Source organism: Pteronotus mesoamericanus, unplaced genomic scaffold (genome assembly GCF_021234165.1).
Source record: "Pteronotus mesoamericanus isolate MK-2021 breed Mesoamerican mustached bat unplaced genomic scaffold, CSHL_Meso_final scaffold_31, whole genome shotgun sequence".
Taxonomy (NCBI): Eukaryota; Metazoa; Chordata; class Mammalia; order Chiroptera; family Mormoopidae; genus Pteronotus; species Pteronotus mesoamericanus.
Window position 1 is genome coordinate 18,852,661 of NW_026555312.1, and position 144,179 is coordinate 18,996,839.

The following is a 144,179-nucleotide window of genomic DNA, read 5'->3' on the forward strand; positions in this document are numbered from 1 at the left end:
TTTCAACTGAATAAAATATTAGTAGATCCTGAATATCTGAAGCTTGGTGAGTGTAACTGAGGAGGAGGTGTGAATTATTATTATTATTACTACTTATTATTATTATTATTATTAAAATTATTATTACTAGTCCACACAATCAGCTAGTGGAAAATTAATAATCCTAAATCACTAGAAAGTACAAGAACTAGCCCTATGTAATTTTAAGGTTATCATTCTTACTCAGTGGCATTTCAGTGGAGTGGGAGTGATTCTGAGTACAGGCGACAGGTGGGGTACCATCTGTTCAGATTGCAATAACATTTTCTTTAATGAATTAAACATCTATATGACTTTTATTATCACTGTGTGATGGGGCTTGGAACCTGGGCAGGGATAAGGCTCCCCTGCTCTGTGTGGAATCAGCTGAGGTCATTCTGTCACCTGAATTTAGCAGAAAGCTAGGCTGGAATGGAAGGTCCAAGAAGGCTTCATTTACATGTGTGCTGCTTGGTGTTCCTCCAGGTGGCTTTTTTCTCTTAACATGGTGTATCATATTTCAGCAGTATGCTTGAGCTTCTGTACATCCAGGTGTCTAGTTTCCTCAAGTAAATGCAGAACCTGCCAGTCCTTTTGTAGGCTAGACTCAGAACTGGCCTATGATTGCTTTGCCCATATTTATTGGTCACACCAAGTCACAAGATCAGCCCAGGTTTAAAGGGAGGGGAAATAGATTTCATCTCTTAGTGTATTTATGGGGGGGAAAAAAGGAACATAAGACAACAACATCTTTAGTTATTTTTCTACCTCAGGTAGAATATTTAAAATCTCACATAAATATGAGACAAACAAAAACTAAGAGAGTTCATTATGAGAAGACCTCTACCATCCACACAAAAAAGGTCAAGTAAATTCTACAGGCACAGGAATGTGATGCTTGGCAGAAAGCTGGATCTATACAAAGAAATGAAGATGTCCAGAAATGGTTAAACCAAAAGAAAACATAGAAGATATTTTTTTTAATTACCCTAAAAGATAATTGACTATCTAAAGAAAAAATAATAGCAATAAATTGTAGAATTGTAGAATTATGGTATATTTAAAAGAAAAATGTATACCAACAATAGAAGTGGGGAATTAGGAGTACAAGTATACTATCATAACATTCTTATAATATATGAGAAGCAGTATAATATTATTTGAAGGTAGATTGTGATTAATTAAAGATTAGGGCAACCTAGGTATACACAGGCCTAATACTATGAGCTAACTTTACTTTGCTGACATTGGATTAAACCAGCATTCCACACAACAATAGCAGACCACATTCTTTTCAAGTGCACATGGAACACACCAAGATAGGCCATATTCTGGGCTAACTGAATAGATTCATATATGGAAATGTTTTTAGAAATTCAAAAGAATTAAAGCCATATGAGACATGTTTTTTAACAATAACAAAATTAAACTATAAATCCATAACAAAGAAGTATCTGAAAAACTCCCAAATCTTTGGAAATGAAAAATTACTAAGTTACACATGAGTAAAGTAGGAAATCACCAGGAAACTAAAAATATTTTTAATTGAATAAAAATTAAATTATAATATATCATCATGTGTAAGATGTAGCTGAAGTGATGCTTAGAGGTAAAATTATAGCATTATATGCCTACTCAGAGAATAAGAAAATCTTATATCAATAATCTAAATTTATCTATTAAGAAACTAGAAAAATAAAACTAATACAAAAGAAGGAGGAGAATAACAAAGAAAGAGCAGAAATCAGTGAACCCAACCAATAGAGAGAAAACAACAAAACTGAAAGCTGATTCTTTAAAAAGATCAATAAATTGATAACTCTCTAGCCAGACTTACCATGGATATAAGAAGGGACTCAAATTACCAATATTGGGAATTAAAGAGAACATCAGTATGGATCCTGTAGACATTAAAGGGCAATAGGGAATATAATGTACAATATTATGCCCACAGATCTGACAATTTTGATAAACAAATTCTTTGAAAGGCACAAATTACCAAAGCTTACTCAAGAAGAAATACATTATCTAAATGGTTTTGTGTCTATTAAATAATTTGAATTCGCCCTGGCTGATGTGGCTCAGTGGATTGGATTGATTGTTGGCCTGCAAACTAAAGGGTCGCTGGTTCGATTCCCAGTCAGGGCACATGCCTGAGTTGTAGGCCAGGTCTCCAGTTGGAGGCATATGAAAGGCAACCACACATTGATGTTTCTCTCCCTCTTTTTCTCCCTCCCTTCCCTGATCTCTAAAAATAAATAAATAAAATCTTTAAAAAATAAATTGAATTCATATTTCAAATTTTTTCTGATAAAGAAAAGTTCTGGATCAAATTACTTTAATGGTATATACTACAAAAATTTTCATTTTATTTTTTATTTTATTCATTTTTATTGTATTTTTCCACCACCATTTACCACCCTTATACCTATCCTCTTTCACCTCCACCCAGCCCCCTCCCCTAAAAAATTTTTTTAAGGAAGAAATAGTACCAGTTCCACACAAATCCATCCGGAAAACAGAAGAGAAGGGAAGACTTCCAAGCTCACTTATTAAGGACAGCTGTACCCTGACACCAAAGCCAGACAAAGGCTTTATAGGAAAATGATAGAATAACAACTCTCAAGAACATAGGTGTAAAAAAATTTTCAACAAAATATTATTAAATAGAATTCATCAATATATAAGAATGATAATACATCATGACTAAGTGAGCTTTATTCAGGAAATGAAAGGCTAATTCCATATTCAAAGATTAGTCAATGAAATTTACCACATTAACAGACTAAAGAAGGAAAAAAACCATATGATTCTCAGTAAAATGGAAAAAACATTTGACCAAATTCAACATCCACTTATAATCATTAAAAAAAAAAAACTCTCAGAAAACTAGGAAGAGATAATTTCCTCAACCTAATAAAGGACACCTACAAAATAAAACAAAACAAAACAAAAATGCCCTACAACTGCCAGCACATTTAATAGTAAAAGACTGAAAGCTTTATCCTTGACATCAGGAACCAGAAATGGGTTTCTGTTCTCATACTCCTATTCAACATAATATTGGAGGTCCTGGTCAATATAATGAACAAGAAAAAAAAAATCAATCCCTATATAAATATCAATAGTATTCTTCTCAAAACTAGAACAATTTATAAAGAACAAATTTTAATCCTAAATTTATTTGGGACCATGAAAGACCTAGTATACCCAAAGAAACTTTGAGAAAGAACAAAGTGGGAGGTATCACATTACTTGATTTGAAAGTACACTACAAAGCTATAGTAATCAAAACAGTTTGGTACTGGCATAGAAACAGACAGATCAATAGAATATAATAGAGAACCCAGGAGTTCCAGCTAAGATGGAGGCATAGGTAGAGGGCCCAGAAATAAATCCTTGCTTACAAGGTCAATTTGTTTATGACAAAGCAGGAAAGAACATACAATGGAACAAAGATAGTCTCTTCAATAAGTGGTGTTGGGAAAACTGGACAGATACATGCAAAATAGGGGAAAAAAAATAGGACCACTTTATTATAGCATATACGAAAATAAACTAAAAATGAATTAAAAACTTAAATGTAAGACCTAAAAAGATAAAACTTCTAGAGTAAAACACAGGCAGTAAAGTCTTGGACATTGGTCTTAGCAACATCTTTTTAAATATGTCTCCTCAGAAAAGGGCAACAAAAGAAAAATAAACAAATGGGACTACATCAAACCAAAGAGTTTTTGCAGAGCAAATGAAACCATCAACAGAACTAAAAGAGAGCCAACTGAATGGGAGAAGGTATTCGCCAATAATACACACAATAAGGAGTGACTATATCCAAAATATGTAGGGAACTCATGAAACTTAATACAAAAAAAAAAAAAAATCAAAAAACCCAAAAAACCAAAAACCAAAAAACAACCCTCAAACAATCCAATAAAAAAATGGGCAGTGGATATGAATAGACATTTCTCCAAAGAGGACATAGAGATGGTCAATAGACATGTGGAATGATGCCAACATTACTGATCAGCAGGAAAATAGAAATTAAAACCATAATGAGATACCACCTTACACCTGTCAGAATGGCTATCATCAAAAAATCAACAAAAAACAAAATTTGCCTAGGATGTGAAGAAAAGGGGGAACTTCATGCAAAGGTGAAACTTACTATTGGGATTATAAACTTGTGTAGCCACTGTGAAAAACAGTATGGCGTATCCTCAAAAGAATTGCAAATAGAACTGCTGTATGACCCAGCAATTCCAATTCTGGGTATTTACCCCTCAAAAATCCAAAAACACTAATTCAAAAAGATATATCTACCCCTATATTCATTGAAGTATTGTTTACAATCACCAAGATATGGAAGCAACATAAGTGTCCATCAAAAGACAAATGGATAAAGAAAAGGTGATATACGCATATGTATGTTTACTCAGCCATAAAAAAGAATGAAATCTTGCCATTTAAGACCACATGGATAGACCTAGAGGGTATTATACTAAGTGAAATAAGTCAGCAGAGACAGACAAATACCATATGATTTCACTTATATGTGGAGTCTATAAAGCAAAACAAATGAATAAACAAAACAGAAAGATGGTTGCCAAAGGGGACGTGGTGAGGGGATAGGTAAATAAAAACAAACTTTTCTCAGTTCTGTTTTAGCATGCTTCTTGTTTGTTATGAAAGACATTAAAAGCCTCTAATTGTATTTTTCAGGTATCACACTTTTAAATATCAGTGAACAATGTTAATAGTTTGATATATTCACTTTCCTTTCTATCATTTGCACAGAACACAGTAGTTTTTATATCCTCTGATTAAAAAATAATAATAAAAAGAATAGAAAAGGTACACTGTCATGATTGTATATGAAAAAAATCTCAAAGAATCTACTAAAAAGCTTCTAGAACTAATAAATAAGTTCAGCAAGGCCATAAGCTAGAATGTCAACATACAAAAATCAATGGTAATTCTATATGCTAGTACAAACAATCACAAATTGAAAAATTGAAAAATAATTTACAATAACACCAAAAGCATTTAATACCTAGGTGTAAATCGGACAGGTGTAAATCTGACAAGATATATGCAAGATATGCTCACAACTACAAAACAGTGATGAAAGAAGTCAAAGATCTTAATAAATGGACACAAATACTAGTTCATGAGTTGAAAACATATTATTAAAATGCCAGTTCTTCCAAAATTGATCTACAGATTCAACACAATCCAAATTTATGCAAAAATTTTTAGGAACATTGACAAGCTGGTTCTAAAATTTATATGGAACGCAATGGAGCTGGAATAGACAAAACAATTTTGGAAAAAAAAGTAGAAAGCTTATAAAACTTGGTTTCAAAACTTACCCGAAAGAAACAGTAATCTAGCAATTTCACAATGCTATTGGTGAAAAGATAAACACATAGATCAATGGAACAGAATAGAAAGTTCAGAAATAGACCCACACATAGATGGTCAGTTGATTTTTGACAAAGGTACAAAGTCGACTCAAAGGTAAGAAGATAATCTTTTCAACAAATGATGTTAGAACAACTTCATATGCAAAAATAAATAAATAAACTTTATTCTTCCCTTGCACCAAATATAAAAACTAACTGAAAATGCACCACATAGACCTAATATAAAATATAACACTACAAAATCTCTAGAAAAATATATAGGGAGAGATCTTTGTGACATCAGGAAGGCAAACATTTCTTACATACAACAAATACCACATATCATTAAAAAATTTAAAGTTTGAATTTCATCAAAATTAAGGACTCTTTGAAAGGTTTTGTTAAGAAAAAAAAAAAAACCTATAGCTGAAAGAAAATATTTGCACCATAAATATTTGATAAAGAATTTATAACCAGAATATATGAACTCTCAAAATTCAGTAATTAAAAAAACCCAATAAAAAATGGACAAAAGATTTGAAGAGGCTCTATTGAAGAAGACATTCTGGGGCAAACACATAAAAAGTGCTCAGAAAAACCTGTTGAGTGGGTGGATGAATAATGGAATGAGGTTTGGTCTTCCTGAAGGTATTTCCTACTTGATTAATTCTTTAGAGTTCATTTTGATGATTATTCTAGTAACTAGAGCTAGGGAAATTATTCTAGTACAAACACACATACTAAAGCCATTTAAAAATAAGTTTTAAGTATGTCTATCCCAGGCTCCTTCTAGTAAGACAAATAATTTTTTTAAATTTAGCAACATTAACATAACAGTATTTCATAGAGCTGCTTGTTATGGTATTTCTTAATATCAAATGATGGTATTGTGCAAAGTTCTTATGAATCAAACAATTTAGTGGAGGCCAGTTTGATTCAGCCCATGTCCTCATGTCCTTTCTAAAGATCTTGCTTAATGCAGGGGTGAATGTAGACTATTCAGATAAGGCTACAAAAAAGACAAATTTGCATTAAAAATTCCTCTCTCAATTTGGCTTTTGATAGACACTCAGTATCAGTGAGTTCCAGGTAATACTACTAGACAAATAGGGTGCAGACGAACACCCATTAATGATACTAACAAGGACATGTGTCTAAGAAAACCACCCCATCACCACAACTTGGCTTTAGTGCGAGTTTCTGCTTTGTTTCAATGCTAGTATTTTATTTTCTCAGTTCCCCTCATTTGAAGAAAGTAGTTCAGAAATAGAAGTTGTTATTACCTTCTTTTTCATGAAGACTTTGTTAGAGAACCTTTAAAAGCCTCTGAAATTATGTGCTTCTCTCTTGGTCTCTCTTTTTTCATGTTTCAAATTTTGGTTTACAATCTATTTTCTGAAAAAATAAAGGATCTTAACTAGTCTTATTAAAACACGGTTTGAGGGTTTTTTTTTTTCTACTTGATTTTTCTTTTTCCTGAAGTGGAGTAAAGGTTATCGACCTGTCCCTTGCCCAGTTCCAAAGGACATCAGTTTGTTTTAAACTATTTGTTTAAGGAATTCAAAAAGTGGCCAGGCCTTTGCATTTGTTCATATGCTCTAAGGTGTACTGAGGAAGTGTGCTAAAGAGTCAAGAGATAGTCTGGCTACTGAATACAGTTTAGTCTGGAGGATAAAATTATGTATTAGTCAGCAGCAGAAGTTCACTTAGCAAAATCCAAAGCTGTGCAGTCCTTGCTAGAGAGTCTGGAGGTGGGGTGAGGGTTGGAGGAACAGGATGAGTCCATAGTTGAATGGTAAAAGATGTCATCCTCCAAATGTGGGGTCATTAATGACTACTGTTTATCAAAGTTCAAGAATTTAGTGACTTCAGTTCACTAGAAATGATACATCAAATTGGTGCAACAAGAATTCTAGTGTGTCTGTTTAATGCTGCTGTAGACCTTAATGTAAAAGGGCAGGTGAGTACAAATTCATTCCGTTTCAGTACAGGGAGGATGATCAGCATAAGCACATATAAACTGAAATATGTGTTTTTAAGGACAAAGTAAAAATACAGGAGACATGCAAAGGAGCTAAATTTCACATCTTTTGTTGGTAATAAGAAATGTTACTTAGCTATGCACTTGTAGCTAACCTTATCACATGCCCCAACATGCAAGTCTCCTAGAAGTGAATTCTAGTTCCCTGAATTCCAACTATTATTAGAATTCAACAGGCCCCATGGTGAGGCTTCTTCACTGCTAGTCCTCTGTCAGGAATGTGGAGATCCTGCTAGAACCTATGAAATGCAAACTCCAAAGAGCCATCATGCTTAATGGAAAATTGCTGGAACTATCTATGTCTCCCAATTTTTTTGTATATCCCTCAGTGCTGGCATGGTACAGGCCTTGCAAGAGTAATGACCACATTTTTTTCATGATGATGTTTATATAAATTATATTATTAAATTAGCATTTGTTCAGGGACTACATTTCCCTGTTAATTATATTAATATACTTTTCAAAGATTTTTGAATCTAATTAGATTCTCACTAGAACATCAGAGAAACCTTAGGTGGCACAGGATTTTAAAAAAGGTAGGTTTGTCTTAGCTATAAATTGAATGTGTACCATGTTACAGAAGCTGTAAAGACAGTTGGAATTGACATTTTAAGTAAAATTCTGATGTAAACTGAAGAATTTGTATGACCAAATAATTATAAATTACCTTTAAGAACTAGTTAGAGAATGGCTATACCAAGATCGTCATATGTACTTTTTTATCCAACTAGTTTAATGAGAGAACCATGTAATATATTTTTATTTTATTGTATTTTTTCCATTACCATTTATGCCCTCTATACCCTACTTTACCTCCACTGAACCCATCCCCCAGAATCATGTAATATTTTACTCAATATAATTTTTATATTATGACTCAGTCTCCTCCTGAGTTCTGACCTATCCTCTTGAAAAGGATCAATCACATTAAATAAAATAATCGGTTGAGGTTTTTCTTTTCAGAGCTTATATAGTTTTAGAAATTCTTTGTGCTGTAGTTAACCAAGGAGTATATAATGGAAAGTTTCTGGAAGTAAGTAAATTAATAAATGAAGAAGGAATGATTGCAATAGAATATTACAATATTGCAACCTCTAATGAAACCCTGGATGTAGGCACAGAGCATTAACTGATGCCTAAACATCACACACAAAAAAAGTGACACAAAGGATATGTGCCCCTTTATGGAGACATACACTACCAAAAAAAAAAATTCTCATCTGAATGTGATCAAGCCTCTAGAACTAGTTACAGATTTACAAAAGCAGAGGTCAGAAGCACATTGTAACCTGTTCTCTGGGGATGTCATAAGCAAAATCCAGACTGTGGGAAATTCTATAGGATAAACAGAAAAATTGCAATAAAACAAAAAAGAAATCAAAGGAGATGGTGGAGTATAGAGATTTAAAGAGACTTAAAAGATATATTGACCAACTGTAATGTTAAAAAAATTGGAAATTTATATAGTACATTACTTAACTTCTTTGAGCCTCAGTTTCCTCATCTGTGAAATACAGCTAGTCACAGGACTGTTGCAAGCTACTATTCTAAGCTATTTAGCATGGTTTATATCAGATACCCAATAGCTACCTGCAAATGCAACATATAAAGAATGATGAGCTAAAAGAACGATGAGGTTATAAACTGAGGCTGCCTGCTATGACTTCTGGATTAATCTGAGGATCCCTTTAGTCTGTTCCCCAGATGCTGAAGAAGTTGTTTGGGTTGCAACATTGCACATGGTCGAAACCTGTGTCAAGTAAAAGGCTTTTCAAACTCCTGCACTTCATTTAGCTTTCTCATCTCTATCTCTTCCAGAAGGCTCATTCACCAATATACTAGTAAAATAAAATGTTAATTATTTGGGGATTGCTGTTCACTGAATAATAATTATAACACAGATAAACAATTTATTAGCTAATTTTTAATAAAACTATACTCTTCTAGCCATTTTTAGGAAGATTTTATTTTATTCTTTTTTAGAGAGGGGATGAGGGGAGAAGAAGATGGAGAGAAACATCAATATGAGACAAAAACACTGGCCGGTTGCCTCTCACACACCCCTGACTGGGGACTGAACCTGCAACCCAGGTATATACCCTGACCAGGAATGGAACCAGCATCTTTTGCTCTGTAGAATGATACCCAAACAACTGAGCCACACCAGTCAGGGCTAGTTTTTGTGTGTATGTGGTGTGTTTTTTAATTAACTTGTCATCTTGGTGGAATCAATAACAATTTTGAGTAATTTTTTGTTGACATATATGGTTTTATTATTTTTTAATTTTTAAAATTTTTTTAATCTTCACCTGAGGATATGCTTATTGATTTTGGAGAGGAAGGGAGAGAGAGAAAGAGAAAGAGAGGAACATTGATGTAAGAGAAACATCAATGAGTTGCCCCCGACATGTGCCCCAACTGGGGATTGAACCTGTAACATTTTGGTACTATGGGATGACATTCCAGCTGAGCCACATGGCCAAGGTTATACAGTTTTATTGTTGATTGTCTCTCTTTTTTCCTTTATTTGATGGGAAAGGAAAGAATATGCAGGAGAAATCATCTAAAGTAAGCAAAAAGTCAGGGAGAAATCTATTACATTCCACGTGTTCATACAAATTTTTTCAAACTAGCAGCAATTTCTTTTTTTAAATTTAATTATTTGATGTATTTTCTCATTACTATTTATCCCCTTATACCCTTTCCTCGCTGCAATCACCACACTGTTGTCCACATCCATGATCCCCTTTTCCTTTCTGCTCAATTCCTCCACCGTCTACCCTCCCCCATTTAGCTGTCATCCTGCTAACTGAGTCTGTCTCTATTTTGCTTGTTAGTATAGTTTGTTCATTAGATTCTACATCTGAGTGAAATCATATGGTATTTGTCTTTCTCTGCCTGGTTTATTTCACTTAGCATAATAATCCATACTGTCACAAAGGGTAAAACTTTCTTCTTTTTCACGGCCGAGCAGTATTCCATTGTGTAAATGTCCCATAGCTGTTTCATCCACTCATCTACTGATGGACACTTGGGCTGCTTTTATATCTTGGCAACTATAAATAACGTTACAATGAACACAAGGGTGCTTATATTCTTTTGAATTAGTGTTTTGGGTTCCTTCAGATATATTCTCAGAAGCGGGATCAGGGGGTCAAAAGGAAGACCTACTGTTAATTTTTTGAGGTCTCTCCATACTGTTTTCCACAGTGGCTGCACGAATATGCATTTACACCAATTGTGCAGAAGGTTCCTCTTTCTCCATATCCTTGCCAGCACTTGTTTATTGATTTATTGATGATAGCCATTCTGACAGGTATGAGATGTGGTTTTAATTTGCTTTTCTCTAATGATCAGTGATGTTGAGCACCTTTTCATATGTCTATCGGCCATGTCTTTAAATAAGAGTCTCTTCAGGTCCTTTGCCCATTTTTTAATTGGGTTGTTTGGTATTTTTTGGTGTTCAGTTTTATAAGTTCTTTATAAATTTTGGATATTAACCTCTTATCAGATGTACTGGCAAATATGTTCTCCAAGTCTGTGGGTTTTCTCTTTATTTTATTGATGTTTTCCTTTGCTGTGCAAAAACTTTTTAGTTTGATGTGGTCCCATTTGTTTACCTTTCTTGCTTCCCTTGCCTGAGGAGATATATCTGATAAAATATTGCTACTAGCTATGTCCAACATTTGGCTGCCTATGTTTTCCTCTATGATTTCTTTGGTTTCAGGTCTAAAATTTAAGTCTTTAATCTATTTTAAGTTTATTCTTGTTTGGGCTTCTGGCCAAGATGGAGGTGTAGGTAGACAACACTTCGCTTCCTCGCACAACCAACAGAAGGATAACAACCAATTAAAAAAAAAACAGAACTACTAGAAAATTGAACTGTATGGAAGTCCAACAAACTGGGAGGAACAACTGGGGAGCAAGACAGACAGCACAATCCAGGATCCCAGTGTAGGAAACTAAAGCCTCAAAACCTCTGGCTGTAAAATCTGTGGGAGCTGCGGAGGCGGGAGAAACTCCCAGTCTCACAGGAGAGTCCACTGGAGATACCCACGGGATCCTAGAACATACACAAGCCCACCCATCTGGGAATCAGCACCTGAAAGGGAATAATCCGCTTGTGGGAAGCAAGGGAAGTGACTGAAAGTGAGGCAAGAGCCAAGCAAATGCCTTTGTTCCCTCTCTGACCCCTCCCCTGCATACAGCACCACAATGCAGTAAGGTGGGTTGCCCTGCCCTGACGAATACCTAAGGTTCTGCCCCTTCCAAAGTAAACAGGTGCTCTGAGACAAAGAAATACGGCCTTCGTTCTTTCTCAGGATCATTCTTGCTGTGTGAGCCTCTTGTGATTCCATGCAAATTTTTGAAATATTTGTTCTAGTTTTGTTAGTTATGTCATTGGAATCTTGATAGGAAAAGCGTTAAATCTATAGATTGCTTTGGGCAGTATGGACATTTTAATGATGTTAATTCTTCCTATCCATGAACACCGTATGTGCTTTCAATTATTTGTATCTTCTTCCATTTATTTCTTCAGTGTCTTATAATTTTCTGAGTACAGGTCTTTTACATCCTTGGTTAGATTTATTCCTCGATATTTTATTCCTTTTGAAGCAATTGTAAGTTGGATTGTTTTTAAATTTCTCTTTCTGTCAGTTCATTATTGGCATAAGAAAATGCAACTGATTTCTGGATATTAATATTGTATCATGCTACTTTACTAAATTCATTCATCAGTCCTGGTAGTCTCTTGGTGGAATCTTTGGGATTCTGTATATACAGTATCATGTCATGTGCAAATAAAGACTGTTTTACTTCTGCCTTTCGAATATGGATGCTTTTTATTTCTTCTTCTGATTGTTGTGGCTGAGACTTCCAGTTCTATGTTGATAAAAAGAGGTGAAAGTGGACATCCCTGTCTTGTTCCCAATCTTAAGGAGAATGCTTATAGTGTTTGTCCATTGAGTATGATGCTTGCAGCGGATTTGTTGTATACGGCCTTTATTATGTGTAGGTGTGTTCCCTCTATTCCCACTTTGCTGAGAGTTTTTACCATAAATGGGTGCTGGATTTTATCAAATGTTTTTTCTGCATCTATTGATATAATCATGTAGTTTTTATCCTTCATTTTGTTTATGTGGTGAATCATATTTATTGATTTGCAAATGTTGCATCGACCATGCATTCCTGGAATAAATCCCACTTGATCACGGTGTATGATCTTTTTGATGCATTGCTATATTTGGTTTGCTAATATTTTGTTGAGATGTTAACATCTATGTTCATCAGGGATATTGGCCTATAATTTTCTTTCTTTCTGTTTTTATCTGGTTTTGGAATTAGGGTGATTCTGGCCTTATAAAATGAGCTTGGAAGCTTTCCCTCCTCTTGAATTTTTTGAAATAGTTTGAGAAGGAGATGTGTTGAATGTCTCTTAGAATGTTTGGTAAAATTCACCTGTGAAGCCATCCAATCCAGGGCTTTTGTTTGCTGGAAGTTTTTTGATTACTGCTTCAATTTCAGTAGTTGTAATCTGCCTATTGAGATCCTCTGATTCTTCCTGAATTAGTTTTGAAGGTTGTATGTTTCTAGAAGTTTATCCATTTCATCCAGGTTGTCCTGGTTTGTTGGTATATAGTTGTTCATAATATTTTCTTACAGTCATTTCTCTTTCTTTGGTGTCAGTTGTTATTTCTCCTCTTTCATTTCTGATTTTATTTATTTGTGTTCTCTTCCTTTTTTTTCTTTATGAGTCTGGTTAAAGGTTTGTCAGTCTTGCATATCCTTTCAAAGAACCATGTCTTGGATGTCATGATCTTTTGTATCATTTTTTTCTGACTCTATTTTATTTCTGCTCTGATCTTCATTATTTCCTTCCTTCTACTCATTTTGGGCTTTGTTGTTCTTATTCAAGTTACTTTAAGTGTAAAGTTAAATTGTTTATTTGAGCCTTTTTTTTTTTTTTTTGAGATAGGCCTGTAATGCTATGAATTTTCCTCTTAGGGTTACTTTCTCAATGCCCCACCGATTTTGGATTGTTGTGTTTTCATGGTCATTTGTTTCAAGGTATCTTTTGATTTCTTCCTTGACCTTGTAGTTGACCTATTCTTTGTTTAATAACATGTTATTTAGCTTCCATGTATTTGTAGGTTTTCCAGTGTTCTTGTTTTGATTTGTAGTTTCATCTCACTGTGGTCAGAGAAGATGCTTGATATGATTGACTGTTTTTTTTGTCATAATATGTGGTCTATCTTAGAAAGTGTTCCTTGTGCACTTGAAGAGTATGTTATTCTGTTGCTTTGGGTTGAAATGCTCTGGAAATATCAATTAAATCCATTTGATCTAGTGTGTCATGAAAGGCCATGGTCTCCTTGTTGATTTTCTGCCTGGAAGATCTATCCATTGAAGTCAATGGGGTGTTAAAATCCCCAACTATGAGTGTATTTCTGTCAGTCTCTCCCTTATGCCCACCAAGATTTGCTTTACATATCGGTCCTCCTACATTGGGTGCATACATGTTTACTAAGGTTATATCTCCTCTTGTTGGATTGTTCCCTTTATCATTTTCTAGTGTCTTTCTTTGTCTCTTATTATAGCCTTGGTTTTAAAGTCTATTTTGTTGGATATAAGTACTGCTGCCCCATTTTTTCCCCCTTCCCACATGCATGATATATCTTTTTCCATCCCTTTACTTTTAGTCTTTGTGTATCTTTTGATCTGAGGTGGCTCTCTTCGAGGCAGCATATATATGGGTCTTGTTTTCTAATCCATTCAGCTACCCTATTTCTCTTGGTTGGGACATTTAAGCCATTAACATTTAAGGTTATTATTGATAGATATGTATTTAGTGCCATTTTATTGTTAAACTATTTTCCTGTTTTGTTTTTCTTTCTCTTTTTCTTCTTAAAGCAAGCCCTTTAACATTTATTGCAGTACTGGTTTGGTGTTAGCAAAGTCCTTTACTTTTTTCTTTACAGGGAAGCTCCTTATTTCTCCTTCACATTTAAATCATAGCCTTACTGAGTAAAGTAGCTTTGATTGTAGGTCCTTGCTTTTCATCACCTTGAATATTTCATATCACTCGATTATGGCCTGAAATGTTTCTGCTGAGAAATCAGATGACAATCTAATGGGTGTTCCCTTGCATGTAACTACCTGTTTTTCTCTTGTGGCTTTTACGATTCTCTCCTTGTCTTTAAGCCTTGTCTTTTTAATATGATGTGTCTCTGTGTAGTCCTCTGTGGGTCCAACTTGTTCGGGACTCTCTGAGCTTGCTAGACTTGTGTGTCTTTTTCCTTCACCAGATTAGGGAAGTTTTTGGTCATTATTTCTTCAAATAGGTTCTCTAGCCCTTGCTCACTCTCCTCTTCTTCTGGTATTCAAATATCAGATTTTATTATGCTTCATGTTGTCCAAAATGTCTTAAGAGCTCCTCATTTTTTAAATTCTTTTTTCTTTTTGCTCCTTTGCCTGGGTGTCTTTTTCTATCTTGTCTTTCAAATTGCTAATTCAGTCCTCTTCTTCATCTAACCTACTGTTTTTTCCTTCCAGTGTATTATTTATTTCAGATGTTTTATTCTTTATTTGTGACTTGCCCTTATATATGTTTTCTGCCTTTTTGCATAATGTTGAGTATCCTTATAATCATTACTCTAAACTCTCTGATACACTGTTTGCCTCAATTTTATTTAGTTCTTCTTCAGGAAAACACTTTCGTTCTTTCGTTTGAGATCTGTTTCCTTGACTTCCCATTTTGGCTGATTCTTTGTATTTGTTTCTATGTATTAGGTAGATCTGCAAGACTCTGCTCCATGCCTAAGTAAAACCCTGCCTGCGACTGGCTCTGGGCAACCTGTTTGGAGTTATCAGTGATCCAAAGCCTATGGCTTCCTCTGCTGGGCCTGGGAGTGTGCAGAAAGAACCAGGCTGTGCACCAAGGCTGCTTTTACTAGCACCAGGCCCGGGGCAGGTGAGCTGAAGCTTCAGAGCTCCCAGAAATCTGCCTCTGCCAACCCACTTTCTGTAGGGTTAAAGAGTGAAAGTTTTCTAGCCGTACTCCTCAGTAGCAGGGCTTAAGCACCACAGTGTGGGGCAGACTAATTCCTGTGGGTGGGACTATTGCTTCCCCTCAGGCTGATGCTACTTGGACAGGAGAAAAATGGCTCCTACAGAATAGGGTAATGACAACACAGATATCCTGTTGTTTGTTCCTTCAGTTCTCTCCCCAGAGCCACCAGCCCCAGAATCTAGCCCACTCCACCTTTCCTATGCTGGAGCCCAGGTTATGTGGCTACAAACAGAATTTTGTGTGTTGGCTCTTTAGGAACTGCTCTGAGGCTACAGCCATCTTTCCCGGGTAGGCACAAATTCTGCTGCTTTTCACAGCTGGATGTTATCTGCGTTCCTTTTCTGGCTCTGGTGCTGTAGGCAGAGGAACCCATCTTGGGGCTTAGACCCCACACTTCTCAGGGGAACCCCCAGCCTCCAAAATATCCCTCCAGCAGTTCAGCTGACGCCTGTGGGACCCCTGCCAGCCCTCTCGTGCCTCCTCCACACTCCCTATCAATCTCATTGTGGTGAAGTGGCTTCTTCTGTTTGTCTGTGGTTATAAAGCTTCCCACCAGCTCATGTTTAGTTGGTTGTTCAGGATGATTTTTCTACAATTTAGTTGTAATTCCAGCTTTGTCGCAGGAGGTGGTTAGTGTAGCTACCACTTACTCCTCTGCCCCCTTGGGTCTCTCCTGTTGATGCAAATTTAATCATCACCTACATTCACAAAGTTAACAACTCAAAAATTCTCAATAATGCTATAAAAATGATTTGTTACAAATTAGTTATTTCTGATCAAGTTTTACTATTTGCCAGAAAGTCATAAACTTCAAAATGATTAATTATGAGGTCCTAGTCTCTAATGCTACCACTTTCATTCCAGACATAAGTATTTCTGGCAGAGAAAGCTGTGTGGCCACAAACCCCTATCCCCTCAACACACACACTTACAAGGGGGGATGGGCAAGGGGAGTTCATGCAATGTGTCTCTCCTTGAGACCTGAATACTTGGGTTTTAATCAGCAATATCTTCCTTTGTTCAATGCATTTCTAGGCTTCAAGTTAGGTGAGGTAGGTTTGCAACAAAAATAGCCTGGGAAACTACTGCCTACGGTTAATCTCCAAGGTATACCTGAGAAAGGAACAGAGCCGTTCTATCATATGCAGTGGAAAGATTCTCTCAGTTCATGTGAAGGGACGATGATATTTTGCCTGCCACGTGAAACAGGCTGTCCAATTTTATACCTTTGCTACTTGACATTTATAAAATGATTTTTTAAGAAAACATTAAAAGGAAGTAAAAGAATGCAATTTAACTAAAACAGCACATGTGAAAGACAGAATGGTAAAGTGAATGAATTCTTCAAATAAATAAGATCTGTAGAATGAGTGTATCATAAAGACAAAAGAGAAAAGGTCATATGACTGTAAGAGTATGAAATAATGGCCCCACTAGAATTTTTTGAACTGGTTTGGCTGCAGGTGATCAGTAGACATCACATGAGGATGTCTAGCTGAGGTCCTCAAAGGTTGGGCCTCAAGGCAGAGGTTAATGACCATGTTTTCAGCATATACTTGGATCTCTATCTACAAGAGTGAGAAAGGGGCTTACGGTCTTCCATCCAACTACAACTCTTGTCTCACATGTCCAGACATACCGGCCACCTTTATGTTCCTCAGTCAAGCCCAATTTTTTCTGTCTCAGTGCATTTTTATTTTTCCTACCTAGAAGGATTTACCCTAGATTTTGTCATTGCTTCAGAACTGGCTTTATCTGCCATTGAAATCTCAAGTCAGCTATCATCTGCTTAGAGAGGCCTTTTCTGACCACCTTATGTAAACTGTCTCATCCCACAAAGTCATTCTCTATCATAATGCTATTTTTGCAACACTTCTCTAACTAAAATTATTTTGTTTATTGTCTTCTTCCTTCCCATTAAAGTTGAAGCTTTATTAAAGGATCTATATATATTATTCAAGGTCTTATTCATAACATCTAGATTCTACAGAGATCCATACATCTTGCTAATAAAGGGCCTAACAGTAGATAGTTAAGGATTTTCAGTTCATGTAGTTTCTTCAGAACTACTCAACTCTGCCACTGCAATATATAAATGCATGTGCATGGCTGTGTTCTAATAAAATTTTATATGCAAAATACAGGCAGCTGGCTAGACTTAGCCTGTTGCTGTCATTTGCCAAATCCTGCTCTAGGATATTGTACTGACAGAGTACTCAGTAAATATTTGAAAGTAAATGAACATAAATATTTTTTTAACTGATTATTTCAAGGTAATGATTATCTACTTGTTATTCCATTCCAACCAAATGAAAAACAGATACATATCTGGCTTAAATGGCATAAATTTATATAGCATAAATCCTTAGCCTTGATAATACTGAGTAAAACCTGCACTAAATTTGTTGAAGGTAACCTAAGTTATGCCAGTGTGGCTTTGCTTTTCATCTTATTATTTTTCACTTCTAAACTCAAAGGTGCAGAGCTTTCTTTACACAAAAGCAAAGTACATGGCCAAGGAAAGGATGTGACTTCCAGAGTCTGTTTCTACAGAGCTGGAGAGGCAGTAGCGACGATGAGAACACTGGACCAGGGGTCAGGAGATCATGTTTTAGTACTATGACTATCAACCATCTCTAACTTCTCTGAGATCAACGTTCTTCACCTTTAAAATATAAAATAGATACATTAAAAGAGAAAGTCTGATCTCTATTTCTAAGACATGATTAGGCTATAATACTGTTATCATGCACTTTAACTGATAAACATGATCAAGCAGATTCTAGCTTTTGTGTAATCCACACAAGAGAACAAATAATAAAGAAAATATTATAAAATCATATTGATGGGATGTTAAAATATTTTTATTGATAAATAAGTGGGAATTCCTGTAATATCTGTTTAGAATGTTGAGGTATTGCACTATCCTAGTTCTGTGTTTATAGAGATAGAACTACTTCCTTTTTTGATTTAGTGAAATGTTGGTGAAAAAAAATACTCTCTGGTTGTCTCTTTTTCCCTTTATTGTAGTGACAAGGAAAGCCATTAAATAATATTTTAAGAAATAGGTAAGATATAGTTGACATTTTAAACCTCCTTCTTGCCCTGTGGATTGATATGTGTTTTTAGATAAATGTAAAGTAACTATTATCAGACTAAATGGTAGGGGAAAGTATAGGGAGAATTCAAAACTTAAAACTTCCACATATTAATCTAGTATGCTTTGCAAGGTATAGATTACATTAATGCTAGAAAGCAAACAGCAGAGAGCTTCAGGTCTGGTTGTCATATTTTTTTCCCTCTTAGTGTTGTTAGCAGAAGAGATTAAATCTTTACCTAAAGTAGATGATGGACTTGGGTTCTCAGAATGGGCCACCTACTTGAATCAGCACCATTTGTGATACTTTTTAAAAGTTAGCCCTGGTTGGTATGGTTCAATGGATTGAGTGTCAGTCTGTGAACCAAAGGGTCATGGTTCGATTCCGAGTCAGGGCACTTGCCTGGGATGCAGGCCAGGTCCCCAGCAAGGGGTGCATGAGAGGCAGCCATACATTGATGCTTTTCTCCCTCACTTTCTCCCTCCATTCTCCTCTCTCTAAAAGTAATTAAATAAAATCTTAAAAAACAATTTTGTATTTCTGGTCTGCACCTCAGACCACCTTGATGGGTCCTAGGTATCTGCAGTTGATTAAATCTTCAGTTACAATTTATGTGCAATAATGTCTGAGGATTACTATCTAGATTAAGAATTCACATTCCACTACATCAGATTAATGATACGGTGAAATTTAGATCATGTATTTTTCTAGTTCAATATCCAAGGAATGTGGAAGCTATTTTTATGGCTTTAAAAGTATAAAATATGTAAAAAAAAAAAATCTGGAAAATAAAAAAAATAAAAAAAATAATTTCATAACTGCTCTTTAGGGGAAATAAAGTTAATATTTGGTGAATATTTAGGTGAATTTCCTTCTAGTCTTCTGATGTCATAACATGGGTCATCATAGACTCTGATGGCAGTGGCCATATTTGTGCATTTTTCATTGTATCCCTAGGTTTTACCATAAAGCCTGGCATAGGATGCACTCAAATATTGTTGAATAAGCAAAGTGAATGAATGAATGAAACTGGCATCTAATGTATCCTTAGTTTTGGCCATGTGGACACTTTATAAAAATATGCCAGCATTACATAGAATATCATTTTCTGATTCCCACAAGCATCAGATCAATAATATCAATTACTAGTAATTTTACACCATTTTTCTAGTGTTTTACTCACATTAATTTAATCCTAACAACAATATGTTGTGTGCCATTTTTATCCCCGTTTTATAGATCAGGAAACTAGAGCACAGAGAGGTTAAGTAACTAGTCCAATACCACACAGCCAGTATATGGAAGAATTAACTCCTGAGCCCACTGATAGTGAGATTTTAAGAGACTAGGTTAACAAATAACTACCTACTTATGATCTAAAGTTAACCACTCCTGGTAAGCAAATACATATGTACCTGATGGTTAGCACTCTAACTATAAAAAACTAAACAAGTATTAGGTGGTTATATGACAATTAAGACTTAGACCTGGGACCTTTGTTAATTCACTCTGCTTTTTGACAAAACTACAAATACATCTGCATCACTTCAAGTGTGGAACACTCAGTTTATGTTGCAGGTTCCTCCGTGCACATCCAGATGTGATGTTCCTGCTGCCAATAAACGTGTTTACTTTGCTTGCATTTCAGCTTACCACACTGGCCACATAAAGCAAGCACACATTCTTTATTTTTTTTCTTTCAATCTTCACCTGAGGATATGCTTTTCTTCCATTGATGAGAGAGAGAGAGAGAGAGAGAGAGAGAGAGAGAGAGAGAGAGAGAGAGATACATCGATGCAAGAGAAACACCAATTGGTTGCCTCCTCTTGCCTCCTGACTACCCCACTGGGGTTTGAACCTGCAACTAGGTATGTGCCCTGACCAGAGGATTCAACCCGAAACCTTTCCGTGCACGGGAAGACGCTCAAACTAACTGAGCCAATCAGACAGGGCTACACATTCTTAATGCTAAAAAAAAAGGGGGGGGGTCATGTAACACTCTACCTTTCCCAACATCTTTCATTCTGGGCGACAAAAATTAAAAATACATAAATAAATCAATCTACAGCCCATATCTAAGATCCCATACCTTCTGTTCACAAATAACTGTTAAAGTAACCATCGTTGGCATTAGACCCTGGAATAAGGTCCTCTGGAGGTAGCGTCGTGTGAGAAATGGAATTTCCTGCTCAGACTGATCCGCTTCGGACCTCATCCCTAAAGGAATCAGACTGATTCGTAGTACAAAATCACCTACATCTCGCACACCTGCAGGAGCAAGAGCCATTCTCCCTTTAATGCGTGCTTGAAAGCCACGGAGCCCAACTAACAGCAGGACCAGTGTCCTGGCCATCTACATCCTCGTCCTCCTCACACTGCTCCTGCAATATCCTAGCCTCCAGGCGGGCCAGGGACAGAGGCCAGTGGCGGGTAGGTCCTCGCCCGGAGCCTGCGAACGTTGAGCCCTCGCGCGAGGAGTGGGGGTTCCCTGGGCCTGCAAATCACCGCCCGCCCCGCAGGAGGCGCCGCGGCCGGTCGGGAGAAGCCGCGCGCCCGGAAAAGGGGCGCGAGAGGCTGCACGGAGCCGCAGCTTCGCCTGCTTCGTCCCTCCCCTTTAGCCCTCCCTGCTAGGCGACAAGCGAAGCCCCCGCTAGGGGAGGGGGCGGAGAAGGGCGGACGCCCGAAACGGCCCTGAGGCTCCCTGCGATGGAGTGGCGCGAGCCCGAGGGGGCGGGGAGGTGCGGGCGGGCGGCGTGCGCGCGCTGAACGTGGGTGTGGGTGGGGGTAAGTAGAGCGGGCACGCGGGAGCGCGGGGCAGAGGGACGCCAGCTACCCTGGACAGCGCAGATACTCGCCGGGGTCGCTGTGCCGCAGCCGCCGCCGCGATCATGGTGAGTGGGTCCGCGCGCCACCACTGCCGCTCTTTCTTTCTTTCGCTTCTGGACCGATGCGCTGGGCGGGAAGGGGCCGAGCGGGCGGCGGTGCGGGATCTGCGGGTTCGACCGCTGGAACCCGTCGCTGTCGGGGGGCCGGGCCCGCGCAGGCCTGGGGAGGGGGCGGTGAACGTTTGGGCTGGGGGCTCACGGGCCGGGTCGGGCCGGGGCCGGCGGGTCTTGGGCACGGTGTCCGGGTCCGCGGTCCCGTCCCGGCTCCTCGAGGCGCCAGCTCGCGTCCAGCCTACTGTTGTGTGACCGCGGCCGGCCAGTGCCTGGGATGCCCGACGAAATCGCCCTCCTCCCGCAGCAGCCAGGCCCGCTCGCAGCCCACAGCCTCCTTTTCCTGGCACTCGCTCCCACCCTCCGGCCTGCGGCTCCGGGCCGTGGGGAACGGCGTTTCCCTCGTGTGGTACCGACCCAGCGTCGGGAAATTCTGGGGTTTGGGCTCTAAGCGGTTGAATTCACGTCTCCTCTGTGCTCCGTGCCTACCGTCCCGGGGGTGTGTCTGTGCTTGCCTTTGCTTCGCTGGGTTTGCAGAGTGATGTCAATGGGTAGATTTTCATTTATAGATCAGGATGGAGGGCCTTCTGGAGTATTCTTTTAACTACTGCCTCCCAGTTTATCAGGCCAGTACTGGACTCTGCTGGAGAGGTGGTGATGGGGGGAGGGGGTGTCTCTTGGTGTCCCATGACCTCCCTGGTTTTGGCACCAGAGACTGGGTCTGTGGCTAAAAAAGAGAAAGTGTGTTGTGCCATGCTCAAAGGACCAGTGAGTCCTAGGCAAAATGTGGATCCCACATTTGTTTAAAGTAGTCCATGTTTTATCTTTGTTTCTCTTAGCACTTTCATATAATTTCCTCTCCACTTCAGGGCTGGCTAAAATATGCAAATCGCCTGTTTTTTCCTCACTCCAGCTGACACTAGTCTGCCCTAGATTTTGCCCTCTTGACCCTTTCAGGCACACACAATTTATTGGATTGTATGTGAAGCCTTTTCTGGCCACTTTACCTAAAATTCCAGTCTTTCCCACCCCACCCACCACAGTTTGTATTCCCCTTGCCTGCTTCGTTTTTTTTCTTCTTCAGCATCCAATGTTTAGCTTACTATCGATTTTGTTTATCTTGTTTATTGAATGTGTTCCCCACTGGAATGTAAGTTTCAGTAAGGCTGAGATTTTTGTCATTTTTGTCCACTCCTATATTTCTAGTACCTACATGCAACAGCGCCTGGCACATAGGGAGTGCTCAATATTTTTTTAAAATTAACCCAACAAAACAGCATACTTTATGCTGATGTACAAGTGGGAAGCAGCACACCTACAAGATTATCTATCCAATTGACAATTGTAATGATGAGAATGTCAAGTGAAGTTTGAAAGGAGGGATGTTCTTGGAAAGAAGCTAGTCTATTTAGTCGCCCTCAATGATAAGAGTATTGGGTGGCCATTGGTTATGCCTGGGCCTGTCAACTTAATGCCCTTGACACTGGCACATGAGCGGGACAAATCATGTTTAGCACTCTCTCCTTTCAGGTCTGAATCTTTGTTCCAAATTATTATGAATTGTAATGGGTAAGGAAATAAATCCAAGGATAACTCCTTAACTGGATGATAGAGTCATGGGAATTGACCTGAAAGAGCCAAAATAAAGGGCAAGCTATTATGAGCTCTGCCCTATACAATTATGATACTTCCTCTTTAGATAAGCATTTCTCAGTAGTTTTGGATCTTCAGAGGAGCTATTTTTATAAATATAACCAAATCCAAGTTGTCTCACTATTTTAAAAAAAGGTAGGGTGTGGGAAGGGTCTGGGGTTAAATTCATAAATTAGTGCATCAGTTGAAAGAGGCACCCCTTTGGATTCATGTCCAACATGAACAGTCTCATGATGTCTCTACTAATTAGTTTTACTACAAAACAATTCCCTAGAAATTCCCTTTCGTTTTCCCATTTCCGTGGTGTAAATTGATGGCAATCCTTGTTTTAAGCCTGGAGAAGCGTTTTATATAATTTGAGCCAAACTGCTTGATGAAGTTTACATGGACAAGGGTCTGAAAATGATGCAATTATAGCCATCACTATACGAGTGCAGTGGTTCTGTGATTACTGTCTAGTCCAGAAAGGTGTTAGAAATTAAAGGTAAAAATGAAAGGAAAATTCCTTTCATTTTTTGTACTTGAAATTAAAACCAACCAAACAAACATAAATGAAAAACACCTTATTTTTTACCCCAATTTATATTTCTAGGAGGTTTTGCTATGTTATGATTCCAGTCTATAAAATATCAAGCCATTTTTTTCTTTCTATTCTTCAAAAGTGTTGAATTTTCAAGGGTGACAAAATCCATTTTTAAACTACCCAGTTGGGTAAGCCTAATTTTAGGTTCTTCAACAAAAGGTTGCAATTTAATTCAGTTCTCTCCAAAACGTTTAAATCACTGTTTGCGAGGTTCAGATCCTTTTATGGTTTAAAATTTAACTGGATCCATGTCATAGATCTAGTTATATTGAGAAAACAGGACCCAGTTGCTCTGGGTTGTGCCCATGATCATCTCCATCGTACCCTCTACTATGACAGGTTTGGGTTTTTAGGAGTAGACATTGATAAAGGGCAAGAAGTTGCTCTGGAAACTCTTCGTCAGGCCCAGCATGGTAAAAATATGCCAACATCAGTGGTTCTTCGGAATTCTAAAGTTACAAATTTTCACATTTGTATTTTTTCTTCACTGAATCAGGACGTCACTGATAGATCACTCACACTGACAATGAACCTTCTAAAAAATTGTTAGTTTAAATATAATTTAAAAATCTAACAATGTAACAGTTACGGAGTATAAACTGTTCTAGAATGGATGATGTGGCAATTCAGAACTTGAGATCTCGAGTCAGTCATGAGTTTGAATCCCAATGCCAACATTCAACTGTGACCTTGAGCGGATTAACTTCTTCAGGCCTCAGTTTTTTGTTTTGTAAAAGAAGACTAATATTTCCTAAGGTTGCTGGGAGGAACAGATAAGACGATGCACTTAAAATAAGTATAATGCTTAGAGTGCTCAGTAAATATTAACTATTATGACGTGTTCTTTTTCTCCCGTATCTGTTTGCAGTTGAGACACCTCAGAAGATTCACCTCTGAGTTCGCTTCCCCTTATGCAATGCTAATACATTTCTATAGCAGCAGTGTACAGTAGAAATATAATGCAAGCCACATAGTAATTTTAAATTTTTTAGTAGTCACATTAAAAAAACCAAGTGAAATTAATTTTAATATATTTCATTTAACTCAATCCATGCAACTACTTCAACGTGTAATCAGTATAAAAATGTTAGTGAGATTTTATGTTCCTTTTTAATATGAAGTTTTCAAAACTGGTGTCTGTTTATGTTTATAGCACATTCGATTCAGGCTAGCCTGATTTCAAGTGCTCAGTAGCCACATGTGGTGAGGGACTACTGTACTGGACAAAACAGCTCTAGATGATACACATCTTTCAAATTTACCTCTTATCTATTAGACCCTTTCCACTCGTGAGAACTCACTGCCACCTTAAACCTAGCATTACGAAAAGAAAGCTCACCTTTCACACTCTCCTCTCTGTTCCCTTTTGCTGTTAGTAATTCCACCAGCTCTCAAGTCTACTGTGTCTGAAATCTGATTCTCACTCTTTTTTCTTTAATATTGTTTATTGTATAATATTCTCATATTTTTACTAGGAAAAAGTTTTTAAATCTCTTTTCCTCTCCAGCCCCCTTTCTACTATTCTTATATTTTCTACAGGTTTCGTCTTCTGTGGTCTCTTTTTAACATTTTTTAAGTTCTTTATTTCTTCAGGGCCAGATTCATGTAGTAACTTAACTCTGGGGGACTCTAGCTCTAAAATGTTCAAAGATCCTCCTCCTCCCCTTCTTGAGAAATATATTTCTTTTCTGAATCACTGGGCTCCACATTCTCTTCATCCTTTCATCAGCTCTTTTTCATGTTGTCATAAATGCTATTTTATAGTTTATTTCTATAAACTATTTCTTTAACACCATTTCTTTAACAGATAGCCAAAGAAATATAATTACTTTAACTGATAATATATTAAAATAATCCACCCAAGAAAAGAAGCACAAAGCAAGGAGAAAAACCATGTGAAGGGGAAATGAAATTATTTGTTCTTTATCTACCTTTCAAGAAATATCAGAGTACCTGATTAATAATAATAGCAATAATCACAATAGGGATGACACTTTACATTTACTCAGTGCTTTATAGGAAACAGAGCACTTTCTCTGTGACTAGTAAACAAAGGCACAAGACAAAAGAATAGGACTGGATCAAGAGTCAAGAACCTGGTTTCTAGTCCTGGCTTTATTGTTGACTAGCTCTGTCCCCTTAAGTCACTCTGAGACACTGTTTACTCAACTGCAAAAATGGGGTGTTTTTACAAGATCATTTTGTCAGAATCAAATGGGTCTGACTGTTACATTGACCTTTCTTTCTGGCTGGATTTCCCCCCAGAAAGCTGTATGACTGTCTTCTCAATACTTTCTTAATTATACCTGCTATAACCGCTCTGTTTAAAACTGGGAACTGCCCTACCATATTCACACATACCAGATCTTACACCATTTTTTTTTTTTTTTTTTGCCTGTAACACTTATAATTCTAAATACTCATTTATATACCACTTGGAATCTTCTAATAATTATGATATTATAGGATTTTGTCCATTCGTACCCAAATGCCAACTTCATGAGGACAGAGATTTTTATTTGCATTGCTCAGTGATGTATCTCTAAGTATCCAACCTGCAACCCAGGATGGCTATAAATGCAGCCCAACATAAAATCATAAATTTACTTTAAACCTTTTTTTTGGCTCATCAGTTTTCATTAATGTTTGTGTATTTAATGTGTGGCCCAAGACAACTTTTATTCTTCCAGTGAGGCCCAGGGACGCCAAAAGGTTGGACACCCCTGCTAGGCAAATGCCTGACATATAGTAAATGTTAAATGATTGTAGATAAAGTGAATGCTGGTCCCAGTGCAGTGCTCTTTTCTCTTCACATTCCACTGACCATTCATAAAAGGAAGAATTGGGGAATTAACATTTGCTTTGCAAACATAATCACAGTACAAGCCCTTCAAAGAACAATATCTCTTTAATGCATTTAAAATTATCACAGTTCAGTTTAGGCATGTTTCAGTAATATAGTTGCTTCACGAATGCTTACATGGCTGTGTAACCTTTTAGTAAATGATAATGTGTATGTATTCCTACAACTATAGGTAAACTTCACAATCATATTTGTGGAAGGGGAAGGGTTATATCATTACTTTTATATAATGAAATGTATAATTATAATGTTAAGTTGTAACTGACAAATTAATTTGTCTTAGTGATATAAACAAGACTATGATTCATGAATTTACTGAGTAATTATTTTTATTTTACATATATGTTATATTTTTTGGCCTTTAGTTATCACTTAAATACATTACAAGTATAGTAATATTTTATATTTATTAAATGTTCTTCAGTGCATTTGTGTACACATTATCTGCTTTGATGCCTTACAAAAACTTTTTAGAGAGACAAGCCCTGTATCAATATACCTACCTTACAGGGGATAGAATTGAGTTTCCAAGAAGATAAATGATTTACCCAAGGTCACATACTAGAGGTAGCAAAACCACGCATGAGCCTTCTGATTCCTAAAATATCAACTCTTCTACTATTCCATATAGCCTTCGCCATGAGCCAGTATAAATGATGAAAGCAATAGCACTTTTCCCTATTACTATAGATGAGAAATCAGAATGACTTCCCCATGTAGTTTCATTCCCATGAATTATAAGAATAAATAGATAGGTATATAAGTATATGGACATTTAAACATTAAACATGTAAGACTAAAAGATTCATGTATATGGAAAATGGGGTATTCAAAGGAAAGTAATTTTAAATGGAGGTGATCATGAACAACATATGTACATATCAAACTTAATCTATTTACTGGTATAATAAATCAGAGAATACCCATAAGAAGATAATTTAGTAATTTACAAGGGAAGTAAAGTCCCTGTTTATAAATAGAATGAATGCAGTATGAAGACACTGATCCGAGAGACTAATAGCAACTTTGCATGTAAATTTTTGTTTCATAAAGAGTTCCTTATTTGGGTTTATTTACAAAACTTTAAAGATTTAAATTGCTTTTCTATATGGTTAGCAGAATTTGGTTAATAAAATCTTTACATTTAACAGGTATTATGGCTACTGGGTTTTTTTTGTGTTGTTTTTTTTTTTTTTTCAGGGGCAAAGGTTATTGACTGTTACACTGATGAGTTAAATTAAAAATTAACTCAAGCCCTTAAAGAAAAAATCAGAATGTGTCCATATTGCAAAAATAAAATTAGGCCATTTTCAATTTTCCATTAACTTCAGTTATAATCAGCTGACTTTCTTCTTTGCCTCGGGAGGACTGTTCAGTGGTGTCCAAGGCAGAGGAAGGAAGAGGAAGCCTATACTTGGACCTTCTGTGCTCCCATTCTAGAGGCTGTCCTTAAACTTTTACAGGGAAGATTCATTCTCTTAGAGCTGGCAGCTTTTTGGATTTTTGGAAATGCAGATTTCATGACTTTTAATGTCAGTGGTGAAGTCATGCTTAGGAAGGGGGGTGCTTTGTGCTGTCAGAAAAATACACAGTTGGCTGTACTTTCCATAGTCAACATGGAACTTAGAGGCTATTTCACACCCCTCTCTCTGTAGTCTGGAGGACTGTTATTTCTTTGTATTTTCAAGGAAGACATTACCTGCTTTCCTTTGGCCTTTTCTCTCTTCAGACTCCAAAAAAGAAAAGGCATATGTCCCAATTTTTTTTTTTTTTTGAGATTTACTGCCCGAAGTCTGCTTCAAATTCACCAGCACAAGGAAGCCACACTAGTTTCACTGTTGTGTAAGCCCTGTCTCTCCATCAAACAATAGTGTGGTTATTATCTCAACCCCTTAAAGGTCCTGTTACTAAAATGCTGCCTTGTCCCTTTTGTAAATTAGGTTTAGTCTATCATCCTTTTCTTTTTAGAATTTAAAAAGTAAGTGGAAATATCCCAGTTATATTATTATATACTTCTGAAAACACTATTATCAGTGATTGCTTCATATAAGATGCATGATAGTCTTAAGTCCTTAGTGCAAACTTTGTAAATAATAGTTTGTACTAGTTCTTTTGAAGGAAAGAGATGGGCTTTCTATATTGAATACCACATTCTTTAAAACTGATACCAAGGAGACATGAAAATATATTACCTCAGTAAACTTTTGATTAAATGTACTCATTGATTCCTTCATTCAACACATGCTCAATAACCATCAGTGTGCTAGGCACTGTCAATCTAAATATAAAAGACAGTCTCTGCTTCAAGAAATCTCCAGTACAGTGGGTGAATCTTATGTCCTCCAGTGCAAACAGGCCCAATAGCTGAGCCTTTAAGATACTCAGGCCAGCACATGTGCTTTCCTGTGTGTACCATTTTACCCAACAAAAAGACCTAGTCTAATAAGGTGAGTTATGTTATTACACACAAAAAAAGCGGAAACTAAACCCTTTTACTTCTTTATCATGCCAAGAATGTGCTTAGGGCCAGAAGGTAGTTGGCAGTTATAGAGCCAAAATCATCAGGATTCATAGAGCTGAGGTAAAAAATGTGTGTGTTGTGACACCAGAGCACTCAGAAAAGGAGCGAAATTATTGAGAGGAGGAAAAATCGCATCAGTTATCTCAGACACACCATGGGTAGAAGGAGCATGGACTTAGGAATTGAACAGACGTGTTTAAATGCACGTTCCCAGACTGGGTGAAGCCAGACCTACTGACTCAAGAATGCCTGAGTGAGGGGCCTCGCATACTGCATGCCAGGAATCGCAGTCACAGAAATTTGGAATCTAGTGCTTGGGGGGCACAAAGGAATGAGGAACTACTTTCTAGCAAAAATGTTTAGTGTATGCCTTATGAAGGTGTTGGAATCAATGATGAATCTTAAATAGGCTGGATTTTGATATGTAGGAAAAGGGAGGGATGTAGAATTGAGCAGAACATTCCATTTAAGGAAATAAGTGGGTAAGGACCCAGAAGGCACTAACAGGTGTACTTGAGAAACACTATACTGTGAGCAATTTATGAACAAGGTCATATTTTCACAGAACCTAGTATAGATTAGGTGCTCAATAAATTTGTGAAGGCTGCAGACTAACTGGATAATTATACGGATCAGTTATATTTTGAAGAGCCTTGAATCTGAGGCTGAGAAGTTTCTTCTAGATTTTGTAAACCAGGTTTTTAAAATGGAGAGTTAAATGATGAAAGCCTCATCTAGGAGGATTAATCTGTTTCCATAGTTCTGTGGCTGGGAGAGAGCCTGGATAAGGAGGTTACAGTGGGGATGAACTAATATGTTAGTTTTCAGTTATTTTCACGTTATTTACTTTTGAAAACGTACCTCTAACTACACACTCCTGGGTTTAATCCTCTACTCCATTTATCTCATCTATACAATATGTATAACACATAGTAAAGATTGGTTCAAATAAGATAACATATATAAAGTCTCTCAGTACAAGATAGCTAGTATTGGGTACTCAAAACTAGTGGCTATTAGCCACAGAAACTTAATTATGTTCATCCTTAAAACCCTAACTTTTTTTTGCATGCATGAAAGAGAGACTTAACTACTTGACTAATATACATGTATTTATATTTTTAAAATGCTGATTATCTGGTAGTATGGATATTAGGTTTAATATTCAGGACTTTTTCTGGAGAGAATGAAAAGTGATAAAGATTTTATTCTCTGATTTTCTTTGTTCTTTTTAAGCTTCATGAGTTCTGTTAATTAATGAGAAATTAAAAAAAACTGAGAAATAAAACTAAACTCGTTGCTTAAAAAGTTTTTCTTACAATTTCTCATATGTAGATGCACTCATATTATAAAACAATATATTTTGAAAATTGTTTTATGGATTTGAATCAGAGCTTTAGAAAATCCTAGGAGCTCCACATAATCAGATTGAACTTGAGTTGTTTGCCCAACTGCCTACATCAAATTGCACATGGTCTTGAGCTTCTTAATAATGCTTAATCTGATGCCTTAACCCCTAAAAATTTACCCTACAAGAAAACAATTTTTTCACTCCCTGCCTTTTCCACTGGATCAGAATTATTTCAGTTGCTAAAATCCTAAGTAGGGAATATTATTGGACTTTTATATTGTATTCAAAATAATGAGGGAAGAGAATACCTGTATGGACATAGCATCTTTTCTCACCTTTCCCCTGTCAGTTTAGAAGTAGTGAACATTGATTAGAAATTTTAAGTGCATGAGTAGAACTGAAAAAAGTGGCAATATGGAACTAACTTTGTATGCTTAGGAGAGGACAGCATTAAAAAAGCTAGCTAAGATCAGGTAAGAAAGGTAGACGGTATGCTGGACATGTTGAGGGCGGTGAATAGACCAGCCTGGCTGGTGTAAAGGTGTCACATAGAAGACTGGTTCAAGCAAGGCTGGAGGAATGCTTTGACCCAAACGGAATGAAGACTGTGAGTTTTTGGTAGAAGTCCATGATGCCCTCCAGCGTAAAACTCCTTTTTACCTAGTAGTCATTTTTCTTGTGTAACTTGACTCTCTATCTATCTGTTCATTTTCACATAAAGTAGAATAATTACATCTTCAATTTGTAAGCAACTTTAGAAACTTTCCACAATGTCCCTAATAATGGTCATCATAATACCATATGTTTGTATAATACTTCTTAATTTAGAGAACACTTTCGCAATATCAGTTGCATATTATTTAGTTTGATTTTTTAGTTGGTTATTACTTCTCCCACTGAAATATAAGCTCTATGAGGGCAAGAACTTTGTATGTCTTATTACCACTGTAATTTCAGCACTGGAATGGTGCCGGCATATCATAGATACTAAAGAATACTTGTTGGCTACATGGACAGATGTGTAAAGTAGCTTTCTCATGCTTGAGGAGACAGACTCAGAGATTGATTATTCAGTCATACAACTAGTAAATGGTGGATTGAAGATTCAGACCCACTTCGTACCTATGTCTCTAATCCTTAATCCCATTGCTTGCTTCTTATACTAACTGGCTTTCCTGATACCCATGATATTTTAAGCAATACTGAGAAAAAAACAGACTATAAAAAATGACAGGTTTAATCCTATCAAAATGTAAAATTTTGAGATGACAGAAGCCATTATAGGCTGAGATTTTTTTTTAAAAGGCAGCAGAGTAAAAAGGAGGTATTTGCAATCTATATACCAACAATATATCGATTGTTATATATACAAATGACTTTTACATATCAATAAACAAAAAACAGGCAGTCCATTAGAAATATGGAGAAGGGTTATTAAATGACAGCTCACTGAAGAGGAAATCTACATAGCCAATAAACATTTTAAAGACATGAACAACAGTAGTGATAAGGAAATGCAAAATAAAACTATCCCACAACCATGAATTTGACAAAAATTTAAAATGCCGACAGTAGAAAATCCCATGAATTCTTAAGAGCAATATGGTCGTTTTTACTAAAATTAAAAATGTATTCCTCATATAACATAGCAGTTCTGCAACTAGACTTATTCCCAGAGAAATTCTCACTTATGATCACAGAAACGTGTATAGCGGCATTGTTTGTAATAGCAACAACTAAAATACCCATTAGTAAGAAAGTGGATACATAACAATATAGAATAGTCACATGATAGAATACAACAGTTATGGTGAATGAACTAGTATTAACATGTTAGATCAGGCTGCAGAAAGGTAAGTATGATGTAATTATATATAAATGTACAAATGTACAAGGAATGCTATTTTTGTTGTAAATATAAATGTGTAATAATCTGCACAGGAAGGCTTGACATCAAATTGATTACAATAGTTATATTTGAGGAAGGAACAAGGGACACAGGATTAGAGAGGTATACGAAGGGAATGTCAACATAGAGGTGTTTTATTTCTCGGTTTCTAGCACCTAGTAGGTGTATTCAAAAATACTTATTGAATTACTTTTAAAAGATTTGAAATAAATATGACACGACTTTAAATGTGTGATATATTCATTTTACCATTCTCTACATTTTTATGCCTTTAAATTTTTCCCAAGTTGAAGTATGTTTGGATTTGGGATCTGCATTAGAGTCTCAGGTTAGAGATCTGGTAAGTATAGCACATGTGGAACTGATGAGCCATAGGGCAGGAGGGCCTTTTATTGTTTTCTTATTTCCTAACCCTTTTTTGACTTAATCGAACATCTGAAAGGCCTTACAAAGTCAGACTGAGCATCCATGCAGTTTTAAAGAGCTAAAGGACAATGTAGAAGGGCATGTTTGTCATTCTCGACATCAATGAAAGGAATAAGGATATTTTCCTTTAAGGATATATTCCTTTAAGTAATAAGGAAAAGAGAATAGCCAAATAGTAATAGTAATAGCAGTTAATAACATTTATTGAATTCTTACTGTGTCCCAGGTATTGTTCTAAGAACCTTCCCTGTTTTTACACATCCTCACAACAAACTTTGGAGTTCGTAGTCATTTCCTTTTTGCAGCTAGGGAAACTGAGGCAAGTTGGAGAAAGAAGCATAAAAGTAAGGAAATCATTTTTACTCAAACAAGTGATACACCATGAATATTTATGTTTCCTAGTTGAAAGTCAGTCGTAAAGGGCTTTTGAATGCACTGCATGTTGTATCCTCTCACCTTCCTTTCTCTAATCCCTAGTTTACCCTGTGTTGTCTTTGAAAATATTTATGTTGAATATTTCTTGGATCCATTTCCATTGTTAACACGCAAACTGGAATTTCGTTACTCTCCTTTTTACACCATTGCATTTCCTCTTCTGGTTTTTCAAAAATATATCATTGTTGAGATAAGCACTAGTTAAAGAAGGGACGTTTCTCTTATATGGTGTCACTCTCTTGAGATTTTCCAAGTATGATGGCTGTGGGAGATATAAGGGCATGACAGTGTGCTACTGAATTGGGATTTGAAAATGCAGGACACTGAATGAATGTCTGTTAGGTTTCTACTGAGTGTACAGGCCTGTCATGGATGCTTTTACATACATGAATTCACTTAATCTTCACAATGTTGTGAAGTCAGGATTATTTTTCTCTCTTTTTACAGATAATGGAGATGTTGCTCAGACATAATGTTTTGTCCAAGGTTATTGTAGCTGCTTAGTGTCAGAACCAAGACTAGTACCTTTGTGAAACTCTCATAATTTGCAACAAAACACAAAGCCATGCTACCTGTTTTAACCATAGCCTTAAGTGACCGCCTCCCCACACACAAGACGCAGGATTGCCTAAATATAATCACCACGTACATGAATGGTAGGAAGACACAGCCTTGCTCTACCAGGGCTGTGCAACCTTTTGGTGTCTCTGGGCCATGCATTAAACACAAGAACACTAATGAAAACTGATGTGCAAAAGAAAAGGTTTTAGGTAAATTTAGGATTTTGTGTTGGGCCACATTCATAGCCATCCTGGGCCATACGTGGCCTGCAGGTTGACCCCTGCATGATGGTCAGTCATTTACTAGCTCTGTGAAATTAGACAAGCTGCTTCACTTCTCCGTCTCAGTTTCCTGATTTGTCAAGGGAGATGGAAATACCTATTTTACAGAGTAGTTGAGAGGATAAAGTGTAATATACCCAATAAATACAGTGATCTAGTAGACACATTTAACTGTTTGCATTTATTATTGCTATTTTTATCATCTTCTGTAGTTTCTATGATGAAGAAATGAGTAACATTGGGGATAATTTGGAAATTAGGAACTCCTGGGCTTTATAATGAAAAAAATATTTAAAAAAGTAAGCTACATGGCAGCTGTAGGTAACTAATGAGGGATAATTTAATCATCTTTTTTTATATATAAACCAATCAATAAGTAAAAACAAAAGAAAGCCTGCCATCATTACAACTTGGAGGCAGTTTACTTTCCTGATGGAGATAGTTACTCTGGACTGAAGCCATCCAATCACTGATTAGTCTCTCTGTCCATACCTGCTCCTAGTCAACGGTAAAACCTCTTTATAAAAAGCAGCCACACCAAAGAGATAATTAGAAAGTTAAATCAAGCAATAGCTTATCAAGGCAGTAGTAACAAGGGAGGCATGCAGTGTTCTACGACAGGGACCTATTTTAATCTGTTATGGAGTTAAAATGCTACATTAAAATTTCTAGCAAAACCAAATCCTCAAAGAGGAAAAGACAGCCTGTAGCCAAAGCAACTTACACGGTTATAAAGAAACTACAGTCATTTAGTTGATGGAAATGAAATCCATGTGTCTGTATATTTTACACCCAGAAGTGAAATTAGTCCAAATTAGTGAAGTCCAAAAAAGTGAAGTCCAAATTAGTCCCATTTGAAGGAATGGTTTTTGGGGAAAGCTTTCACCTAGGCACAAAAGGAATTGGTTATATCAATAGAAATAGGGCTTTCAAAGCAAGAGAGGTAGTAGTTCCTCCACATTCTGAAAACTTTCACTTCTGAGGACACTTAAAAAACAAAAAGATGTTGACAAACTGGAATAAATCCAGGAAAGAATTCTGAAGAAGGTGAGGGTCTAGAATTCATTTCATATATATGTACATGTGTCTGACACCTAGTATATTCAGTTAGTGCTTTTGCAAGGAGGGACAGGAGTAGGGAGTAAAAGAAGAATGGGAAAAGTTGAATTTACTGAGGCTGTTTAGCTTAGGAAAGGTGAAGACTTGTGTCAAACAATGCCTAGGATCAAATGTCTGAAGGGTTCTCACATGGAAGAAAAATAATATCAGTTGTGTATGACTTCAGAGGGAAGAACTAGGAATGAAGGGTAATAGCTTAAGGAGAAACATTTTTAGCTCAGAATACGGAATGGTTTTCTAAAAACAAGAAATGTTTAAAAATAGAATGTGCTATTTTGAAAAGTAGACATATTTGAAGTTTTTCCAGTAAGGTGGGTGAATTTCTTTCAGAATTATTGGAGGAAGCAGTTATATTCAGGTTTGGGTAGAAAGTTGAATTACGGTAGATGTCTGTAACTCTCTGATACTGTGAGAGCCAATAAGGTACTCCTTGGTTCATTTGAAGTTTAAAAATCCTTCTTTGTTTTTCCTTTCTATGTATATTCTTAACAAAAACTCTGGGCCATACAGAACTAATTCTTATGCCTTTACAGTGCTTTGTGTTGGGAAAGAAATCCTTATAAATAGGCATGTTAATTTCACTATAATACTTTTTAAGTCATTTGTCATAAAACACAGAAGGGTAAGTTTAAGAAATGGAGATGTAATCACATCAAAACTTGTCAGATATTTTAAAATATTATTTTATGTAAAATAGTAAATCTCTGCAAGAAAAGATAGTTACTCTTTAGAAAGTTACTGTTGGATATAATAATATTAATACTTCATATAGCTATGTTATAGTTCATGTGAAATCGGCTGTCAATGAAAAAATGTCTAGCCTAAGAAAAAGTCTTATAAGAATTTATTTGAGCCAAATTGATGACAATTGCCAGGAAGCAAGATCTCAACAGACAGAAAATGCTCCAGAGAATGGCAGTTTTGCAACGTATTTTATACATTAGAATCAAAGGAGGAAATTTAAAGGGGGTTACATGGTGGTAGATTGGGGAGGTGGGAGGAAGCAAAGCAGGGAAATCTCAGAGATTGTATAAAAAGTGAAACAGAGACACATTTCTTTTACATTGGTGGGTACAGGATAGTTAGTAATTAATATTTACAGTACATAGAGATGGTATGTTGGCAACATGGTAACAGTGTGATCTCATGCTCTGGTGCCTGCAAGAGATCTGGAAAAGAAGGTTACTCTGACATTGCAAAGGTATGTCATCTTAGATGCACAGAGACAATAGACAATTTCAAACTTTAAGAAAGGTTGACCTTTGTCAAGGAAGCTGTAGACCTAGGACATGACTACCCACCATGACACTCTTTTCGTTAGGGATTTTTGCATTTATACTGCCCATGTGATTACTTTGGTCTCTGGGTTTGTAAGGCTGCCATGCGGGCCTCCTCTGAGCTTCTCAGGTTTGGTATGTGGCCCCTTTTTTGTCCACAAGGCCTCAGTTTATAAACTGTCTATAAATCCTAGTATTTCTTCAATTTTTCCTATGCTGTATACATATAAAACTAGAGCTTCTTGGTATGAGTTAAAGAACATGACCAAAGGGAGGAAAAAATTTCGTAATACAGTGATCATGCTGGAATCACACATGAACAACACTTACTTTATTCTAAGCACAGTTGACCATCTTGAGCATATTTATGCTCCATGAATACTTGTCTTATAGAATCTTTGTTTCTAGTTAACTGACAAGTCAACAACAGCTAATTCTTTCACTGTAAGAAGTGAAGTTGTTTCCCTCCACCCCCGCTCCCAACACTGTATCATGTAAGTGATGTTCAAGGCCACAAAACTTGTTTCAGAGTCAAGGCAAGAACCTGAGTTTGTTCATTTATATTCTGGTGCTTTCAGCCTTATGATGATTAGTAACTGTATAATGAAGCAGTAATTTTTGCAGTGGCTAAATGTATGGGCATTCCCTTTAAGAGATTCCAGGGGATTGGGAAAGCCCATTTTGGTTAAATAGGATTTTTAATTAATATACAAGGTGCAGCAAAAGTAGGTTTATAGTTGTCCATATGGGAAACAACACAATAATTAATAATACAAGAATGCACTCTGTTTTGTGTACTAACAACTATAAAGCTACTTTTGCTCCCCCGCCCAACATAAGATTGAGTTCATTCTAATTTCTGCCATCCTGCTAAGTGCATGCAAGCTACCCAGATGGGTATGACATGATATCTTTTATTCTAAAAGCTAAAATAACCACTGTTTTCATTGAATTAGATAGCTTTCTCTGTGAATATATTTAAGTGACTGCTATATTAGAGTACTCTAGAGACTGAAGGAATAGCAAGCTAGAATGAACAAGAAGGTGAAAATCATACTACTCCTCACTCCAGTCCTTCAAAGGGAGCCGTTAGAGAAAGTACTGAATGAATATATTTATAACTATATATCTATCTATATCTCTCTATCTATCTATATATTATAGTAAGGTTTTTCCCTTCTAATTTTTACCGCCTGCTACCTAATAAGTCTCTTGCCTTAAGAGTTGTGTATTAATGAGACAATGGACATAAAGAAATACTAATGAAGAGCTTTCATTTTCCCACAATTCCCAGTTTGTCTAGTGCAACAAAGGAAGCTGTCTATTTAAGAATCAGTTTCTTGGTGACTGTCCCAGAGATCTGTAATATTACACTTCATCCCCAAGTTCAAGATTAATGTATGAGTTGCCTGGTCCCTCCTGTTAAAATGAGTAAGGATCACAAAGGATTTCCTATCAAATGCTGCCCAATTGTATCTTGGCAGCCCTGCGTAACATTACCTGACCTTTTTGCCCAGCTTGCTCCTGGCCTTGGGAATCATTTACATTTTCAACCCTCAGGCTCCTTTAAAATTATGCAGTTGAGGTGACCAGACTTTGTCCTTTTAAAAAACAATAAAAAAAAAACCAACAACAAAACACCCTCAGTCTAACATCTCCTTCTTTAACTTTTTTAATATATTTAAATCCAACACTCATCTATTTTCATATAATCAAACCAGTAAACTTTCTTTAAGTCTACTCTGGAGACTAATTTTGGCCACAATTTGAGAAACTAAAACCATTCATCAAGTGAGATCACTAACAAAATGAAAGCCATGCTCTCATAACTGTTGCAATTGCTCTTTCCACTGTAGCTTGCATGCAATTGCTCTTTCCACTGTCCTGAAAACATCTGTATCAAATATCTTCTTAAAAATCAGGAGTGTTGCTCACCCACTCCTTCCCCTTCCCAGAGTCACTACCCAGTAGTGCAACTGAATTTATCCTTTCTTTTTTAGAGATTAGGAGAGAAAACACTATAAACCATTTATAGACGCATTAGTTGTAGTAGTTAACATTCTCTATAATAATACAATTCTAAAAAGCTATAAATAAAATAATAAATAATCTTTGATTGCTGAAAGGCTAAAGCTAGGTGAAGACTTCTGCCAAGAAAATATTTTTACAATCATGGGATCATGAACAATTAGTGCACTTTGTGTATGGTTCTTTATTTTATAGAAACCCGCTAGTTTCTAATAGAAGAATAGATTGAGAGGGGTGGATGGAGGTAGAAGAGGTTTTAAGGGGGATACATGGAATTGGGAAAAATACAATAAAAATAAATTTTAAAGAATACAAAATATTTCATAGCTGATCTGGTAACCAAGATGACTACTAAGTGACTAGCAGGCAGGAAACACATACTGTGTGGAGATACTGGACAAAGGGTGATTCACATCCTAGGTGGGAAGGAGCAAGGTTTCAACATTCTACTCAAATTTATGCCCAGTTTGTAACTTATGAATTCTTTTTTTCTGGAACTTTCCATTTAATATGTATTGACCATGTATGACTGTAGGTAACTTAAACTTCAAAAGCAAAACCACAGATCAGGGCTCTTCTGTTGTATCATTAGGGAAAACAGGGAAACTGACATGTTTTAGCTATCACTTTCCCATCATGTGATATTACCCTTGATGACCAAGTTAAGTGCGAAAAAAAAAAATGGATGCACTCACTTTTAAAATAAAATTTGGTAATATTCTCTTAAATTACTTATATGATAAAATGGTTGTGCTCTTACTCCATTTTAATTTTTATGATACATTTATACTTGTTTTAAATAAACATTTATTGACTTTAAAACGTTTCTTATACCCTGTTAGGAACTACAGTGAAGATAAGCATTCAGAGAAGAACTTGCATGCATACAGTTGAACTAAATTATTAAATGAATGAATGAAATTGAAGTAACCTAACTTACCAAATGACTATGTTAATTTAAAAGGCCACAGATTTCAGCTTCGCTGATTTCAGTTCTGTCTGCTCAGTTCATTTACAAATTATGCATCAGTTCTACATATTTTCAGATATGAAGATAAAAATATATTAATTTAGTTATCACTTTATTGTATATTTTATATTCATTTGCAGTAGCTTCCAAATTGGTCTATAGGCAAAGAATGAGACAGCTGTCTGGTTGGAAGCAGGGATGAAGGTGGAAGGGCTTGAAGCCTTTATTGTTTAGCACTTTAAAGAAAATTGACAGAGGAGGGCAAAGGGGGAAAAACTGGGATAACTAATAGAATAACAAAAAAAGAAAAAAGAAAATTGAGAAAACACAACAAAATGCTTCCTATCTCCATTGAATTGAAATGATTTATCAATAAGAAAAGGGATAGTAATATTTCATAAAAGTGCTCATTTAGTAGAATTCAAAACAGTAGCTCAAGAGAACCCAGAGAGCACATTTGTGAGATGCAATGCTAATGAAAAAAAGGGGGTCTGACATTTACAGTTATGTAACTCTCATTATTTTGATGCAATATATTGGCAAAGGCAAATGGACTTAGTCACATGGTGTATAATGGAAATGAATTGCTTTGTCTTTTGCCTCTTACCATCTGTAAAATAGATAATACTTGTCACCCCTTTCCTCTCCCCCTCCCATAAAGTTGTCTTTATCAGTCCAGTGGTCTGGGAGACCATGTTGGGCTGATAACTGAATGTTGATGAGTTAATTAACATCAGCTAAGGTGATATTCCAGATGTTCAAAATAACATGAGATTCAAATATCAAAAGTAAGTTTGTAAAACTCTAACCACCATAAAAGTCAAGTGGCCATCAGAAAAGGCCATTTTATTCACATACAGCTCAGGCTGTATTTTGCCACTTGATGATTTATTTTCCTTTTAGAGTCTGCAAATGATGTTCAATTTGATTTGACATTATTTGGATTAAAATGCTAAGGGAAAGGTTTGATTTCCCTTTACCTCTTAGAAAAGATTTAATGCAATGCAGTGTAGATCAACTGTCATTTTAAGATAATGCATTGTCAAACAAATAGGTGTGTGAGAAGCTATTTTATTCATCAGGGAAATAATCTGGACTGCTCAGTAAATCCCTATAATGGTTGGTTTATTAGCTCAAAAAAGGGAAAATATAAAATAATCTATTCATATGACTTACAGCTTGTCTCTTGCTCTATGTTAGCAGAAAAGAGTACATCTTTTGACTTTACCATAAATATATTAAAATATGCTAGATATTTTAGAATAGAATAGACTGGAATATATAGAAATAGTTAGAATAGATAGGTATGCTGATTACTTAAAAAGTAAGGAATAAAACCTGGCCCATGTTTTTTTCAAGACATCATTAATAGCTTTCCTTTGTTTTCCCATTGAAAAGGATGCCACTTGTACATGCAGAATAGCCAACCTGCTTCCCCTCTGGTCAGTACTTGATAACCAAAGCACATACAAACAGAATCTCCTTTCATCACTGTTGTTAATTGTGAAAGAGCTTTATTCTTCTCCATGTCCCCAAATTCAGAAACTGGTACAGTTCCAGCGTGTCCTGAATAGAGCTATCTGGCTTTGGATTAAATCTCCATGGGGTTTTGTATTCACTCACTACTTCCTGTGGAAGTAGAAGTTGTAATGGTCATTGCAAATAACCTTGAATTACAACCTTACCAGCATCATTAGATTTTTCTTCCTCAAATATTTAGTATTGAATCACTGGACGACTTTATTTCAGATTGTGAAATGACACGTTTTGTTTTCTATACAGCAGATTACATTTTTACTCACTTGAATTTAAGGCAAGTTATTTAATATCTTTTAATGAGACCAGAATGTTATAAGAGAAATATATTTGGGTTTTATTTCCATATGCTTGGAAAGAAGGCCATAACTTGCAAAATGATTGGAGAGAAACTAATACTCATTATTAAGAATATGTATTTGACCCTGACTGGTGTAGCTTAGTGGGTTGAGTGTTGTCCTGCAAACCAAAAGATTGCCAGTTAGATTCCCAGTCGGAGCACATGCCTGAGTTGCAGGCCAGGTCCCCAGTTGGAGGAGAGTGAGAGGCAACCAGTTGATGGATCTCTCTCAGATTAATGTTTCTCTCCCTCTCTTTCTCCCTCCCTTCCCATCTCTCTAAAAATAAATGAAATCTTAAAAAAAGAATTAGTGTTTTTATTTACTTGGGATAAATACCCTGAGTGGAATTGCTGGATCATATGGTAGTTCTAGTTTTTTAATTAAATTTATTGGGGTGACATTGGTTAATATTATGAGTTTCAAGTGTACAATTGTTTGATACATCATCTATATATTGCATTGTGTGCTCACCCCTTGAAGTCCAGTCTCCTTCTGTCACCATATATTTGACCCCCTTTACTTTCTTCTACTTCCCCCCACTGCCCTTTTCCTCTGGTAACCACTATACTGTTCTCTGTGTCTCTGAGTTTGTGTATTTGGTTTCTTTGTTGCTTTTTGTTTTATATACATCCCACAGAAGAGTAAAATCATATGGTTCTTGTCCTTTTCTGTTTATTTTGCTTAGCATGATACTCTCAAGATCCATCCATGTTATTGCAAATGGTGGCAGTATTACATTTTTGCTTATGGTTTAGTAGTATTTCATTGTATATATGTACCCCCTCTTCTTTATCCAGTCATCCATTGAAGGATGCTTAGGTTGTTTTTATGACTTGGCTTCCATGAATAATGATCCATTGAATATAGAAATACATATACCTTTTTGAATATGTGTTTTCAAATTGTTCAAGTACATAAGTAGAAGAGGGATTCTGGATCATAAAGTAACTTTATTTTTAATTTTTTGAGGAACCTCCATTCTATTTTCCATGGTGGCTGTTCCAGTTTATGTTCCCACTAGTAGTATATGTGGGTTCCTTTTTCTCCCCATCCTCTCCAACACTTGTCTTTTTTTTTTTTTTTGTCTTATTGATAATAGCCATTCTAACAGATAATGAGGTGGTATTTCATTGTTGTTTTATTTGAATTTCCTTTATAGCTAATGAAGTTGAGCACGTTTTCATGTATCTGTTTGTTATTTGTCTGTCTTGTTGGGAAACGTATCTGTTCATTTCCTCTGTCCATTTTTTAAATTGGATTTTTTGTTCTTGTTGTTGAGTTGTATGAGTTCTTTATATATTTTGGATATTAGCCCCTTCTTGGGAGTATTGTTTGCAAGTATCTTTTCCCATTCAGTTGGTTGACTTTTTGTTTATTGATGGTTTCTTTTGCTGTGCAGAACTTTTTAGTTTGATGTAGTGCCATTCATTTACTTTTACTTTTACTTCCTTTGCCTTTGGGAGTCAAGTTCAAAAGCCTCTCTGAGACCAAGGTCCATAAATTTATTACCTGTGTTTTCTTACATGTATTTTATTGTTTTTGGTCTTATATTTAAAATTTTAATCTATTTTTAGTTAGTTTGTGTATATGGTGTCAAATAACAGTCTAGTTTCATTCTTTTAATTGTGGCTATCCAATTTTCCTAACACCATGTATTAAAGAGGACTTCCTTTTCTCAATTGTATGTTTTTAACTTTTTGTTGAAAATTAGTTGCCTGTATATGTGTGCATTTATTTCTGGGCCCTCAATTCTGTTCCATTGGTCAGTGTGTCTGCTTCCCCCCACCCCCAGTACCATACTGTTTTGATTATCATAGCTTTGTAGTATAATTTGAAGTCAGGGAGAGTGATTGGCAGTTCTGTTTTTGATTTTTTTGAGGAAATTTCATCCTGGGCTGGTTTAAATAGTGGCTGTATGAATTTACATCCCCACCACCAGAGCAAAGAGCTTCCCTTTGCTCTACATCATTGCTAAGACTTACTTCTTGTCTTTTTTATAATGGCCATTTTAACAGGCACAAGTTTATGTCTTATTGTGTTTTGATTTTGCATTTCTGATGATCAGTAATATTGAATACCTTTTCATATACCTGTTGGCCATCTCTATGACTTTGAAAAATGGCCATTCAGACCTGTCCATTTTAAGATCAGATTGTTTGCTTTCTGTTGAGTTGTATGAGTTATTTATATATTCTCGATATTAACCCCTTAGCAAATATATGATTTGAAAATACTTTCTCCCATTCTGTTGATGGTTTCCTTTGCTTTGCAGGAGCTTTTATTTTAATGTAGTCCCACTTGTTTATTTTTGCTTTTGTTGCCAAATCCATAAAATCATCACCAAGACTGATGTCAAGGAGTTTTAATTCCTATGTTTTTTCCTAGAAGTTTTATGGTTTCAGTCTTATGTTCAGACCTTTAATTCATTTTTCTGGGTCCAGTTTCACTCTTCTTGCATGTATTTATCAGTTATCTCACTTATTGGTGAGCATTGAATCTACAGATGACTAGGTAATATGGACATTTTAACAATATTAATTCTTCTGATGCACGAACCTGAGATATGTTTACATTTGTTTGTGTCTTTTTCAGTTTCTTTAATCAAAGTCTTAGTGTTTAGTGTACAGATCTTTTGCCTCCTTGTTTAAATTTATTCTTATTTCATTGTTATTGGTACTATTATCAGTGAGATTATCTATTTTTTTCAGGTGTTGTTAATGTGTAGAAACATAACTTTTCTGTATGTTGATATTGTATCTTGCAACTTTACTGAATTTGTTGATTAGTTCTAGCAGTTTTTTTTTTATTTTTGGATTTTTTGGAAGTTCAGTGGAATCTTTTGGATTTTCAATATACAAAATTGTATCATCTGTAAACAATGACAGTCTTACTTATTCCTTTCCTATCTGGATGCCTTTTATTTCTCTTCTTGCCTGATTGCTCTTGCTAGGACTTCCAATACTATGTTCAACAGGAGTGGTGAGAGTGGGCACGGCACCCTTGTCTTGTTTCTGACCTTAGAGGAAAAATTTTCAGCCTTTCAATGTTAAGTAGGATGTTTGCTGTGGGTTGTTAACAATGGACTTTAGTGTTGAGGTTTGTTCTTTCTATAACCAACTTGTTGACTTTTTTTCTTAAATCATGAAAGGATATTGTATTTGTCAAGTACTTTTTTGCAACTATTGAGATATTCATGATTTTATCTTTATTAATGTGGATTTCACATTCATTGATTTACATATGTTGAACCACCCTTGCATCACAGGGATAAATCTCACTTGATCATGGTGTATGATCATTTTAATGTGCTATTAAATTTGGCTCAGTAATATTTTGTTCATAATTTTTACATGTATATTGATTAGGGATATATTGGTCTGTCCTTTTCTTTTCTTGTGGTGTCCATGTCTGGCTTTGATGTCAGGACAATACTGGTCTCATAAACTGTGTTTGGAAGTGTCCTCTCTTCAGTTTTTTGGGTTTTTTGGGAGAGTTTGAAAGGGATTGGCTTTAATTCTCTTTAAATATTTGGTAGAATTCACCAGTGAAATCATCTGGCGCTGGCCTTTTCTGTGCGTGTGTGTGGGGGGGGTCTTTTATTACTCATTTAATTTTCTTATTTGTAAGTCTGTTCAGATTTATGTTTCTTCATGATTCAGTCTTGGTAGGTTGTATTTTTTAGGGATTTATCTGTTTCTTCTAGGTTATTTTAGTTTGTTAATATATAATTGTCCATAATATTTTCTCATGATACTTTGCATTTCTGTTGTAGTGTTTTTCTTTTCTGATTCTGAGTCTTCTCTTTTTCTGAGTCTGTCGAGCTAAAGGTTTGTCAGTTTTGTTTATCTTTTCAAAAATACCGGCTTTGGGCTGAGTGTTATAACCATTAATCTATTTGTATTAGTACAAAATAAAAAAAAAAGATATTTGATGAAAACTTAAGTACTTACCACATACTTACACTTAGTCAAGAATTAGCCAAGAATTTCTCAAATAGGGCAAGGTTTTTTTTGTTTTTGTTTTTGTTTTTAGATGGAGGGAAATGGAGGGGAGAAAGAAAGGGAGTGAAACATAGATGTGAGAGAGAAACATTGATTGCCTTCCTTATGTGCCCCAGCTGGGGATGAACCTGCAACCCAGGCATGTGCCCTGACTGGGAATCTAACAGGCAACATTTTGGTCTGTGGGATGACAGCCAGCCAACTGAGCAACACCAGTCAGGACCAATAGGATAATGCTTTCTAGTCATTTTTTACCACAATATCATCTACTTCATCTTATCTTTTATTTTATGTGAATTGGAAGAAACCAACCTATTAAAAATTGTGATAATAAAAATATTAAAAATTGTGATTATTTTTTAAGACTTATGGAGAAAATTGCCCAAGTCATCCCATTAACAATATATCTCTTAGTTGTAGTTGTAATATTTTAATTACGCAATTAATGCACTGACAGTGATTTACTAAAAACTAAAACATAAGAGATGTACACGTAGTAAAGAGTTAGTTCCTCTTTCTCTTCTCCCACTATTCCCCATTCTTCTCCTTTCTTCCCTAGAGATAATTATAATTAACAGTTTGATATGTGCCTTTTCAAAAGTTTTCCCATATATAAATTATATGTACTTGTACATATACACGCATAGGCAAATAGATTGGGGTTTGTTAAACAATTTATCTAAACCAAACGTGATAACATAAACCTTATACTTTAGAGATTTTGAGTCATGATTTCCTTTTCTAGAAAAAGGCATCTTTTGCCCGGGCTGGATGTCTTGGTTGGGGCATTGACTCACACACCAAAAGGTTGCGGGTTAGACCCACCAGGGCACATACCTAGGTTGTGAGTTTAATCCCCAGTCAGGACATGTACAGGAGGCAACTGATCCATGTTTCTCTCTCACACTGATGTTTCTTTTCCTCCCTCTCCCCCCCTCTTTATGTCAATAAATATATCCTCTGAGGATATATTTTTTTTTAAAAAGCATTCTTCAAGGGTATTTTTTTCTGTTATCTAATGTCTTACCTCAAGCTATTATAACAAAATACCATAGACTAGGGTGGCTGAAATACCTACATTTATTTTCTCACAGTTCTGGATCCTGAAGTCTGAGATCAAGTGGTAGTGTGGTCAGGTTCTGTTGAAAGCTCTTCCTAGCTTGTATACAGCAATATTCTCACTGTGGCATCACGTGGCTGGATGATAGGATGCATAAACTTTCATGTTTTTCTTTTTTAAATTAAATTTGTTGAGGTAACATTGGTTAATAACATTATATAAATTTCAGATATACAGTATTATAATTCCATATCTATATACTTTATTGCTTGCTCACCACCCAAAGTCCAGTTTCTGTCCATTACCATATATTTGATCCTCTTTACCCAATTCTCCCCCAGTCACTATCCCCTTTGGTAACCACCATTCTGTTGTCTGTATCTATGATTTTGGTTTTTTGTTTTGTTTTGTTTTGTTTATAGCTTTTTGTTTTATTTGCCACATATGAGTGAAATCATACGGTTTTTGTCTTTTTCTATCTGATTTATTCCATTTAGCCTAATACTCAAGATTCAGCCATGTTACAGCAAATGGCAATATTTTATGTTTTTTATGGCTGAGTAGCATTCCATTATATAAATATGCACACTACATCTTTTTTATCCATTCACCCATGGTAGATACTTAGGCTGTTTCCATATCTTGACTATTGTAAATAATGCTGCAATGAACATATAGGTACATATATCTTTATGAATTGGTGTTTTCATATTTTTCAGGTAAATACCAAGAAGAGGGGTTGCCACATTCTACCCATTTTTTAACTCGATTGTTTGTTTTTTGTTATTGACTTGTATGAGTTCTTTATATATACATTTTGGATATTTATTCCTTCCTGGAAGTATCATTTGCAAATACCATTTTTCATTTAGTTGGTTTCCTTTTTATTTCTGTTCCTTTTGCTGTGCAGAAGCTTTTTAATTTGATGTAGTTCCATTTGTTTATTTTTGCTTTTTTTCCTGTTGCCTTTGGAGTCAAATTTACAAAAATTCCTCTGCGACCAATGACCAGGAGCTTAGTACCTAAATTTACTTGTATGTATTTTATTGTTTCAGTCTAATATTCAAGTTTTTAATCAATTTCGAGTTAATTTTTGTATATGGTGTAAAATAGTGGTCTAGTTTCATTGCTTTGCGTATGGCTGTCTGGTTTTCCCAACAGCATTTATTGAAGAGACTTTTATTTTTCTGTTGTATATCCTTGGCTCCTTTGTCATATATTAGTTGCTCATATATCTGTGGATTTATTTCTGGGTTCTCATTTCTGTTCTACTGGTCTTTATGTATGTTTTTCTGCCAGTACCATACTGGTTTTATTACTATAGCTTTGCAGTACAGTTTAAAGCCAGAGAATGTGATCTCTGAAGTTTTGTGTGACTTTCTTTTTCTTCAGGATTGCTTTGGCTATTTAAGAGTCTTTGTAGATCCATACAAATGTAGGGATTTTTTTGTTCTGTTTATGCTATTGGAATTTTGTTAGGGGTTGCAATGAATTTGTAGATTGCTTTAGGTAATGGAGACATTTTAGCAATGTTAATTCTTCCAACTTATGAACAGGGAATATCTTTGCATTTTTTGGTGTGTATTCGGTTTCTTTCAACACTGTGTTATAGTTTTCAGCATACAGGTCCTTTATTTACCTGTTAAGTTAATTCTGATATATTTATTCTTTTAGTTGTGATCATAAATGGAATTTTCTAGTTATCTTTCTGATATTTTGTTTTTAGTATGTGGAAACATAAAATTTTTATATTGATTTTGTACCATGCAACTTGACTGTATTCATTTGTTGTTTCTAATAAGTTTGTTGGTGGAGTATTTAGGATTTCCTATATATAAAATTATGTCACCGTAAATAGAGTTTTACTTCTGCCTTTCCAAGTTGGAGGTCTTGTATTTATTTTTTCTTGCCTAATTGCTCTGTCTGTGACTTCTAGTACTGTGTTGAATAACAGTGGTTAGAGTGAGCATTCTTGCCTTGCTCCTGGTCTTAAAGGAAAAGCTTTTAGTGTTTTACCAGTGAATATGATGTTAGCTGAGGGTTTGTCAGATATGGCCTTTATTAAGTTGAGGTACTTCTGTACCCATTTTACTGAGATTTTTTTAAAATCATAAATGATACTGCATCTTGTCAAATTTTTTTCTGCACCTATAGAAATGATTGTGGTTTTCATCTTTTATTTTTTTAAGATATTTATTTATTTTTAGGGAGAGGGAAACGAAGGGAGAAAGAGAGGGAGAGAAACATTGATGTGCAAGAGAAAAATCAATCTGTTGCCTTCTTGCATGCCCCCAACTGGGGACCAACCCGCAACCCAGGCTTGTGCCCTGACTAGGAGTCGAACTGGCGAACTTTTGGTTCACAGGCTAGCACTCAACCCACTGAGCCACAGCAGCCAGGGTTCATCTTTTATTTTTTAATGTGATTTATCATGTTGATTGATTTGTAAATATTGAACCATTTTTGCCTCCCTGGAATGAATCCCACTTAATTGTGGTGTGTGATCTATTTAATGTATTGTTTTATTCGATTTGCTAGTATTTTGTTGAGATTTTTTACATATATGTTTATCTCAGATAATGGCCTGTGATTCTTCTTTTCTTGTGATTTATTTGCCTGGTTTTGGTATCATCATTATGCTGACCTTGTAGAATGAATTAGGAAGTATTCCCACATCTTCAGTTTTTTTGAGGAGTATGAGAAGGATAGGTATTAAGTCGTCTTTGAATGTTTGGTAGAATTCACTAGTGAAGCTATATGGTTCTAGTTTGGGGGTTTTTTTGCGGGGGGGATGGGTTTTGATTTCTGTTTGAACTTCCTTACTAATGATTGCTCTTTTCAGATTTTCCGAGTCTTCATGATTCAATCTAGGAAGGTTGTATGCTTCTAAGAATTTGTCCATTTCTTCTAGGTTGTCCAATTTGGTTGTGTATAGTCATTCATGGTATTTTTGTATAATTCTTTGTATTTTAGTGTTATCCATTTAAATTTCTCTTCTTCATTTCTGATTTTATTTATTTGAGCCTTCTTACTTTTTTCCTTTGATAGTCTAGCAAGAGGTCTGTCCATTTTGTTTATCTTTTCAAAGAACCAGCTCTTAGTTTTAATTTTTTCTTTTTTTTCTACTTTATTTCTTCTCTAATTTTATTATTTCTTTCCATTTATTGACTTTGGGCTTTGTTCTTTTTCTAATTGCTTAAGGTGTAATTTTAGATTATTTGAAAATTTTCTTAGTTCTTTAGATAAGCCTGCATTGCTATAAAACTTCCCTCTTAGTGCCACTTTTGTTGCTGCATCCCCCAAATTTTGTTGTATTTTCATTTTTAAATCACATCTATATATCTTCTGATTTGTTAAATTTCTTATTTGGCCCAAGAGTTGTTCAGCATGTTGTTTAATCTCCAAAATATGGTGATTTTTGTAGTTTTTTTTACTTGCAGGTGATTTCTAGTTTTATAACTTTGTGGTTGAAAATGATGCTTCATATGATTTTAATTTTAAAAAATTGGGACTTGTGTTTTAAGATATGGTCCATCGTTAATAATATTTCATATGTATTTAATAGGAATGTTTATCCTGTCATTTTAGGGGTGGAAAGTTCTAAAAAGTCTATTAAGTTCACCTGATCCAGTGTCATTTAAGGCTCCTATTCTCTTGTTCCCTTTCTATCTGGATGAGTTATCCATTGGTGTAAGAGGGGTATTAAAGTTTCCTACTATTATTTTACCCTTTTGGCTTATTAGTAATTGCTTTGTATATTTTGCTGCTCTTAGATTGCATACTGATACATTATATGTGTTATGTCTTCATGATGGATTGTTCCTTTTATCATTATGAAATGTTCATCTTTGTCACTTGTTAACTTTTTTGTCTTAATCTATTTTAACTACTTCTATTACTGCTTTTCTCTGGATACCATTTGCCTGGAGTATCATCTTCCATTCCTTCACTTTGAGCTTGCCTTCAGGAGGCAAGCTCAAAGTGAAGGAACAGGTCTCCTGAAGGCAGCATATTGCTGGATTAAAAAAAAAAAATCCATCTAGCTATTCTGTGCCTTCTGATTGGTTAGTTCAGGCCATTTACTGTATGTTGCCATGTATAATGTGCTTCCATGTATAATTCACACCCACATTTTTGTGCACATTATACACAGGATTATTATACCCATGGTGTGTAATCATTATATCCATGTATAATGCATATTCTTATTTTTCCCTCAAAAATTTGGGCAAAATAGTGCACATTACACACAGAATACTATGGTACATTTAAGGTGTACATTATGGTGCATTATTGATTTGATATATGAGGTTTGTCTGGAAAAAGTCCAACCATTGTTAATATAAAAAGAATGATTTGCACATTAATGTAACCTGGCAGTCAAGGAGAGTGGACTGGAATGTTCATGCGTGAACAATGACAACTTTACTGTACTAGTCAGTGGGGGCAGTAGATGTCATTGAGTGAGCATGTGTACTTTGTGGCCATCACATTCAAAATGAGCGAGTAGAGGAAAGAATCTGCATCAAACTTTCTATTAAGCTTGAACATTCCTCCATGTAAAGTACTGGGATGATTCAGAAGGCTGCTTCTATGGGCAACTGGTGATTGGCAGCTTCATCACGACAACACACATACTCATGCATCACATCTTGCATAGAGTTTTTTTGGCAAAACATCAAATCACCCAGGTGACTCAGCACCCCCTACAGCCCAGATTTGGTGCCCTGTGATTTCTGGCTTTTCCCCAAACTAAAATCTCCTTTGAAAAGAAAGAGATTACAAACCATGGATGAGATTCAGGAAAATATGACCTACAGCTGATAGTGACTGGGAGAATTGTGTGAGGTCCCAAGGTGACTAATTTGAAGGGGACTAAGGTGTCATTGTCCTGTGTACAGTGTTTCTTGTATCTTGTACCTTCTTCAATAAATGTCTCTATTTTTCATAGTGCATGGCTGGATACCTTCTGGACAGACCTTGTATGATTACTACAGCTATTTTATTTTTCACTTTCTTGTTGCTCTCTATCTTCATTGTTTCTTTTCCCTTGTGTTTCTGTCTGCTATTTCAATCTGGTGGTTTTCTGTGATATTTTTCTCTGTTTCCTTTTTTGTTTTTAATTTGTTTCTCAGGTCTGGATTTATTTTCATGGTTACCATAAGGTTTGTATAAAATGTCTCAGGGTAAAATAGTCCTTTTTTCTTATCTTCATTCACCTGTATAATTTCAGTGCCTTTTCTCCTCACCTTTAATGTTTTTGTTGTCACAAAATATTTTTTTGTTTTGCATTCATTACCAAATTATAGTAGCTATAGTTTCTTTTTTAATTAAAAAAATTTTTTTTATTGTTCAAGTATATTTGTCTTCATTTTCAGTCCACCACTTTCACCTGCCCCACCCACCCCGAACGCCCACCCTCAGTGCATCCCCACTTTGGCTTTGTCCATGGGTCCTTTATATACGTTCCTTGACTTGGCCTTTCCCCTTCTTTTCCCCTTCTATTCCCCATTACCCCTGTCCTGCCTCCCGCCTCCCCTCTCATTACTGTTGGTTTTTTCTTTCAGTGTTGCTAGTTATATATCTCTTGCTTGTTTGTTTTGTTGATTAGGTTCCATTTATAGGTGAGATCATATGCTATTTATCTTTCACCTCTGGCTTATTTCGCTTAGCATAATGCTCTCCAGTTCCATTCAAGCTGTCGTGAAGGGTAGTAGCTTTCTTTCTTTCTGCTGCATAGTATTCCATGGTGTAAATGTATCATAGTTTTTTGATCCACTCATTTGTTGGTGGGCACTTAGGTTGCTTATAGCACTTGGTTATTATAAATTGTGCTGCTATGAACCTTGGGGTGCATAGATTCTTTTGAATTGATGTTTCAGGATTCTTAGGGTATAATCCCAGCAATGGAATTGCTGGGTCGAAGGCAGTTTCATTTTTAGCGTTTTGAGGATATTCCAAACTCTTCCACAGTGGCTGCACCAGTTTGCATTCTCACCAACAGTGTACTAGGTTCCCTTTTCTTCACAACCTCACCAGCACTTGTTCATTGATTCGTTTATGATGGCCATTCTGATCGGTGTGAAGTGGTATCTCATTGTGGTTTTAATTTGCACCTCTCTGATGGCTAGTGATGCTGAGCATCCTTTCATATGTCTCTGGAGCCTGTGTATGTCCTCCTTGGAGAAGTGTCTGTTCAGGTCCTTTGCCTATTTTTTAATTGGATTGTTTGTCTTCCTGGAGTGGAGTTGTGTGAGTTCTTTATATGTTTTGGAGATCAAACCCTTGTCTGAGGTATCATTGACAAACATATTTTTCCATATGCTTGGTTCCTTTTTCATTTTGTTGATGTTTTCTTTAGCGTGCAGAAGCTTCTTATTTTGATGAAGTCCCATTTGTTTATTCTTTCCTTTATGTCCTTTGCTCTAGGGAACATATTGGTGAAAATATTGCTGCATGGAATATCTGAGAGTATCCTGCCTTTGTTCTCCTCTAGGACTTTTATGATGTCCTGACTTATATGTAAACCTTTTATCCATCTTGAGTTTATTTTTGTGTATGGTGTAAGTTGGTGGTCAAATTTCATTTTGCATGTAGCTGTCCAGCTCTCCCAACACCATTTGTTGAAGAGGCTATTTTTACTCCATTTTAAGCTTCTGTCCCCTTTCTTGAATATTAATTGACCATAGAGACATGGGTTTATTTCTGGGCTCTCTATTCTGTTCCATTGATTTGTGCGTCTATTCTTATGCCACTACCAGGCTGTTTTGATTACAGCAGCCTTGTAATATAGTTTGATGTTAGATATTGTGATTCCTCCTACATTGTTCTTTCTCAAAAATGCTGTAGCTATTTGGGCTTATTTATGGTTCCATATAAATTTTTGTAATGTATGTTCTATATTTGTGAAATGTGTCATTGGTATTTTAATAGAGATTGCATTGAACCTATAAATTGCTTTGGGTAGTATGGACATTTTGATGATGTTAATTCTTGCAATCCATGAACACAGTATATGCCTCCATTTATTTGTGTCTTCCTTAATTTCTTTCTTCAGTATTGTGTAGTTTTCTGCATACAGGTCCTTTACCTCCTTGGTTAAGTTTATTCCTTGGTACTTTATTTTTCTTGTTGTTATAGCAACTGGGATTTTTTTCCTGATTTCTGAATCTGCTATTTCATTGTTGGTGTGCAAAAACACCTTCGATTTCTGAATATTGATTTTGTACCTTGCTGTTCTGCCAAATTCACTTATTAGTTCAAGTAGTTTCTTGGTGGAGTCTATAGAGTTTTCTGTGTACACTATCGTCATCTGCAAACAATGACTGTTTTACTTCCTCCTTTCCAATTTGGATGCCTTTTATTTCTTTTTCTTGTCTGATCGCTGTGGCTAGGACTTCCAATACTGTGTTGGATAGAAGTGGTGAAAGTGGACAATCTTGTCTTATTCCTGATATTAGTGGGAAAGCTTTTAGTTTTTGATCGGTGAGTATGATGTTGGCTGTAGGTTTTTCATATATGGCCTTTATTATGTTGAGGTATGCCCCCTTTACTCCCACTTTGCTGAGTGGTCTTATCATAAATGGATGCTGTACCTTATCAAATGCTTTTTCTGCATCTATTTGTATGATCATGTGGTTTTTGTCTTTCTTTTTGTTTATGTGATATATTACATATTGCTTTGCAAATATTGAACCATCTTTGCATCCCTGGGATGAATCCCACTTGATCTTGGTGTGTGATCTTTTTAATGTATGGCTGGATGTGGTTTGCCAATATTTTGTTGAGGATTTTAGACTCTATGTTCATCAGCGATATTGACCTATAGTTTTCTTTCTTTGTAGTGTCTTTAGCTCGTTTTGGGATTAGGGTGATTCTGGCCTCATAAAAAGAGTTTGGGAGTCTTCCCTGTTCTTGGATTTTTTGGAATAGTCTGAGAAGGACAGAGGCTAGCTCTTCCTTAACTGTTTTGTAAAATTCTTCTGTGAAACCATCCAGTCCGGGGCTTTTGTGTGCCAGGAATTTTTTGACTAATGCTTCTATTTCCCCAGCTGTTATTGGTCTGTTCAGGCTTTCTGCTTCTTCTTTATTCAGTGTTGGAAGGTTATATTTTCCTAAAAATGTATCCATTTCACCCAGGTTTTCAAGTTGTTTTTTTTTTTTTTGCATATAGTTGTTCATAGTAATTTCTTACAATCCTTTGTATTTATTTCTGTGGTATCAAGTTGTAATTTCTCTTCTTTCATTTCTGATATTTATTTGGGTCCTCTCCCTTTTTTTTCTTGATGAGTCTGCTTAAAGGTTTGTAGATTTTGTTTATCTTTTCAAAGAACCAGCTCCTGGATTTATTGCTCCTTTGAATTATTCTTTTAGTCTCTATGTCATTTAATTCTATTATGATTATTTCCTTCCTCCTACTCGCTCTGGGCTTTGTTGTTTCTCCAGTTCTTTTTTTTTTTTTTGAATAGAGAACTTATTTAGGATAGTAGACAAGAAACTGAATATTTTTTGTATCAAAGCTATGCTATACTTTGAATCTCTTATCTCATCTTTTCAAACCAGTTCCTCCAAAGTTTGTGCACCCAGTGTTTATACTCTATTGAGAGAGCATGAAAATTACTTTCTCATCTACTGTGACAGCACAGGGACATCTCATTAAAAAATTCTAAACAGCCTGATAAAGGTGATATTCAATTTTTAATGTATATTTACTTTGCACAGAAACATGATCTTTACTGAGGTATAAATGGCATAAAACATTTCTTAGTTCAATTGTACAGCATAGTGATTAAATATATTGTGAAAAGATCTCCACAAGAAGTCTAGTTAACATATATGTAATGTGTATTTCATATTGCAATAAGGTTGAATATATTTATTAGTAATTTGTAGTGCTTTTGGGGAGGTTGGAGGAGTATTTTAATGCACCAAATCAGGCATGAGAAGGAAGAGGCTTGAAAGTTTAAAACAGACTAATAAGAATACAGAAATTAATGTAACAACATTTGTGAGCCTCTTTTAATTAAATCTCCTGTAATTATTAGGGATAATAGGTGGTAGAAAGGAATTTGGCAACCCCAGTACATTTGTATTATTTTAACATGGTCTTAGAATGATTAACCTTTAATTATTTTCTATTTTAGCTATTTCATGAAGTTCTAACCCTGGGTCCACCTATATTTCTAAGTTTGGATTAATAAATTTAAGAAAGCAGTTGAAATCTAGGCATTATTTGCTTCACAATGTGATGCAATAGGAAGTTAACAACCCACTTAAAGAGTAGCTTTAAAAAAAAACAACTGAGTCTAATCAAGCATTTAGTTCGAATACCCATTTATAGGAAATTCAAGGGATGGAGGAACAAGTTCAGGAAAACCACAAAGGAACCAATAAGCAAAATCCATAATGTTGAACTGAGGCAGGATAGTAAGAAGCTAGGAAAATTCCTTGGCAACTAAATGCAGAAACTGAGACAAGATAATTAGACAAGGCCAAAAAATTTGAGTGATTTATAGCCAGCTAGTGAATCCCAGGTCATATGTTCCATAACTGAGGACACTTAGGAGCAAATGATTTACACATTCCATCCCTTGCTGCGGCAGAACACCTCAGTCTAGTCCCTATTCAATGACATTCATTAAAGATGAAACTAACCAGAGAATGACTCTGACCCCTCAATACACTCATTTTGATGAATCACTATATTGAAGGACACACCTGAAAAACTAATGAATATCCTGCTAAGACCCTCCGCTGAGACCTCCCTAGGGTGCCCTCCCCACAAAAAAGAGAGAGAAAAGCGTCAAGACAAAGGGCCCAGTATGGACTCTCTCTGGAGCATGCCCACTTGTTTTCTCAGTCGTGAAATTTTTACTTTCTTTTTCCTAAACTCTGAGAGTCCCCAAGTGACTTGCAACCAGGGGAGCAACCGTCAGCTGTGGCTCATCTCAGGCTTACCCTCCAAAGTTGTCCTAGAGGCCCCTTTTCCTCTGACTTTCAGTGAGCTAAAAGCAGTCCCACATCGGCTTACTTCTGTCACCGTGGCTTTTTACTTCTCAATGACCTCATACAGCCCAGTGTAGCTCACCCCTTTCCCATAACATTTCTAGAGAGACAAAGTAGCCCTGCCTAAACCCTTCCTGCATTTCACTGTCCCCAGCTCTAATAAACATATTTGCAAAATCACCTGGATTCAGGCTGTGAAATCTTTCTTATACAAAGTCAAGAACCCACACACAATAGGCTGGCCTGAGGCAGACCTGCTCTGGGCCATATCCCCATCCAGGAACAGAACATTAGAATACTAAGGCAGCTGCTCTGATACATGCACTAAACCAAAGATAATTTGTGTATGCATACATAGATATACATAAATGTAAAATAATATTTCTGAGACAATCATGAAAATTTGACTATAGAATGAAAGCAAGATGCTGTTAATCAACTATTACTAATTTTGTAAAGTGTGTTAATAGCATGGATTGCATCACTTCATCAGGTGAAGAGTCAGTTATTTAAAGATGAAATGATATAATACATGGGATTTGCTTTGCAGTGCTCCAGCAAAACAGAAGTGGAAGGGAGATGAAATAATATTGGTAAAATGCTGACAATTGTTGAAGCAGGGTGATGGATACAAAGATGGAGGTTCACTATGTTAGTCTCCATTTGGTGCATGTTTTTAATTTTTTAAATGAAATATAACAGTAAAATAACAACAGGAAATCACTTCTAGAATGGCAGAATAAAGACCTCTGAAAATGTGTTCCCCACAGGAACAATTGAACAATGGCTAAAATAGTCAAAAATCAATTTTTAAAAACTATAAATTAACCAAAGACAAAATCCAAGGAGTACTCATTCAAGAAAAATCACTGAACCTCATAAAGAACAGTGAGTTTTGTGACATTTTAACTTGCCCTATTTCCATCCTTCTTTCTCCAGCTCATCAGATTCCCCAGGGCTTCCCAAAGAACCAGTATTTCCTCACCAGTCTTGGAGCTCTGATGGGTCTGTGATGTTCTAGCCACCCAGGACAGACAGAGATGGCATCATGGGCTGGCAAGCACCAGAGATCCTTCCGTCTGCTCAGTACAGAGTGAGCTGACACAAAGCCCCAGATCTCAGCTTCCCCCAGGGAGGAAAAGAGTTCATCTATGCGTCCGGTGCTCCGTCTTCTCAGAGCCTGACCAAAGAACTAGCCTCTGCCTTACCAGTCTTGAAGCTCTGATGGATTCAGTATGGCTAAACTGTTATAAGATATTGTATATAAGCCCCAAGGTAATCACAAAAGAATACTTATAAAAGTTATACAAAAGTAAGAATTCAACGGATATCACTACAGAAAATAGACACAACACAAAGACATCAAGAGAGGAAAAGACAGATGCCTGAAACTAACACAAAATAACAATGAGTGTAAATTGCAATTGAAAAAAAATTTTAAAAAAGACAGATGAAAGAACAAGATTAACAAAAGACAGCTATCAAAATAGCATAGTGGTACCTTCCCCATCAATAATACTTTAAATGTAAGTGGATTGAACATGCCATTCAAAGTACAGAGTGAATAGAAATGAACAAACAGCAAACAGTACCAAGCCTCAATTGGGTGCTATCTATAAGCGACTTACTTTAGATTCCAGAGCACAGAGCGTAGAGCACATAGCTGAAAGGGAGAGAAAAAGTGTGCAAATAATGACCAAAAGAGCAAGGGCGTCTATCAGAAAAAATATGTTTTAAGTCATAAACTGTCCTAAGAGACAAAGAGGAGCAGTGTAAAACAATAAAAGGGCCCAGGCTGAGTTAGTTGGAGTGCTCTCTTGTGGATTGATACTTTGCAGGTTTGATTCCTATTCAGGGCTCATGCCTTGGATTGCAGGTTCTGTACCCTGTTGGAGAGACTACAGAGCGCAGGCGATAGATGTTTCTATCCCTCTCTCCATCCCACTCTCTGTGCTGTCCAGTTTTAGCCATTTCACAGTATATTAGAATAAATGGAACCCAGTTGCCATGTAACCACAGTTCAGAGACTTTGCAGCAGGCTTGCTTGTGATGACGTTTCTCTGTAAATTCTAATGTCCGAGTTGCCCATGTCAGTCACTACTGAGATGTTCAGAACAATCTCAGTGGCAAAAGGACCCTGGGCTCCAGCAAAGGTTGGGACAGTGGGCTGGAGGCACCTGAGGAGAGACTAGGGAAGGGCACCCAGGGTAGAGAACTGCGAGGGCGGCTGATGGGATCCTGGTGCTGACTCATCCCCCAGCCAGCAGCAGCCATATTGCCCAGGAAGGTCACCTGTTCCTCCAGTTCTTGAATATGTAAGGTTAGGTTGTTTATTTGAAATGTTTCTATCTTTTTTAGGTAGGCCTGTATTGCTATGAACTTCCCTCTCAGGACTGCCTTCGCAGTGTCCCATAGATTTTGGACTGTTGTGTGTTCATTTTCATTTGTTTCCAGAAACTTTTTGATTTCTTCTTTGATATCATTATTGATCCATTCATTTTTTAATAGCATGCTATTCAGTCTCCATGAGTTTGAATGTTTTTGAGTTTTTTCCTTGAGACTGGTTTCTAGTTTCAAGCCTTTGGGGACTGAGAAAATGCTTGTTATAATTTCAAACTTCTTGAACTTATTCAGGTTTGTTTTGTGTCCTATTATGTAGTTTATCTTTGAAAATGTTCCATGTGCATTTGAGAAGAATGTGTATTTTGCTTCTTTGGGATGAAAGGTTCTATATATAGATATCTCTGTTAAGTCCATTTGATCTATTGTGTCGTTTAGTTGCACGATATCTTTGTTGATATTTTGTTTGGAAGACCTATCCATTGTTGACAGTGGGGTGTTAAAATCCCCTACTATCAGCATGTTGCTGTCTATATCTTTCTTGAAGTCCTCTAAAATTTTCCTTATATAAATGGGTGCTCCTATGTTGGGAGCATACATGATTACAATGTTTATGTCTTCTTGATGGATTCTTCCTTTGAGTATTATGAAGTGTCCTTCTGTGTCTCTTTTTATGGCTTTTGTTTTGAAATCTATTTTGTCTGACATAAGTATTGTTACCCCAGCTTTTTTTCCCTGTCCATTTGCTTGGAATATTTTTTTCCATCCCTTTACTGTGTAGGTCTGTGTAGGTCCTTTGCTCTGAGGTGGGTCTCTTGTAGGCAGCATATGTGCGGGTCATGTTTTCTAATCCATTCAGCCACCCTATATCTCTTGATTGGAGCATTTAATCCATTTACATTTAAAGTTATTGATATGTATTTATTCATTTTTTTCCCTTTGTACCTGTGTTCCTCTCTCTCTCACTCTTTTTCTTCATCTTCTTAAAGCAATCCCTTTAGCATATCTTGCAGTACTGGTTTGGTGGAGGTGTATTCTTTTAGCTTTCTTTTGTCTGGGAAACTCCGTATTTCATGTTCTCCTTTGACTGAGAGCCTTGCTTGGTAGAGCAGTCTTGGTTGCAGGCCTTTGCTTTTCATGACTTGAAATATTTCTTGCCATTCCCTTCTGGCTTGTGGTGTTTCTGACGAAAAGTCAGCTGCTAGCTGTATGGGGGTTCCCTTGTATGTTACTCCGTGTTTTTCCCTTGCTGCCTTTAAGATTCTCTGTTTGTCTTTGATATTTGCCATTTTAATTATGATGTGTCTTGGAGTGGGCCTCATTGTATTCCTCTTGAATGGGACCTTCTGTGCCTCCTGGACTTGTGTGACTTTTTCTCTCCTCCAGTTAGGGAAGTTTTCCATCATGACTTTTTCAAACAGGTTCTCTGTCCCTTTCCTCATCCTCTTCTCCTTCTGGTATCCCTATTATACGGATATTATTCCATTTCAGGTTGTCCTGCCTTTCCTTAAATGCCTCTTCATTCTTTTTTAGTCTTTTTTCATTTTATTGCCCTTTCTGGGAGCTTTTTTCTACATTGTCCTCCAGCTCACTGATTCGATCCTCTGCTTCACTTAGCCTGCTTTTGATTCCTTCTCCTGTGTTCTTCAATGCAGAAATTGTATTCTTCATTTCCTCTTGCCTCTTGTTGATAGTTTCTGTGTCATTTTTCATGCTGATATAGTTTGCAGTAAGTTGTTCATAGTTTCCCTGTCATTTTTTGTAATTCTCCCTGAGCTCATTGAGCTTCCTTATAACCATTGTTTTGAACTCAATATCTGATAGCTTACTTGCCTATATTTCATTTAGTTCTCTTTGTGGGGATTCCTCCTTTCCCTTCAATTGGAGAGTGTTTGTCTTCCTATTATTTGTGAGACTTTTCTTTTTGCTTCTGTTTCTTGAATTGATCTGTCTAGACTTCCTGACTTTGCAGTGTGAATTTCTATGATAGGAGTCCTGTGAGATTCAGTGGTGCAGTCTCCTTGATCTCCTGAACTGCTCTTTTGATGCCTTTTACACCTTTTATGTTGGTTTTTGGGAAGTAATTGGGTTTTGATTGTTGTTTGGTCTTTCTTAGGTTGGCCCTTTCCTCCAGCTGGTTGACTGAGGGTCACTCTGCCAACCATGTCTTGTGTGTTGTTATGCAGGTGCTGCCAGAACAAAACTACAAAGCCCAGGAAACAAACCCACATCTGCAAAAATAACTCTCCCATGTGCTTGATCCCACTATCAACAGCAAATAAACCAGTATTGATAAGGCTATAAAGAGATTAAGACTATTAAAAGAAAGGAGAGAAATAAACTATTAGTATAAAATCTCATGACTATGCACAAACTTGATAGACCCAAAATGGCCATTAAAAAGCTATGTAGTAAAGAAAATATCGCAAATCATGGAGAAGACCACAGCAGATTCTGTCTCAGTAGCCTCTAATTTTTTTTCTTTTTTTAAGGGGAAGTGATTAATCAGACAAAATGTGTGAATAACCCATGGACATGGCCAGCAGGGTGGGGATTGACTGTGGGAGGGGTGGGATAGGCAGAGGAGGGCAAAGGGGGAAAAATTAGGACAACTGTAATAGAATAAACAATAAAAGAAAATAATACAATAATAAATAAAAATACAAGAATAAACTATGTTACACGTGCTCATAACTGTAAACCTACTTTTGCACCTGTATATAAAGCTGGTTTAGAGCAGTACCTGGCATGTAGTTAGCATTAAATAAATAAGCATTAGCTATAGATGTAGTGGTTTGCAGTGTGTTAGTGAGATTTCATTCTTTTTTTAATACATATTTTGTTGATTATGCTATTCGAGTTGACCCGTTTTTTTCTCCCCTTTATTCCCCTTCAGCCTGCACCACCCCATGCCCCAGCATTCCCCCCACACTGACCCCATTAGTTTATGTCCATGAGTTGTACATATATGTTCTTTGGCTTTTCCATTTTCTATACTATACTTAAACTCCCCCTGCCTATTTTGTAGCTATTATTTATGCTGCTTATATATACCTTTTCCCCTGTTCTTCCCCGCCTCGCTTTGTTTTACTGTTCATAGTTTTTGATCTTCTTTTTCTTAGATAAGTCCCTTTAACATTTCATATAATTAGGGCTTGGTGATGATGAACTCCTTTAACTTTATCTTGTCTGGGAAGCACTTTATCTGCCCTTCTATTCTAAATGATAGCTTTGCTGGATAGAGTGATCTTGGGTGTAGGTCCTTAGCTTTCATGACTTTGAATACTTCTTGCCAGCCTCTTCTTGCCTGCAAGGTTTCTTTTGAGAAATCAGCTGAGAGTCTTATGTGAACTCCCTTGTAGGTTACTGTCTCCTTTTCTCTTGCTGCTTTTAAGATTCTCTCCTTATCTTCAATCTTGGGTAACTTAATTATAATGTACCTTGATGTGTGCTTCCTTGGGTCCAAATTCTTTTGGACTCTCTGTGCTTCCTGGAATACCTGGAAGTCTATTTCCTTCTCCAGATTGGGGAAGTTCTCCTTCATTATTTTTCCAAATAAGTTTTCAATTTCTTGCTCTTCCTCTTTTCCTTCTGGCACCCCTACAATTCAAATGTTGGATTGTTTAAAGTTGCCCCAGAGGTTCCTAAGCATCTCCTCATTTTCTTGAATTCTTGTTTCTTCATTCTGTTCTGGTTAAATGTTTATCTCTTCTTTCTGTACCCAATCATTGATTTGAGTCCTGGTTTCCTTCCCTTTACTGTTGGTTCTCTGTATATTTTTCATTTCATCTTGCATTCCCTTCGCTCTTCCCTCCATTTTGCGACCATACTAAACCAATTCAATGAGCATCTAGATCACCAATGTTTTGAGCTGTGCATCTGATAAGTTGGCTGTCTGTTCATTGCTTAGTTCTATTTTTGGAGCTTTGATCCTTTCTTTCGTTTGGGCCATATTTCTTTGTTTCAGCACTCCTGTTCCATTGGAAGGCGTGGGGCCTTAGGTATTCGCCAGGGTGGGAAACCCAGGTTGCTGAGTTGTGATGCTGTCTGTGGGAGAGGGGTCTGAGAGGGAACAATGCTGCTTGCTTGGCTCTTGGCCAGCTTTCAGTCAGTTCCCCTGCTCTCCACAAGCAAATAGGGCGCTTCTGGTGCTGATTCCCAGGTGGGTGGGGTTTTGTACTTTTTAGGGCCCTGTGGGTCTCTCCAATGGATTTTCCTGTGAGGCTGGGAGTTTCTCCCTCAGCCACAACCCCCACATGTTTTTATCTCCAGAGGTTTTGAGGCTTTCTTTTCCTACACTGGTACCCAGGATTCCACAGTCTGTCTCACTCCCCAGCTATTCCTTCATGTATCTGCATGTGAATGTGGGCCTGTCTGGTTCTCCAGTCACCACCTTGCCATGTGTCCTCTCTGCTCAGCTGCTAGTCTCAGCCCCTCCTGCCGGTCTGTATGAATATTTTTTCTTTAGCTCCTTGGTTGTCGGACTTCCATACAGTTCGATTTTCTGGCAGTCCTGGTTATTTTTTGTTTTTAAATTTGTTGTCCTCTTTTTGGTTGTGTGAGGAGGCAAAGTATCTACCTATGCCTCCATCTTGGCCATCAGTAGCCTTTAATATTTACCATTGTTTTTTCTGAATTTGCTTCAGATGATGTCAGATGTTGACCCTGTTTGACATTAGGCAGTCTGTTTGAGACTTTCAGGAATCTACTGTCTGTGGCTCTCTTGTTCAGTTGTTGCTCTAGTCACTCTGCACTTAGCAGTTAGGCTTAGGCACCACAGGTCGAGGCAGAGTCCCTTCTGGAGGTGGGGCTGTTGTTTCCTCTCATGCTGCCTCCTCTCAGGGGAGTAGTCTTCCTGAGCAAGATGGCTGCTGCCATATGGGGGATGACTCAGCAGGGGGAATCCCGCTGGCTACTCTCTCAGTTCTCTCCCCAAAGCCTCTGTCTCCAGCCCCTCCTCAGGTCCACTCTGCCCCCACCTTTGCCAGAGCCCAGGATAAGTGGCTGCAAATAATAATTTATGTGTTGGCCCTTTAAATGTCTCTTTGCATCTCCAGATGCCCATCTTTGGAAAAGAGCAACCCTGCCGCTTTTCACAGCAGGCTGTTATTTGTGTACTTTTTGGGCTCTGGTGCTGTAGTTTGGGGATCCCCACTTATGGTTTAGATCCCGTTATTCTCAGGGGCATCCAACTGGCCAGTTAAATCTCTCTCTGGCACCTTCACCCGTGGGCGCCCAGCCAGCCTTCTTGCATCTCTACCACACTCCTCAATAGTTAGGTTGTGCTAAGGCTGATTCTTCTGTCTGTCCGAGATTATAAGGCTCCTCTATGGTTATTCTTCAAGTTGTTTGTTCTGGGTGATTTCTCCACAGTTTAGTTGTAATTCCAGATTGCCCTGGGAGAAGGTCAGCATGACTTCCTTTCACTCCACCATCTTGAAATTCTCATCTGTAGTTATTTTTAATGCTTTTTTCCCTTGAAGATTTATGTTATAATTGTTTAATACCTCATTCTGACTTAGAGTTGCAGTTTCATGTTCCGTGTATCTGTTTATCTCCTTATTCAAAATTTTTGTGTACATTTGTTTTTTTGCTTCAGATCGAAGAACTCCTTTCATATTCTGTAATGCAGGTCTTGTTGTGGCATATTTTATCAGCTTTCATCCATCTTGGAAATCCTTTATTTTGTCTTTTTTATGTAAAGAATAACTTTGTTGGATATGTTATTTTTGACTGGTGGTTTCTCTCTTGTAATATTTGAATATATCATTCTTCTCTCTCCTGGCATATAGAATTTCTACTGAGAAATATGAATATAATATGATGCAGTTTCTTTTGGAGGTTATTGTCCTTTTTTCCCCTGGCTGCCTTTAGAATTCTTTATTGATGACTTTTAACAGTTTTAATATAATGTGTGTTATATTAAACTGTATTAAACTGTGTGTTATAATGTGTGTTATATATAAATGTGTGGAGAAGGTCTTTTTGTTGAGGTAATTCGGTGTTCTGTTAGCATCCTGCACTTGAATGTTCAAGTCCTTCCCCAGGTATGGGAAGTTCTCATCAATTATTTTTTTTTTAATAGGCTTTCTGTTCCCTTCTTCCTCTTTTCTCCTTCTGTGATACCCATCATCTTTATGTTGCTCTTTTTAATGTAGTCAAATAGTTCTTGTAAAGTTGTCATTTTTTAACTATTAGTTATCTTCCTTATTCTACCTGAATTTCTGTATTTCTATCATTGAGCTCACTAATTCTCTCTTTTAGCTGGTCTTTTTCTAATACTTTATAATGCACTCCTTATTTTATTTATTGAGAGTGAATCTGTCTGGTTCTTTTTTAAAATTTCAATCTCTTTGGTAAAGTACTTATTTTGTTGATTGATTTCATTCTCAAGCTCACTGAACTGCTTTTCTGGTTTTTCTTATTCATTTTTTTTTTTATCCTTATCTGAGGACATTTTTAAATTGTTTTTTAGAGAGAGAGGTAGGGTGAGAGAGAAATATCCATGTGAGAGGGAAATATCGATTGGTTGCCTTCTGTATGTGCCCAGACGAGGGATCAAACCTACAACGCAGGTATACAGCCTGACCAGGATTCAAACCCACAACCTTTTGGTTATGGGACAATGCTCTAACCAACTGAGTCGCACTGGCCAGGGCTGGGTTTGCTTGTAACTCGTTGAGTTTCTTCATGACTGCAAGCTTGAATTCTGTCATTTAAATTACAGCTTTCTGAGACTTTCAGATTGGTGTCTGGAGACTTGGCATTTCTTTCTGTGTTACCATATTATCTTGGTTGTCTATGATACTTAATGAACTGTTCTTTTGCCTGAACATTTTATGTAGTGGACTCTTGTTTAGATACCATTTTGATCTTAAGAGTTTAGCAGGTCTTTCTTTTGTTTTCCAGTAATTGGTGCTATATATAGCACAAGTTTTTGTTTCTTTTACCTACCATTTGTGCTTTCAGGGCTGCAGCGGGGAGAGAGTTAGTGGCTGTTGGGGAAATTGAATTCTGGGTGGCTGGAGTGGTGGGTGTCCTCCCGTGTCTAGATCATCTCAATCTCAGGGCACCACTCTCATGTGGGGGATTATGGCAGGTAGGGGAGAGCTTGGTTTGCAAGTCTGCAGCACTGCCTCCTTGTTACTAATGGCCACCATCACTGCTGTGTTGTTAGAGGCCTTTCTTCTGATGCTGCTGGGTTTTGCTGCAATGCAGGGGAGAGGGAACCAGCTTCTCAGACACCATTGCTCCTTGTGCCCCTTTTACCTTTTATTGTGCTACAGTGAGGGTGCCACACCCTGAGTCCTTCACCACGACCACGACAGCCACCCAACTACCTCTGCAGACACTAATCCCTGTTCTTCTCCCAGTCCCACCTCCCATACACATTCCAGTATGTCCACCTTCAGATGTACTGATGAGTGGATCTCTCAGAGGCTTCTCTGTGTGTTGAGCAGAGGAAGCTTCGTCAGATTATATAGATGTATGACTTGTAAATTTAAGGGGAGACACAAAGGAGTCCCCTCATCCCATCACGATGCTGCGGTCACTCTAATGTCCCTTCTTATAAGGGCACTAATTTCATCATAAGGCCCACATCCTCTTGACTTCATATAAACCTAAATATCTTCTAAAAGTTCCATCACCAAATAGCATCACATTGGTGGTTAGGGCTTTAACATATGAATTTTAGGGGACATAAACATTCAGTCCATAACACCCAGGTTATGTAACTTCCTTTAATTAGTAATTTGAATATAGGTACTAAAAGTTTTAAATATACTAAACCTAAAGGGAAAAATAAATACATGTTTTGAAATTTGTATGATCTTATCAGAATGCAAAGGTGGGGCTGAAATAAAGAAGATAAACTCAGAAGTGAAAATAGTTTAAAAAATCAGTTGTGTAGGTTGAGTAGAGCTTGACTTTGGTGGCAGTTAACATGAAAAGGACCGGCTAATGTTTGTTGACAAGGACTAACTGACGAAGTGTGCAAGTGCAGTCCTATGATACTTTAGTATAAATGTAATATCCTGATCAAGACAGGCCACCAGTCTTTCTGCCCTCTTTTTGAGTAGGCTCTTTTCAAGAAACTATTTAGATACAGAAAATGTAAGGAAAAATACAACCAAATGAGTGATTTCATTTCTGTTGAGAGTAATGTAGATAGCATTTAAGTGGGTTTGTATAGACAATTAATCACTAAAATGCTTGTGAAATGAATGGTGATGTAATTAGCATAGCAAATTTGAATTTTATATAGAAGAATATGTAATAAAATACTTGGTAGATTTTTAAAAAGTAGCCAATACTGTAGTATTTTTCTGATAAAAGTACATCAGAAAACTAATAGTTTGATGATAACCTGAACAGATTTCAAGAGACCTGGGTCTAAATCACTGCTACTCAAAGTATGGTCTTTAGAGCAGTAGCATTGACATCACCTGGAAGACTTCAGGCCTCATCCTAGACCAGCAATTTTTCAATCAGTGTGCCACAGGAATTTAAAAAATAGTCAATACATGACTGCTTAGGTGGGGTCACTGACCTCTTTTCCCTTAGACTGTCAAATAAAAAATAAAAATAACAGCCCACACAACAATAGGCCTCTGGTGTGAATGAATCCAAATTATAACTTTTTTTTTTGTCAGATCAGAAAAAATATATTTTTTGGTTTGCTGCAGAATTTTAGTAATTTGTTTATGACCATGAGATGAAAAAGGTTGAAAATCGCTGTCCTAGATAATGTAATGAAAATTTGTACTTTAGCAAGATCCCCAGGTATTTGTGTGATCATTAAAGTTTAAGAACATAAAAAATTCTGACCTTTAAGTGTGCTCAATGAAAGCTTTAAAAAATTACAAAGATGATGTCTTCATCATCTCCTATATCTTCTTAAAGCACAATGCAATACTTTGGGTAATGTAAGAAAAACGAAGGCAGTTGTGATGACTTATTTGAACATGCAGCCATTTTCAACCTTTTTCATCTCACGACACACATAAACTAATTACTAAAATTCTGTGGCACACCAAAAAATATATTTTGACTGATCTCATGTAAAAATTCCTATAATTTTGATTCATTCACACCAAACAGCTATTGTTGTGTTGGCTGTTGTCATTTCTTTGACAATCTAAGGGAAAAGAGTTCAGTGCCCCTGACTAAATAGTCAGGTGTTATTACATGCTTTAAAAACTCTTGCAGCACGACACACCCACTGAAAATTGCCTACTATTTCATTGTCCTTCTAGGCTATTAGATCATTCTTACATTTTCTTATTTTTATTAGCATAGGTTGAAATGATTGATGAGTATTGATGATATAATTACTAGATCAGTTAAAGAGCAAAAAATATTTTCTAATCTTAAGATATAGAAAATAATAAAAATCACTAAGAGTCACAGTGTATCTTAGATTTATAAAAGAGTCCACTGGACTCAGTGTAAATTGCAAGAAAGAATGAGTTTTATTCTACTTTAAAAATATATAAACAAATTTTTCTTTGTTCTTTGCAAGGATTAAACTTCTAAAAAAGAGACTGAAAATATAAAACTGCATCCAGTAGACCCTGATGATGTGCTGAGTGTTGAGTGTTAAGGATCTTTAAAAATACATTTGAGGCCAGATCACATGTATTAAAATATAACTAGGAATGCAATAAATATGAAATAAGTATCAAGTGAGTACTGAGAAGGATTAGAATGAGTTGCGTTAATCCATACAATAGATATTAAGCCACCTAAATTGTCAGGCACTGCTCTCAGAACTGAAGGTAAAATGGCCTATTAGAGCTGTTGTTCTAGTAGAAGACCCAGACATAAATTAATTAGCCAGTGAGAAATTGTGTAATGATAAGTGCTGTAAGGAAGATATAGGGTAGGTAATGAAATGGGGAATGATTCTGCACCACAGACCAGGACACCATGAAGCAGGTGTTTTCTTCTCCTTTATAAGTAGGTCCGTGAGAAGTGAATCAAGGAAACATGTAAGCAGTTGCCATTTGACCAGAGACTGAATGAAATGAGATAGAGAGCCATGTGGGAGAACTGGAACATAACAAACAAAATTGCAGTCATATTTTCTGTTCTGAAACAAACTTTTCACCTCCTTGAATGAAACTGTCCTATAGTGTCAGTGTTACCCAGAATGAAAATAAAACCAGCTCCTATTTTCTTCATCACTTTAGTGTCCTGAGATGTACTGCAGCAGAAGAAATATGAGCATGAGCTCTGCAAAAGCCCTTTTTCTACTATCCTAGTTCTGAAACCATTCAATCTGAAGGTATAAAAAAACACCGATTAACTGTTATTGAACTTAGTTCAAGTTTCACACAACAGTGCCACTGGATCTTGCAGTCTCAATTATCACATCTATAAACTAGGAACAAAGCAAACTTACAAAGCTATTATAAAAATCATAGCAAATGTATATTAAATGCCTGGCACATATTACTTAGATAAACAGGAACTATTAGTTCATTTTGTAGGGGCAGAGAGCTTTTTTCCTCCTTCCCTTTTAGGTTCTTTGTCCTAATAATTAAATTGACATAAGACAGATTAACATCAGAAAAACAAATTTAATTTCCCATGGGAGCACCATAAAAATTTGAGGCTCAAAGTTAAGTGTCCAAAGCAGGCAACTTTTAATACCTTTTATACAAGAAAACAATAAATTTGTGAAGAACTGACAGACAAAAGTGTTTGGGTTTGCGGTAACTGGTGAAGAAGTAACAAGTTTGTTTATACAGCCCTCTTGGCCCTAAATTCCCTACCTCTGGTGATAAGGTTGCCTTCTACCCTCCTAGTACAGGAAACGATATATTTCCTGCTTTCAGAGGGAAAAAGGAGGGTCAGAGTGTCTTTTGTCTACCAGCTGCTTCTTAAGTAACTTTAATTCAAAAAGTGTCATATTTGGGGGTAGCATATTCTGTTCTTCGATTTATATCTGTCTTAAGATGTGGTAACCAAGTATAAGTATTCACACAGATTCTTCAGTACCTTAGTTTTAGTCTTACAAAAAGTACTCCCTAAGGCATATAACAATTTAGAGTTTCCATAAATGAATAAGAATTCCTACCTATTCCTTACCCTCTGCCCAACTTAGTCTGTCTCTCCCTCTAGAGTACAGTAGATGGAGGTTGAGATGTTGAGTGGACAGACTTCTTAAAGGCAGTTAGGGTTATCAGTGTAAAATATGCATAAAAACACATTGTGTGAGGTCAGCTGCAAGAAAGCCAAAGAATTTTTTTATGTCCACTTTTAACCATCCTGTATCTAAACCTTCAAGCTATGTTCACACAACTGGGAAGAGTCCCTCAGGAGTCTGCCAAAAGAGCTTTCAACAGCAGACATCCATCCTGAGCCCTGGGAATAACATGGAAGACTCACTGTGGGATGGCACTCTATCTAGTCTGTGCCCCTTGCTCCTGAGGAGGGATTCCATGTTCTTGTATCTCAGTCTGTATAATTCAGCCTTGACCCTGAGGTTCCTGGGAAATTTTAAGAGTGGTTGTCTGGTTAGTCTGAAATATGTTGTATTCCAGAGCTGGTCAGATCCCATTTCCTGACTTGCTGTCATTGAGCACTTCAGATTTAGTTTACTCTGAAATATAATTTTAAAAAATAAAGTTAAGGATTTGGATACTGTATCTTCCTCCAAATGTAACAGTTTTGTCATCTTAATGGGTTTTTAATCATCTTAAAAAGCAGTGCGAAAAGGAGTTGGTAGTGGGGAAATAGTTATTCTGATTAAGTGTTTTTAAAATGGTCTATAATACTATACCAACAAATAAGACAAGCACCAAAATATTGAGTCACTGGATTTTTTAAATACCCATGGTAAATAAATACTGAAAACAACAAAATACTTAAAACATAAATAAAGGAAGGAATGCTGAGGAGGAATGAGTGAAGGAGAGAGGGAAGGAAGGAAGTAAGGGAAGTGAAAAGAGGAAAGGAATGTGGAATGAAGGAAGAAAAGGGAGAGGGGGTGGGAGGAAGGAAAGAAAGGAATGCAGGAAGTTAGGAAAGAAGGGAAGTCACAGAAGAGAGAAAGGAGAGCAAGAGAAAGGGGAAAGGAGCGGGGGGGGGGGGGGACGAAATCAGGAGTCCTGTCAATTAAAGATCAGAGAAAGCATAGTCAGAGTTTTTGTGGTAGGGTGTTTTAATCATGGTGCCAAGTTTCTGATTGCAAGACAGCCTTTGCTAAAGAAAATCATAAATTATCAAGGTGTTCAGGATGAGGTCATCCCCACAGTGATCACGAGTTTGCACCTTCAAGAACAAACCAGGAAATGCCCTCCCATTAGATGCCCCTGCTTGATATTGAGCTCCAAGTAGTGCAGTTAGAGCTGGGTGGAAGTCCCAACCAGCATCATGGTGGCAAAAACCTAGGTGTGCCCTTCATGGCTGTTTCCCAAATATTCCCTGAGACAGGAGTGCATGGCGATCCAGTCTACCAGTGTTGCGAGTTGCATGTAACATGGCCAAGTAGAAGAAGGAGCAGGTGTAGGACATCACCTGGGTGTTATGAATCACTGCTCCTGGGTAAGGATGAACCTGGTGTGAAAGATGACGATCACAGGCACAGCTGATGTGATGAGGTGGGTGAAGGCCAGCTTGCACCAAGTTATAACTCTTCAATTAGTTAGATCTATTTCTGGTGCTCTTGATTCTTTTCTGTAAATGCAACTTTTCATGTGGAATTATTTCCCTTTGACATAAAGAACATCTTTATCATACTTTGTAGTGCAGTTCTGCTAGCTACAAATCCTTTCATTATACATATATGAAGATACACTTATTTCATCCTCATTTTGAAGGATATTCTGTTCCCCTCCCCTGAAGACCTCAAGTGACCATGATTTGCTTTCTGTCATAGACAAGTTTACATTTTCTAGAATTTCATGTAAATGGAAACATGATATGTATTCCTTTTTTTGCTGTTCAGCTTCTTTATTGCAGCATGATAATTTTGACATTCATTCATGTGCATATATAGTTCACTCCTTTATATTGCTGAGTAGTATTTCATTGTATGGCTGTACAACAACTTGTTTATATCCATTCACCTTTTTTTTAGAGATAGAAGGGAAGGGAGGGAGAAAGAGAGGGAGAGAAACATCAGTCAGTTGCCTCCTGTATGCACCCTGGGACTGAACCCTCAATGTAGGCACATGTCTTGACAGGGAATCAAACCATCAACCTTTGGCTTTGTAGGACAACACGCAACCAACTAAGCCATACTGCTCAGGGCTATCCATTCACCTATTAATGGGTAATTGGGAGGTTTCCATTTTTAGCTATTATACACAAAGCTGCATGCATATTTGTGTACAAGTCTTTGCATGGGTAAAAGCTTTATTTTCTCTTTGATAAATACCCAGAAGTGGCATGCTAGATCCTAGTTGAATGTTTGTTTTTACTAAACTGCTAAACTTTTCCAGTGTGGTTGTACATTTTACATTATCACCAGATGCAGTAGACATTCAGGGATACACAACTAAATAAGGCCCAACTTGCTTCCAGTATTTCCATCCTTCACCTCTTGTTGTAGACAGTCACAAATTAAATTCAGTCATGAAACATGGACTTTACTAAGTGGGCAAGGAGAAATCTCTTAATTTTTTCTAGAAGTGGGCTTGGAGAATTGTTTGGCAGAGAATTCTTCGGCCTGGGGTACTTGGAATATAGTCTGGAGTGGAGTGGAGTGGCCGTAGGCAGGCGTATCTCTTGGCTCACAGGAGTTTTTTCCCTGTGAGGATGGGTATGGCCGAAGGGTGGCCAGAGTGGGGCCCTCAAAGTATGGATTCAGGTCTTGCCCAGGTCTAAGGGCAGTACTGCTCCCCTCTCTTCTAATCTGTCCAAATTCTAACTATCTTAACTGTCTTAAAAACTTGTCTTACGTCATCACTCCTACTGTATGACTTCCATCATTGTGGCATTTCTTTGTATTTCTTTCTTCTCAGTTATTTTCTCTTGACCTTTGTTTGTATTTATCACTTTCCCAATTTGTCTGTAAGCTTTTGAGTCAACCACTGCATCCCTTTTTTTCTTCATATGTCCAGCAAAGTACTGTGTACAAAATAGCTGTTCAAAATGCTGGTTGAATGAAGTACTGCAGGTCGTTCATTGGTTTTCCTTAGCTCCAATGTTATGGTATTAGTCTTGAGAAATTGTCCAGTATACTTCTGCGTTTGCACATATACAACCCAGTGTACAACTGTAACTGATTACCCAAGCTCTTCTCTATCACCTTTCATTAAGCATTTATCCTTAGTTGACTAACCTTACCCAAACTCTGTACTTATATTTTACTAATCCAGGGTAAGTTTTCATCTTCTGATCTCATTTCATCATTGTCTTTTTACATTATATCCTTACTAACTGTATTAAATAACCTAAAAATAAAGAACTAATTTTTTTCAGATTTCTGATTGTCTTAACATTGGCTTTATTTCTGTCATATAGGTCACTAGTGACCCTGTCCATAAACGTTTCCCAAGTCATGTCTCAGTGTATTTGCATATGCTGATATTCTCCCTCAAATGCTTTCTTTTGTTCTCTGTCTGCCTTTATTCTTTCAAAACTCAGTGACAGCAGCAGTTCTTCCTGGAAGGCTTCTCTTTTTAAGAGATATAAATTAAATTTCCTACCTCTGTGTTCTTTTTCTTTATTTCACATGTACCACATAATGATTTGATATTTTTACACATTGCAAGATGACCACCACAATACATCTAGTTATATACATATTTATAATTTTTTTCTATGTGTGATGAGAACTTCTAAGATATACTCTTAGCAACTTTAAATATACCATGCAATATTATCTATTGTCACCCTACTGTATGTCTTCATGACTTATTTATTTTGCAACTAGGAGTTTGTATTTTGAGTCCACCTTCACCCATTATGCCCACCCCTACCCTCCACCTCTGGTAACTACCAACCAGTTTTCTGCAGCCAGTTTTCTGAGTTAGTTTGCCTTTTTAAAAAATTTTGTTATTCCATATATAAATAAGATCATATGGCACTTGTTTTTCTCTGATTTATTTATTCACTTAGCATAATGTCCTCAAGATTTACTCATGTTGAAAATGGCAAGATTTCCTCTTTTTTTAATGGCTAAATGATATTTCCTTCCTCTGTTTTCTTATAACACATTCCTCATCATATTTAAGATACTATATAATTATTGATTTACTTCTCTATTATCCTATGTGAAGATAAGGATGTGTTTCATTTGACTTAGTGTTTCATCATCTAACTTGGCTCTGCCATATAGTAATATTTAGATAATTGGTCAATGAACCAATAAATTAATTACTAAAATAATGGAATGTCCCTTCTCATTCATTTCTTTCATTCTCTGCCCTCTCTTTTTGTTTTCCCTTTATTTACTTTACTTTTGTTTCTGTTCTTCTTCCACTGTAACTACATTTTTGCAAGATTATAGAAAAAAATACAATCTCTGTAACCCTTAATCAGAGTGTTTTTAGATCTATAAATCTTGGAGAATGGATTTCGAACCTCAGCAAATGAACTGAAAAAGTTTAAACATTTGTGTGGGGGTGGTGTGCGGCAATGAAAGATTTCATTGGCTTTTGTTTTGAGGGTCGGTACATCAGTGGTGTTAACATATTTTATTCAAAAATGAGAGATCTAGACAGATCTGCCCTATTCTAATGGCAACAAAAATCACAATCTGCCACACTGAGATGTTAGGTAACTGACCTTTCTCAAGTCTGGACGTCTCCTGGGATGCCCTTCATAGAAACCAAAGATTAAAAAACACTGTTTAAGAACTTCCAAGCTTTGTTTATCCCAGATACCTTTTATAGCACCATTGTGAAATAGTAAATAAAGTTCCCAATATACTGGACAGCAGTGGTAGGTACTAAGTGTTAGTCTCTAATCCTTATCCTCTTTCCTAAAGTTTCCAAAGACCTAAATTTCCTTGAAATTTCTCTCAGGATCCAAGTCACCAATAAGTAATAGGTCCAAATGGTGTGTGCCAATCACCAAACATGTAGACCTTCTCTTCAGATGCCAGTCAATTAATTCTCTTTGGCACTTAACGTTTTCTTTGAGAATGAGATGCTTTTGACTGAACTCCAACTATTGATTGTAGAGAACATTCTATATGAACTTCTGAGAGCCATACTCAGCTCACGTCTAGGCAGGAACCAGACCATTGGCCCCAAATCCTCATTAAAGATCCCTTTCCTAGGGACACTGGGGAGTGCTCTGTTTCTTCTTCACTTTGCTTGAGGATGTGTTTTAGACCTTTCTAGAGGGGTAGGGACACCTTAGTGGGTATTTTAAGCACTATAATAGCAGACAAGCATGAATGGGAGCTAAATCAAGAGCTATAAACCAGCTTATCAACCTTAAGATTCTTAGCAGAAATTCTCCAGTCCCAATCTGAATTCAATTAAAGTGACAGTAATTAATCTGATGTACCCTAGTGATGCTGTTTACTCTATTAAATAGGTGTTAGTGTATTAAAAAGTTTTGGAAACAAACAATATAAAGGTAATGGAAAATATCTATAATGCTTAATTTCCTTTATTGAAAAACAAGTCCCCTTTAAAGCTTTATTTTTTTTTTAGATCCATTACATTTTTATTTTTTCTTTCATCTATTGGCATTGAAGCATTCCCCTACTTTTACAGTTTTTTTTTCTTTTTTTCTTTTTTTAAATTTATTTACTTTTTAAATACATTTGTCTCTGCCTCCCCCCCCACCACTTTCCCTTGCCCCCTCCCTCCTTCCCTCCCTCAGCTCTTCCCCTTTGGTTTTGTCCATGAGTCCTTGCTATATGTTCCTTGACTTTCCCCTTCCCTTCCCTTTCCCTGCCTGCCCCCTTCCCTCTTGTCTCTGTTGATTTCTTTTCATTTCAGTGTTGCTGGTCATATTTTCCTTGCATCTTTGCATTGTTGGTTAGGTTCCGCTTATAGGTGAGATCATATGGTATTTGTCTTTCTCCCCCTGGCTTATTTCGCTTAGCATGATGCTCTCCAGTTTCATCCATGCTGTCGCGAAGTTTAGTAGTTCTTTTTTTCTTTCTGCTGCGTAGTATTCCATTGTGTATATGTACCATAATTTTTTTATCCAGTCATCTACTGATGGGCATTTAGGTTGCTTCCAACACTTGGCTATTGTAAATTGTGCTGCTATGAACATTGGGGTGCATAGGTTCTTTTGTATTGGCGTTTTGGTGTTCTTAGGGTATAGTCCCAGCAGGGGAATCCCTGGATCAAAAGGCACTTCCATTTTCAGTAAAGCTTTAGATTTAGCTAAGTGAAATGCAATTCATCTGTATATTAATTTAATAATTACATTACATCCTGTAATTATAGACTTCCCTGTTGCTTGCACACTTCTGTTAACTGCAACAATAGAAGTTACTTATGGAAATGCTTATACCTCTAAGTATTTTAAAAGGAAATGGAAATAAGGTCAATAACCCTTTGATATTTAAATGTACCAGCACTGTTTTTCTGAACTCCTCTTGGCTAAGGAAATGAAAGAGGGATTGTTTGCTTCCAAATCTTTAGAAGCTTGTGAGAAATGAGGCTACATTTACTGGTTCTCTTTGCAGTCAAAAGTTCTTGAACCTAGGACCCTTGGAGATTCTCTCAACTGCACATTGTTGATAGTGTTTTGTTTTGAGAATTTCCCCCAAAACCCCTTTAATCATTTTTTCTCTATCTTTTCAGGAGCATCTAAAGGCTTTTGATGATGAAATCAATGTTTTTTTGGACAATATGTTTGGACCTCGAGGTGGGTGAACTACTTAAGAACTTAATGTGGAAGGAACACAGTATTTTTTTATAGGAGAGAATTATGTCACTTCTGGTGTCTTAACATTTAGAAAATAGCATGGATTCTTAACATTTAGAGACTTAACTTCCTTCACTCTTTTTATCCTTCTTCCAGCAACTAGAAGGCCTCATTTCTCCTGCTCAGCCTCTCCTGGGATTAAAAGTTCTGGGAGCAGAAAGCAGGAATAGAATGCAGTGCAATACTTTCCTTTGGTGTTTCACTGGCTACCAAAGCTACCAAAAACTGGCTACCAAAGCAGGCTGTAGCTTTCCTTCTATACTTAAGCTACTTCTCTCCTCTCTCCACTGACCATTTCAACTTATACCCTCCTCTCATGCACAGTCATATATAATCTTTCTGCCTTGACATGATCTTGAGAAATTCTCTTTAAAGATGTGTGACCTTTCTCTTCCCAGGTCTGTTAGATTGAGTTTCTAAACTCTCAGTCATTCTGAGTCTTAGTCATTCTGAGTCTCAGTCATTCGTCCATCACCAGTCCCTGCAATGTGCCAGTTGTCTCAACGTGCCAGTTGATGTATATTTAATAACTCTTCCCTCTCAACTCAGCACTACGTGGTTATAAGTTATCCTAACTTGTCTCGCTTCCTACAATCTTTTATTAAGTATCAGCTGGAATAATACTTTGAAAGCCTAAGTCATAATATGTGATACCCTAGCTTAATACTTAATGTCCTTCAGATAAAAACCAAATTTCTTAGCATGGGCTACATACCTGTGTATTATCTAGCCCCAGCTGCTTCTCCAACAGGCAGTGCCACTCTTCCCCACTCACTTTGACGTCTTTTTCCTCCTCAAATATATAAAATTCTTCCATATGCTATTCCTTGAGCCTAGAATTTCTGCCTGCTATCTCCTATGCCATCTCCCAATATAGTGAGCCTGTTCTCATACTTCAGGTATCAGCTTAAGTGTTACCTTTTCCGTAACAAAGATTTCAGGGAATTTGCCCCTCTTTCTCTGATGAGAACAGGAGCCATGACTGTTCTCTCCAGGGCTTATTACAGTTTCAGGAACATATTAAGCACTATGTATTTTGCAAATAAATGAATAAACTCTAAATAACATGTTTTGTTTCTCTTGAGCATTTCTGTGTCACAAAGCTGTGAAAAATCTACAAATTATTACCTCAGCATTTTTGGGGGTGGCGTGGGATATGAGGAAGTTTTTTTTTTTGTTTCTTAAAATATTTAAACAGAATTACTTAGAGATTATTTAGACCATTCTCCAGTTTCTATTCTAAGCAAATGACTATATATAATTTTAATAAAATGATACCCTGTATAGCACTTCTTAGAAATACTTCCACATCATCTTTGGTTTTATTTGTTGTTTTTGTTTTGTTTTTTTTTTTCATTTTATCCTTGTGATGATCCTGTGGGATAGGCAGGGTGGGATACCTATAACCTACTTTACTTAATATGCCTTACAGTTCTAGTGAGTAGTATAGAGGGCATGACACTCTAACTTAAGCGCGCAGGGTTTCTTAGTGACTGTGGCTTTCTGACACTTCCACTAGAGAGTTAAATAACAGTCTCTCTGAGCCAACTTCACACTGAACTTTGCCATCAGTAAGATCATCGTGACCTGGAATCACGTAGATATGGGATCAGTTAAGGATAGGATTATAGTTGTTTACCTACCTTTGGTCATTTTAATGGAAGTTTCATTTGTGGCAAAGATGTAACTGAGCAAACTGGGGTGTGTCCATGTGTCACCTTGATACATGACCCAACAATTAGTGTTAAAAGAAACAGGTTTTTATTTACAGGATTCCAACCTGGGGGGCAGGGACTGGGAGCACTCCTGCTTGGAGACCTCTTCTCACAGGAGACCCAGCACTTCCCTGGCTCACCACCAGGCTATAAGACAGAACCATTCCCAGAAGTTCCCATATCCTTATCAGTTTTTAAGCCAGCTGCACAAACAGCCCTCCATCCCCTCTAGAAGGTACACTCATGGGTTTCAGAATCACCATCCTCTCGCAGAAGCCCTCTCCTTCAGCATATGGGGTATGTCGTCCTCAGCCTCCAGGTAGTAGTCCAGGAAACATGTGCTGTGTTACACTGGATCATGGTAGAGTTCAGGGAGGCACATGTCCCAAGAGAGTGGCTTCTCTGTACGTCCTTCAGAGAAGCAGAAGTCTACATTCCTGGTCTCAGTTCAGTTCCAAAACATCTCCCGTGAATCCATGCTTGGTTTGGCAGGTTCCCACACAATTCCATCAGCTTTCTCCTTGCACCCTTACCTCTGTCCACATGGCTTCCTTCCTCACTACCCCAGGCCGCATGGAGGAATCCTGACTCACAGCTGGCATGGCTTCTACCTTACACACCAGCCCTCATGGCGGACCACTTCCCTACCACCTGCATAGCTGCTTGCTGCTCCCTCTCTCAGACCTCATGATTGAATCCCCCTACAGCCCGCATGGCTGCCTCTCCCCTCTTTTGGTCCTCATGGCGGAATTCCATTCTCTTCAGCCTGCCTTATTTGAAATGCTTTGCCCAGAACTTCCTCTGTGACCTCATCTGGCCCCTCCTATGACATGCTACATTTGCCATTTCCCCCGTATCTTTTACTTTCTTTCAACTGCTATCTTTAGTCAGGGCAAGAGTTCACCATGACACACAGACATCTGGGGTGGGCATTTATGTCCCCTGGCTATGTCACAAGCCACAATATACTCTCTGAGACAGTACTCCTTTTGCTCTGGGCAGCAGTTCACTTCCCTTTAGGAAGGACACAGCTATCAACTTGCCATTGTAATGCAAAGTATCTTAAATGGCCATATCATCCCCCAGTTAAGGTTTCTGGAGGTTTTCAGGCGGACCTCGTTCTGCACCCCAATACAAAGAGACTGTAAGATTGGCATTTGACAACTGGATCAGTTGACCTCCACAGTGGCATCTAGGCCATCATGAATCCTTGTCACCTTCTTAAAGTGGCACAAGCTTAAGTTGACTGGCAGACACCTGGTAAGCTTCTAGGTGTCCCCAGATCTTCTCTGACTTTACATACATCATATTAGTACCATTAAGGGATGTTGTCGTGGGCAAATACCTGACACAGATTCAGAGCTAACACTTCTAAATTCCCAAAGATAATAATGTTTTTACAAGTATTCTCATCTTTTGGTTGGATCAGTCATGATCCTCTGTAACAATTGGAGCAAGTATTTATAGGACCATGACATAAGAAAACAAAAACTTCAGGTGCTATGTTTGTTTTGCAATATATGATTGACTCGATGTGTCGATTAATATATATTTAATAACTGTTTGCTTTCAACTCAGCACTAGATGGATATAAGTTATGACTGAGACAGAGTAGAAATATAAGACCTAGTGTCTGTCTCATGGAGCATTTCTGTAGTTGAGAAGGTAAAACTGGCACATCTGAAACAATTGGAAAGCTATCAAATAAACCATGTATGTGAGTTTCCTAGGGTTGCAGTAACAAAATACCACAAACTGCATGGCTTAAAACAGCAGCAATTTATTCTCTCACAGTTCTAAAGGCTACAAGTTTGAAATCAAGGTGTTGGCAAGGCCATATTCCCTCTGAAGTTCTAGGAAAGAATATGTTCCGAGTCTCTCTCCTAACTTCTGATGGTTGCCAGCAGTCTTTGGCATTCCTTGGCCTGTGGGTGCATCACTTCAGTCTCTGCCTCCATCTTTCCATAGTGTTCTCTTTGTGTCCCTGAATCCAAATCTCCTTTTCTTACAAAGACACCAATCACTGGTCAGGGCCCATCCTAATCTAGTATGACCTCATCTTAATTTGATTACATCTGCAAAGACCCTAATTTCCAAATAAGTTCATAATCACAGATAACAGGAGTTAGGACTTGAACATATCTTTTTGGGGGTTACATTTCAACCCATAATACCATAACAAGAAGTAGGGTAGCAGTATAATGCAAGTTATTTAACTTTTTACATTCTGTAGCTCAATTTTTCTCAAATGTAAACTTGGAATAACAATATCCACCTATACGTCTCTTACCATGACTGTGGTGATGGCATATATGTTTGCATATATGTCCAAACTCATCAAATTGTACACAGTAACTAAGTACAGAATTCAGTGTATCTGTTATATCTCAATAAAGTTATTAAAAATAATATCAACTACATAAGAAGTTGCTTTGAGAGTTAAATAAGTTAATACATGTAAAAGGCTTTAGAACAGTGTGTGACACAGAATTAACACTCAGAAATGTTAGTCATAATAGTATAGTAGCCATAATAACAAATTATTAAATGATAATTATTTTATGCTGATGAGCTGTAGTTACGAAATGGCTAGGAGTCAGATATGTATGTACTCTGCTGCCAACTCCTGTACAGCTTTTTGCAAGTTACTAAAGCTTTCTGAGCTGTCTATTAATCCATAAAATGACATACCATACTTCATATTTACTGAATTAGAGTAAATAAAGGTTGTAACTATTCCAAAGCAGACATTTAGGAACTGTTACTTCCCACCTTCATTAACTTTTACTTTTTCTGTTATTCCGTATTCAGCTTAAGTCCTGTGTGCTCCATGAAAACTTCCTTAGCCTTTGCAGCCCCCACTGGCTTCTTCTGAATGACAACCCAAATACAGCTTCCTTAATGCCATGTCATATTGTTCTCTGTTGTATTTAGTATGTACAGCTGAAATATATGTGCCAATATCTTATAACTAAACAGAAGTGTTGCTCTTCAGGATTCTCACTGTATGTGTTTCTTTTCAGATTCTCGAGTCAGAGGATGGTTCATGTTGGACTCTTACCTTCCCACCTTTTTTCTTACTGTCATATATCTGCTTTCAATATGGCTGGGTAACAAATATATGAAGAACAGACCTGCTCTTTCCCTCAGGGGTATCCTCACCTTGTACAATCTCGGAATCACACTTCTCTCTATGTATATGCTGACAGAGGTAAGTGTTCATGTAGCTAAGTCTGGAGGTCCTAATTGAGAGATTTTTAGAAGCAATTAAATCTAGCTTCACAGAACTATCCAAGGTTGATATCAAACTGCTCTTTAAGACCTCAAGAACTTGTTCTAGCATTCGATAGTGTTAATTCTGAAAGCCCTTAGAAGTCTTTGTTTCTAACTTGAAATTTTCTTATCCAAATTTAGGCCTATTTATTTAGTCCTTAGTCTTTCATTGTAATTTAAAATCACAATTTAGATCGGAATGGGTGTTTAAAGATCATATGTTATAATTTTCTCCTTTTATGTGTTATGATGCTGAGGCTTAGAAAAGCTACATGATTTGCCTGAGAATAGGCAGCTATTCAGTAACAGATTTTTTTTTTTAAAGATTTTATTTATTTATTTTTAGAGAGAGGGAAAGGGAGGGAGATAGAGAGGGAGAGAGACATCATTATGTGAGAGATACATCTATTGGTTGCCTCTCACACACCCCCAACTGGGCATCTGGCCTGCAACCCGGCACGTGTCCTGACTGGGAATTGAACCAAAGACCTCTTGAGTCACAGTCCAGCACTCAATCCACTGAGCCACACTAGCCATGGCTGAGTAAAAGATTATTTTTAAAATTCAATATCAAGTGCAGTTAGTCTGACTGAAATATGAATATACTGTCCACTAAAGGATACTTCCTGCATCTTTGGACCACTCTGACAGTGGGATAGCTATTTCTCAGGGCTGACTTCTGAGGCCTGAGTTGACATTCCAGCTCAGATCTAGCTGCGCCCATTCCTTCATGTACTCCCCTTTCCGTTGTAAAGTGCCAAACACAAGTAATTTTATAAGAAAAAAACATAATTGTCCTGGCTATACAACCTAAGGCCTGACAGACACAGGGAGGGAAAGGGAAGAAGAGAGATAAACATAAAATCTTTTTTAGGAAAAAGTTAGGATAAACTAATTCATGTAAATTATAAATAGTTGTTGCTGGCACAAGTATAGCTGCCTTCCTGTATCCTTGAATTAAAAAAAGAAAACAATCCTTGCCTAATATATAGTCTTACCTATAGAGTTAATCTGTGCATTAGTCTAAAATGCACCATTCTAAAATGACGTAATAGAACTCCACTAATGGAATTTGAGGCATCAGTCAGAGTACAGGACACAGTACAGCCATGCTGACGGCTCTAAAATCACACACATAGGGACTCATTAATTTACCTCACTCTGAAACAGGAGGTTTTATTTTAGGTTCTCTACTGGGTGAATTTTAGTTCACTAGATGAGTGTACGAGATAGTAATTTATGGTGTTAGCTTTCCTATATAACAAAGGGAAGGATGCTCTTCATTGGATTGTTAGAAGTAACAGCTGTATCAGAAGAGCCAGCTTGAAGATCTAACTACATTGGAAGCTCTGTTACCTGCTGGAAGCTTTGGTGTAGTGGAGTCACAAGATCCAAATTCATGTGTCACCTCTGTCACTATCTCTAATTTTAGAGGAGTTAATGTAGCCTTTCTGAACCTTAGGCGATTTATCTTTGAAATGGATATATGAAATTTGTCCAACTGAACTCATGAGTGAGATGTGAGGATTAATCAGTTCTGTCCAGCCAACATGTAAAGAGCACTTAGGAGGTGCATGAAGAGTACTAAGCCCAGAAAATACAGAGACAGAGAGATGGATTCAGTACTCAGGTGTTCACAGATAAGTGTAAGTAGGAGTTTGCACATATTAAAGTGAATATTAGTCACCACCAATAGAAACAAGAACAAGTTTAGTTTTTGAACAACCAAGTAAATAGTTTCTATCTTTTAGGGAGAACATCTGCACCAAGCTCATTCACTGTTACCAAGCTCATTCCCTACTACGAATTTTATCTACTGTTTATCTTCTCACACTTTTATACCTCTTGGTTCAAAACCACTATCAGTTGCCTCCTAGTCTCCTCTGATTGTAATCTCTTTCAGGTCAGGCATAAGGTCTTTTCCTTGACATTTTTGGGGTACATTGAGTAGATACCAGTTGGGTGATAAGTTAACCTTGCTGACTTGTTATGCCTTGGCCAGATATTTGCTTGGTCCAGGAAATTATTGCTAATTTTTTTCTTTCAACAAATATATATGGAGTTCCTTTACTATGTCAGATTCTTTTCTAGATTCTGGAACACAGTGTTTGTCCTAGTGCAGAGATTTTCAACCAGCATGCTGCAAGAATTTTTAAAACACACAATACCTGACTATTTAGTCAGGGGCACTGCCCTCATTTCCTTAGATTGTCAAATAAAAAAAATGACAACACCCAACACAACAATAGCCATCTGGCATGAATGAATCAAAATTATACCTATTTTTTGGAGTGCCACAGAATTTTATTAATTAAATAGTTTATATGTGCCATGAGATGAAAACGCTTAAAAATTGTTGCCCTAGTACATTGAAGAGTGATGAGCTGGTGGTGGGATAGGAATGCTTCACAAAGAATATTTGAGCTGAGACTGAATGATGAAAATAAGCCAGCCATCTAAAAATCTGGGGAGAGTGTGTTCATGCAGAGGGAACAGCAAGTGTAAAGTTCTTGAGGCAGTAATGAGCTTGGGGTGTTCAAGGACCATAAAAAGAAACAGTGTAACAAGGACACAGCAGACAGAGGAGAGAATAATTCAAGGTGAGCTGGGCATGTGGCAGATTATATAGAGTTTTGTAAAACATTTGGCTTTTATTTTAAGTAGAATGGAAAGCCAGTAGAGGATTTTAATGAGAGGAGTGATGTATGATCTCCCTTTTAGGTTATTCTGGCTGCTACCTGGAAAATGGACTATGAGAGTGAGTCTGGAGCAAGAATAGAAACAATGTCCAGTTAAGACAGTATTGCAGTACAATAGTCAACAAATGCTAGCAGTTTGTTGGATTAAGGTGGTAGAGATGAGAAGCTAGTGAATTCTAGACATACTACTTTGAAGTAGCCCACGCCTCCTTAAGGCTAAGTGTGTTTTTTCATCAACACATAGGTTGGATGGCTCCTGCACATCAGCACAGCTAGGGGGATTAGGAGTGGTCCAGGGTAAAGCAGATAGAGCCTCCTGTAGCTCGTCTGCTTAATAGTGCTGTTTAGTTGTTAAATTGCTAGGTAGTTCTACAGAGGTGGCACAGGGGTGGGGGTAGACTAAATAAATATGATTGAAGCAGAAAATGTCATGGGGTAACAGAGTATGGCCTGTCTTCTCCCACTACTATATTGTCAGTATATAATGAAGAGACTAGAGCCCGTTACAAGAAACTACAGCCTGCAGCTTTCTTACTTGAAAAATGCACCAACACAAAAATTTACATATGCTTTTATGTAAAGTACTATACTTTTACATATACTCACTGGTTCCCACTGGAGACCCAGTTGCATAAAGCCCTGGGAGCTATGGGGGTGACTTGACTTGTAATAAATAGATCCTATCAGGAAAATTCAATCTTTTTTACTTTTCTGGATTCATTTATCCTGATGATCTAGAATTATCATGATGCTAACTGAAAGGTACTTGGTCAAAAGGAAAGAGGTAAATTAGGATAGTGGAGTGAAGACAAGGATTCTAAAATATTTCTAAGTGTTTTTAGTGGTTCATCTCTTTTTAATGTTCAGTTCATTAACTTCGCATCCCTCCCTGCTCTGTATTTGTAGTTTAACAGTTCTATACCTTTACACATTTCTGATACACAGAAGAAAATGGTAGACTTTTGCATATAATAACATGTAAATCAAAGCCAAATGCCTTTTATTTTAGAATTCCAGGATTCTTAAGTAATAGTGGGAAAGAAGGGAGAAAACCTCTTTTGTAGACATTTCCACAAAGAATTAAAAAGCTCATTTTGTGGAAAGAATACTAGATAAAGAATTAAAAGGTCTGAATTCTAACCATTGTTCTACTACTTTCAATCCATGTAATTTTGAAGAAATTATTTACTTATATATTTACTGAGTGCTTATGTTCTAGGCATTGAGCAGGGAACTGTAGATCCAAAGGCGAACAAAAAGGGCCTACATTTTATGCATATTTTTGTTTTTTGAGCAAGGGGAATGTAGTCATTAATCAGTTATAATCACACAAATGGTTGATCAGCACATCGCATAAATTAATGGAGAAATGACATAAGTACCTTTGTGGTACTGACTTTTGTATCTGTAAAATGATAACTACGTACTTAAAGTTATTGAAATGATCAACTAGGATATTTAGGTATAAGCCAATATAGAGTACTATTAAAATTTTAGTGTAGTTTCTTCACATTTGTTTACATTTAATTCTACATTTTACTTGTGGAAACATAGGACTAAGTAACTCCTTACACAAAATATTTTGTTATTCAAATGATAGCTAAATTCTGTTTCATTTTAGATTTAACTTAAAAATAAAAAAATGTTAGAAGTAAATTACATTAACTAAGGAATATAACCATTGATATCAGTTCACAACAAGAATTAAACCCTTTGCTAATAAGTGTTTGAGCACAGAATCGAATTAGAGTCAAATTACGGGATGTTTCTGCTCCAGCCTGGAATAGATGCCAACTAGAAACATTAATGGGAAATTGCTTTGATCCAAATCCTTGTGTTGATCCCTCCACCTTTCTTGTTTCTTTGGCAGCTTATTCTCTCCAGTTGGGAAGGAGGTTACAACTTACAATGTCAGGATCTTGCCAGTGCAGGGGAAGCCGATATCCGGGTGAGTCATGGGAAGAAGCAAGTCAGTCTCCTGTAACCATTTCTCATTGAGAAGAAGGAAGGCTTTCTCCTGGTAGATAAGAGGATGGGGGGATAGGATTAGATAAGAAAGGAACTCCTATTCTAATAGAAATGTTTGATAACAAAAGTGTTTTCCAAATGTGCAGCTACAGAAGACTGAATAAACCACGGTACATCCATGTGATGGATCCCTTTCCAAAAGGAATGGGGGAGATCTCTGTAACTGTGACAGAATCATCTTCAGGATATGTATGAGTGAAAAGAAAGCAATCTGTATAACCCATGTTTATGTATAGTACCTTTTGTGCAAGAAATTATATGAATGTATGTGTGTATCATTTATGTTTTTTTTAAAAAAAGAAACAATGGTAGAATAACCCAAAAGCTAACAAAGTGGTTTCCATTTAGGGTAGGGAACAGGGCAGAGGAGACAGGATAGAAGCTAGACATCTCTGAACGTACACTGTATTACATTTGACTTTGGAACCCTTAAGTGTTTTACATAATTATAAAACAAAATCAAATCTAAAAAGAAAGCAAGGTAGATTCCCCCCAAAAAACTTGGAAATAAACTAAATGAATATACCCGTATGTTGTTGGTAACACAGCCACCCAAAGAATTATTTCAAGTAACATTAAAACATAGTGTTTTGACTAGACATCCCTAGTGAGATATATCTTAACAGTATTCAATAATTTTTGTTTGCTATTAATAAAAATGTGGATATTGCTATAACAGTATGGGTATTGTTATAGGTACAATGTAGGATAAAGTAAGTATATAGTAATGTTAATATCTTACAACTAATATTTAAACATAAAAGAAAGGAGATATCAATTAAAAGTTAAATGAAATCATAGATTCAAACTGGAAATATTAGAACAAACTTTATTCTTTCTAAAACAAACATGTTTTTAGCTATCTGTACAGAAAAGGCCTAGTTAGTCTGTGATAACCCAATACAATGAGCAATGAATCCCCAGATTGTTCTCTCAATACTGTAATTTTCCACCAGAAGGAATAGGGTTCTTAGAGAATTGGGCAATTTTTGGTTTGGGTGGGAAAAGTATACAGGAATCCAGGATCTTCTGTGACAGAAAGCAAAGGAAATATCCAAGACTGCTAGAGTCTCGACACGAAGACACAGGAGCCACCTTGAAAGGACTCCCACTGCTAACTATGGGACAATTGAGTATCAAAAAGAATACTGGCTGGTGAATTGAAACATATTAAATTTATTTTTAAAACCATAAGTTTAAAATGCCACAACCTTCAGTTTTTTGAAGGTTGGTAGGACACCAGCTCATTGTAGAAAAAAAAATTAAAGGGAAGGAATAAAATGTTTTCTTGACTTTCATATGTGAATCTCCAAACAAAGAGGAAGAGTTCTTCTCTATAGAAGGAAAAAAAGGTGTAAGTAACTAGAGGATTAAAATTACCATTTTGCAACTCCTAGTGAAGTTATGGATCTAGACAGCAGTGATCTGGAAATGATAAAACTGTTGGATGAAAGTTGAATGGAAGCTTCATAATGATTGGATTAGGTTGTTAACACCTGAACTCACTGAATATCAGAAATTATGCTCCTCCTTTTCATGGAATCTCAGCAGTGGTTAGCTGCTTCAGGATGAAGCTGAACCTCTTTCCCAGCCACAAACTGCACCTTTTATGGGAAGTATATGGCCACATAAGTTGCTGCTGACATTCTGAGAGAAGAATGGAATGATTATATGGTTCGAATCAGTGATGGGAATGACGAGGCTGCCCCATGAAGCAAGATTTCTTGAACATTGGCCATATTTGCTGGCTACTGAGTAAGGGGCATTCCTGTTGTAGACTAAGGAGCTCTGGAGAAAGCAAGCACACATTTCTGCAGGGTTGAATTGTGGACACCAATCTGAGTGGTTTTCAATTTAGTCATTGTGAAAAATGACCCAGGAAGATATTCCTGGTCTTACTGATAGTACTGTCAGTGCCTGGGACTCAAAAGAGCTAGCAGCATCTGCAAACTTTTCAGTCTCTCTAAAGAAGATGATGTTCACAAAAATGTTGTGAGAAAGCCCATAAACAAAGGAGGCAAGAAACAAACCTAGCACGAAAGCACCTAAGATTCAGCATCTTGTTACTCCACATGTCCTGCAACATAGACGTTGGCATACTGCTCTGAAGAAACAATGTACTAAGAAAAATAATGAAGAGGCTGCAGAATACACTAAACTTTTGGCTAAGAAAATGAAGGGGGCCAAATAAAAACTCTAGGAACAGGTTGCCAAGAGACATAAGCTGCCCTCTCTGAGAGCTTCTACCTCTAAGTCTGAATGCACTCAAAAATGAGATTTTCTAAGAATAATAAATAAGCTCAGACAAAAGGAAGGAGGGAGAAAGGGAAGGGAAGGAAAGCAAAAGGAGAAAAAAAATTAAAGAAGGAGGAAAGGAGGAATGAAGGGAAATTATGTCCCTCTTACTGAGATATGATAGGAAGTACATAGAACCACCTATGAAGTCTTGCCCAAAACCTTAAACCTGAATCCAATCAATTCTGTAAGTCTAAGTGCTTACAAAAAGGTGGGGGATAGAGAAACAAGTTAAATAACACTAGGATAAAACAAATCCATAATATTAATCAAAATCCATAATATTAATAATTTTAGAATTCTATGAAAAAACTGATCTAGCTCTTTTAAGAATAAAAGACATGAAAGAAAAGGGGGGAGCAATGAGAGAGAGGGTTATTGATTAGAGGAGACTTAAGAACCATATCAGAGAAATGCAAGCTGGAGTTTGTTTGGATCCTGATTTAAACAAATTACAGAAGGACATTTTTGAGATAGATTTGAACATCAACTAGGCTATTAGAAGATAGTAACTGTTAATTTTATTAGATATTGTCATGATGGTTATGTTAAAACAAAAAACCCCTCCTTATTAGTAGTTTTTATAGATAAAATACTTTGGATTTGCTCATATGTTACATTCCCCCTACCCCACCCCGCCAAAAAGAAGTGGTGGGAAATAGAATTGATTAAAAAAATTTGAAATCATATTGAAAATTTTGAAATTCAGTGATAAATACCAAAAGTTTCATTGTAATTGTTTTCCCTGCATTCGTGACTGAAAGTTTCCACAATAAAAAACATGAGTTATTAATAAGGGAGATGGTAGAAAACCTTTTAATTAAAATCTTTAACATGAACATTTTTAAAGCATCTTCGAAACTATAATACAAAAAAGTAAGATATATAAATTTCTGTACACCCACTTTATTTCTAATATATTGGGTTGGCCAAAAAGTTCATTTGGTTTTTTCCATAAGAAGGCTCTAGTGACGTTTAGTTGTCTTTAACTTCATTCAAAACAACTTCGTTAGATTATATTGTGGCAGCCGTCTTATCAGTGTGCATTTTTTAAAGACTTATCAAAATTGGTGAATATTTTTGTAGCAATATTAATATTGAAGATAAGAAAATATGCAACATATTCAGCACATTATGCTTAACATTTCAAGAAAGGTAAAAATGCAACTGAAACGCAGGAAGAAAAAGATTTGTACAGTGTATAAAGAAGGTGCTGTGACTGATTAAACATGTCAAAAGTGGTTTGCGAAGTGTCATGCTGGAGACTGCTTGCTAGATGATGCTGCATAATTGGGTAGACCATTTGAAGTTGATAGCAATCAAACTGAGACATTAATTCAGAGCAATCAATGTTATACCGTGCAGGAGATAGCTGGCATACTCAAAATATCCAAATCAATAAAGTTATTGGTGAAAATGAAAAATGTGTTTTTTATTTTACAGAAATAATTATACAGACTTTTTGGCCAACTGAGTATTATCATAGACCAGCGCACTTTGGGATGCCATACAGTTCTCTAGAGGTCATATGTATTGTATGCATTTGTGGTTTGATATTTTTTGGCTTAATGTTTTTGAAGGTTTATTGTTACCTCAAGCGTTAAGATGGAAGCCACCACACCTTATCTTGAGAAGCAGACTGTAGAGCATGTATCCTAATCTCAAAGTTTCTGTTTTATAGTGTCCTCTTATGTTTATGTGTGTTAGTGCTAGGGGACTCAGGCGGGAAAGGAAGTGGTAATCATGACATATTACTGTCATTGAGGAAGAAGAGCATCTGGATTTTTAATCTTCCAAGGAAGAGACATGAAAAAAGTAGTCATAGACTGCTCTTCGGTAGTATAATTTTAAGAGATAAAACATGTACATTAGAAGAATAGATAAAAAAATTAAATCTAGGGTGACAGACAGCAGTGACCCGTTGAGTGCCAGGCCCTAAACAAAGGTGAGACAGCCAGTACCTGCCTTTGAGTGATTTTTGCTCTGTTAGAAAAGATAGATTCATAACACTAACTACGCTTTATTGTGGTTATTAAAATAGAGGCATAAAGTAATTTGGGAATATAAATGAAGAAGTGGTTGACTCAGCCTGAGAAAAGAAAAGAGGTAGCGTTCCAGAGAAAAGGTGGTTTTTAAGAGGAATACGAATTGGTTCTGTAGGTGTAGGGGAGTAACTTGATCAGACATGTAGTTTGGAAAGATAATACCAGACTAGGTTGGATTGCTGGGAATAAGGAAAAACTGGAGGCAAAGATGCCAGGTAGATGCTTTTTCAATAGTTTGGGAGAAATGCACACCAGTAAAGCACAGAACACACAGAACGCTGAGAGGGAGGGCAGCACCAGGGGAATTTTTATTGCTAAACTTTTATTTTTTCCCTTTCAAAATTTTTACAGGTAGCCAAGGTGTTATGGTGGTACTACTTCTCCAAATTAATAGAGTTCCTGGACACAATTTTCTTTGTCTTGCGGAAAAAAACCAGTCAGATTACTTTTCTTCATGTATATCATCATGCCTCAATGTTTAACATCTGGTGGTGTGTTTTGAACTGGATACCTTGTGGGCAAAGTAAGTTATTTTGTTCATTTTTTATTCTGTATGATGGACCTTGAAAGACATCTGTTGTGTCTTTTGTGTTGAGTATTGCATGCAGATCAGGAGAGAGGGAAGAAAGGCCAAGGCATAGCACAGCCTGCTTTGTCATGCAGGGAAGCACATGTTTGCCAGGGGTCATAGTTTTCTGGTCTTTGATACTGGCAAAATCTGGGTATTTCCTTAAATTTTAAAAATATTTTCCTTACCATTTACCAAATGCCCAGTGGCCAGGAGCACCTGTCCTAGTTGGAAGAGTTTTACTCCAGTACTTGGGCTAACCAAACAAGTATAGCACCTTCCATAATCACCGTTCGGCTGTGGTATAGCTTCAGTCATTTCAGATTTTAGGGCTTGTTTTTCCATTCTGAACAATTAAAGCCACATTGCTGACCTATCAGAGTACTGGCTTTTTTTTTAAATTAAGAACTACAGTATGTTTCACATCACAACCCATTCATTCATGTGTATATATTTTGAATTAAACAAAAATTTAGCCTGGCTCTGTATATATTTTTTTCAAATTCTATTTCACTTTTTCAAAAAACTGATGACAATTCTCACTGTGTTGATTTAGTAATGTGTCCTTTATGACCCGCAGTTGGAGAAACCCTGAGCAAGAGAGAACAGTACTTCTATCCAATATTGCCTTATACACAAGAATTAAAAAATATCCTATGAAAAATCAGATCAGGTAAAACTCAAGTCAAAATGGTTTTGCTCTAGGATTTAGGATCTTGCAGAGATGAGATTTTTTTAAAACACCAAGGATATTTGGAATATATCAGTGACTGTGAAGATGCAAACTTACACTACAGTATAAAGAAAGAAATTGCTGGGATTGCAGTGGGCAGAAAGAGGTGCTTTTCACACCTCTCCTAGCCTGACAGAGTCTAGTTTCTCGAGTTTAGTTATTAAGACTATAAGAGGCTTATACTATAATCAACACCAAAAGAAAATATCGAGGTTAAGTATTTTTATTGTCAACAGTTTCATTACAAATCATCAAGCATATAAAAGTCAGTCTCAAATAATCACTGTGTGAAGACATAGATTTCCTATGAATAAAATACACTGTGACAGTTTCTATTCAATCTGGAATATTATTAAAATTATAAGCTGAAACTACTTATTTTTAACTAATTGATGGAAATGAAAACTCAGGTGGGTAAAAAAAAAATATCACTAATATTGTGCTTCCTGGTGCTCTGAAACTATATTTGTGTTTTTATATAAATTCTGGTTCCTTAACAGGTTATTCCAGCCAGCATTTCTTAAGGACTTACTACATGCATAGTGTTACTCCTTTTGTTCCTTATTCATTAGATTGCATTTATCCAGATCTCTAACCCAGGATTGGGAAACCAGGCTGGAGAATTTAAATAGATTAATTAACCAACACATGTTCAGTGCGTTTTAGTTTATATAGCATTTATTATCTCAATCCAACCACAACCTTAAGAGGTAATTATTATTATACCAATTTTCCAGGTGAGGAAAATAAAAATTTACAAAGTCAAAGTAACATATCCAGGTCCCCAGTCTCTCTTACCACAGGATTGATGGCTCGTAGACCAGCCCCCTGAATCCCAAGTTAACTCATGGAACAGTACCCAGCACAAAGTGCACACTAATAAGCACTTTACACATATCAGTTGATTTAATCCTCACAATGTGTTTCGTTTCCAACAAATAATCTTCCTCTGATGTCTTACTATTGCAGTTATATCTTTTTAAACCTTAGAACATAGAGCATAGTTCTTTCTCCTTGGTGTCATGAAATGCTGTTCACCCAAGCTGGTGGCACTTTAGAAAGATTTCATGAAGATGAAGGCAGGGTTGGGGAAGGTTTCAGCACAGCTTATCACAGCAAATATAGTAAAACTGGATTTTAGATAACCTTTGTCTTGTGAGTCCATGGGATGGCCCAGCTACTGGTAAGGTCTCACGGGCCAATGTCTCTTCAGTCCCAGCCTTTTCTTATCCTGCTGGCCTTTTCACTCCTCCATATGATCTTGCCTTCCACCAGAATTGCCTGGTTCCTACTCCATTTCAGATAGGTTTTATGTACTTAATTATGAAAAGCAGCATGTTTACCTTTACTGTTGAGCACCCTCTTCAGCTACATACTAAAGGCTCTCTTCCTACAATCAAATGAGCTCATCAAAGGCTTAGCTAAATCAAAGACACTTCTCTCTTAAAGAAATTCTGCCATTGGTTTAAGGTAACATTGTATTTCCCCAATTAACTCACGGTAATGAGGCCAAGGGGCAGTAAAACCTTTGCAAATCAGGAATTACCCGTTTGGTTGGCACTCTGAAGCACTATTCAGTTTAGTCCTAGCTCAGTGACTTTTGCTGAATCCTGGAGTAATGGCACAAAAATCAGGGTGAGTTTATCAGTGTGAATTGTTAGTGCCATATTTGTTATTCATCTTTATGATGAACAGAAAGGATCTCACTTAAAAAAAGAAATGGACAGCCTTACTTTCTAGAAGAGCAGTAATTATGTGGTACTTTTGTAGGTTTCTTTGGACCCACTCTGAACAGTTTCATCCACATTCTTATGTATTCCTACTATGGACTGTCTGTGTTTCCATCGATGCACAAGTATCTTTGGTGGAAGAAATACCTCACACAGGCTCAACTGGTATGTCCTCCCTCCTTTCAGCTCTTCTCCATGTGAAGCTTCTAAATATTCTCATGGGTGGGGAAAGGTAATAGGAATCCCAGACTTCTTATAAGTCAGAGGCTTTTCCATACGTGATGAAACTGCATATTTTCTTTAAGGATGACCTTTTAGGGATGAAACCTTGTGTGTTTACACATCCTTTGTGCATGCAATTAACTCATTCCTTGCTTTGAAATGTAGGTGAATGCTTTAAAATCAATGTTGATGTTAAATCACTTTTATTCGAATCATTTCAATTGTTACTTTTCCATGAGAAAATTAATGAGCAATTAAATGAGCAATTATAATTACTGAGTAATGTAACTTCAAATAAAATTTCTGGATAAGATAGTGAGCTGCTCTCCTTGTTTTTTTTTTTTTTGTTTTTTTTTATTCTTGCAAAATTCAGGGAATAAGAGTAGTTGATTTCTGAAAGTATAAAACTTCACAGTGGTTTTCATATGGCTCAGCCTGGTTCCCTCACCATGGTGCCCCTTCTCCCACCCTCCCAGGTGCAGTTCGTGCTGACCATCACCCACACCATGAGTGCTGTTGTGAAGCCGTGTGGCTTCCCCTTTGGGTGTCTCATCTTCCAGTCTTCGTACATGCTTACATTAGTCATCCTGTTCTTAAATTTTTATTTCCAGGTAAGTTAAATTTAAATATTCAGTGGTAAAACATAAAAGGACATGCACTTTTGTATTATATATTTGTTTAATTTTACCAATCAAATGTCATAGTAGCACATGCTTGTTGATAAATTTAAATAACAGACGTGCAAACGAAAAATAAATCTTGCATTCCAAACTCCTCTCCTAACAAAGGAGGTCCTTCTCAAAGGATAACCACTGCTAGTCTAGTGGGCATTCTGTTAGACATTTTTTGATGAATACATATAAAGTTTTATCAAAGGTATTATGCATTTGTGTCATATATTTGCACTATGCTTCTAAAGTCTGAAAGTAACAGAAAAAGTGGAGGTTCAGCTGCATGTTGCCACAAAAGCCAAACTTGTGAGGGAGATGCTATTGTAAAAGGACAGGGGTTTTATTCGGGTGCTGTATGATCTGGGAGAATGGCAGACTCCTCTCTAAAAGCCCAACTATTCCTCAAAACCAAGAAAAAAGGCTTTGTCCAGAGTTCCTGTTCCATTTTAAAGTACAGTCCTTTGAAGCTAACAGGTGGCTACTAAGTGGTCATAGTCCACATCCAGGTAGCATAGTTTTTTCCCAGCTGCAGTTCATTTCAGGCTTCCTCTTGGAGCCTGCGTGTGGAGCCCATACAGCCAAGGGACATGCGGTTGCTAGGGCAGCAAGGTCATGTGCTCCCAGAGGAGAGGGAGCAAATGCACCAACAAGTGCATCACCAGGGCCGCAAGAGAGAGTGAGAGAGGCTCCCTCCAGGAGGCCAAGGGCCTTAGTAGCAAGGTGGCCCATCGAGAGAAGAGGTGAGTACACTGTGTGAGTCCAGATGGAGAGAGAGAATGTGTTTCCTCGTTCCCCTGGGATTATATTAGCGTGGGTGTGGGATGGACCAAGTGCTTTCTCAAAAACAAACCCAATGAACTTCCCAAATTTTCACATGCTTTGGGTGGGTCCCTCTCCCAACCAATCCCTTCTTTTTCCAGGCTAGACTGAAAGGGTTCTTTGGTTCAGAACTTCCGCCTGTGCCATTTTGACTTCTGTGAAGCATGTGTCTGCCTTCCCCTGGTCCCACCCCAAGTCTGGTAGCGGAAGAGGGGGAAGAGGACTTTTTCCTCTATTCAGTTACCTTACTATCCTTTCATGCTCAGTGTAAGAACCTGCCACCGTCCTGGCCAATGGGGCAGAGACTTCCCTGGTACTCTGGATAGACTGGTAACACATGGAGAAAAACATAGGCTTAATGGATCGAATATTAAAAAACTATTTCCGTATCAGCTACTGAGATGTTGTAGACTGTTTATTTGGGGAAAAATTTTATTTTAAAACAAAGCAATGTGCAAAGTTCACATTGACTTTTTCTTGATTGTCATTTTCTTTTTAACAATTTAAAAGGAGGGGAGCTTCAGAATGCAATTGCAAAGCAACTCTGTTATACAAGAACTGATGAAAGTGGTAACAGCACAGGCCTCAGGTGTTTGTAGATTTAAATTGCTCTCTTTTGTGGGCCAGAGAAATAGCAAACTTCATGAAAAAAATGAGAATGTACATTTATATTAAAAACAGTACTTTTGAAATTGTATTCAACTATATTTTCTTCTTCACACAAACAAGTGCCTTCTGATTTTTTAGTTTGCATTTGCTAATAGTCAACCCATAGTAGTTTTCACAACTACAACAGCTGTGGGAATGGAACTTTTGACAGCTTTTCAGTTCTTTTGTTTCTGAAATTGGACTGGCTAGGCTTTGTCTGTTATAAGAGATAAAAGTTTCAGAATTTCTAAAGAAATACCACTGATAGAATCAAACAAAGCCACAAAAATAAAAAAAAAATGTAAAAAGCTGACTATTAAAGGAAAGCGAAGGGAGTCATTAGGGTGTTGAAACTTGAAGAGAAGTAGATGGATGGCCCAGACAGGGTTTGCAGTGGCACTCAAAGCTTTAAATCTGCTTGTAGGTTAAATTGAATCTTAGTCTTTTAAAGCTGAGTATATTCTTTTAGTCTTAACCCATAAAAATGAGATGAGATCAGGTATCTTGTCAGAACAGCAAAGATATATATGCCAAAACTCAAATCAAGCCAAAGTCCCAGGTAGTTGTATTTTTAAAGCAACAGACAGCACTTTTTCCCTTGACTGTATTTTTAAAGAATATGTCCTTAAATAGGTTATGGGGCTGTGATGTACGGCATGGGGACTATAGTTAATACTGTATTGTATATTTGCAAATTGCTAAGACAGTAGATCTTAAAAGTTCTCATCACAAGAAAAAAGTCTGTGTGGTGATGAATGTTAACTAGACTATTTGTGGTGACATTGCCACAGTAAAGACAAATATTGAATCATTATGTTGTACATCTTAAACTAATATATGTCAATTATATGTCTATTGAAAAAAAACTTTAAAAAATCTTTTCCAAGTAAGCAACCAATGCAAAATAAATTAAATACTAATCCATAATGCATAAATACTATGCTGATAAAGTGAATGTTGTTTCTTTCATTAGATATCATACATATGCCCTCTTTTCACCCTATTTGCATTTTAACCAGAAGCTTAAAAATTGTGATATTAAAAATAAGAATTCTTATTAGAAAGCCCAGTACCAAAGAAAATCATGCACTGTTCTAGACTATCTGCCACTTTAGAGACAAGGTCTTATTAAAGAATCCTTTTTTTCTTTTTCTCTTCCAAATGTACATATCCAACAGACATATCGAAAAAAGCCAATGAAAAAAGAGATGGAAGAGTCACCAACAGGAAAAGAAGTTAAGAATGGGTTTTCCAAAACCTACTTCACTGCAACTAATGGAATAATAAACAAGAAAGCACAATAAACATCAAGTAACAGACAAAGCATATATAATAACCTAACAGATTCACTTGCTTTTAAGGCAATGATTGAATTGAAAGTTATATATGTTTTAGCATAAACTAATTTCGTTGGAGTTTATAAATCATTTGTACCGAGAATGTATTAGTATCTTTGTATTAGGTTAATCTGTTAAATGAGTACTTCTGTCAGCATTGAGGTGAGGCTGAGCTCTGTAGACCTCAGAACTGGTGCAACATTCTCTCTCCCTCCTCCTCCCAGACTTAACACCTCACCAGAAACTGTCTTCATAATGCCTTATCCACACACAAAGCCAGGAAACATGGAGCATTGTTTTTCAAGGCAAATCTTCAAATTAAAAGTTAAAGAGTTTTGTTCACATGGAAATGTTTAAAAAAAAATGTTACTTATCTCCTAAATACAGGGTATGTTGTAATCTATATTAAGCAATAATTGTCAGTGCATAAAGTAATTAGTCCCTCTGCTCCTTTAGGAATCAACCCCAGAAGATACTAAAACGGGATCATAAATGGAAAATCTAGCAAAACTTCCTCTCTCTTAAGCTGTGTGTCTGTCAAATTCCCACAACCACTCCTAATTTTCAACATAGTGATATGATAATGAAACTCGTATATTTTTAAAATTTTGAATGTTAGTTTTTCTAAAAAGAAAAAAAAAATCTGCCAAACCCTCATAGCTCAGGGGCTTTGAATAGTTGTTCCGCAGTTTTAATTATTCATTTCTACCTCTCATGTTAAGTTGTCCTAGGTTAGATAGACATAGTGCTCTATTTAAAAAGCAGGATCTAACTAAGCCTGGCTGCCCATTTCTTTCTGAACAAGCACTTGAGTCCAGTCTGCCCTTTTCATTGGAATGACATGCCACTGGAACATTCCTAATTCAGAATTAACAGAGCAATTGGGGACAAAGTGACATTGAATTTGTCAACTATTTATTGTGAACCAATCTGCTACCAGTCTTTGAAGACTGGTAGGTTAAGTTTTTGAAAATAGGAACTAAAAATCAGAGGGCTATAGAAAGATTTCAATACCCAGCCATCAGCTGATAATGAGCCACAATGAAAAGTGCCGATGTGGCAAGCTCAGCATGTCTTTTTCTGGCTCAGGTAATACAGTCTGTGCCGAGACAAGCATAAAAGCACAGGAAGTCAATGGATATTTCCTTTCTCCTCTACATGTGGGACAGTTACTATTACATTTTACCAAGAATGGAAACCATATTTTCTGAAGATTTGATGCTGATTTATACCCTATAAAAGTATTATTTGTCCCCTATACCCTCTTTTTAAACATTTTAGATCATAATGTTGACATCAAATGCTTAAGTGTCGGAAAGGCATGGCCGCCATTGTCCCAACACATTCCAGTCAGTTTGGGAGTGCCTTTCTGTCCTTTTATGCTTTTTCCCCCCTGAACTCTAGTTTTTAAATTATTTTTCCATTTAAAAAATAAAAACACTGACTTTTGTACTGATACTGTACACTGACATCGTACCGACTTTTTTATCTTCTCTTCCATGTAAACTACCCACTCAGGATTCTAGCCCACCTTTTGAAAGGTGACTGATTTCAGACTAGTCTTCCTGGTGAAAGTGTTGGGCCCTGTAACATTCCCCTCTCTACTTGTTGATCAATTTCTATTGTACAACCATCTCTACCTAATACCACTTACCCTTGGATTTATTTTCCTAAATGTTTTCTAAAACTGTCTTTCTCTAGGGTGCTTAATCCCCACTTTCATCACATTATAACTGTATCATTATAATATTTATTCTCTCCCCAAAACTCATTTTAAAATAAGGGCTGGCTTCAAGTATGACTGTTATTGCTGCTCTATAACAAACACAAGTTAGACTAAGGAAAAAGCCCATGGAGTAGCTGGACTCTAGTTCAATTTTAGGTATCAAACGTGCTAAAATCTATTCTTAAAGAACATTCCCAGTAAAATTGAGATTCAGAGAGAAGATAGATATCACTGGTCACTCACTGTATTCAGCTTATTCTTAATTGTGAATGAGGCCCTAAAGTCTCACTGCTCCTCATCATACCTGCAGTGCAGGAGGCTCTCATGGGCTTCATGTCTGCAGAGCAAGGAGGGCAGCCATTCTTCAACAGAATGACAAAGCCAAGGAGATCTAAGTGTGGTGCAGCTTGGAACCTCTCAGATCAAAGGGGAAAATTTGGGTAGTTTATTTACACTTTGAAACTCAGTATAATTAGAGGTTTCAGGATGCTTATTTCCAATTGGTCTTTAATTCTAGAAAAGCTTAATAAAACATGTGTAGCCTTAAACCATTCAAGGGCCAATTAAATTGCACAGACCTATAAAATCTTAGCCACAAAAATTGAATCAGGTAAATATTTTAACCTGGTATTAAGTGTTACAACTTTTAAGAAACACAATGTTTACTTTTAATGTGACTTTCCTAAAACAAAACTATTTTTAAAAAATCTGTATTATCTGTTAAAAAAATAGACAGTGAGTTTTCCCAAATAAGTTTTCTCTTACTCATAGGAAAATGAAAACAGGTAAATGAATACCACAACATATCTGTTCTCCATATTTTTAACTAACAGAACAAAACATTTACTTAATATAATTAAACAGAAATTTTCAATCCTTTAAAATTATATATTGAACTATTTAGGCATATTGGGGGATAAAGTCCTTCCCATTCCCACGAGAAGGATATTTCTTATTTCTGTTTTAAGGCAAAATGGCATATACTATGATGGGCAGAACAGCACTTTGTGTGTAAGAGACCATTCTGGTTCTTTCTAATATTCCCATATCACTTTATGATGTTTCTGGGAGCTTCCATTTTTGGGAAATAAGAAATCACTCTGTGGGTTTTCTTTTGAAAGTACTTACATCTTAAGAACATAGTATAATGATTGGAGTGGCCAGGGGGGCAGAAGAAGCCATTTTTCTTGGTAGAATGAGAAAAAGCATTCTGTATGATTGTTGTACAATAAATTGATTTTTACACTAAAGTAAAGCATATTGTCATTTTTCTTATATGGTTCAAATAAGTTAAAATGTGTGTCTGGATGGGATCCCAAATAACTCATGATATTTTTTTGACAGTAATGTGATATTATAGCAATTAATTTTAGATGCTTAATTTTTCCTTAATTTCAATAAGCAGTAAGTTTTTTTAATATGACATTATTGCATTTACGTAGTATTCATATACCAAGTTAAATTATTTCAGGAAAAGGTAATTCACAAGGAAAGTTTAAGACCAATTAGATAAGCAGAGTATAGTAAGATTATAACAAGCAAATTGCTATATAAAATAATCTGGGAGGAGGACTGGATTGGTTGAGGAGACTAAATTAGTCACAAACAGCATTGTATGATGCTGTGCAGCCCAGGACTCCCTTTGCAGAGTGCCAGGCCAGGTGGAGAGGAGGCTGTTGCAGCTCAGAAATGGATATATGAGCAGAGACTTGACCATGTTGTGGGGAAAGATCACAGATTGGCATTGTGTTAGTGTAGAGAGTTTTGAATGTGATATTAAGGAGAACAAGAAACAGGTCCAAAAAAAAGTTACAAAAGATATGCTCAAAGATTGCTTATAAAGTTGCTTCAATTCTGGGAGAGTAATGGGGCTGGGGCAGGCAGGATTTATTCAGGAAGGGCAGGAGGGGAAGAGGCAATGGAAAAGAAGAAAAGGGAAGGGATGGTGGCACTGAAGAGGGGAAACTTCATGTTAGCTGTCAGAATGGGGGCTAGAGTTTGGGCAGGAAGAGTGGACATTTTTGAGTCCTCTTAATCTACAGGACGTTCATAATTTTCAAAAATTTTTTAGTTTTAAATCATGTTTATTCTATTACAGTTGCCTCCATTTTTCCTCCTTTGCCCTCCTCCACCCATCCCACCCAGCTCCCTCAGTCAATTCCCACTCTGTTGTCCATGTCCATGGGTCATTCATACATGCTCTTTTCCCTTCCCCTTCTTTCCACCATTGTCCTCCTTCCCCATCCCCTCTGGTCACTTTCAGTCTGCTCCATGTTTCCGTGCCTGTGGTTTATTTTGTTCGTTAGTTTACTTTGTTGAATAGATTCACTTATAGGTGAGATCATATGGTATTTGTCTTTCACCAAAAGGCTTATTTCACTTAGCACAATATTCTCCAGTTACATCCATGTTGCTGCAAAAGGTAGGAGTTCCTTCTTTCTTTTTTTATAAATACAGGTTGATTTTATTTATTCATTTTTTAAATGTCAAAATCCATTATAAAGTGTTAAAAAATGTAAATTCATTATAAAGTCTCAGCAATTAAAACAATATGACACCAGCACAGAAATAATCAAGTAGAGCACGGAAATAAAATGAGCATTCTAGAAACAAACATATATATCTGTGTAACAATGTAATATATGATTAAGTTGACATTTCAAATGAATGGGGAAAATAAGGCTTATTCAACAAATAAGGTGCATGGACAACTATTCCTTAATATAAAACAAATATAAAGCCCTATTTCACACATTATATAAAAAATATTCAGATGAGTTAAAAATCAATATGTAAAATCTAAGGAGTTTTAGGAGAAAATACAAAATAATATTATTCTTACCCTGAAGTAAAATATTCAAACCCAGAAGCTATAAAGTAAAATATTGACAATATGACTATATTAAACATTTAAGACTATATAGTAATATACATATAAAAAAGTTAAAGGACAAGTAATAGAAAAAGTATTTGCAACACATTTAAAAAAAGATTAATAGCTTCTTTGGTTTATTTTTTTAGGGAAAAAATTCTACAAACATTTAATCAAAAAATGGATAAAGGATACCAAAAAGTCATTTAAAGCTTTTTAAAATAGAAATATGCAAGAAATATACAAAAACAGGTTTAGTTTTAACAAAGTAACAAAATACACCATTGTCACAATCAGATTAATAAGTATTAAAAATATTTGTAATATCAAGTATTGGTGACTGAAAGGAACTGGGTATTCATAGACTCTTTTACTCCCATCCTCTTAAAGCAGTCCCTTTAGCATATTTTGCAATGCTGGTTTGGTGGAGGTATATTTTTTAGCCGCCTTTTGTCTGGGAAACTCCTTATTTTGCCTTCCATTTGAATTGATGGCCTTGCTGGGTAGAGCAGTCTCGGTTGCGGGCCTTTGCTTTTCATTACTTGGAGTGTTTCTTGCCATTCCCTTCTGGCTTGTAGTGTTTCTGTTGAAAAGTCAGCTCCTGGGAGTATTGAGGCTCACTTGTATGTTACTACCTGTTTCTCCCTCGCTGCCTTTAGGATTATCTCTGTCCTCAATATTTGCCATTTTAATAGTGATGTGTCTTGAAGTGGGCCTCATTGAGTTCCTCTTGAATGGGACCCTCTGTGCTGCCTGGACTTGTGTGACTTTTTCTCCCCTCCAATGAGGGAAGTTTTCCATCATTACTTTTTCAAACAGGTTCTCTATCCCTTCCTCCTCTTTTTCTCCTTCTGGTACCCCTATTATACAGATATTATTACGTTTCAGGTTGTCCTGCATTTCCCTAAATGCCTCTTCATTCTTTTTGAGTCTTTTTTCATTTTCTTGCTCTTTCTGGGATCTTTCTTCCTACCTTATCCTCCAGCTTGTTGATTCGATCCTCTGCTTCATCTAGCCTGCTTTTGATTCCTTATACTGTGTTCCTCAGTGCAGAAATTGTATTCTTCATTTCCTCTTGCCTCTTGTTGATAGTTTCTGTTTCATTTTTCATGCTCATATAGTTTGCATTTAGTTTCTCGTAGTTGCCCTGTAGTTTTCTGTAATTCCCTCTGAGCTCATTGAGCTTCCTTAGAACTGTTGTTTTGAACTCAGTTACTGATAGTTTACATGCCTCTCTTTCATTTAGTCGTCTTTGTGGGGATTCCTCCTTTCCCTTCAATTGTGGATTGTTTCTTTGCCTTCCCATTATGTGTGAGACTCTTCTTTTTTGCTTCTGCTTCTTAAATTGATCTGTCTTGATTTCCTGACTTTGTGATGTGAACTTCTATGTTAGGAGACCCCTGTTTCTTCTTTTTGGATCTGCCCCTGATGTCAAATGTTGACCCCTTGTGACCTTAGGCAGTCTGTTTGAGACTTCCAGGAATCTACTGTCTGTGGCTGTCTCCTTCAGTTGTTAATCTAGTCCTGCTGCACTCAGCAGTCAGGCTTAGGCACCACAGGTTGGGGAAGAGTCTCTCCTGGGGGTGGGGCTATTGGGTCTTCTCATACTGCTGCTGCTCAAGGGAGTGGTCTGCCTGAGCCAGGTGGCTGCTGCAATATGGGGGATGACTCAGCAGGGGTATCCCGCCAGCTACTCTCTCAGTTCTCTCCCCAAAGCATCTGTCCCCAGACTCTCCTCAGGTTTCCCCAGCCCACTCTTCCCCTGCCTCTGCCATAGCCCAGGGTAAGTGGCTGCAAATAATAATTTATCTGTTGGCCCTTTAGAAGGCTCTTTGTATCTCCAGCCACCTGTCTCTGTCAGAGAGCAACCCTGCCGCTTTTCGCAGCTGGCTATTATCTGTGTACTTTTTGGGCTCTGGTGATGTTGGCTGGGGATTCCCCCTTATGATTTAGACCCTGCTCATCTCAGGGGTATCCAACTGGCCATTTCAGTATCCTTCTGGTGCAGCCGCCTGTGGGCAACCTGCCCACCTTCTTGAGTCTCTACCTCACTCCTTACCAGTTAGGTGGTTCTAAAGCCGATTCTTCTGTCTGTCCAAGGTTATAAGGCTCCTCTCTTACTGTTGTTCAGTTGTTTGTTCCAGGTGATTTCTCCACAATGTAGTTGTAATTCCAGGTTGGTCCTGGGAGGAGGTCAGTGTGACTTCCATTCATTCTCCACCATCCTGATTCTCTCAGCTTTCATTATTTTAAACAGTGGGTAGAACCAAGTCATTAAAACTTCATGCTAAAAATAAAAGATAAATCCTGTCTCTATGACAACACCTAATAACTGTTGCAAATTAAAAGGCACTTATACCTGTCCTGGCCACATGGTTCTGTTGGTTGGCATGTCATTCTGTCCACCAAAATGTTGCCAGATTGATTCCCAGTCAGAGCACATGCCTAGGTAGTGGGTTAGATCCCCCATTTAAGTAGATGCAGAGGCAGCTGATTGATGTTTCTCACACACACTGAAGTTTCTCTCTCTCAAAATCAGTGGAAACATGCCCTTAGGTGAGGATTAAAAAATGAATAAAAATGTGCGTTTACATGATAAATATTCACCTAAATAAGTTTTATAGTTTCTTTATATAAAAAGTATGTATTTTTATTACAACAGGGTTTTTTCAGAATAAAATTAAATTACATTTGTATATTTAAGGAAGATTTCCACTCCAGGGCACACACAAAAAATAATCACTCCTTCAAGACTAACTCTAGTAACCTGAAATATCTCTTAACCTTCAGTACACAAGACTTTCAGTCATGGAGAGGGGAAAAAAGCTATTGATTTGTATGTCATTTTCCTGTCTTAACAAACTGCGCAAAGGGAGCATTGGAATGACACCAGGAGGACAAGTAAATCAGAAATTCATGCCCTCATTGAGAAATTTGTAAATGCAGTTATTACGATTCTTAGGAATAACCCACTGGGAGCCCATTAGGACAGCATCTGAAGCCAAGTCACATTTGGCATTCAGGCAAAGCCCAACCATGCTGGGTGCCATCCAAGCACATGCCTTTCCATTGTGCACCACAGTCTCTAGTCTTGAGATGGCGCCTGTGCTCTTGTATTTGCCCCAGTTCCTACTAAGCCTTTTGCCTTCAGCCTATTAACCTAGCTGATCCCTAAAGGCATTAGAATCTGTGGCTCCTGACCATTGAACAACAAAAGAGAAATTCTGCACAGATTTGCTCCGGCTGATGCCATATACTAAGAGGGAAATGAACTTAATATCCCTGTTGGCTGTGACCCTAGTAACAAATAATTAGAAGTTGCAAATTTCTCTGAGAGATTTAATTACTCTTCCTAGTATACTTTATGTACAACTAGACTTAATTTTTCTCAAGCTAATTTAGTCCTTTGGGCTTTGATTAACTCTGGAAATAGTAATGTTCTATTGAAAAATTCATCAAATTTACCTTGTCTAGTGATGTGTATTACACTAGAGAACAGAAGTGACCCCAAAGAAATATCTGCCCCTGGAGTTCATAGTCTGGTAAAGTAGATAGAGAAATATTTAGTTATAAAATGATAGAAATATTGAAAACAGCTTCCCAAGAGAACTTTTCTAAAGGAGGGAATACCTAAGCTTAGTTATGATAGGTGAGAAATTTTCCAAATAGACAAGGCAGGAACTTTTAGGAAATTCCAGAGGTAAACACAGTTCTAATGGGAGTCCTCATTCCTTCAACAAGTATTTCTTGAGTGCCTCCCATGGGCCAGACATTGCCCCACAGTTTGGAATAAATAGTTAAGAAAACAGACAAGTCCTCTGCTCTCAAGGAGCTTGTGACTAGTGGACACGTCCTAGTGGGAAAACAGAGAGGCATCACATTCTGTAAGAATGTGCTATTCACTTTAAACATGTCAGCATTCACACACATCATTTACATAGGGTACTGAATATGACTGCTGAGACCACTAGTTATTCCTGAATATATTCCACATATATGCATAGGGGTTTGGCATTAGGGTTCCGGGAGTGATTAAGCAGGCTGTTGTCACCGTGTCTGAAGGTGAAGCTTGAAGTCCACAGGGCAAGCAGTTGGGAGGAAGGATGGGTGTAGAGTGGGGAGATCAAGAGCAAACAAGAACCCACAACATGAGCTGGCCCACAAAGACAGAGTGAAACCCAGCAATCTTGTTGCCTCCAACCTTGGTGATGAGTGTCCTGGAGGAGCCAGGGTCTGTGTAACAGCTAGGCACACCCCGGCCCATGTCACAGAGTTCAGCACACCCCTGGCCTGTGTCACAGAGCTGCACACATACTTGGCCTATAAGAGGCGCTGATGGAGGATGGAGAAGGGCAGAGCAGCCCCATGCCCGGGTGCTGCCTCACAGTGTGGAGCCTAGGCAGATGGACAACAACTTATATTCACTACTGAGTGGCAGTATCATTACTCTGTCTTCTAGATCTCCCACTGGACTCTGTGTGGCCAACTCTAAACAGAAATATAAAAGAGCACGGATTCTGAGAAATGTAGTTTAGCCTAGCCAAGTGAACACATTACAAATCCACCATATCCTGTTATAACAATCAAAAATTCCCCAGCCACATAAATAAACCCTGCAGCCTCATGAAAAGAACTGAAAGACAAACTCCTAGTTTACCTAGAGTTCCAGTAAAAAGGGAGAGGCATAATGACAGAGCTCTGACAGCACATTCCAGAAACTTCTAGCTGTAAAGATGAGTCTTAGGTTGATGGGTAGAAGATGAAGCTGAGCATGTACAACCTTGAATGCCCGACTAATGGAGCCATCACAGTATTCAGCAAGGGAATGATGTGTTAGATGGGTGCTGTGGACAGATAACCTGTGGTTATGGGGGAAAAATCTAAGCCACATCATATAGAATACTTCACTGGGCATTGCCACAAAACTTTGAAGGGGGAAGAGTGAAATTTAAGATTCTGAGCTTAGGGACAGCAGTGGATGGGGCTGCCATGAGCTCAGCAGAGGAGGGTCTAGACTGGAAGGGCAGATAACAGCAGAGACTGAGAATCAGCTATGGACACATTCAGTATGAGGAGTGTGCACCATCCCCAGTTGGTACTTGTCTAATGGGCAGGTGCAAATATACTGCCAGAAGTATAGAAGATATATACTTAGAGGTAGAGCAGGCATTTTGTGGCTGTAAAGCCCAAAGCCACAGGAAGGATGACAGAGCAGGGAGCTAAGAAAACCTGGGCTCCACTGACAACTTAAAGCTACTATACACCAGCCCTGCATAATCTCCTTCTGGGCTGCTGCTTACAGGAACTAGGGTTGGGGAGGGATGGGACCCCTCTTTCATGTATCTGCTAGAATCTGTTACACGTGAGCAAATGTAACATGTACAGTTAATTCACATTTGGTCCATTTCTTCATTAGGGCTGGGAATTAGTCTAATATCTCTAGCCCAGGTTAGTCTTTTTTCCATATACTCTTTCAGTACTATTTTGATTAGAAGATTTGTTATTTTTATTTCCCCAAAAATTATTTATTTTTGCCTAATAATGAAAGTCATTCAAGATAAATACAAGGGTATTCGCAGCAGATTTATTAGCAGTAACAATTGAAAATTACCTGGATGTTCAATAGAGAACATCAATAGAGATGTTCAATTACCTGGATGTTCAATCAATAGAGAATTGAATGGATAAATTATACACTAGAATATTTTCCAGTTATTTTTAAAAAAAGTAGATCCATATTTATTACTTAGAAAGGAATCCTACTTTTATTGCTGAGAAAACAAAGCAAGAATATACATAATATTTAGTATACCATTTATGTTACTTAAAAATACACATATGTATACTTATACAAACATTTGTATTCATTCTTCTGTAAGTATAGACAGAAATGCCTGGAAGAATATATACCAAACTGTAAAGAGGTAATTGTCCCTGGATCGTAGATAAGAGGAAGGGTTAGGAGTGCAGAAAAATTTAACTTTTTATAAGTGTTATGCTGTTTGAGTCTATTACACAAAAGTAATTCTTATCTTGGACTAAATTATAAAACTACAGAACTGCCTAAGGTGAAAGTAAATTCATCTAAAATGTACCCACACAGAAATAACCACACTTGACATGATGATGAGTATCTTCTAGAATCTTGGTCTTTCCCATGTACACATATACATAAAAACTCTCATTATTTGTAACACCCTCTCCTTGTCATCTCATTGATCAACTCATTTTTTTAAACTTTATTGATTTTAGAGATAGAGGAAGGAGAGAGAGAGAGAGAGAGGAAGGGGGGAGAGAGAGAGTTGTCCTTCCACTTATTTATGCATTCAATGCATCTTTTGGTTGCTTATTGTATGCACCCTGACTGGGGATTGAACCTGCAACCTTGGTGTATCATGTTGACAATCTGACCCAATGGTCCCCAACCTTTTGGGCACCAGGGACCAGTTTGGTGGAAGATGGGGGCAGTGGGTGGAGGAGAGGAGGAGACAGAAGGCAGAGTTCAGGCAAGCAGGGGTTGGGGACCCCTGCTTTAACCAACTGAGCTACATAGCCAGTGCTTCATTGGTCAACTCTTTCTGATCCTCTTCTGCCAGCTTCATCTCCCTTACCTAAGTTCAATCCATAGGATTTTTGTCATGGGGCTTCTCTCAGCACTTAGTCCCTAAATCAACTCAGCCAGTCTTAAAGTCATCCCTCTGCCATGACTTTCAGGGTCAAATATCCAGTTACCCACCTGACAACTCCATTCAGATACCGAAATCACAAAATGAAAGTACATCATAAATCAAACTTTTAATATCTATCCACACCCCCACCCCCCTTACCAATAAAAGCACACCTTTCCAAATCTTCACTCTCCTTAAATGATACCAATTTCCACCAAGTTGTTCAGACCCCAAACCTTGAAGTTGTCCTTAATCCTTCCTTTTCCCCACCCTCCACATCTGATCTATCAACAACCTTTATAGCTCCGTCTCCACTTGCCCAACTCATTCCATTCCCCACCCGAACATACTCACAAACCACCTTGAGGATAGTCCCTTTACTAAACTGTACCCTTTTCTCTTCAGTTGGAATAAAATCCAGTTTCCTAACCATGGTTCCTTAGGCCCTAGATCCACCACCACTAAAAACCCTGCCCCCAAACTCAGCTTAGACTACTCTGCCCTCCCTCCTTTTGTTTGGCTCTCACTGAATTTCTAGAACATTCTAAACTGCTTAAGGCCTCTGATATCTGCCTTGGCCTTTCTCTCTGAAATGCTCTTTCCCACTGTCCTCACTGCTGGCTTCACTCATCCTTCAAGTTTTAGCTCAAATATTACTTCCTTAGAGAGATTTGATTTGACTCTCCTTTCACACTACGAGTCTCTCACTTTTTCCTTCTTAGCACTAACCACTATCATGAATTATTATCTGTTTACTTGTTTACCATCTGTCTATCTTACTAAAATGTACACCCTATGAGGTCAAAGACCTTGAATATTGTTCTACCCCCAGCATCAAAGACCATACCTGGCACCTAACAGATCTAACAATTTATTGGGAGAATGAACATTGATATTCTCATCTAACATGTAAAACAACTGGGACCTTGTTACATATGCTGCTTTGCAACAAGCTTTTACATTTTACTCACTTTTAAATGTCTTCCCAAGTCAAATTTATATAACCTAAATATTTCTTTTTAATGGATGTATGGCATATTATATGAAGTTATTGATCTATTTAACCAAACTCTAGCTGGGCATTTAGGTATTTTCCAGTCTCCCCTGATTAGAATTGTTTCCAATACATATACTATATGTATTATTGAATAGTTCAATTTCATCTTTAAGATAATTTCCTAGAAGTGGAATTGCTGAATCAAAAATCACAAACACAACTTTGGACACTGAAGGCATTTAAAAAAAATCACCCATTTTATTCACTCTTAATAAAATAAAACAAAACACACAATCTTTATAATTACTGCACTCTTTAAGGTAAATAGAATTGGATTCTTATAAAAATGTATTTGGATATGGCCTATTTAGGGAATCTAGTTCAGACCCCTGAATTGAAGAAAAATATCAACTTGTTATCTGTATAAAAAGCCCCATTATTATATGCTGTGGGAATGAACAAAACAATATTCAAAGAATCCAACTGCTGTGTTTAAGTGACTGTATCCAAGAACAGAATAGTTGGCAGTTGTTGAACACATTCCATACTTATTTACTCTGTGAGCCTCACAACACTGGCGGAAATCTCATGGAGGGGCTGGAGCATCCAGGGAAGTGTTGGGGCTCACAGTGAAAATTATATAAACTTCCTCCTTTAGAAATTTCTCAAAGGCAATACCATTCAGTCTCAATTCCCTCTTTGCCTTAATAACTAACAGAAGACCTCCATCATCCTCCACACGCTCACTAGATGCTGCTTGTACATCTCCTCTGCCTCTACTAACCTTCCCTACCCTCTCAAGGTCTTCTTGTCCAATACCTACAATTTAGCCCACCAGCAGCATACTCCCCAATATCCTTAGCCTAGTCTTGGATGAAAATATCTCCTTCCTCCTTATCTTAACTAAAATGTGGTGACTTCTGAAGGTACAACCTCCCCTGAGACCATACATCAATTAAAAGCTTTTTTTTCCTATTTGCTATCTCTTCATGGCCAATGGTGAGGCAGGTGTTCTCCTTACTCCCCACTGCCTTACATTGGTCATTATCTACTCTCTTGCAGAAACTTCCATGCTGATCTTATAGCATTCAACTATGCATTCATCATGGTGGGCCCTTTGTTTACTTGGTTCCTGCCAGCCTTAGGAGTAATCACAACACCATCACAAAGAAGGATTCTTCATGCTCTGGCTTCTCAGTTCCCTCACACTTCACCTCCTACAGCGTTTTCTGTTATTTCACCACAGCCATGCACAGATTTTGCTATCAATGCAAACTTCCTACCTCTGAAATCTTGATTCTCTATATCCCATTTTCTGCCCACACCTTCTTGACTTTTCCAAGGCACCTGCTCTCCTTCCTCCACTGTCACAATTTTTGATCCCACAGAGACTGTCAATTCATTGACCCCCCAAATGTTATAGACTGAAAGTTTATGTCCCCCCAAAATTCATGTGCTGACTCCCTGCCCCCCTTGTAATGTTATTAGGAAGTAGGCTCCTAGGAGGTAACTAGAAGAAAACAAGGTCATGTTGTGACAGGATAGAAGCTAAATACTTCTACCTAAGTATTTCCTAAGAAGCTAGGAAAATTCCTAGGCAAGTGGAATGGGGAAACTGAGACCAGAAAACTAAACAAAACTAAACAAGGCCAAACAGTTTGAACAGCTTACAGGGAGCTGGTGAATTGCAAGACCTTATCTCCCTTAAACAAGGACTCTTGAAAGCAAAATGGCTCATATCTCTCCTCCCTAACCAAAGAACACATAGCTTAAATCTCTCTGGTCTGGGAAGTAGAGAACGGAGACCCAATTAATGTCATTTGTGCCAGCTAAACCCAAAGACAGATGGAGTCAGGAACAAATAACAAAAACCCCATTAAAAGCCAAACAGACTCAAGATAAAAGTAACACAATATAACAGACCAAAGAATTTTCCCAGACCCCCCCCCCCATGTGCTCATTTTGGTGCATCGGCATATTAAAAATGTACTTGGAAAGCTAATGAATATTCTGTTGAAACCCTCCCCTAAGACTCTCACCCACAGAAAAAAGATAAAAAGCCTCGGGACAGACTCGGAGCAGGCTCACTCTAGAACATGCCCATGCCCCTTCCCCAGCATGAGCCTTTTATTTCCTCCTAAACTCTTAAGGGTCTCCAGGAGACTTGCAGCCAGGGGAGCAGTGGATAGTGGCAGCTAAACCCAGCCTTACCCCCTGATCCTGTCTCCAAGGTCCCTTTTTCTCTGACTTCCCAGTGAGCTGACAGCAGCTCTGCCTTGGCTCACGCCCTTCCTATAACTCTTCTAGAGAGCCAAAGCAGAGCATCATTTAGGCTCTCTCAAAATCACCCGGACTTGTGTTGTGAAATATTTCCTACATAAAGTCTGATCCCACACACTACAGGCCGGCCTGAGGCAGACCCCCTCCAGGCTGGTTCCTATCCAGTAACAATGAGAGTGGAACCTTCATGAGCGGGATTAGTGCCCTTATAAAAGTCAGAAGAGTGCTTTATTCCTCTGCTCTCTGCTGTATTAAAATTGACAACTTTTATTATTGAACCTCTCCATCATTGGTCATGATTTTAGTAATAATGCATTTAGAGTTTCTCCATTAAGCATGATAATGGCTTTTGGACTGAGATGTATCATACAAAAAAAATCTAGTTACTACTATTTTACTTGGTTTCATAAAAATTCAAGGGGAGATACAGAATTTTTTTTAAATATATATTTTATTGATTATACTTTTACAGTTGTCCCATTTTTATTCTCCCCTTTATTCTCCTCCACCCTACACTGCCCCTCCCCCCAACATTACCTCCACTCTTGGTTCATGTCCATGGGTCATGCATATAACTTCTTTGGCTTCTCCATTTCCTATACTATCCTTAACCTCCCCCTGCCTATTTTGTACTTACTATTTATGCTGCTTATTCCCTGTACCTTTTCCCCCATTCTTCCTCCTCATCCTCCCCTCTGATCTCCATTTCTGTGATTCTGATCCTGTTCTAGTTGTTTGCTTAGATTGTTTTTGTTTTAGGTTCAGTTGTTGATAGTTTTGAGTTGGTTGTCATTTTACTGTTTATAATTTTTTTAACTTCTTCCTTTTCTTAGATAAGTTCCTTTAACTTTGCATAGAATAAGGGCTTGGTGATGAAGAACTCCTTTAACTTTACCTTGTCTGGGAAGCACTTTATCTGCCCTTCCATTCTAAATGATAGCTTTGCTGAATAGAGTAATCTTGGATGTAGGTCCTTGGCTTTCATGACTTTGAATACTTCTTGCCAGCCCCTTCTGGCCTGCAAGGTTTCTTTTGAGAAATCAGCTGACAGTTTTCGGGGAAGTCCTTTGTAGGTAACTGTCTCCTTTTCTCTTGCTGCTTTTAAGATTCTCTCCTTATCTTTAATCTTGGGTAATGTGATTATGATGTGCCTTGGTGTGTGCTTCCTTGGGTCCAACTTCTTTGGATCTCCTCAAAGTCTATTTCCTTTGCCAGGTTGAGGAATTTCTCCTTCATTATTTTTTCAAATAAGTTCAATTTCTTGCTCTTCTTCTTCTCCTTCTGGCACCCCTATGATTCAGATGTTGGAATGTTTAAAGTTGTCTCAGAGGTCCCAAACCTCATTTTTTTTAAGTCTTGTTTCTTCATTCCATTCCCTTCATTCCATAATGAAGAGAATGTTTATCTCTTCCTTCTGCTCCCAATTGCTGATTTGAGTCCCCGTTTCCTTCCCTTCACTGTTGGTTCCCTGTATACTTTTCTTTCTTTCAGTTTGCATAGCCTTCATTTTTTCCTCCATTTTGCGACTATACTCAATCAATTCAGTGAGCATCCAGATTACCAGTGTTTTGAACCATGCATCTGATAGGTTGGCTATCGCTTCATCACTTAGTTCTATTTATGGAGCTTTGATGTTTTTTCATTTGGGCCATATTTCTTTATCTCAGTGCCAACTGTTACATTGGGAGGGGCAGAGCCTTAGGTATTTGCCGGGGTGGGGGGGAAAACCCAGGTCACTGCGTTGTAACACTGTGTGTGGGGGAGGGGTCTGAGAGGGAACAATGCTGCTTGCTTGGCTCTTGGCCAGCTTTCAGTCACTCCCCCGACTTCCCACAAGCAAATTGCGCCTTTCTGGTGCTGATTCCCAGGTTGGTGGATCTGTGTACATCCTAGGACCTCGTGTACATCTAGGTCCCCATGTACAAATGTTGTTGTGTAGATCTCATGAACTCCTGTAAGGCTGGGAGTTTCTTCTGCCACCGCAACCCCCACAGGTTTTTACGTCCAGAGATTTTGAGGCTTTCTTTTCCCGCACTGGAACCCTGGATTGCACAGTTTGTCTTGCTCCCCAGCTGTTCTTCGTGGTTTATTGGCATGCAAATGTGGGACTGTCCAGTCCTCCAGCCGATGCTTTGCCATGTGTTCTCTCTACCCAGGCTGCCTGTCTCCGCCCTTCCTACTGGTCTGTATGAATGTTTTTTCTTTAGCTCCTTGGTTGTCAGACTTCCATATAGTTTGATTTCCTGGCAGTCCTGGTTATTTTTTATTTTTAAATTTGTTGTTGTCCTTCTTTTCATTATGCAAGGAGGCAAAGTGTATCTACCTACACCTCCATCTTGGCCTGAAGTCCAGATGTAGAATTTTTTCAAATGCCTTTTGAAATATATGGGAAGAAGTATAATGATTTTATCCCTAGATCTATTAACAATTAAAGTATTAATAGATTACCTCATATCAAACCATCTTTGTATTCCTGGAATAAAGCTCACTTGGTCATAACATATTATTCCTTTAATTAGCTGCTAAATTATGTTTGTCAATACATTACTTAGAATTTTTGCTTAGTTATTTTAATTGAGATTGCTCTGTGATTCTCTGTGCACTTTTTGTTAAATTTTTATATTGTAATTCAAGATTCATAAAAATAATTTGGGAATATTTATTCTTCTGCCATGTACAGACTTTTTACATGTGATAATAAACCAAAAGGGTGAACTTCAAAATATCTTTGTTTATTACAGTTATGTGGTTTGGGATTTTCTTAAATGAGATAGTGACAGGCACAGACAGACATTGCAGGTTATTGTGGTTCTGGAAATACGAGCAAGGGGGAAAAGACAAAAAAAGCTATATATTCCCAATGTTGGAGAGTTTCTGGTCACCGCAGCTGCTGCTGGTGACCCATGAAGTACAGCTCTCTTTTCAGGTTTATTATTTCAAGATTTTTGTGTGTGTGTGGTACATGACTTTTGAGCACAACTCTGAGGTTCTTATTGGAGAAGGGTCACTGCTCTTAATTCTGAGGCCACCACTATGGGACAGGTGAGCTAGATCATCAGGTCTGTTTCTGGATTCCCACCCAAGGAACCAGAGTTCTTAATGAGTCTCTTGTATTATAGGGCTCCTCTATTCTGGACCCAAAGGCTGGCCTCCAGTGAAGATGTTACTGAACAAGCCAGTGGGGGCCCTACTGCTCACCACCAAACAGGCAAAACTCTGGAGACACAGTTTGGTACAAAGGACAAGGAGTCTTTATTTAACGACCATACAATTTAAAATAAAGGCAGGTTTCTGCCTCAAAGCCCATTCCTTCTAAAATACCCAAAGAAAAATAACTCTGACACCCTCTGCCAGGCCAGATAAGTCCTAGGCTGCACCTGTAATTCCTTTTCCCATTTAAAAGCACCACTTTTGGGGGAAACACTGGCAACTGCAGCATGCTTCTGATCACAGTCTACTCTAAAAGTCCTTTGGAAACTGTGTGCGCTGGCCAAAGTCCCACTCAAAGCATGCTGCTCAAGCAGGTGCTCCCTGTCTCTTCAGTACTAGCTTTCTGATGCTGTTGTGCTCCTATGCAGGCAGGCCTGGGAAGTGCTTGCTTCAGTTGCAAGTGCTGCTGCAGCTTCCTGTGCAAAGGAGGGTCGTGGGGCTTGCTGCCCAGCCACGCAGACTCCAGGGCCCACCAGCCTGGGCCTCCTCCTCTTCTGCCCTGCTTTTCCAGCCCTGGCTGAGATCCTGGCCAGGCAGGCCCTGGAGTGCTTGGGGAAGGACACCAGCAATGGCCCCAGGCCATGTGGTCCCTAAGGCCTGCAAGCCCAGGAATCGAGCCCTGGTGGCTCACCAAACCAGTGAGAAGAGGGGAAAGCAAAGAGTGCAGCATTTCCATGCTCTCCACTTTTTAACAATAGCCCCCAGAAACTCCTGCACGGCGAAAGTACTTAGGAGGGTATGTCTCTCTATCCAATCACCTCTCTAGTCAGACACATGTGCCCTACAGGCTTCTTTCTGCCACCGTTGCCCTGGTTGCAGGGCAGCTGCTCTTGAGTAGTCCTCAGTGCTTCCCAACTCCTCCCCCATTTCCAGGGCAGGGGGACAGTAGGTCTCCCTGTTACAAAGAGGCAGGAGGAGACTTTCAGTAAAATGGAAAAATGTTTATTATGTAATGTTAAGTAACAAAATCTGGTTATAAGCACAGTATATACAGTCTGACAAAATTTTATATGAATGAAATACTGCAAAGACATAATATACCAAAATGTTACCAGCTGTATTTTTCTTCTTAAAGTTTTATAGTTTATGTTTCACGCGTAGATCTATGATTCATTTTGAGTTATGTTTAGTATCAGGTATGAGGTGTGGGTTGAGACTCATCTTTTCATGTGGCTACATAATTATCCCAGCACTGTTTATTTTCAAACTGTTTATGCACCTTTGTCCAAATTTTATTGGCTATATTTATGTAGGTTTATTTCTGGGATCCCTATTCTAATCCAGTGTTCTATTTGTTTATCTTTAGGCTTATATCACACTGTCTTAATTACTGTAGATTTATAGTAATTCTTGAAATCAGGCAGTGTGAGTTTTTCATCTTTATTCTTATCATCTATATATTTTATTTATTTTTAATTTAAGAATTTTATTGTTTATGCTCTTACAGTTGTCCCAATTTTTCCCCCCTTGCCCTTTCCATGTAGCCACTCCCCCAACTCCCCCAGTCAATCCACACACTGTTTTCCATGTCCATTATTCATGTATATATGTTCTTTGACTAATCCCTTCACCTTCTTTCCACCAATCCCAACCTCTTCCCTCCACTCTTACAGCTGGCAATCTGTTCCATATTTCTATGCCTCTGGTTCTATTTTTCTCATTAGTTTATTTTGTTTATTAGAGTCTACTTGTAAGTGAGATCATATTTGTCTTTCACCAACTGTCTTATTTCACTTAGCATAATAGTCTCCAGTTCCATCCATGTTACTGCAAAAGGTAAGAATTCTTTCATTTATACTGCTGTGTAGTATTCTACTGTGTAAATATATCACTGATGTTTTTATGGACTCAATAATGATGGGCACTTAGGCTGTTTTCAAACCTTGGCTATTGTAAATAGCACTACTATGAACATGGGGGTACATATATTCTTTTGAATTGGTGTTTTGGGATTCTTATATCTATATATTTTAGTTTTGCTAGAATATTTCAGATAATAGGTATTTTATGGATATAATGACATTTCTCTCCTTATATTTCATTATACAAATACATCACAAACCACCATAATCCTTAACATCATTAACAGTAATTCCTTATTATCCCGTAATTCTTGGTCCTCTTCATATTTCTAGGAACCATTACCTTTAATACTTCTTGTTTGTTTTTCCTATTAAGACTTCTGCCATCTTTCTAGAAGAAAACAATACAATAAAACCAAGTCACTTGCACACCCACCATTCCTTTTATTATTTTTTATCACATGCCATACTTGTCATTCACTTAGGACATCATAGAAACCATCTGCCCCAGAAAGTGCAGAGAGAATGAATTTTCTGATAATATATGCCTTAATTTCACCACAACAAAATAATTGGGCTATCTCGCATTTGCTGATATTTTGTTTTTGTATAAAACTCAATGCATTAAAATCTTCAAAATAAAATCCCAACTTTATCCTTGAATTGTTTCATGATCCTAAACACATTCTCTCAGCATCCAATTAAACCTTTTATGAGAATCATACTTCCCCTGAATCCTGGCTTCAAAATAATAACCCACAAAAGAGTACCCTGAAGATATCAAGTAATGGTTAATGCCCTGAATGTGGGTGGAGCTTTGGGTGGGGGCGGAAAGCCAACTATAATTAATCACAATCTATTTCCTCCTATTGTCCTATGTGGCAGTCACACAGGATAAACATATAGAACACAGATCTTTAAAAGGTCAAGAAACTCCACATTTCCATAATAAAAGAATGATCAGAAGTATGCTAAATCATGTTGCAGTTAAAAAAGGGACTGGGGAAATGTTCATAGTCTCATTAATGTGCTCAAGAAGCTTAAAGTAAAATGAGATAAAGGGAAATAAAGAGGAGAGAAAGGAAAATTGAGCAGATGTGCATTAAGAAGTTATTTTTTGATATGTGCAAGGTGTTCCTCTGAGTGGCAGCTGATCTGGAAGACTAATGTTCTAGGGAAATTGCTTTCCACTTATATGTAGGAGTCATTCATATGTGGGAATGCCCCAAGGTGCTCCACATCTTAAAAATTTATAAGGTAGACAGTACAGACAAAATTGGGTAATACTTCCAGCCTCAGAGCTATCGCAGACAATAATTTGACTCAAGAATCATATCCTGCTATAATTTTGATATAGCCTCAATAGTAACTGGGTGCTATTTGTTGAGTATTTACTATGTCCTGGGCACTTAAACACAATAGACATATTATTTCATTTATTCCTCACAAAACCAATCCTAAAATATGGATCTGCTATTATTCCTATTATAAACCCGAAGGAATATATCTGCCAAGAAGGACTCCTCAGGGTTAAGTGGACACAGATTTATAACTAGAATCTAGCAACCATTGCCAACAGAGGCCTCTCACCCCAAATTTCATGGAGAAGCCACAGGTGGAGACTTTAACCTCCTTGAATGTGTTCATGCCATCTTATAAGGAGTTCCAGGTATTGTATTTCAACCAAAGGGTTGAGACCTGTTCTATCCAAGTAGAACTGGACAGCTATGTTCTCATTTGCATCTATACTGACCAATTGGAGTGGCTCAATAATGACCAGTCAGAATGCACAATTCTGACCAATTAAAACTATACTATTTGTACTATTTAGAATTGTGCTAACTGGACTTCTAATTTGCACAAAAATAGACCAATCAGGAAGCAAGGTGGGAACTTTCTGAGGAGTGGAGTGCAGCCACACTTTTGGTTTCCAACTGAGGCTGCGTTTTCCTGTTTTGCAAACTGTTCACTTAAATAAAGTTTCATCTCTTCCTGCCTCCCAGATTTGGGACTTTTCCTGACACTATTTCACAGATGAAGAAACTAAGCTCCTGAAGCTGTCAAGGTCACCCCGCTAGAAGGTAGCACTGAACTTTGAAGTTAAGCAGTCTGGCTCTGAAATAAGAGCACACAACTGTGATGCAGTACCATCACAGTCTCACCTAATTTTCAGACATTCTCCATCATAAAATGATCAGATTCTGTACAAACGTGCACACGTGCATGTGTGCGCACCCCCCGGCCCAACGTGGCAACTTTCCTTGGCTGTACAGGTAACATTAATTTGATCATTCATTATGATCTCCCATTGGTCTTCCAGCTACCTCCTATTTTAGGTAGCCACCACCATCTCGTGCCTGGCCTAGCACAGATTCATTTCTACCTTGAGTCCTCGGGCTCCATCTTTTATTCTTCCCGGAAGGCTCACTCCCTCTTTTCTTTTCTTTTCTTTTTTTTTTTTTATTATTCACACATTTATTTTTCCTTAAATTTTAAGATATAATATTTGATACATACAGAAGAATACATGTCACAGATATGGAAAGCAAAAACCTCTTTTCTTTTTTTTTTTTTTTTAATTAATTTATTTACTTTTTAAATACATTTGTCTCTGCCTTCCCCCCCTCTTTCCCTTGCCCCCTCCCACCTTCCCTCCCTCAGCTCTTCCCCTTTGGTTTTGTCCATGAGTCCTTGCTATATGTTCCTTGACTTTCCCCTTCCCTTCCCTTTCCCTGCCCCCCCCCCTTCCCTCTTGTCTCTGTTGATTTCTTTTCCTTTCAGTGTTGCTGGTCATATTTGCCTTGCTTCTTTGCATTGTTGGTTAGGTTCCGCTTATAGGTGAGATCATATGGTATTTGTCTTTCGCCCCCTGGCTTATTTCGCTTAGCATGATGCTCTCCAGTTCCATCCATGCTGTCGCAAAGTTTAGTACTTCTTTTTTCTTTCTGCTGCGTAGTATTCCATTGTGTATATGTACCATAATTTTTTGATCCAGTCATCTACTGATGGGCATTTAGGTTGCTTCCAACACTTGGCTATTGTAAATTGTGCTGCTATGAACATTGGGGTGCATAGGTTCTTTTGTATTGGCGTTTTGGTGTTCTCAGGGTATAGTCCCAGCAGGGGAATCCCTGGATCAAAAGGCAGTTCCATTTTCAGCTTTCTGAGGAAATTCCACACTGCTTTCCATAGTGGCTGCACCAGTCTGCATTCCCACCAACAGTGGACTAGAGTTCCCTTTTCTCCACAGCCTCGCCAGCACCTGTTGTTTGTGGATCTGTTTATGATGGCCATTCTGACCGGTGTGAGGTGGTACCTCATGGTGGTTTTGATCTGCATTTCTCTAATGGCTAGTGATGCAGAGCATCCTTTCAAATGCCTCTGGGCCCTCTGTATCTCCTCCTTAGAAAAGCATCTGCCCAGGTCCTTTGCCCATTTTTTGATTGGATCGCAAAAACCTCTTTTCTATCTAAATTTTGCCCTTCTCATGGCCTTGCTGCAGACCCAGGTCTCCTGAACAGCTTTCCCTATTACTTCTGGCTGACATTAACTCTTCACTCCCTATCCTGGTGTTCAGAGTATTCACTTTTTATCCCAACAGTGAACCACACTGAGCTATACTGCAGATAACTTGTTTCAAGCAAAAGTTAAGCTCTGTAGTTAAAGTTGTTGCTTTTCTTAATGAACATTTTCATTGTTGCATATAGCACATATACAGAAAAACAGAAAAAAAATGTGTCCTTGATATATTATTATAAGCAAACATCCTAGCCACAACCCAAGAGGAAGATGGGACACGGGCAGGGAGGAAAGGTGTTCCAGGTGGATGTAACAGCAGGAACACAGGCTTAAGGCAGGGGAGCTGGGCACGACCAAAAGGCTATAGTGAGAATTTTGGACTGAACATTGTATTCCTCCAAGTGCCGGGTCTATGGCTGCCTCTCCAGGCATGAGACCTGGGTGGTCATACAAGGTCTTATGCTCAAAAGGGCCCCACACTTGGTTTAATCCTCCACTGTAACTGTCCTGGATTTTTAATAATTTTTTTATAATTTTCATATTAGAAGTCCCTTGTTTTTATTTTATTATGTAGCTGGTGCTTGCTAGCCTTGTCTTTGCAGTAGAAGTGGTTGGTTCTCCTTTAAAGCTGGCCCTTAGGTGGCCTATTCTGATGGCTTGACCTTCCAAATTTCTCCAACTACAGGTCTAACACAACAAAAGTAAAACTTCAGGGGAGAAAGAGAAAGAAAGTGCACCCTTCTATTTCCCTCTGCTTCTGCCCAGGCCCCACCAGCAATAAGTTCCCAAGAACTTTCCTCCATCCATCATAGAATGCAAGGCTTTCATCTTGAGCTGAGAGTGGCTCTTCTCTCTTTTGGGAACTTTTAAATGCCTGTGCATATTGCTTGCATTTTCGTTGTGAGGTAGCGCCTGTCTCTGGCCTGGTGAGGGCTTCAGGAGTTTAAGTACAAATAATTGCTATCTCAGGACTGCCGTGTAGGGCTTGGGTAATAACCTCTGACCTTGGGGGGTGACAGCTTAGCCAATGACCTTCATTACTTCTCTGTTACTAAAGGTAATCAAGAAGCTTGCTGGTTAAGGTGTTCTTGAGCCATGTTTTCACAATACCCTCAACAATGACCAGGACTAAAATCCTTGCCCTTTGGGCAGCACTTTGAGAAACATCAGGACATTCTTTAACCTGCCTCATGGCAGGCCATGGTTGTCAGAAACACAGGTGATCATGATCAAACCTGCCCAGGTGCCTCCAATGGTCATGCTCAAGCCTCTTTTGAAGATTTAAATGACTCTTCCAGTCTCCACGCAAGTCTAAAATGCAAAACTCTGGAAATAACTTTGTGCCACAGGGCATGAAATGAGGGATTGGAGCCCTTAGAAAGCAAGCCTCCATCACACTGAAGCCCCCTTCATCACTACAAGTGAATACTTAGCGGGGCTTTCAGCAGATTTGGAGCCCTACTGTTAGCATCATCATTCATTCACGCAATCATTTAATCAGTTACTGTTTCATTCACTAGACCAGAAACTCATTCTTTGCTCCTTTCAACCAACACTTATTGATATCTGGTATGTCTCAGGCACTTTGCTAGATAGGGAGGAAGACAAGAGTAATGCCAGTCATGGCTTTGCCTTCAAGCAGCTCATAGCTGTTAGGTAGGATAAGGGTCTCAAGGTCTGGGCAGTTCTAAATGCTATTCTTGCTAAATGCTGAAATGTAGCACAGTATTTTGCAGACCAGCTGTCAATAGGATAAGCTTGACAGGAACTCAACCAGATAAATATAGCAAACTGAAAAGAAGAAATCAATGTGAATTAACTAAAGTGTGTGTGTGTGTGTGTGTGTGTGTGTGTGTGTGTGTGTGTGTGTGTGTAATGTCTAAGTCTCCCTTTGGGTAAGAATCCTCTGTCTCCTTTACTTGCTGCAAGTAAATAAAACTACCTTGCAACAGCCATATCTCCTTCTTGATTAGAGCCCCCAAGTCTTTTATCCCTTCAGTTCAATAACATGGCTTGCTTTAGGAGACTCACATATAATAAAAAATCAAGAACAGAGTTGTAAGATATTGGCTATAGTATATTCTAGCAAGATTCTAAGAAGGGAACCATCAGGAAATCTTGCCACTGAAGAAGTATAACTTAGGCTCCTCTTTAAAGTATAAATTTAGAACAGGCAGAGAGGGGTATTCTAAGCAATGGAAATAGCATAGGCTTGAAAGCAGGAATAAATATGACATGTGGGGTCCACTGAGGAAAAGCCAGTCTCCCCAGGGTGTTGTGATGTACCAAGGAGATATGGAGAGCTTTGGAACAAGGAAGAGGCTTTTCAACTTGATTTGAGAAGTACTACAGAGCCACCGTGTGTTCTTGAGCAACTAGAGCAATGTAACACACCTAATACTACATGGCTTTAGGGCTAGAGTAGTTTGCAGGAAGCACTTAGTGAAGAAGATGTGTCTGGGACGATGGTCACCTGGAGATGAAGGTGCAGACTACAGAGTGGACATGGAGAGAAGCAACGAAACTTGGTTCAAGATTGGCACCCTTGGGCTGGCACTTTCTGAATCTTATAATTGGAAGAGATATTAGACATGCTCTCCTCAAACTTCCAGGAAGGCCATTTCTTACTTTCATTGAAGCAAAAACTTTTTACTTTCCAAGCAACCTACTCCTTTTTTACTGGGTCTTTTAAAAAAATGAATGAATGAATGAATGAATGAATGAATGAATTTATTTTTATTTTTTAATTGTTGTCAAGTACAGTTGTCTCCATTTTCCTGCCACCACTTTCCCCTGCCCCACCCTTAATCCTTCCCCCCTTTGGCTTTGTCCATGGGTCCTTTATACATGTTCCTTGATGACCCTTCCCCTTCTTTCCCTGTTATTCCTCCTCCCCTTTGGTTATTGTCAGTTTGTTCTTTGTCTCAATGCCTCTGGTTATATTTTCCTTGCTTGTTTGTTTTGTTGATTAAGTTCTGCTTATAGGTGAGATTATGTGGTATTTGTCTTTCACCACCTGGCCATCACAAACAAATCAACAACAACAACAAAAAATAAGTGCTGGTCAGGTTGTGGAGAGAAGGGAGCCCTTGTACATTATTGGTGGGAATGCAGACTGGTATAGCCACTGTGGAAAACAGTATGGAATTTCCTCAGAATTTAAAGATGGAACTGCTTTTTGATTCGGCAATTCCACTGCTGGGATTATACCCTAAGAATCCTGAAACACCAATTCAAAAGAACCTATGCACCCCAATGTTCATAGCAGCACAATTTACAATAGCCAAGCACTGGAAGCAACCTAAGTGCCCATCAGTAAATGAGTGGATCAAAAAACTATGGTACATTTACACAGTGGAATACTGGGCAGCAGAAAGGAAGAAGGAGCTCCTACCCTTTGCGACAGCATGGATGGAACTGAACTGGAGAGCGTTATGTTAATATGTCTTTTTAAAAACCACTTTATATGATTAACATATAAAAAGCTGTACATATTTAATGTATACAAATTGATGAGTTTCATTATTAGTATATATCCATGACCATTATTATAACCTATGTCATAATGTAGCCATCACTTCCAAGTTTCCTCTCACTATTATTAATATTGGAAAATGTTACCTGATATTTAGCTAAATAATGGAAACACTGTCTAAAGGAATGATCATGTCCAAATAAACTTTTCTAGGTCATTAAGTGGAACAAGAAAATTGTAAGTTTTAGACATCTTGAATTTAGGCTTGAAAATTAAGTTGAGACTTGATGCCTCAAAATTTAGTAGCAGGGGCAGTTGCTTTTGAGATTGTTATATGCTTAATTAACCATTACCTTTTGCTTAGAAAGATAAGAGAAGGTCAACAAATATTTACACAGCCCTTAAGGTAAATATTAAGTTGAATCTATACTTATTTTGTATGTTGTTATTTTTTAAAATGTGTTTATTAACCTCTTTGGATAAGGCAAAAACTTTTAGAAAACATTGAAAGGTTTGGTTTGCTGTTGTTGTTGTTAATTGTTCCACCCTGAGACCATGGATGTTTATAAGAGAAAATGGTATTAGAGTCTTTGTTGTACAAAACTATGATGCTCACTTCAAGCTATGATCTATGTTTGGCAGACAGGTTTGCTCTAATTTCGTAACCTTGCAATGACCTGCTGATTATCATCTTGCTGATTTCTGATGTGTTAAGTGCTAAAACATTATAGAGACTATTATATATTTTTTATTTTCTTATTGTTTATGCTATTACAATTGTCCCAACTTTTCCCCCTTTGTCTTCCTCATCCCAGCTCAGCCCCTACTCCCACCGTCAATCCCCACACCATTATTCATGTCTATGAGTCATGGGTATACATGTATGTTCTTTGTCTAAGCCGTTCTAACCTTCTTTCAATCAGTTAATTATAGAGTTATTGACATAGATAAGGAGTTCCTTCTAGTCAGTAAAAATGGCTTATAAATAAAGGGACCACAGTATGTTAGCTTTATAATACAATGTAGAATCTCAATTTTTCTCAACAAGCATGAAGACTAATATGTATATTAATTTCAATATGATTTAAAATTAGTCTATTGTTAATAGCAAAGCCCATATAATTTACTATATCATTTCTGCACTTTTAATTTATGTCAATGTAAATATATAACTTCCCAGGGACTGTTGAATGTTAAACTTTTTTCACAGTAAATACACTTTTCGTCTGGAATTTCATTTCATAATATGCTGGAACAACATCATACTCCAGCAGACCATAATCTAACACCTTATACCATAAATGACTATTTCCTCAATAGAACTAAGCTAATAAACATTGTGTATTTTGTATTAAATGGCAATTAAGCCAAAATAAACTGAAACTATGCTTTCTTATACCAAGAGTGAATTTTGCTGAGATTACTGTTTTACTGACCGATAATATCATAAAAATACTCAAGGGAGATTTTTTTCTTAATGTAACTTTCATGAAAGAAATGAAAGAAATGTGGAAATTGAAACAAAGTTCAGTCATGTATATCAGTAGTGTGTGAATTTGCATTCTGAGCAAGTTGATTACATTATATATTACATTTTCCTTCCTTCCTTCCTTCCTTCCTTCCTTCCCTCTCTTCCTCCCTCCTTTTTCCCTTCCTCCCCATTTCCCTTCCTTCATTTCTTTTTCTTTTCATATTTAACTTTTTAAATTTACTTTTGCTATTACAAACAAAATTCAATTAAATTATTATCTTCATGCATGTGATTTTGTGAAAGTGTTTAAGTACATTCTACATCCTGGAAGGAGAATTGATGTGTCAAAGAATAGTCACATGTAAAATTCTGAATATATATGTCCAAGGTATCCTCCAAACAAGCATTACAAATTCACATTCCCACCAAGCACGTATGACTAACCATTTTCTCCATACTCTTCCCAAACCTGTATGTTCATATTTAAGTATTTAAATATTTTAAACATTTGTCACTCTGTTAATTGAATGTTGTTTTGACTTACATTTATTTAATTATGATGAAGTTGGGAATCTTATGTTTATTGTTTTTCTTCCATAAATTGTATATATCACTTGCCAATTCTTTTTGTTTTTATTTATTTATTTTTAATATATATTTTATTGATTATTCTATTACAGTTGTCCCATTTTTTTATTCTCCTTATTTCCCTCTGCACTACACTCTCCCTCCCACCAGCATCCTTCCCTTAGTTCATGTCCATGGGTCCTACATATAAGTTCCTTGGCGTCTCCATATACTATACTATTCTTAACTTCCCCTTGTCTATTTTGTACCTACTATTTATGCTTCTTATTCCCTGTACCTTTTCCCGCATACTCCTCCTTCCCCATCCCCTCTGATCTCCATTTCTGTGATTCTGTTCCTGTTTGCATAATTTGTTTTTGGTTTTTCTAGCTTTGGTTGTTGATAGTTGTGAGTTTGTTGTCATTTTACTGTTCATCATTTTTGATCTTCTTCTTTTTCTTGATAAGTCCCTTTAACATTTCATATAATAAGGGCTTGGTGATGATGAACTCCTTTAACTTTACTTTATCTAGAAAGCACTTTATCTGCCCTTCCATTCTAAATGATAGCTTTGCTGGATAGAGTAATCTTGGGTGTAGGTCCTTGGCTTTCATGCCTTTGAATACTTCTTGCCAGCCCCTTCTTGCCTGAGAAGTTTCTTTTGAGAAATCAGCTGTTAGTCTTATGAGAAGTCCTTTATAGGTAACTGTCTTCTTTTCTCTTGCTGCTTTTAAGATTCTCTCCTTGCCTTTAATCTTGGGTAATGTAATTATGACATGCATTGGTGTGTGCTTCCTTGGGTCCAACTTCTTTGAGGCACTCTGAGCTTCCTGGATCTCCTCAAAGTCCATTTCCTTCTCCAGATTGGGGAAGTTCTCCATTATTTTTTCAAATGAGTTTTCAATGTCTTGCTCTTCTTCTCCTCCTTATGTACCCTTATGATTCAGATATTGAAACATTTAAAGTTGTCCCAGGGATTCCTAAGCTTCTCCTCATTTTTTTGAATTCTTGTTTCTTCATTTTGTTCTGGTTAAAAGTTTATTTCTTCCTTTTGCTCCCAATTGTTGATTTGAGTCCTGGTTTCCTTCCCTTTACTGTTGGTTCCCAGTATATTTTTCTTTCTTTCACTCTGCATAACATTCACTCTTTCCTCCACTGTGCAACCATACTCAACCATTTCTGTGAGCATCCTGATTACCAGTGTTTTGAACTGTGCACCTGATAGGTTGACTATCTCTTCATCCCTTAGTTCTATTTATGGAGCTTTGATATGTTCTTTCATTTGAGCCATATTTCTTTGTCTCAGCACACCTGTTTTGTTGGAAGGGGTGGGGCCTTAGGTATTTGCTAGGGCAGGGCAACCCAGATGGCTGTGTTGTGACCCACTATGTCGGGGAGGGGTCTGAGAGGAGACAATGCTGCTTGCTTGGCTCTCCACCATCTTTCAGTAACTTCCTCTGCTACCCATAAGCTAATGGGGCCCTTCTGGTTCTGATTCCCTGGTTGCGGGGGGTTGTGTACGTTCTAGGACCCTATGGGTCTCTCCAACTAACTCTCCTATGAGGCTGGGAGTTTCTCCTGCCCCCACAATCCCCACAGGTTTTTATAGCCAGAGGTTTGGAGGCTTTCTTTTCCCACACTGGAACCCTGGATTGCGCGGTCTGTCTCACTCCCCAGCTCTTCCTCCTGGTTTATCCACATGCAAATGCAGGACTGCCCAGTCTGCCAGGTGCCTTACCCATCTGGTTCTCCAGCCACTGCCTTGCCACGCCTCCTTTCCATCCCGGCTATCTGTCTCTGCCCCTCCTACCAGTCTGGATGAATGTTTCTTTTTTAACACCTTGGTTGTCGGAATTCCATACAGTTCAATTTTATGGTGGTTCTGGTTTTTTGTTTGTTTTTAAAATGTTGTCCTTTTGGTTGTGTGAGGAGGCAAAGTGTATCTACCTATGCTTCCATCTTGGTCGGGAGTTCTATATCACTTGTCAATGTTTAGTTAATATGAAAAATTTGGTGTATCGATAACTTATTCCTTTTTATTTTTCAGTAGTGTTCCATTGTATGGATGTATGACAGTTCGTTTAACTGTTCTCCTATTTATGGACACTTGCGTTGTTTCCAGTTTTTGGCTATTTGAAATTAAGTTGCTATGAACATTTGTGTATAGGTTTTTGTATGTGAATACAAGTCTTTATTTCAAAGGTGAATGCAAGAGTGCACTAACTGGGTTGTATGATAACTTCATGTGTTGATTTTTAAAGCAAATTGCCCAACAGAAATACACTCATAGTCAGAAATTTTAACACTGCTTTGACTTCAATGGATAGGTATTCCAGACAGAAAATCACAGGAAGACAGCAGTCTTAAACAATACACTATGTCAAAAGGATTTAATTGATATCTCAACTGGGCATCTTCCTGTTGGACTAGCAGAGGCTACACACTCACCTCAGCCCTCCAGTCCATCATGTGGCCTTCCTCTTTCCTCTGGAGCCAGTGGGCCTCCCCTGGTCACCTGTGTGACAATTGCTACCCCAAGCTCCTCACCCAGTTTCTCCTCTTTCCCCTTCTCTGGCGGACGGGCTGCTTTTTCCCCACCTGGCCTGCTCTGTGGCGACAGGGACTGTGTCAGCCTCAGCAGAAGGCTGCTCAGCAGGGGGTTCTGGGCCGGGGTCATGGGGAGGTACTGGTCTGAGCACACGCACTTGGGGTGCAGGGGTCCCTCTCTCACCCACCAGTGGAGGAGGTCTCCTCAGGCTGTTGAGAGGCTCAGCCTCCAGCGGGGAGGCTGTCCTCAGGCCACTTGCAGCCTCACTGCTGCGCTGCTTTTGGAGCTGGCCCCGGACCCCCATCTCAGACTCTGCCTTCACCATCCTGGCTCAATACCCGCCCCCCGCCCCCCGCCCACACAGATGCATCCTCCAGGTGTGTCTGACTGCAGTCAGCACCTCAGCTGAACCTGAAGAGCCCGAGGCAGGATTCCACATGCAGGTTCACAGCTTCCAGGCCCACCTCAGCTTCCAGCCAGGTCAGGGAGCCTGGCAAAGGGAGCAGAGGGGTTGGGGTGGTGAGCCAGAGGAGGGCCGCTGCGTGCTGGCTGTCCACCAGCCCGCCAGCGCACAATGAGAGAACGAGACGTACTCTGCGTCTCACACATTTCAAGGTCTTTCAGTTTGCTCTCACGCTTCAGTGATAGTTTGGCTGTGTCTGTATTAGGTTCATAGGACTCCCAATACTTGAAGAATAGCTTTATTTTAAATGCTACAGAATCCGAAGCCAGATTCAACATTTAGGTATCCATCTAGCGTAGGTAACCTCTCTTTTTTTTCACTATTCTTGTCTGGCTCTTGGAGCATACTTTGTGTCTAAACTCTCAAATCTCCTTAGAATACACATTTTCTTCACTTTTTTGGTTTCTTCTCTTGCATCCTCTCCATTGCCTCCTTGAACCCAACAAATAATGTTGTGTCACCAGCTTCTGTCTTCCATGTCACTTAAACACTTTCTTACCATTATCACTTTCTTGCCTCTCTCTTCCAAGATCGGCCACCATTACTTGATTTCCCTTTCCAGTTTGCAAGACTGATTTTTCAGCCATGTCTCTTTTGATAGTTGGTTCTTCTATCTGCATATTATTTTTATTTGGGAATCACATTTTTATACTTATATTGCCTTTTTGTGTTCTTCTAGCCCACCCCCTGTACGGTGGTCTTATTTTATATGTGATAGTTTCTCAAGTCTCCCAAGGTTCCCACGTAGCCCAGGTAAGCTCGGGGCCAGTCAGCACGATGTCCACCCCATGTCACACGTGGAAACCAGAGAACCAGAGTGGGTGACCAAAAGCAGTGGACAGCACCCAGAATGTGCTCTTTGGAAATCTCCTAAGGGAATTCACGACTCATAAACTCTAGAATATTTTTCAATATCATCTATGTTTTATGTGCATTTTATTCTAAAAGGACAATGTTGGCTGTGCAGAGTTTTCTGAAGTCCACCTGCACCTGCCGTGAAATATCGTTCACCCCTGTCCCATACCCTCAAATGCGCTGCAGTCTCCCAGGTAACATGTCTTTTGCTTTCTGGGTGACACCTGCCACCGCACTGGCCAGAAGGCACACAGTTCCCTCCCAGCTCTTCCCTCTGCGTGATACCTGCATGCCCAGAGGTCACGGGCCTCCCCTGTCCTCGGAGCGTAATAAACACAGAACTCTCAAGCAATGTGGTCTCTGGTTCTAACAGTAGCCTACAGGAAGAATTCTCAGGGAGGATTTCTATCAAATACAAGCATTGCCGCTTCACACCAGCAGAGTTTGTTTTTCTTATGTCACCCTGTATCTTTCAAGGAGAGAGTCCTAGTGCTGACCCAGATTTTCCCCTCACACTGATGGGTCTTCTGATGAGACCATATGCATTATAAGCAAGCCCTGGACTTCCTTCCAAAGCCAGTCCTCCCCGCGATGTCCTGGGCCCTGTTCCAGATCTTGGCCTTAGTCACCATCAGCATCGCTGTAGGCTGCCCCTGACTGTGAGGGACTGGTTGCTGCCCAGGTGCATGGGAGCCCTTCGGTTTCCTCCACCCTGTGGGCCAGGGATCAGAGGGAGAGCTCTTTCCCACAGCGGCACCATGGCTGTAGCCTGGCTGGACTCTCCCTTGATTCCCTTGTGGAGGGTCCTCTGCCTGCTCCAGCCCCAGACCCAGTCCTGCCACCTCTGCCACCAACAGAGGAGCTGGATGATGCAGGGTGGTGGCTTCCCGCCCCGGAGGCTCCCCATTCACGCCAGGCTGGGAGAAGGAGCCCATGGCCTGCCATGCTCCCCTTTTCTTGTCTTGCAGATGGCCTGCGGAGGCAGGAGCCAGAGACAGGTCCTCCCAGAACCTGTCACCAGCAGGGCGAAGCAGACAGCGTCGCCTCGCCTGTTCAGAGTCAATGGCATATGGAAGCTCATCCAAAAACACCAGGTGGCATCCTGGGTCATGTCCTGATCTTGGGCTTAGCTACGTATTTCATCTTTATTCTCATGCGGTGGGTGCAGAGAGTGCGTGTCTGGCTTCAACAGGGAAGCGAGGATGCCCCCACGTTGGAGGGTAGAGAGCTGCACAGACAGGAAGGAGGTGGGACCTGGACCACAGCAGCTTTCTCAGTGATGCAAGGGGTCAATCTGTCTTGCCCAACAAAGAAGATGGGTTTAATAAGAACTTAAAAAAAAACACAACTATAGCCTTTCAATGTACAGCACTAGTTTGCCCTCCCCCAAGCCCCTGTCAGGTGCTTGCGATGGGACCCTGTCCCCCACGACCGAGCTCCAAGTCAGCCCTCCCTTGGCTCACTGAATTGCTACAGGTCTGAGGTCCTGCAGGAGTGGCTGTGCTCTGTGTTGAGCCCAAGGAGACATCTGCCCTTGTACCTCAGTGGGGCGCCTGAGGGCGGCTTGAGGTTTTGTGTGTCTTGTTTGATCCCCTTGTAACATCAGCTCTTTTACAAGCTGGGCCTGTGAGTGCCCACACCCCTCCCCCCTGCCCCCTTAGCAGCACAATGGACTGTGTATGAGTTCTCCTGGCTGCTGCTGTAACAAGTAGCACAGACGGGGCAGCTTAAACAAAGAATGTTCTGTCAGTTCTGGGGCCAGAGGTCTGAGATCAAGCTGTGGGCAGGGCCGCACTCCCTCTGAAGGCTTCAGGGTGGGGCCTGTACCCCTCTCCCAGCCCTGGTGACCTCAGACATCTCTTGGCTTGTGGACAGCTCCCTTCTCTGTCCTCACATGGTCGGCCCTCTGCCCTAATCTTCTCAAAAGGACACCAGTCATATGGATAAGAGCCCGCCCTAAGGACCTCATCCTAACTTGATAATGCACAAAGACCTGTTTCTGAATGAGACTGCACTCGCACGTCCTAAAGGTGAGGACTGCAACCTCTGTCGGAGTCTCAGTTCAGCCCCTAACTGCGGGTTTGCTGATGGGCTGGATTATAACCCATCATCTTCATTCTGTTTAGACCCATAATTCAGCCCTGTCTGGCTCCGAGTCTCAGTCCAGGGGTCACACTGAGCTCCTATCTGCTTCATGGTGCAGCAAGGAGTTCGGGCTCACCTGCACCCCTGCCCACGCCTGCCCTGGCATCCCCCACCCCGGGAAGCTCAGGGCCCCATCTGTGCTGCCCCTCCCACCGGCCCTACGTGGTGGACACAGGCTGGGCTCAGGCTGCCTTGGAACACACCTGTCAGTCCACTTTCCCACCCCAGGCACTGCCCCAACCAGGGACACCCTGGAGGGCAGAGAACAGGCGACTGTGGCAGGGGAACCCAGCTGTGGGCCCTGCTCCCTGCCTCCTGCTGCTGCCAACAGGAGGAGAGGTTGGCAGCATGAGGCGGGCCCGTCCTGGTCTCGGAACCTCTGCACGGCCTGTCTGTCAGCAGGGACCGTGGCAAGGGGACCTTCCATCCTGTGCCCACATCAGCTCCTGCAAAGCCTCAGGGCTCAGCAGGGGGCTCCTGATCGGTAATGAAAAGTGTTTCCAGGAGCCCCCTTCTTTTTTCTCTTCATAATTAGCTTGAAACTAAAATAAAACGGCCCCTGAAAGTAAAAGCAGGGAACTTGAGGGTGTAGCACCTACAATGTGGCCTTTCCATTCCAGGGGCCCAGCCCACCCTCAGTGAGGGTCACAGAGTGAGAACGGCCAGCTCAACTTGGACAAAATGTGACCAAATTTCCCTCCGCCGTCCTTCCTGTGGGTGACCAGTGTGTGGAGGGGCCGACTCGGACCTGGGTGAGTGCCGAGTGCTGGCTTGAGGAGCAAGTAGATTCTCTTCCAAACATAAGTGTAAGGTGTTCCTACATGTGTTCTTACTTTGGACAGTTTCGTGTCTGAGGGGCTCTGTACAGCTTTGTTGCTGAGTCTAATGAGAACACCAACCTAGAATCTCAGGGACCCTATTCTCTGGAAGCATCACCTCTTTGCTTGCATGGGACAAGTTCTGAAAAGTGACCTGTCCATCGCCCTGCAGTTTTGGAAGAGCTTGGAAAACAGGCCTCAGGAAGCTTTGCAGAGCGGAGGGCAGGCCCAGGTCACGTGCCTCACCCATCCTGCGGATGGTCCCCAGCAATTTACTTTGTGAGGACGGGCATGGCCTGCCACGTCCAGGGGTGGCTCCATTTAAACGTTTCAGAACCGGACAGGGAGAAAGGAGGGACACTGAGCACTGCTGTGCTGGGTGATGGGACACAGCCCCCGTTGCCCGTGCCCCCCAGCTCTGACGCTCCAGCTCTGCAGCACACAGACCCCCTTCAGAGTCCCCCTGCCCCCCACTTCACCCCCTCTAGTCCCTCTTCCCCAGTCATTCCTGCTCCCAGTGCAGTTGACCTGCAAAGCCAGTGATGCATTTACTGCAGACACGGCAATGTTTGGCTTTCATGCTCCTGGAGGAAAAATTTGGGTGGAGCAGCTTGTTAGTAAGCTATGCAGAAAAAGGCTCAGTCTAGAACGGGAGGAAGAGGCAGCAGCAGCCTGATTCAGAGAGAACCTGTGCCCCTGAAGGTGTGGGCGCACCTTCCCACAGCCATACTTGCACATGCAGCCTTGGAAGCCAAGCTAAGATCCTGCCCTGAGCCACTGGGACTCCCTCCCATGGTGCCCATTATGTCCCCAGCCTCTCTTGCCCCTCATTTCTCCCTCCAGGAAGGACGAGGCAGAACCTGCTGGAGGGAGGCTTTCAGTTGGAGCCATGCAGGGTGTGACTCCCAAAGCTTCACTAAGGAAAAGCCCATGTGCACAGGTGGGCACCAAGCTGCCACCTGAAGGTAGTGGAGTAGAAAGGTAGCCAGCAGAATGGCGGGCTAGACAGGAGATCACATATACCATGTGGCTGGATGGGGCTTCCTCCTGAGTAGTAGAGGAGGCACTGAGGTGTGTGCCACAAACTTTTTTTCCCCATGTCTGTCCTTGGCTCACACACCAGATCTCTGCAAGAGACTCTTCAAGACACAGGGTCCAGAGGATGCAGACTTGACTTATGGGTCCTTGACGGCTGGCCTGGGTCCCTCTGCTCTCTGCCCGCCAGAGCGGTCAGGCCCCGAGCACAGAGGATGTGGACCGGGGTGTGCGCTGGGAGCAAGCGTCCACACAAGGGCAGGAGGCATTTCCTCTGTGAGGTCAGGCTGCTGGGCCCCGACGTGCACACGAGCCTCTGGAGCACGTGCCCTCTGCAGGCACAGAGTGGTCAGGGTTTTCCAGGCTGGCCTGTGGGTCAGCCGCGGGGGCCGCACCTTGGCTGAGTGCCTTCCGTGGCGCCCCGCTGGCTTTCGAGTCCCTCCCGGGGCCCTTGCTGGTAGCACAGCACTGAGGAGCCCCAGCACCTGTTCTCACAGGGACTCTGTCCAAGTGCAGTGGTCACTGCCCGGCTCCGGGCTGAGCCCGGAAGGCTCATTTTCCATGATGCCAGAGCTGCAGAGGGCTGAGGTGGGGACAGAGGGGCCCTGGCAGGAGCAAGTGGGTGCACGGAAAAAAAAGCTGGACCGTGGGCGGACGGCTGGGGACACCATGCAATCTTGTGCCAAAGTTCTAGGTGGGCCCAGGTAGAACTTTGGGGAGGTAACACCCCATCACTGGTTCTGTTTACCTTTGTGAGCTGTGTGTGGGCACCCTCCTTGGAGCCCCCTGTGGTGATTCAAAGACATCACGGTTCATTCTTGTGAGGTGACTTTAGACTGTAGGTGTGGTCAGCGGTGGCCACGCATCAGTGGCGTCACCTCGAGCGTTAGGAAGAATGTTCAAAGGACAGAGAGCAGGAGAGCAAAGGGCTGCGCTCTGTGGTGCAACCAGAACCCAATTCAGGGTACGCTGGGGTGCCCTGCCACGGGGACGCTTAGGAGGCGCTTCACGTGGGTGTCCTGGCCCCTTACACCGTGGGGACGTGCAGGTGCTGGTCACTGTGCTCTCAGGGCCGCTGTCACCAGCTGTGAGCCATGTCTGCCCTGCCCACAGGTGGTTCTTCAGCTCCGTGGACTCTGTGTCAGCCTGTTTGCTGTGCGTTTTTTCAATACTCTTCGATGTCCTCATTCAGCACCACAGGAACCCGTACGTGCTCCACATGGATCCCCGCTGTTGAAGTGCGTGCTGCTGCTTTCTGGTTTGCTTCCCCTCTGGTTTCTACATCTGTCTCTGGATCAGAGTCTTCTCTCCACTGCGGTTGCCCAGCTTTCCCCAGGCTGGGTGAGAGGAGGTGGGTGCCCGAGCAGGAGGATGCCCAAGCAGGAGGGTGCCCAGGCACTCAGCCCCAGCCCGAGGGCTCAATATCCACACTTCAGCCCAGCAGCTTCCCAAGTGCCCAAGAGGGAGGTCTAAGGTCTGGAGGCGTTAGGCATCAGAGAGTGTCTCCCATTTGGTCATGGACAGGAGAGGATGGGACAGGAGAGCAGCGATGTCTCCAGCCAGGGCCTGGGGTGATGCGTCACTGTGGGCTCCGTGGGTCTCAACACAGTCTTCTGCTCAGATGCTGCCCCGGGTGATGCCCACAGCCACACCATATGTCCATTCGTGACCACCACCTTTGGGTGCCACATGGGGGACTGGGCTCAATCCCGCTTCTGGAGAGAGAGAGAGGGAAAATATCATGCAAAAATGAGAAAGTGAAATCTGTTTGACAATGTCATAGCAATGTCAATTTCCTAATTTGATATTGTACTACTGTTACATAAGATGCCACCACTGGCACTAGATGGGTGATGGGCTCACAGGACTCTGTGTACTGTTTTGCAAATTTATGTGTATAATTATTTCTAAACAAGGGTTTCAAAAACAAAAAAGTCAATTATTAATATGAATCGCAACAAAAAAGTTAAAAATACAGTTCACATGGAAAAACATAAACTGCCTAGGAATTAATGTAATAAAAGAGGTACTTTTACAGAGAAAATCATAAAGTTTACTGGCAGAAATAAGAAAGCAAGCTCACACAAATGAAGAGCTTGCATGTTCACATATATTTAGAAGTCTCAAATACTGTAAGGAGAGCAAATCTTCCCATTCTGATTAAGGAGGCAACACAATTCTAATTAAGACCGGGTTTTGATTTTAAAAGACATGACAAACAAATGGCATGTAAATGCAAAAGGACTTAAAAAACAAGACACAAAGAACAAACATGTTACCAGATATTAAAAACTATTACAGAACTAAACTAATTTATATGGTGTGATATTGGTGCATCAAAATTCAGATCAAAAGGAAATATTAGACATCCTAGAAACAGGCCCACATAATATGAAATAAGAAACTTGGTATATGAAAACAGTGGCAGGGCACATCAGTAAGAAAAGGCCAGGGAGAAGAAAATGAAAAGTTCTAAGTATCATTTAATATTTTAACAATATTAAATCCTTCAATCCATGAACACTAGCTGTCTTTCCATTTACTTGGTATTGTTTTATTTCCTTCATCAGTGTTTGTAGTTTCATAATACAAATCTTTCACCTACTTGATCAAGTTTATTCCTAAGATATTTTTCTTTTTGATGTTATTATGAAGTGGTTGCTTTCTTAAATTCCTTATTAGATAGTTCACAATGAGTATATAAAAATACAACTGCTTCTTTTTAATCCTCACTGGAGGACATTAAAGGAACCAACTGCATGGGAAAATATGTTTGTCAATGATACCTCGGACAAGGGTTTAATATCCAAAATATATATAGAACTCACATGACTCCACACCAGGAAGACAAAAATTCCAATTAAAAAATGGGCCAAGGACCTGAAGAGACACTTCTCCAGGGAGGACATACAGGTGGCCCATAGACATATGAAACATTGCTCAGCATCACTAGCCTTCAGAGAGATGGAAATTGAAACCACAATGAGATACCACTTCACACTGGTCAGAGTGGCCATCATTAACAAATCAATGAACAAGTGCCAGTGCGGTTGTGGAGAAGGGGAAGCCTAGTGCATTGTGGGTGGGAATGCAGACTGTTGCAGTCACTGTGGAAAACAGTATGGAATGTCCTCAAAAAATTAAAAATAGAACTGCATTTTGACACGACAGTTCCACTGTTGGGATTATGCCCTAAGAATCCGGAAACACCACTTCAAAAGAGTTAGACACCCAATGTTCACAGCAACATTATTTACAATAGCCAAGTGCTGGTAGCAATCTAAGAACCGATCAGTGAATGAGTGGATCAAAAAACTGGGGTACACTTACACAATGGAATACTATGCAGCTGAAAGAAAGGAGGAGCTCCTACCTGTTGCCACAGCATGGATAGAACTGGACAGTATTATGCTAAGAGAAGGAAGCAAGCCAGTGAAAGACAAATACCATATGATCTCCCCTATAACTGGAACCTAGTCAACAAAACAAACAAGTGAGCAAAATAGAACCAGAGCCATGGAAATAAAGAACAAACTGCCCTGGCTGGTATGGCCCAGTGGATTAAGTGCCAACCTAACATTCAAAGGGTGGCCGATTTGATTCCCTGTCAGGGCACATGACTGGGTTGTAGGCCAGGTCCCCGGTTAGGGGCATATGAGAAGCAATCACATTGATGTTTCTCTCCCTTTCTCTCTCCCTCCCTTCCTCTGTCTGTAAATATAACTAAATAACTTAAAAACAAAAAAGGAACAAACTGACAGTGACCAGAGGGGGAATAACAGGGAAAGAAGGGGAAGGATGAAGTCAAGAAATGTGTATACAGAACCCATGGAAGAGACAACAGAGGGGAAGGATGATAGAATGTGGGAGGTAAGAGGTGGGTAGGGCAGGGGAGAGTAATGGGGAGAAATGAGGACAACTGAAATTGAACAAGTTTATATATCTATATCTATCTGTGTGTGTGTGTGTGTGTGTGTGTGTGTGTGTGTGTGTGTGTGTAGTGAGGTGTATACCAAGTTTCAAGACGAGGAGTTCCCAATAGTACTGGATACTGCAGAGATCTCAAGATGAAAAAGTAAAGAGAATCCATGGAGGGATTAGCTGTAAATGGCATGAGAGTTGATGAAAATGCTCTAAAACTAAATTATGGCAATGGCTGCACATTTCACTAAATTCACTAGACATCATTGATGTGTACACTTGAAATGGGTGAATTTATTTATTTTATTATATGTAAATTATACCTCAAAGGAGTTGCTTAATGTCTTTTAAATTTAAACATTTTTATAAATTCTGTAGCACTTTCATAAGTATATGGAAAAAAATGACTGTACTCATAGCTGACAATATGCCAAAATGAATTCAGATAGATTGATGAGCTAAAAATACAGAAGCAAAATGTAAAAGCCTTCAGAATATGACATAGGAGAACAACGTCATGACCTCAGGGTAGGAAAAGCATAAACTATTTAGCAAGCACCAACCTCATAACTGTGTTTCTTCAAGTAAGAAGAAAGTGGGCAAAGCCCGAAAACAAATCATTCCAGGGGAAGGAAAATAAATGTGACAGGATTCCCAGTTTCCACAGAAGCGGGAGTGAAACAAAGTCTCTCTGCCCTGCCTCCGCGGAAGCAAAAGCTGGTCCTCATCCTTAATAACAGACATGCAACTGAGACTGCAGACCACAGCTAAGTGACATAGACACAGACATTGTGTCCCTGGAGAACATCCTCATCCATATAGTCAAAGTCTGTCAGGTGTCTATTACTTGCCGAAATCTTTGGCATTGACTGGATGGCAAAACAAGTAAGACAGGTCTCAAAATACACTAAAGGATAGAGACATCCCTCTAAATGACTAAAGCACAATAAATTCTGGAATTATCCTAGCAGAAGTAACAGAGAGAAACCTGGGAAAAGGAAGACTGAAAGAAGGCCCATTTCTATTAAGTGAGTGGCAGTGATGGGGTAAACAGGACAGAGAAGACTCTCTGAATAAATCTCAGAGAAGGGAGTTCAGAATGTTGCTGGTCTAGAACTGAGACTGAAGGAAAAGGTGAGAGGAAGTGAAAGGAGCTAAAAAGGCAAGAGTAAGAGCCAACATTGGAGCCGGTTACTCAGTTTACACTTCAGTTTTATAAGCAATGATACTGTATGCCCTGGTCTGGAATGCCTCTGTGAATACACCCAGGAAGTGTCCTCAGAAAGGTGTACTTACTGGTCCTCATCTACTAAGGAAACTCCTTAGGTACCTTAAAGTCCCAAGTCCTTGTTTAAATTCCCCCTGACCTCTCCAGGCAGAGCTTGGCTCCTCCCCACGCAACTAAGCAAACGTTGAAATATCGGCATTAGCCTTCATCACATTACATCACTTTTAATGAACTTTTTCTGTTTATGCTTCTTCCTGCTACCAGACTGTAAGCTCCTTCTGACAAGGACAGTCTATCATTTTATGCATCTATTACAGACCCCAGCACAAAGGAGGTGCTCAGGAATACTTGCTGAATGAATAGCCAGAACTATACTAAGGAATGGTGGCTACAATAGGCAGCACAGAGTAGAGAGAGGAAAAACCAAACCAAGTAAAATCATTTAGGAAACTGCTACAAAATTCCAGGTCAGAAGTAAGGAAGAGATGACTACAAGCGATGAACCACAGGTGATGACTGGAAAACAAGAAGAGTGCTTCTAAGACTTATCAATGACATTAAATGGAAGCAGACAATGATTACAAGACATAAAGCCCTTGTTCCTGGGAAATCACATATTCAAATATTTATGGGGAATTTCCTCGGTGCAGTAAACTCTTCCAGGCACTAGGAATGCACTAATAAGCAAAACATACAACCCTCATTGGGTTGATAAAACATCTGCCCTCATTGCCATAGTGATAGGGAAAAATCAGAGAGAGATCAAATCTTGGGGAGTATGAAGCTCGGTCTAGAAGCAAACTGGAGATGTATATCTGATGTTCTAGAATAAAGTCAAGGCTGAGAAATATTTCACAACCACCTGCAGTTTATGCTTTGTGGGTTTCTAAGATCAATAAAAAAAAATGTGTAGTGTGAGCTGGGATACCAAGACTGAACCTTGAGGAAATATCTATATGGATATGGTGGTGGGGGCAAATCAGGAACAAAAACAGAAGAGAGTCAAGCAGGGTAAAGAAATGAGAATAAAGTGTTTTTAAACAACTAAAGAAAAGTGTTTGAAGATGGAGGTATGGTGCACAGTACTAATTACTTTAGAATTCATGTCACTGAAATATAAAAAATCACCTCAGCTAAGAGTCCTTTGGGCATGGTAAGGCGAACTTTAGGAAAGAAATTTCCAGAGAATAATAGGAATGAACACAAATTACAAGGTAAGAGGAGAAAGGGGGAAAGGACAGAGAGAGAAGGAGAAGAAAGAGAGCAACGTGGAGGCCAAAACGGGCTAGGAGAAATAGGATCTTCAATTGTTATTGCAAATCAGTGGGGGAAAGATACTGTGATATAACTGCTCCTTTGCACTTAAACAAAAATTATTTGATGTTATTCCTTTTGTCTTTGTGGAATTTCAGTTATTCACATTTAAGTGCATTTGCAATGAAAATGAGAAAATGATAAGTGGACCCAAGGAATAACCTCTATAAACCAATCCGTGTGTCACAGTCCATTTTATATACTTTATAACCTATAGAACAACATGCCAATTTGGTTTTCTCTATTTTAAAAATATGCCTTTTCAATGACTGCCAAATGATAGTGAAATTATGATAATCTAGAATGTCCCTGTCCTGAAAGGGTCATTTGAAAGAAATATGTTCAGAAAGCAGTCAATTTTTTATTTCTTGCATATTCTTTTTTTTAATTTATTTTTTAAAATACATTTGTCTCTGCCCTCACCACTTTCCCTTGCCCCCTCCCTCCTTTCCTCCCACAGCTCTTCCCCTTTGGTTTTGTCCATGTGCATATTCTTATAAACATTCACAACTTTATGGCCATATGAACAGTAAGTAAAACACAAGAAAATATCTTAATATCAAAGAGCTTATACACCCTTTGAATAAGTTCAAAGGACAAGGTCATTAAAGAAAGGAAACAGATTGGTTTCTTAAAATCATACTAATAACCCTAGAGAGAAAATATTGAGAAGTCATTCTTCACTCTGATGTTATCAGATGTGAATATATGTTCATAAGATGAAACTAAGCAAGAGACAGCCCTAAAAATATTTAAAATCCCTTAGATGAATAGGCAAGAAAAACAAAGAATTGAGTGAATTATAAAGCAAGGGCAACAGTACTATCAATAATTATATTTTTTAACTGATTTGTGTAGAAATAAAGACAGGGATCTGCAGATTGCATGATGATTCATTTTAAAAAAATCCAATATGTGACACCAGGCTCAAGGTCACAGAAATCAATTCAAAGCACTGCTTCGCCACATTTATGAAAAGCTGTTTCCCCTCACAAATTTTACTCCACATTTGAGGTAGAGCTAGACAGAAAACAAAATAAGAAAAACATAAGTTTGTGTAGTCACCTTAGCTGTGAAAGGGTCTTCCCACAACCTCTTCTTGTGCTCGCCAGCAGGCGGAGCCCTGCACAAAGGCAACCCTTCAATACATGCTCATCACCCCGAATAAGAAGTTAGGCTTATTCTTGGCCAGGGACAGCTAATAAGATAATAGGAGTGCCTGTAACCCAAAAAGGACAGAATTAATTATGTTATCCTCCCTGAGGGCATAACCATAAGGCCATGTTTACATATTTTTCCAATGTTCACGCAAAGGGCTGTTTTTTTTCTTCATACAGTGTTACCACTAACACAATTCAGCTTCAGTCAGTCTTCCCTATTCACATTAAGTGCATTTAAGTATTCCTCCTATTCCTATGTTTTCTGGTAAAACAAAGTAATTTTAAATGCTTAAGAAAATCCTTTTAAAACGCTGACCTATTCTGTTCATATTGTTTATTTATAAAAAGTTAAACACAGAGTTACTCTCTTGCCTGTATTATTTTAAAAGACAGACTATGTCCTAGAAGAAGGGAGAGTAAATCCAAAGAATATGTAATAAAAACCTCAGACCCTGGAACATATCAACTAAAAGCAGTTCCTAACTAATGGAACAGGAAAATCTCCTTTTGAACCCTTCAAAGTATGCTTTTTATCACTATATTAAGAAGATAGCATATTGCATTTATATGATTGCTATTTCTCTAGTTAGAAGTCAGCTCAATGTCCCATTCAGTGGGGTTAGATACTATAGAGGAAAGACAATCTATTTAATAAGTGGTGTTGGAAAAACTGCACAGATACATGCAAAAAAAAAAAAAAAAAGGAAATTAGACCACCATCTTACACAATATTCAATAATAAACTCAAAATGACGTATAGCCTTAAATATAAGACTGGAAACAATAAAACTCCTAGAAGATGACATAAGCAATATAATCTATGACATTTCCCTCAGCAATATTTCTTCTGATATATCTCCTCGGACAAGGAAAACAAGAAATAAAAACATAATCAAATGGCACTACATCAGACAATATGTTGCACAGCAAAGGAACCATCAACAAAACAAAAAACAAAATTCCTACTAAATGGGGGAAGGTATCTGCCATGAATACATCCAAGAAGGATTAATATCTAAAGCACATGAAGAATTCAGACAACTCAACACCAAGAAAACAAACAGTCCAATTCAAAAGTGGGCAGAGGACCTGAACAGACATTTTTCCAAAGAGGATACATATACAGATGGCTGGCAGACATGAAAAGATGCTCACCCTAGCTAATCCTCAGAGATGCAAATCGAAACCCCAAGGAGATATCAGCTCACACCTGTGAGAAGGGCTATCATCCATAAATTCACAAACAAATGTTGGCGAGGTTGCGGAGAAAAGGAAACCCTTGTGGACTCTTGGTGTGAACGCAGACTGCTGCAGCCACTCCAGAAGACAGTGTGGAGTTGCTCACAAAACTGAGCATGTGACTGCTTTGTGACTCAGCGATCCCACTTTTGGGTGTATATCCCAGGAGGCTTAAGACACTAATTTGAAAAGACATTTGTGCGCCTCCGTTTATGGCATCGCTATTTACAAAGGCCAAGATACGGAAGCAACCCAAGTGCCCATCAACAAACAAGGGGATAAAAAAAGCGGTGGTACTTACATGCAATGGAATATATCTTGGCCATAAAAACGAATGAAAACTTTCTGCAACAGCGTGGATGGATCTAGAGGGCAATATGCTAAGTGAAATGAGTCCAAGACAAATACCACATCATTCACTTATGTGTGGAATCTGAAAAGCAAAATGAAGGAACAAACGAAGCAGAAACCAAGTGGTGGATCCGCAGATCAGGCTGATGGTTCCCAGATGGGAAGGCGGTAGGGGGACGGCTGAGAAAGGCGAAGGGCCTAAGAAGTACCACATGGCAGTCACCAAAGAGGCACACGGACAGCACAGGGAATGCAGCCAGTAATTATGTAACAACCACGTACGGTGCCAGCTGGGTACTTAATGTCGGGGTGAACACCGTCAAGTATGTGACTGTCTAACCGGTACACCGTACGCTTGAAACTGACCCAAAATATTATTGAAAGAAAACTGTAGCTGAAAGATGAAGTTTAAACCAGACAATCATCTAAGTCCTTTTTCCCTCTTATTTCCTCAGCAAACGGCGATACAAGTGACCACAACCATCTAAGTCTAGGTCTATCAAATTAGAATGACATCTCATTTCTCCCATTATAAAATAATTTAGAAAAGAAAACTTATTTAGTCACAGGGGTCCCAAGGCTTTTAGTGGCATGAATTTAAGGAGAGTTCAATTTCGTTCAACATTTAAAAGGCAGATACATACAAATATGCAAACAAAAGCAAAGTCTGTACTGTTTGGGGATGGACAGTTAAATTTAAAACCAATATATTTTCAATGTCTTTCTTAACATTCCGAAGTCACATTTTCTGGGCTTGACTGAAACTCCCCACTATTACAGTTGTAAACTTGTGCAAGTTCTTTAACCAAAACACGGAGAGGTAATTGACTGGTGATGTGTAATGGCATTGCAAGTGAGGGCAACTCCCACGGCTACCTCGGCTACCTCGTTCACTTAACAGAGGGAATTAACTGACTCACTCTAAGTTGAGCAGACAGTGACCGCAGGCCCCTGTGACTTGGGCTCCGCTCCTTCCCCCTGCAACTGTCCGCATCCATGCTGGGCAAGGCTGCAAGTGGATCTCGCAGCAGTTGAGGGGCAGTTGAGAGGCAG

At 38.4% G+C, this 144,179-nt stretch overlaps 1 protein-coding gene across 1 annotated transcript; it reads left to right on the forward strand.

Moving 5' to 3' along the window:
- The first annotated feature begins 21,398 nt into the window (after positions 1–21,398).
- On the forward strand, positions 21,399–97,926 carry ELOVL2 (ELOVL fatty acid elongase 2). Its single transcript, XM_054591901.1, has 8 exons — positions 21,399–21,521; positions 76,556–76,619; positions 81,418–81,605; positions 86,237–86,314; positions 91,086–91,257; positions 93,806–93,930; positions 94,464–94,598; positions 97,304–97,926. The coding sequence occupies exons 1-8, from the start codon at positions 21,519–21,521 to the stop codon at positions 97,427–97,429; spliced, it is 891 nt and encodes a 296-aa protein (XP_054447876.1). The 5' UTR covers positions 21,399–21,518; the 3' UTR covers positions 97,430–97,926.
- The last annotated feature ends 46,253 nt before the right edge of the window (positions 97,927–144,179 follow it).

Coding starts and splice junctions, on each gene's coding strand:
- ELOVL2 (XM_054591901.1), top strand. Junction 81,606..86,236: donor CTATGTATATGCTGACAGAG/GTAAGTGTTCAT, acceptor TTTCTTTGGCAG/CTTATTCTCTCCAGTTGGGA. Junction 94,599..97,303: donor TCTTAAATTTTTATTTCCAG/GTAAGTTAAATT, acceptor CATATCCAACAG/ACATATCGAAAAAAGCCAAT.